Source organism: Bombyx mori, chromosome 16 (assembly GCF_030269925.1).
Source record: "Bombyx mori chromosome 16, ASM3026992v2".
Classification (NCBI taxonomy): Eukaryota; Metazoa; Arthropoda; class Insecta; order Lepidoptera; family Bombycidae; genus Bombyx; species Bombyx mori.
The window spans coordinates 11,235,729-11,359,661 of record NC_085122.1 but is presented as its reverse complement, the minus strand read 5'-3'; the positions used below and the strand labels follow the sequence as shown (position 1 = coordinate 11,359,661).

General features: G+C 41.5%; 9 protein-coding genes and 2 long non-coding RNA genes across 18 annotated transcripts; 5 read left to right on the top strand and 6 right to left on the bottom strand.

Moving 5' to 3' along the window:
- The first annotated feature begins 13,043 nt into the window (after nucleotides 1-13,043).
- On the top strand, nucleotides 13,044-37,967 carry LOC101746275 (alpha-tocopherol transfer protein-like). Of its 2 annotated transcripts, none has more exons than XM_004922701.5 (7): nucleotides 13,044-13,219; nucleotides 14,848-14,988; nucleotides 28,562-28,715; nucleotides 29,775-29,879; nucleotides 32,250-32,397; nucleotides 34,100-34,316; nucleotides 37,797-37,967. In XM_004922701.5, the coding sequence occupies exons 2-7, from the start codon at nucleotides 14,856-14,858 to the stop codon at nucleotides 37,949-37,951; spliced, it is 912 nt and encodes a 303-aa protein (XP_004922758.1). In that variant the 5' UTR covers nucleotides 13,044-13,219; nucleotides 14,848-14,855; the 3' UTR covers nucleotides 37,952-37,967. The 2 variants fall into 2 exon arrangements, with proteins under 2 accessions (XP_004922758.1, XP_062529105.1); XM_062673121.1 differs by lacking the exon at nucleotides 13,044-13,219 and adding an exon at nucleotides 13,842-13,917.
- Nucleotides 37,968-39,431: 1,464 nt separating this feature from the next.
- Nucleotides 39,432-40,472, bottom strand: LOC101746411 (uncharacterized oxidoreductase MT0954). Its single transcript, XM_012697067.4, has one exon. The coding sequence runs from the start codon at nucleotides 40,292-40,294 to the stop codon at nucleotides 39,542-39,544; it is 753 nt and encodes a 250-aa protein (XP_012552521.1). The 5' UTR covers nucleotides 40,295-40,472; the 3' UTR covers nucleotides 39,432-39,541.
- Nucleotides 40,473-49,910: 9,438 nt separating this feature from the next.
- LOC100862709 (3-dehydroecdysone 3alpha-reductase) lies at nucleotides 49,911-50,742 on the bottom strand. The gene is given in 1 exon segment (NM_001257068.1): nucleotides 49,911-50,742. A coding segment is annotated over 1 exon segment (753 nt). The 5' UTR covers nucleotides 50,719-50,742; the 3' UTR covers nucleotides 49,911-49,965.
- A 14,927-nt stretch (nucleotides 50,743-65,669) lies between these two features.
- Nucleotides 65,670-66,951, bottom strand: LOC105842801 (uncharacterized oxidoreductase MT0954). Its single transcript, XM_012697062.4, has one exon. The coding sequence runs from the start codon at nucleotides 66,497-66,499 to the stop codon at nucleotides 65,747-65,749; it is 753 nt and encodes a 250-aa protein (XP_012552516.1). The 5' UTR covers nucleotides 66,500-66,951; the 3' UTR covers nucleotides 65,670-65,746.
- Nucleotides 66,952-68,493: 1,542 nt separating this feature from the next.
- LOC101740905 (uncharacterized) lies at nucleotides 68,494-70,341 on the top strand. Its single transcript, XR_001140173.4, has 3 exons — nucleotides 68,494-68,738; nucleotides 68,818-68,998; nucleotides 69,996-70,341. It is a non-coding gene; the product is annotated as an uncharacterized LOC101740905 (long non-coding RNA).
- Nucleotides 70,325-72,289, bottom strand: LOC134200358 (uncharacterized). Its single transcript, XR_009975243.1, has 2 exons — nucleotides 71,801-72,289; nucleotides 70,325-71,597 (listed from the first exon to the last, which is right to left on the bottom strand). It is a non-coding gene; the product is annotated as an uncharacterized LOC134200358 (long non-coding RNA).
- A 1,575-nt stretch (nucleotides 72,290-73,864) lies between these two features.
- LOC101746550 (uncharacterized oxidoreductase MT0954) lies at nucleotides 73,865-74,744 on the top strand. The gene has a single exon (XM_004922703.4). It carries the CDS (start codon nucleotides 73,909-73,911, stop codon nucleotides 74,659-74,661), a length of 753 nt encoding a protein of 250 aa, XP_004922760.1. The 5' UTR covers nucleotides 73,865-73,908; the 3' UTR covers nucleotides 74,662-74,744.
- Nucleotides 74,745-78,670: 3,926 nt separating this feature from the next.
- LOC101746691 (uncharacterized oxidoreductase MT0954) lies at nucleotides 78,671-79,956 on the top strand. 2 transcript variants are annotated; one of them, XM_004922704.5, is made up of 3 exons: nucleotides 78,671-78,799; nucleotides 78,874-79,004; nucleotides 79,100-79,956. In XM_004922704.5, exon 3 carries the CDS (start codon nucleotides 79,132-79,134, stop codon nucleotides 79,882-79,884), a length of 753 nt encoding a protein of 250 aa, XP_004922761.1. In that variant the 5' UTR covers nucleotides 78,671-78,799; nucleotides 78,874-79,004; nucleotides 79,100-79,131; the 3' UTR covers nucleotides 79,885-79,956. The 2 variants fall into 2 exon arrangements, with proteins under 2 accessions (XP_004922761.1, XP_062529110.1); XM_062673126.1 differs by lacking the exon at nucleotides 78,671-78,799 and having other exon boundaries at nucleotides 78,810-79,004.
- Nucleotides 79,957-83,505: 3,549 nt separating this feature from the next.
- On the top strand, nucleotides 83,506-94,595 carry LOC101746829 (clavesin-1). 2 transcript variants are annotated; one of them, XM_004922705.4, is made up of 7 exons: nucleotides 83,506-83,624; nucleotides 85,284-85,416; nucleotides 89,360-89,513; nucleotides 90,498-90,602; nucleotides 91,269-91,416; nucleotides 91,493-91,709; nucleotides 93,084-94,595. In XM_004922705.4, exons 1-7 carry the CDS (start codon nucleotides 83,619-83,621, stop codon nucleotides 93,236-93,238), a joined length of 918 nt encoding a protein of 305 aa, XP_004922762.1. In that variant the 5' UTR covers nucleotides 83,506-83,618; the 3' UTR covers nucleotides 93,239-94,595. The 2 variants fall into 2 exon arrangements, with proteins under 2 accessions (XP_004922762.1, XP_062529104.1); XM_062673120.1 differs by having other exon boundaries at nucleotides 83,588-83,706.
- Nucleotides 94,596-101,849: 7,254 nt separating this feature from the next.
- LOC101741197 (clavesin-1) lies at nucleotides 101,850-116,587 on the bottom strand. Of its 5 annotated transcripts, XM_062673123.1 has the most exons (9): nucleotides 115,338-116,587; nucleotides 115,045-115,261; nucleotides 114,163-114,399; nucleotides 106,041-106,173; nucleotides 104,938-105,091; nucleotides 103,842-103,946; nucleotides 103,397-103,544; nucleotides 103,104-103,320; nucleotides 101,850-102,140 (listed from the first exon to the last, which is right to left on the bottom strand). In XM_062673123.1, the coding sequence occupies exons 4-9, from the start codon at nucleotides 106,165-106,167 to the stop codon at nucleotides 101,986-101,988; spliced, it is 906 nt and encodes a 301-aa protein (XP_062529107.1). In that variant the 5' UTR covers nucleotides 106,168-106,173; nucleotides 114,163-114,399; nucleotides 115,045-115,261; nucleotides 115,338-116,587; the 3' UTR covers nucleotides 101,850-101,985. The 5 variants fall into 5 exon arrangements, with proteins under 5 accessions (XP_062529107.1, XP_004922800.1, XP_037872525.1 ...); XM_004922743.5 differs by lacking the exons at nucleotides 114,163-114,399; nucleotides 115,045-115,261; nucleotides 115,338-116,587 and adding an exon at nucleotides 107,162-107,353; XM_038016597.2 differs by lacking the exons at nucleotides 114,163-114,399; nucleotides 115,045-115,261; nucleotides 115,338-116,587 and adding an exon at nucleotides 107,162-107,278 and having other exon boundaries at nucleotides 103,104-103,223.
- LOC101741338 (clavesin-1) lies at nucleotides 114,245-115,475 on the bottom strand. Its single transcript, XM_012696737.4, has 3 exons — nucleotides 115,338-115,475; nucleotides 115,045-115,261; nucleotides 114,245-114,399 (listed from the first exon to the last, which is right to left on the bottom strand). Exons 1-3 carry the CDS (start codon nucleotides 115,473-115,475, stop codon nucleotides 114,245-114,247), a joined length of 510 nt encoding a protein of 169 aa, XP_012552191.2.
- Nucleotides 116,588-123,933: the final 7,346 nt, after the last annotated feature.

Below are 123,933 nucleotides of genomic sequence, written 5' to 3'. Positions count from 1 at the left end.
ATTGTGGTTTTCTTAATTTTTCATCTTTAAATCCAATTTCTCTTGGAATATAGGGAATGCTGTGTATAAGAGAAACGACCTACCTTGCTTTGTCCTTTCCCCTTTCCACGGTCGGGTGGTTCGCGAGACGCTGTCTATTTTCTCACTCTCGCCCTTCCTAAATCTAGGTGGGCTTCGGACAGCCTGCCGACCGAGAGGGCTGGTGGTCGTGGCGCCGACGACCGCCGGTTCGGCGTTCCGAGGGGGAGGGCGATGGGAGAGATGTGCTCCGCACTAAACGCTTCACTTTCCCCCCTTTGCCTTTTCATGAGTTCTGTCTCATGCGAGGTTTGGATGTTGGTTGTTGAGCGACAGGAGGTTTTAGTCAGTTCCACTCTGACATACCCCGCCCGCCATCCCCAGTGAAGGACGGAAGTCCGAAACGAATCTGTCGTGAGTCAAATTTTTCTCTAACCTAAAGAAGTTTCACTTTAAAAAAATCTGTTTTTTTTTAATACATCGACTCGCAAGTGACTTTCGAACAAATAGTGCAAATTAGTCGTATAATGACGTGACGATGACGTAGGATGTGAACGTCCTTGCCTCTAGCAAGTGAATATTTTGCAATTCCGTTGTATTGATGGAATTGGGATTGATAAAAACATAATTAAGTCGGAATGTAATTGATAGCGTCGAAGACGGAGGGCGACTAGAATTAATTCTCTTATTTTGGGTGTAGAATTACTTTCTTTAATCAATATCAAGTCAATTAATCAAACCAACGTAAAGGCTTATAACGGATTATTGTTAACTCTTTAGCGCAAATAATCTTAATAATATTTTTATTACCTTAAATGGGCAAGCTAGGCGGCGGTTGTGTCGTTGTTGTCCGATTTGAATTATGATGGGTTAATTACAAGTTCTTGAGTGGCGACCGCGTACCGGAAGACGTGGCGTGGCTAGGCCTCCCACTAAATGGACCGACGATCTATCGAGGTTCGCGGGGATCCGCTGGATGAAGGCAGCGCAGGACCGGTCTTTGTGGCGAGGCTTGGGGGAGGCTTATGTCCAGCATTGGACGTTTGTGGGCTGATAAGAAGAAATTACACAATATAATTATAATTCATTGTAATAAAGGGTTTAATTTTTATTAATAGTGTTAATTGAGTATTACCCAATTGTAATTTAAATTTTTTTTAAAGATTTAATAAACTTTAAGATTAATTGTAATTTTGGGTATTAAGCGGTAGACAGCAGCTTGGCTCTGCCCCTGGCATTGCTGAAGTCAATGGGCGACGGTAACCACTCACCATCAGGTGGGTCGTGTGCTAGTCTGCCTGCAAAGGCAATAAAAAAAATTTGAAGGTGTAATTCCCTTATTGCCGAAAGTATTTGTTTGAGTTGAATGCGTATTTCATTTAACAATTGGTACCTGTCTGCGGGATTCGAACACCGGTATAGTTGTATTTAGTGAACGCGCAACCCTCTATATCTTCAATGAATTGAATTGTATTAAATTTAATGCTCCCATTAGGAGGTTCGCCCCACAGTGTTCTTCGCTTCAGTTACAAGGTTTGATTGTATCCTCTGCACCACGCTTCCAGAGCCTAAAGTCCAGTTTCGTGCATAATTACTGGGGAAATTCACCCCATCAGGGGGTAGCATTTCAATGATATGCAGCATGAAAAGCCTGGGGAAGAGGACCTCGTGGAATATCCGCATGAATGGTCAATAGAGCAGCGGCTGTCTTCGACGATCCAATCGGCTAGCGATTCACTTGTAGGGTATCTTCAGGATATCACAGCTAAAACCTCGCCTTAGCTCCCCAAGCCCGTCAATAAGTGAGATATACAAGAAGATTGCCAACTTAGCGACCGTGACGTAAGATATGCCATCAGACACCGATCAGTTTGAAGAGTGGGGTAGCCGTTGTAACTATATTTGAGACCTTAGAACTTATATCTCAAAGTGGATGGCGCATTTACGTTGTAGATGTCGATGGGCTCCAGTAACCCCTTAACATTAGGTGGGCTGTGAGCTCATCTACACATCTAAGCAAAAAAAATAGCGAGTGTATATGTTATTAGATTCAACATCAACCTTAACCTTTGACACATAAGATAAGCCTTCGTAAAGCTTCACAGCTTTTTGCAGCATGTACGTAACCTTGTTGTTTTTGCTATACCCAAATTACAAGTACTTTTGATTTTAATTATGCCCGGATGTATCTTTGCTATGTAATGTGGCTTTTTCACTGGTTTTTTATATTGACCTAGACGGGAGAATAATTACGTATCATCCGAATTTTCAGTGGATTGGAGCCAATGTATATGCTTCAACCTACTTTGAGACATGAGGGTAAATTGGTATTACTTATTGTGTCTTTCGAACCACGCAAATGGGACGTTCTTCGCAACAAAAATAACCTTCCCGATCCTGCAGACCGAATGGAAAGCAGACGTCGTCGCCCAAAACACGTCATTTCGGATCCTCCCGATCCACTAACGGTGCCTTTAGGTACCTCAAGCACCGGTCATCGTTCTCGTTAAACCCGTCGGCTCAACGAGTAAATTAACCCACAGACATAGCCCACTGAGCTTCTCGCCGGATCTTTTCAGTGGGTAGCGTTTCCGATTCGGTGGTAGATTCTGCGAAGCACGGCTTTTGCTGGGTTTCATGTTAGCAACGTCATCAGGTTTGAGCCCCGTGAGCTCACGTTCTAATTCGGTCAATCTACAAGCCCCTCGAGGTTACTAGATTAGGTAGGAAAAAAAAACAAAAAACAGAAATAGCTAGTTAAAACGAATGTAAAATACATTATAAAAATGTAGAATAGGGATCGCAGCGCATAAAATAAAAGTTACACTATTCCAAAATCTTCTATTATAATAGTAATTTATAATTAACACTAATTTTATTACGTCTTACTCATTTTTCAACCGTCTTCGCCATCTTCCAAATCTCTGTCATTCTATCTGTCATTCTCTTCTCTCTTTCTTTCCGTTTTCTCTCACTAACATCTTAACGCTCCGTTCCACACTCTATTCATACGTTCCGTTCTTACCAATCCTACATTCGGCCATCCTGCTCTCATATCTGCCCTCAGATATGGCTCCTCCATACAACATCATAAAATAAAATAGTTCTGAATCTGACAGTCTTACTTTTTACACAATTAAAAATTATGTACTCAATAACAAAATAAGTTTTAAATACATAGCCTAAAATTTGTGAGGATACGTGAGTAGTATTATAGTTACAACTGTTATATATCCAAGCACGCACACAAATAATCATTCATCTTTATCTGGCCATTTCTTCATACTGTCTGCAGAGCTGGAAGTCCTCTTTGGCCCTTGTGTATTATTATACAGTTTCTCGACATCATACCTATCATATCTTTTAACTTTAATAATCTTGTAAGGTCCTAAATGCTTTCGTTTAAGCCCTGGGTCGAACTGAGTTCTCTTAATGACTACTAAATCATCCAACTCATAAGTTGAACTACGTTTTCCTTTATCATTAAATGTTACATTATTTTCTTCTTGTATCTTCTTAATTTGTTGCTTGGCCTTCTGTCTTAAATTATCTTTATTTTCATCATATCCATCATTAATTTCTTGTTCCAAAACGTCAATCATATTCACATTTTTTTTACGTCTTGTCTTTGTTCCAATAAGTGACATTCTTCGAGGTCGCTGAGCTATTGGTACATCATCTTTTAACACTATTTTCATCTTAATAGGAGCTTCTTTTGTTTGTATCGGCTTATACTCATGAACTAGCCGCATAACTTTCGTCTTTAAATCGGGATTAGTGATATGACTAGTCACATCAACCTCAGTCACACAACAATTTACCCGCGACAACCATTCATCACCTTTCGTAAAGAAGAGTACAGCACCCTCACGTACTAACATCACAACTTTTTGTAGGAACTCTTGTCCTATAATCAATTTATAAGGCATTGACTTATTCGGTACTACATGAAAAATTACATTGGGATAGCACTGTTCATCAATAACTATACATGCAAAGATTTTCCCATACGACCTTATTTTATAGAGTCCTAGTCCAGATAAAATCATGTTATCATCGTTACACGGCAAGTTTAACTCTTTCCACAGATCTTCCGTCATCAAATTCACGTCGCTACCCGTATCTATTAATGCACTTATTAATCTATCACCTATTTTCACAGATTTTAATGGTTTATTTGAGTTATGTTGCTGGTCACGTTGTTTGTTTACAACCTGCATGACGTCGTTGTTTTTTTTTTTTTTATGATTGAGAGATTACTGGTGGCCCGAAGGCCTTTCCAGTTTCACCAGGACAGGTGGGCGAGCAAAGGCTCAGCCAGGAGGGGTGGGATTTGCTAACAGCTGCCCGAGCGCCTCCGAAGGAGACCTAACAACTCAAGAGCAATTGCTTCGCGAATGAATCTACTACCGGATCGGAATCGCGACCCGCTGAGAAGATCCAGCGAGAAACTCAGCGGGCTGATGCATGGGCTAGGTTGCACGTCGACCTCTTTGTCGAGTTCGACGAGTACGGTTACTGGAGTCCCTAGGCCTGCTCCTAGTATTAGAGCTGAAGGCATCTAATGCAAAGGTTATTGGATCTGATGGATCCGTAAGGACGTGTCTAGGGCGTCGACGGTGACTGGCTCCTGCATGATCAGGATTCGGTGCGTAGTCAGCGGCGGCAACGATAAGGCGATTATCATGACGCATAGCCTTATCGAAGTATCGTTCCGACGCTGACTTCATGTATTTCTGGATTGATTCAAGGCCCAGGTCGTCGTGTAGGTCAACGTTCCTCACGAACCACGGAGCCCCGACGGCTAACCTGCAAAAGCGAGATTGTAGGGATTGGAGGGTGTCTATGTGTGTGCGGGCCGCGTGAGCGAACACCACACTCGCGTAAGTCATGATGGGCCTTATGCAAGTTTTGTAAAGTGTCACCTTGTTCCGAAGGGACATTTTACTCCGCTTACAGATCATGGGATAGAGTCTGCCGAGAATGAATGCGGCCCGGTCGCGGACTGTTTTTATGTGTGGGCGGAATGTCATGGATGCATCCAGGGTGACTCCCAGGTACTTAACCTTCCTGACCCAGGGTATAGGTTGGCCGAAGAGGGTGATCGGGGGAGTGATATTTCTCCTCCTAATGCGGGAGGAAATAAGCGGTGAGTTTCCCCTTTGAAATAACACTGCTGTGCTTTTCGCCGGGTTGATGTCTATGCGCCATTTTCGGAACCACTGTCCGAGGGCTAACGCTGCGCTCTGGAGTTTACTCGCGATTAGGGACTTGTTTCTACTTGAGTAGTAAACGGTTGTGTCGTCAGCGAATAAGGCTAGCTGGGTCGGCGGCGACCGGGGAATATCATTAATAAATAAACTAAATAAGAGCGGTGAGAGAACGGAGCCTTGCGGCACTCCAGCCGTGAGTGGTCGCGGGGAGGAGCGGGTTCCCTCTACTCGATATCGAAAAGAGCGGTTCGACAAGAAGTCCCGTATGATGAGCACGAGACTATCCGGCACGCCCATGTTGAATAGTTTGAAAATCAAACCGTTGTGCCAGACTTTGTCGAACGCTTTTGCGACGTCGAAGAAGAGAGCTCCCGTGTATAACGGTTTTGGTCGATTAAGTCCCACAAGAATGTGCTCCGTGAGGCGGTGCACCTGTTGTACGCATGAGTGATTTGCACGGAATCCGAATTGTTCATCGATGAGAATGCCCTTGGATGAGACGAAGTCTCTGAGGCGTTTGTAGAGCAGACGCTCATACAGTTTGCCTAGAGACATGAGGAGGCTAATCGGGCGATAACTCGTCGGATTATTTTTTGGTTTACCGGGTTTGTGTATGCCGATAACGTCCGCTTCTTTCCACACCGTGGGAAAGATACAGTTAGCCATAGCGGCATTGAAAATAGATGCCAACATCACGATGAGTTGGACGGGTAAAAGTTTAATAACGCGATTAGATATACCGTCGGAACCGGGAGCCTTGCGAGGACGTAGGTCTTTGATCAGGTCTTTAACTTCCATTGAGGTGACGGGCGGTAACGCGTCCAAGGGTGGCAAGGAGGCTCTGCGTTCTACCTCACTGTCTACTAATTCTACATGAACAGGGTCCGCGGATTGAATGCTGGGCATGCACTGGGCTTGCAATGTATCGGCCAGCAGCTCTGCTTTTTCGTCATCATCGAACGCCGCGAGTCGGCCTGAGGGGCCTACGAGGGGGGGCATAGTTACTACCGTATCCGATTTGAGAGTACGAGCTAAGCGGTAGTAAGACCTTTGAGAGGGCGCGAGTCCTTCTAAGAAATCAGACCATCTGGCATCTCGGACTTCGGTGATGCGAGACTTTACGTCGCGTTGTAGGGCACGCATTCGTATACGATTTTCCGCGGTAGGATACCTATCGTACGCACGGATCGAGGCGTTCTTAGCTCTAAGGAGTTCCCTTATATCGTCGGGCAATTTGAAGCGGTGAAGGAAGTCCTCCGCTACAACTTGCTTTGATGACCTATCTAATGTCGAGGTGATGTGTGACGTTACGATGTCTATGGCTTCAGCGGTATCCTGAGGAGACGGGATAGAGTCCGGACTAAACGGAAGCGATGGTGGATCAGATTCAGCCAGGCTGATGCCCAGCGTGTGCCAATCCACCACAGTCCTCGTGACGGGAACGGAATCGGGAGCGCGACCGAGCTTCATAATGACGGGACGATGGTCTGAATCTAACTCTGAAACTACTTCAATCGAATGTAAGCGCAGAGTTACGTTTTTTAATAACGCTATGTCGAGTATATCCGGGCGATGCGCGATATTTAGCGGGTAGTGAGTCGGGGTCAGCGGAGCGACGATATCGAAGGCGAGATCATCGACTAACGCGTCGAGGCGCCTGCCATTAGGGGTTGAGGTGTGAGAGTTCCACCTGACGTGTTTACAATTTAGGTCACCCGCCAGAATGACAGAGCTTCCCATGCCGAGCAGCGCCTCAATATCACTATTTAGAACAATTTTATCCGGTGGAAGATAAACGGACGCGATAACGATCGGCGCGTGTCCAGTCAGTGAGATTCGGCATACTGATGCTTCGATGTTAGAAAGCGCGGGGGGGTCGAGTGGGACGCAATGCAGGGCTCTTCTATAGTAAATGACGGTACCACCACCACGAGCAGTGAGCCTGTCGTTCCTAACCATGTTGTAGTTCGGGATTTTAGGGTCGCGGCGCGCGGGCTTAAGCAGGGTCTCCTGCACCAAAAAGATGTCAATTTGATGGTCACGCAAAAAATCACAAATCTGATCACGTTGATTTGCGAGACCGTAAGCGTTAAAAAATCCTATCGTTACGGATAGGGGCTTGATTCTACTTATGTACGCCATTGATTACCGGCGGAGTGAGGGGAGGACGTACGTATTTAACGACGCGTATACGTCAGCGTATTCTTGCACAACGGCGATAAAGTGTTGTGCAGTGGAGGCGGCGCGGATGGCGTCGCCCAAAGCATTAACGCGATCAAAGTTGATCGACTGAAAAAAGTCGATCGCTAGAGCGAGATTGTCGGACGCGGTCGGAGGGCAGGTCGCGGGAGAGGGACGAGTCGCGGGGGAGGGACGTATCGCGGGGGTGGGATGAGTCGCGGGGGAGAGAGTTGTAGCCGTGTTCGTGTACGGCAACGGTTTAGCCCAGGCCGAGACGCTGGGCACCGACGCCGGCACGAAAGCAGGCTTAGCCTTCGGCACAGAGGGTGCCGTGGCTTTGATGTCTGGGCCGAAAGCTCGGAGGCGGTTTTGGCGGGCGACGCGGAGATTTATTTTAGGGGCTCGGGGGCAACCACGGTAATTCGCGGGGTGACCCTGTGTTCGGCACAGAACGCAGCTAGGCGGTTCCGTAGCGGTTTTTTGATCGCGAGTGCAAAGGCTCGTGGCGTGATCGCCTAAACACTTGACGCATCGGGAGCGCGCGTGGCAATTACGGGAAGAGTGCCCGTACAACTGACAGTTATGGCACTGGCTCGGAGTGCCTTTTTTATGAGGGGTTTCGACGGTTATTCCGGAAAGCCTACAGACTGTTCGTACGTTGAAAATTTGCTTGCCCTCGGGGGTAGGCTGGAGAGCGACGAGAACCATATTGTATGGCTCCCTCCCGCGTCCTGTGTGCATGCGGTGCACGGAATTGACCGGCAGACCTTGTTCTAGAAGGTCGGCCTTGACGAGATCGGCATCTAATTCCTTTGGGATGCCGCGTATGACCGCGCGAAGTTCACGCTCCTCCTGAAGCGTATAAGTGTGGAAACTTATACGCTCCTTTCGGAGGTAGCTTGAGAGGGCCCTATGGTCGTCGGGTGTCGTTACCTTAATTTGAATCCCATTCGCGAGGTTACGGGCGCTGATAAAATTAATTTTTTTGGCCTGAAGGGCCAGGGAAACTCGGTCCCAAGCTGCCTTCTCTTGAAGGATTACCGGGGGAGGGGTCTGAGTTTTATTTTGTGCCACTGGACGCGGCGACGGTGTGGCACGGGCAGGGGGAGCGACGGGAGTCGGAGGGCGAGGGCGCGACGCGTTCGCGGCTTTACTAATTTTAGCGGCCGCGGGAGCTCGGGATTCCGCAGCGCGCTTCTTACCCTTTACCAGGGTGAATCCATCCGTCGATGAGGCGGGGGCGAGGTCGACCTCCATGTCCGAGTCAGAGTCGGAGGACGAGGAGGCAGCAGGCTCGGGAGCAGGCGACCTACGGGCAGATGCAGGACGTCCGTCGGACCCTACGGAACCCGCGGATGATCGCGCCAGGGGAGCGGCGGTCACGGCGGACGACGCAGCAGTTTTACCCACTAGTATAGGCGACGCGGGAGCGGCAGGCATGGCGGACGCTGCGGTGTACGACGCGGGAGCGACGAGCACGGCGGAATCCGCGAGAGGGCTCACGGCGTGATCGGCCTTGAAAGCCAGAAACTCAGAAGTGAGCTTAGGGTGGCGAAGTCGGAGGAATTCTGTAAATAAAGCTTCCATGATGTCTGACCCAGGTGGGGCTGTCCCGGGTCTTAAACACACTCGCCTTGCGGCGAGGCCCCAACTTCTCGGTACTTAGCGGTTCGATTGAACACAGGTGGCGATGCGGCACAATTACTGCAGGAAAAAGAAAGAACAACAAAAAAAAAGGAAACTACAAAAATAAACCAAAACAAAACAAACACTTCCAGGAACACACTTTGTCGGCAGATGTGCCACGAACAAAAGCCGGGTGAACAAAGGCCGGGCTAACAATAAAACCAGGCGAACAATGGCCGGGCGATTGAGTGGTCGATGAGCACGTCCGCAGGCGGCGGGTGCTTCTGTCGGACTGACGTCGTTGTCATAGCAACTGTCATCCTTCATCTTGCAAATTTCTTCATGGCCGCATGCTTCGCTCCGATTTTCCGACGAAGTCGCTCCGAACATATCCGATTCTTTTTTCGGTTCTACATCGGACTGTTTTATCGATGGATGCATTTGAACCCGTTGATTGGCTGATCTGACAGCTCTCGGCAGCTGTTTTACCGACGTTTTCGTGTAACTCGAACTTTCGGTACTTCCTGTGTTAGAATTGATGCACTTTGAACTAATATGGCCAAATTTATTGCACCTGAAACACTTAATTCCAATTTGGCATGCACTAGCTCGATGATCTTTTTCTCCACAATTGTAACAATACTGGTTGGTTCTTGACATGGAATCTCTAACCGAAGTCGTTGCAGTTCGTTTAATATGTAGTTCAGCATTCTGTTTGGCAGATTTCTCCTTGATCCTTTCGTACAACAACAACTTTTCTTTCAGCACCGGATAAGTAACCGCACCGTACAAAATTGCTTTATTCATCTCCAGGTCTGTAATGCCGTCTATGATGTACTGAATGGCAACGTAATCTGGGAATCTCGCTCGTTTTCCCATTTCCTTCATAATTAGCATATATTGATAATATGACTCGTCTTTATGTTTCTTGCGCGCAGTCATGAGCTCATGCATCTCTTTGCTGTTCATCACGTCAGGAAATTCTTTGAGCAGGGCTGCCTTGAGTTCTTCATAACTTTTATGAACCTTCTCCGTCTTTAACCATAACTGTGCTGTTCCTGATAAAGATCTACGTGCTATGATAAGTAGTTGTTGAGGCGACCATCCAAATATTTCGGCGTTGTCTTCTAGATCCTGCGCCCATTTCGTTGAGGTGTAAGTGTGATCTTCGCCACTGAACTTAGTCATATCAATTAGGTTGAAAATTGCGTCTTTGTTTTCCGTAAATGTAAAAGTTCCTTGGTTGACCGACATCTTGAAATATTTGTCACCGTTTAAACAACGTAAGCGCAATTCGTCTTCAAATCTTCTTCTTGAAATCTTCTTACGTTTTTATAATTCGTCTTCTTCTTAATAATCGTCGTTTATTCGTCGTCGTTGTATTTTCGTCTATTCCCCTTACCACGTCTTTCGTTAAAATTTTGAAATTTTTATGGCGTCGATCCCGAACGAATATTTGTCATTTATCCCGGACGAATATTTGTTTTTATCCCGGACGAATATTTGTTTTTATCCCGGACGAGCCCCCAAAAATGTAGAATAGGGATCGCAGCGCATAAAATAAAAGTTACACTATTCCAAAATCTTCTATTATAATAGTAATTTATAATTAACACTAATTTTATTACGTCTTACTCATTTTTCAACCGTCTTCGCCCTCTTCCAAATCTCTGTCATTCTATCTGTCATTCTCTTCTCTCTTTCTTTCCGTTTTCTCTCACTAACATCTTAACGCTCCGTTCCACACTCTATTCATACGTTCCGTTCTTAGCAATCCTACAACAATTTCAGTAATTACGTTTGGCTGGTTTATTGACTGGTGGGACAGGGCGTCTTGAGCCCGCACGGGTAAATAACACTATCCTGCCTATTTCAGTCGTGAGGCAGTAATGCGTTTCTGTTTGAAGGGCCGGGCAGCCTTTGAACTATGTATAAAATTGAGAATAAGGTTGAAGGTTCCGGCAACCACTTAATAGGCAGATAAGTCGTAAGATTAGCGGTAGGCTAGCGGTATTTAGCGGTAGGCAGCGGCTTGGCTCTGCCCCTGGCACTGCTGAAGTCCATGGGCGACGGTAACCACTCACCATCAGGTGGGCCGTATGCTCGTCTGCCTACAAGGGCAATAAAAAAAAAGATCCTCCATCCGTCCAAGCAATAAAAAAAATTGAAACCTTTAAAAAAAAACTCGCATATCTTAATATGTGGCAAACATTATTTTTTACTAGGTACATACAAATCATATTACGGTACTTTGCGTAAAACATAATTCAACTGTTGACAGAAGAATAGTTTGTGCGTCATGTTCAAGTACTTTTAATTCCGAAATTATTTGTCTTGGGAACCATTTGGGAACATATTATTTTCATCAAATCGATTATTATTATAATAGAACACTCTGTACAGTTTTCGGCTTCAAATACCCTTTGTGGGACACCCTGTATATGTTGAGGCTATGATAATGGTGCCAGTTTTTTTTTATTGCTTAGATGGGTGGACGAGCTCACAGCCCACCTGGTGTTAAGTGGTTACTGGAGCCCATGGACATCTACAACGTAAATGCGCCATTCACCTTGAGATATAAGTTTTAAGATCTCAGTATAATTACAACGGCTGCCCCACCCTTCAAACCGAAACGCATTACTGCTTCACGGCAGAAATAGGCAGGGCGGTGGTACCTACCCTCGCGGACTCACAAGAGGTCCTACCACCAGTAACTAATCACTAATCCAGTTTACTCACTAATCCAGCAATCATTCGTTTTGGTTTTACAATTAGGTTAGATGTTATTCTTATAAAAAGTAAAAACTGGTTGTGATACTTTAACTTCAAATCTTACGGGGCAAGCTACGCTATATGTTAAGTGAAGCTATTTTAAAAACGTGTCTATAAAAACTGGGTTTTTATTGACCAAGGTCGAGTATGGAGCTGGCGCCGCGGCGCGGTAGTAGCCCGCTGAGTTTCTCGCCGGATCTTCTCAGCGGGTCGCGATTCCGATCCGGTAGTAGATTGATTCGCGGTTACTTTTGAGTGCAGGCGCTCGGTTAGCTGTTAGCAAATCCCACCCCTCCTGACTGAGCCCTTGCTCGCCCACCTGTCTTAGTAAAACTAGAAAGGCCTCCGGGTCACCAGTAATCCGTCAAACATAAAAAAGGAGCCGGCGGTGGAGTCTACTTCCTACACAGCCACACACTGCCCCACAGTCGAGGATAAGATTATGTGAATTTAGATTACGCTTCGTATCGATTTATTTAAGTATACATTTTTTAGTTTTGACCTTCCTTTCTTGTAGAGATTTCGGAATGCCCATGTCGAGTTTCAAATTTCATTAGATAATACTTTTTTTTTGTCAAAATGGCGGTAACTAATTCAGAATTGAATGAGTTTTTTGAAGCACCCAAAAAATAATGTTTAGTCTTATTCCGTTTGCCTACAGTTTGTGCACTTTTTAAAGAATAATCGGATAAGAATTCGCCATTTTTACACGTGTAAACAACAAATTTACACAACATTCATTTTCACTTTTCCCTCCATTTTTTTAAGGGATTTTATGACCTGGTAACTAAGACCATTAGGTCATGTCTTATTTTAATTTATATTCATATTTTTATGAAAAATTATAATATGGAGTGAAATCAAATGAAAATGATTAATTTCAGACATTAATTAACTGGAATAAAATTAAATGAGATGATATGGGATGAAACATAATCTCAGTAAAATGGTGGCCATTTACTGAGATTTTATCAGTGGACTTTTTGGAGGATCCAGCGGCATTGTTTCATTTTCCCACATTTGTACACTTTCACAGATTTTAAACAGTTAATAAATCACCGCTATTACACATTTAAACCTGAAGAAACACTAAATAGACAAAATAAAACAAATCGCACAACTCCTTCGTCGCGTTCCCGCCAAAAAGTCACTTTTCCCTCCAAAAAATCCGCAGCCATAGATTATACAATTGTGGCCACAACGCGTTTTGTTATGAGGCTGTGACTAGCCAAGCAGATCATAGCGCATCATATCTTCATGTTGATCAGTCAGTTTATTATAATTAGCCTACACGCAAACAGAGCGACTCAATAATATAAATCTGCGACCATAACATTTTTGTGATACGAACCAACTCGACGTCGCCTTCACTTAATAAAACCACTATATACATATTTATTTACATAAATGTAAGTTTTTATTATTGATTTTTTACGTACTAACGCGTGTATCTAGTATATTTATAGATGCTTAAGTGATTTTTCTATTATATATATGTGTATATTAAATTGCTTCAAATCAACACAGATATATATTTTTTAATTATTTAGTGTTTTTTTTTAATAATGAACTCGCAAACGTAATTATTTTCTGGTTAAATGGAGTTCGATCTCATTACAATATTTAATAGTGTAATTCCTTGAATACATATATATTTTTCCAGTGCTATAGATGGGCAGACGGCTCAACTGTGGTTAAGTGGTTAGGTCCATATATGCCATGGCGGGTCGAGGTCAAATTTCCAATTGTTACAGTTATAGTCTGATCCTTCAAACTTGAAACATCGCAATACGCTTCTCTGTGTATCATCTGTGCTCCAAGGTTTCATAGCATCATATTATGGCTTAAAGGACTTTGATTCCAAGCCAGTAAAATTTATTAAAAAAAAAATATATCATATTATTACGTTTGTAATTCTATTATAAGAAAATGCGCACATATTCTACGTAAAAATTACTACTTGTCATTCTTCAACTCATAAATTGTCATAGTTTATTCCGTGGTTGCCAGTAAGCCAGAATGCTAATTTATACATACCCATAGACACAGTCCACTGAGTTTTTCACCGAATCTTCTCAGTAGGCTGCGATTTCGTTTTCATCTGCACGTATGTATCTTTAAAGGAGGTCTGAATAGTATTTCCCTCCTCATTGCTGATGTCGGTTGGGATCGGTGACCACTCACTATCACGTATGCCGAATGCTCGTCTGCCTTCGAAGATAAAAGAGAATTAATAAAATTTAAAATGAATTTCATCTGGACTTTAGGCATTGGGTTGTTCGAATTCATTATAATTACTGAACTTACTTACTTTACTTTAATTACTTAATTTACTGAACTTAATTACTTACTTAATTACTAAATTTACTTTACGTTTCACATTATAATATAATTAGTTTACTTAATTTTTCACAAACTTTAATTCTCACTTAATCAACCTCAATGAAGAGGTACTTAATATAGACCGTATCTTTGTGTATTTACAATCTTGCTTCGACTGTTTCGAAGTAGTATTTAAAAAAGTTCTGATTTGGTTTTTATTTTTTTAATATACAAAGTTTTTTAGTATTAATTTCTTTACGTAAGCATGTATTAATTGTAGAGGATTCAGTAAAATAAATTTGATTCAAGTGTAGATCAGATATACACTTACTTCTTCTGAACTACGTAACCAGTATGTGCCCACTGATATTTTCATTCTTTTTTTTATTGCATTTATGTGTGGACGAGCTCACAGTCCACCTAGTGTTAAGTGGATACCGACGCCCATCGACATCTACAACCGCCACTTACCTTGAGATATGAGTTCTAAGGTCTCAGCATAGTTAGAACGGCTGCCCCATCCATCAAACCGAAACGCATTACTGCTTCACGGTAGAAATAGGCAGGGTGGTGGTACCTACCCGTGCGGACTCACAAGAGGTCCTACCACCTGTAAGATATAGTGTACGTGAGCTTATTAATTATCATTATAATATTGTGCCAACCACCGCTTAATTATCTATTATAAATTTATATCAAATTTAATGATTTACAGCTTGAACAATGTCACAGGCTGTGAAGGCAATTACTTTAGAAGATGAATACAAGAAGAAGACAGGTATCACACCGGAAGACGTTAGGAAGATGAGGCAGTGGCTTCAGACTCAACCCCATTTGCCAAGAGATCATTTAACTGGTAAGCTTTTTTATAATCTATACTAATATTATAAATCTATAGTCTATAGTAATATTATAAAGAGGAAAGATTTGTTTGTTTGTATTGAATAGGCTCCGAAACTACTAACCGATTTGAAAAATTCTTTCACTGTTTGAAAGCTACACTATTCCCAAGTGACATAGGCTATAATATTTTTTGAAAAAAATTAGGGATCCTTACTAAAACTCCAATAATGTAACCCAAGAAGCAAAAAAAATCCCTAAAATATTCTTTACATCGCGTGTCCTGCGAAAACTATTGATGATAGAATAATGTACAACGACTTTGTAGAACACATTATTATTTATAAAAAGTGTCGCGACAGCAAACTAACTCGTCAGCTTTATAATATTAGTATAGATAATAATAATATCTATTAAAAAAAAAAAATAATAATAATAAAATATTTAGACCTGGCCCATGACACTACCACCATGTGGCAAGTTGACTCAACCATCATTGTTCCAATAGTTGTTTCGGTACACGGTTTGATGGCGAAAAGTTTCGATAAACATCTTAAGAAACTTTAGTTATCCAGCTGGGTTAGGGGCCTGATACAGAAGGCAGGTATTCTCGGTACTGCGCGTATTGTGAGAATGTTTCACTCTGTAGTCCTAGCCACTGGTGGCTTGTGTCGATAATACCGCTATCTATCTATTTTTATATAGTGTTTTTTTTAAATTGTATTAATAAAGATTTAAAATAAATGTAGTAGAATAACAACAATACCTAATCATAATAATATAAAATATCAGTGCCAAGTCTTTTTTCGTTTGTCATCACTAAGTTTTTGTTCAAGTAGCTATTGAAAATGTCGGTTTTATTATTATCATTGTCGTTTTCAACAAGTTTTTAAATATTTTACAATTCTCTTGGTCACGGACGATCAAGGTGTTGTTATTTCGTCGACATTTGAGTCTTGAACGTCGCAATTCTTATTAAAACACTTCTTGACATTTACAAATGATTGTTAAAAGAAAAATATTAACTTTAAAAAAAAAAAATTTTTTTTTCTATGGATGGACGAGCTTACAGCCCACCTGGTGTTAAGTGGTTACTGGAGCCCATAGACATCTACGGCGTAAATTCACCACCCACCTTGAGATATAAGTTCTAAGATCTCAGTATAGTTACAACGGCTGCCCTACCCTTCAAACCGAAACGCATTACTGCTTCACGGCAGAAATAGGGGGAGTGGTGGTACCTACCTGTGCGAACTCACAAGAGTTCCTACCACTAGTAATTACGCAAATTACAATTTTGCGGGTTTTTGATTTTTATTATACGATGTTATTCCTTCACCGTGGAACTCAATCGTGAACATTTGTTGAGTACGTATTTTCATTAGAAAAATTGGTACGCGCCTGAGATTCGAACACCGGTGCATCGCTCAACACGAATTCGAAACACCGGACGTCTTATCCTTTAGGCCACGACAACTTTTTCATATAATATTCCCACCAAAGTGGAGCCAACTGTAGTTTGAAATCTTCAATTTAAATACTGGATTCACGCCAGTCCAAAGCGAAGTCACTAAACGATTATTGACCCAAGACGTCCTAACTCCAGTAAGCCCCACCGAACGTGGTCTCGCCTTGTCGCGGCGGTGGGGCTTAAGCGTGCACCCCGATACCGTGGATCAGCGTTGTCTGCACAGGGGTGCCGTGAACAAAGAAGACTGCACACCGTGTTCCCGTTTCCCACCTTTGCTGGACAAAGTGTGTGTGAAGCGGGAGAGGGCTCCCTTCTGGAGCCCTCTTGGATGCTAGGCCATGTCCCCGGCAGCTCTTTGGCTGCTAAAGGGGAAGGCCCTCCAGAGGAGGGTACCGGTACGCCGGCGTGGCCACACCGTGGTCAGACGTGTGGGTCTGTCAGTAATGGTAGACCCCACGTGGATGAGAAGTGAACCGGAGGGCACTCCCTTCCGGTCGCTGGTTGCCATGTCCCCGGCTGCCTCTTGGCGGCTACAGGGGAAGGCCCCCCAAAGGGGGGTACCGGTTTACCGGCGTGGCTTCGAAGAAGCACACCGCAATCCCTACCGAGTAGGGGACGGGGGCTGCTGCCTAGCAGGAGCCGTGAGGATGCGAACCTCTATAAAAAATGCCCCAAACCCAAGTTTTTTTTTTTTTTTGACACCTGACGATGGGATGAATGGCTGGAGGGAGTCTAGTCCCAAGGGTTGTCCCATACCGTAATCCCCACTTGGTGGGGGGCGGGGGCCGCTGCCTAGTAGGGGCCGCGAGGATGCAAACCTCTATAAAAAATGCCCTAATCCTAAGCCTGTGACGTGCCCGGTGATGGGATGAGTGGCTGGAGGGTGTCCAGTCGTGAGGGCCGTCCCAGGGGACCGACCCCTGGTTAAATAATAAAGGAATAAATAAATGATGGCAGACTTAACGAAAAAATTACCCCAGGAGGGTACCACTCTAGGTGGAGAATCCCTCCGTGCTTCCACCTCGGTGGGAGCATGCTGCCCCACGTATTCTGGGGGGGGCAAAGCATGCCACGATGAAGGGGGCTGTGCGACGGGCAGCGGAAAACCCGTCGAACCGAGGTGTGCCAGCGCTGGCTCGACGCGCTCTGCGCTCGTCAGCGACTGTGAGGCGGCTGGCCCGAAAGGGAAAGTTAGGCGGAAGAGAAAGTCGAGGGGAGTTTCTTCCCGCGAAGGGGAGGGGCAAACGTCGTCCTCTGACACGGATGCCCCACCGGAGAAAGTGGTGGTAGCCCCGACGAGGTCGTCGCCCGCGTTGCCACGTGCCGCTGGGTCGCGGACTCCTCCGGCATCTGTGCCGGCGGTGTCGCCGCTGGTCTCCGGGGTCCCTCGGGGTCCCTGTCCCTCGGCGGCGGCTGGCGACCCGTGGCCCGTGCTGCCACCATCGCGCGCGGTACAGCGGCGTTCGCGTCTCCCGTCGCCGCGGTCTAGGGAGGCGACGGCCGTCGAGCGGCAGCAGGGATCCGCGGGGCCACGGATCGTGGGCCTGCCGGAACCGAATTGCTACAGCCTGGACGAGATTATCGATCGCACCGTCCAGGCTGTAATGGAAAGGCTGGGTGGCGGGCTGGCGGCTCTCGAAGCGAAACGTATTGTCGCTAGTGACGCTGAACGGCCTGCGTCTACACATGCCGCGGTGTCGGGTGCTGCAGTGACCCGCTCCACCCCCGTACAGGCTCCAGCCACTAGGGCGGGCCCGGGGCGAGACAGAGCCAAGCGGGGGGGCGGCGCTAACGCGAAGTGCACATCGCAAGCGCCTCAACCCCGTCCGCTGCCCCCCCCCCCCCCGTCTAACATGGACGAGGGGTGGAATGTGGTGGCCCGGCGGGGTGCCAAGAGGGCCGTACCGACAGCTCCCCAAGTGGGTGGAGCACCGGCCACTGCGGCGTCTCAGGCTGCTCCCCAACAGGGTCGAGCGCCTGTGGCCGCCAACAAGAAAAAGAAGACGAAGAAGAAGTCGTCGCGCGCGCCGCGGTCGGCGGCAGTGGTCTTAACGCTGCTGCCGGCCGCCGAGGCCAAGGGCGTGTCATACGGAGATGTAGTCTCCCGGGCGCGCGCGGCTATTGATCTGGACGAGATCGGGGCGGGGGAGGGCCTCCGCTGTAGGCTGACGGCCAATGGGGCCAAGCTACTAGAGTGTCCCGGTGCCGATAGTTCCGGCATCGCGGAGCGTCTGGCGGCGAAGCTCCGTACGGTTCTGCCTGAGGAGGAGGTTCGGGTGCACAGGCCGGTCAAAATGGCTGAATTGAGAGTGACCGGCCTGGACGACTGCACCACTAAGGATGAGGTGGCGGCGGCTATTGCCGCCCGGGGCAACTGCGCCCTGGAGAATATAACTGTAGGCGAGCTGCGCCTCGGTTATACCGGGGCTGGCTCTGTTTGGGTGCGTTGCCCGGTAGAGGCGGCCACCTCCTTGGCTGCTCCTCCGCCCGGGAGACCGTCGGGGGAACCGGGCAGGTTGCGCGTGGGCTGGATAGCGGCCCGCGTGCGCCTTCTCGAACCACGCGCCTGGCGGTGCCTCAGATGCTTCAGCACTGGGCACTGCCTCGCAAAATGCGCGAGTGCGGTTGACCGCAGCGGATTGTGCTTTCGCTGTGGTCAGCCGGGACACAAGGCGGCCGTGTGCTCGGCTGCGCCGCATTGCTTATTATGTGCGGCGGCCGGGCGCAAGGCTGACCACCGGGCCGGGGGCAAGGCCTGCCCTCCGGCAGGAAGAATGCTGAACGAAATCGGCGCCGCCAAGCTAAGCGGCGTCAAAAGAAGCGGTTGGCCGGGGGAGCACCGGCCGGCACTTTGTCCCCCGCTGAGGCGTTCGCGCCCGATAGCGGGGGCAATGGAGTAGGGGAGGGAGCGATGGATGTGGTTCAGCCTTAATGGATCACACCTATCGCTTCCTGCAGGGAAACTTGAACCACTCCGCTGGGGCTCAGGACATGTTGCTCCAGACCATGGCGGAGTGGTCAATTGACGTGGCTGTGGTCGCCGAGCCATACTTCGTTCCCCCAGCGGATGACTGTTGGTTTGGGGACGTTGATGGCTTGGCGGCCATACATATCAGAAGAACCGCGATGGTCCCCCTCCTGGCGATGGTGACCAGGGGCCCCGGGATCGTCGCGGTACAGTTAGAAAATATCGTCGTGATCGGGGTGTACTTTTCTCCGAATCGGCCTACCGTCGAGTTCGAGCGGTTCCTGGACGGGCTAGAGGTGATCGCTCGTCACCTCGCTCCCCGTTCAGTGATACTGGCGGGGGACTTCAATGCGAAGTCTGTCGCTTGGGGTTCCCCATTCACGGACGCTCGTGGTAGGCTGCTGGAGGAGTGGGCGGTCGCGGTCGGTCTCTGTATCGTTAATAGGGGCTCGATCGCGACTTGCGTGCGGTGGACGGGCGAGTCTATCGTGGACCTGACGTTCGCGAGCTCGCCCGTCGCACGGCGCATCCTCGGCTGGAGAGTGGTGGTGGGGGCGGAATCGTTGTCCGATCACCGGTATATCCGGTACGATCTTTCTGCCCCTGCGCCGACGCCGGCTGCAGGTGCCCGCGGGGTTGACCCCCCGCAGAGTGCATCCCGGTCATTCCCTAGGTGGGCACTGAAGCTCCTGAACAGGGAGCTCCTGGTGGAGGCCTCTATGGTGGCGGCGTGGGCGCCCAAGCGCCCACAACCTGTTGATGTGGAAACCGAGGCCGAATGGTTCCGGGGCGCGATGCACCGAATATGTGATGCTTCGATGCCCCGGGTCGGCTCTCGGCACTCTGGACGGCGACAGTCGCCCTGGTGGTCGCCCGAAATTGCAAGACTGCGTGCGGTCTCCATTCGGGCGAGCCGCCGGTGCACTAGACACCGCCGTCGCCGCCGCCTGCGGCGCGACGAGCCCGTCGCGTTCGCGGAGGAGGAAGCACGGCTGCACCGCGAATATCGCGCTGCGAAGGACGCCCTGCGGCTGGCCATCAGGCGGGCCAAGGAGCAGAACATGGAGAGACTCTTGGAGGCGCTCGAAGCGGATCCGTGGGGGAGCCCATACAAATTGGTACGCGGCAAGTTGCGCCCGTGGGCCCCCTCTATGACTGAGCGTCTCCAGCCCCAGCAGCTGCGGGACATCGTTTCGGCGTTGTTCCCGCGGGAGCGGGAGGGTTTTGTCCCTCCCGCTATGGGCGGGCCGTCTGACACCGTCGACGGCCAAGCTCCTGCTGAGGTGCCCCGTATTACCGAGGCAGAGCTCCGGGTGGCCGTGGTCAAGATGACTGCGAAAGACACGGCCCCCGGCCCGGACGGAGTCCACGGCCGGGTATTGGCCTTGGCCCTCGGTGCCCTGGGGGACCGGCTCCTTGAGCTATATAATGGCTGCTTGGAGTCGGGACGGTTTCCGTCGCTCTGGCGGACGGGTAGACTTGTGTTGTTGAGGAAGGAGGGGCGCCCGGTGGATACAGCCGCCGGGTATCGTCCTATCGTGCTGCTGGACGAGGCGGGAAAACTGCTGGAACGTATTCTGGCTGCCCGCATCGTTCGGCACCTGGTCGGGGTGGGGCCTGACCTGTCGGCGGAGCAGTACGGCTTCCGGGAGGGCCGTTCGACCGTGGATGCAATTCTTCGCGTGCGGTCCCTCTCGGACGAGGCCGTTTCTCGGGGTGGGGTGGCGCTGGCGGTGTCTCTTGACATCGCCAACGCATTTAACACTCTGCCCTGGACCGTGATAGGGGGGGCACTGGAGAGGCATGGAGTGCCCCTCTACCTCCGCCGGCTGGTTGGGTCCTATTTGGGGGCCAGGTCGGTCGTATGTACCGGGTACGGTGGGACCCTTCATCGTTTTCCGGTCGTGCGTGGTGTTCCGCAGGGGTCGGTTCTCGGCCCCCTCTTGTGGAATATCGGGTACGACTGGGTGCTGAGGGGCGCCCTCCTCCCGGGCCTCCGCGTTATTTGTTACGCGGACGACACGTTGGTCGTGGCCCGGGGGGATGATTTTAGGGAGTCTGCCCGTCTCGCCACAGCGGGAGTGGCCCTCGTCGTCGGAAGGATAAGGAGGCTGGGTCTCGACGTGGCGCTCAATAAATCCGAGGCTCTGTGGTTTCACGGGCCACGGAGGGCGCCACCCATTGACACCCACATCGTGGTTGGAGGCGTCCGGATAGGGGTCGGGGTGCAGTTGAAGTACCTCGGCCTCGTGTTGGACAGCCGGTGGGCCTTTCGTGCTCACTTTGCGGAGCTGGTCCCCCGATTGATGGGGACGGCCGGTTCTTTGAGCCGGCTGCTCCCGAATGTTGGGGGACCGGATCAGGTTGTGCGCCGTCTCTACGCGGGGGTGGTGCGATCGATGGCCCTGTACGGTGCACCTGTGTGGGCTGAGCCGCGCAACCGGGCCACTATGGCTCGGTTCCTGCGCCGGCCGCAGCGCACCGTTGCCATCAGGGTCATCCGCGGATATCGCACCGTCTCCTTCGAGGCGGCGTGTGTTTTGGCGGGGACGCCGCCATGGGAGCTGGAGGCGGAGTCGCTCGCTGCCGACTATCGGTGGCGCAGCGAGCTTCGTGCTCGGGGCGTGGCGCGTGTCCCCGAGAGTGAGCTGCGGGCGCGGAAGGCCCATTCTCGGCGGTCCGTGCTCGAGTCGTGGTCGAGGCGATTGGCCAACCCCACGTGGGGGCTACGGACCGTCGAGGCGGTTTACCCGGTCTTTGATGACTGGGTGAATCGTGGCGAGGGACGTCTCACCTTTCGTCTGGTGCAGGTGCTGACCGGGCACGGATGCTTCGGGAAGTACCTGCGCCGGATAGGGGCTGAGCCGACGACGAGGTGTCACCATTGTGGACACGACCTGGACACGGCGGAGCATACGCTCGCTGTCTGCCCCGCTTGGGAGGTGCAGCGCCGTGTCCTGGTCGCAAAGATAGGACCTGACTTGTCGCTGCCTGGCGTCGTGGCGTCGATGCTTGGCAGCGATGAGTCATGGAAGGCTATGCTCGACTTCTGCGAGTGCACCATCTCGCAGAAGGAGGCGGCGGGGCGAGTGAGGGAAAGCTCTCCTCACTACGCAGAAACCCGCCGCCGCCGAGCAGGGGGTCGGGACCGGGGTCGTATCCGTGACCTGGCCCCCTAAGAGCTAGGGGTCCCACCCGTTTTGTGCGGGGAGGGACCCAGACGAGGGGTGGCGTGCTCTGCACGCTCACCCACAATAGGAAGCCGGGTGATGGTAGACCGCGTTCCCCCGACCGCTCTGGGGGAAGGTGTAACGCGGCGCCATCAAAGCGGGCTCTCGGCCCGCTGAACGAGGGAACCGGTGGTCGTTTCGCTGGCGGCCACCGGTCCGGCGTCCGTGGGACGGTGGGATGGATGTAATGTGCTCTGCGTCAACCCTGTCCCGCCGTTTCAATAGCCCCGACTGGGCTCCGGCCCGGTCCGAGGTAGGGCGCCGGTTGTGAGCGGCAGGAGTTTTTAGTGAGGTTCAACTCCCACATACCCCACCTGCCGCGCGGGTGGGGATCCGGCGATTTTCTCCTGTGAAAAAAAAAAAAAAAAAAAAAAAAAAAAAAAAAAAAAAAAAAAAAAAAAAAACTCCAGTAAGCAGGATCTTCAAGAATCTTTATTGTGAATCCAAGTCGTAATCAAATACATTCAATTGTTTTTAAGACGAGAGTTGGTTACGGAAAACAAAAAGACAGGTTTTTCATATACAAATTCCAAATTAAATGTCATCAAAATTGTCGAATATAAATATATTTTAGCTCTCCAAATTTAAAAAAAATCCGTTCGTAAATAGGAATATTGCTTTGATAATTATATTTAAATGTGTGCAATAGTCAAACAAAACGAGATAGAGTTGCTGTGATTTGAAATGTATATTTGTATTTTTATTTTCTTACACTATTTAACATACATTATATTAAATTATATAAATTTCCGTGTTCATTGTATTTCATTGGCACATGCATATGATGACTCTAAAAATCTAGTGGTAGATTCCATCACAATATTGTGTTCAGATTGTGTTCAGATGAAAAAGGTTAAAAAGGAAAAAGGTCGTGGCCTAACGGATAAGACGTCCGGTGCATTCGTGTTGAGCGATGCACCGGTGTTCGAATCCCGCAGGCGGATACCAATTTTTCTAATGAAATATGTACTCAACAAATGTTCACTATTGATTTCCACGGTGAAGGAATAACATCGTGTAATAAAAATGAAACCCGCAAAATTATAATTTGCGTAATTACTGGTGGTAGGACCTCTTGTGAGTCCGCACGGGTAGGTACCACCACCCTGCCTATTTTCTGCCGTGAAGCAGTAATGCGTTTCGGTTTGAAGGGTGGGGCAGCCGTTGCAACTATAATTGAGACCTTAGAACTTATATCTCAAGGTGGGTGGCGTATTTACGTTGTAGATGTCTATGGGCTCCAGTAACCACTTAACACCAGGTGGGCTGTGAGCTCGTCCACTCATCTAAGCAATAAAATAATATATTTTATTATAATTATAATATAATTATTATATATATTAATTAATTATGGATATTAGGAAACAAATTTTAATCATACACGTCATCCGGCTCCAATTTAGAATTCCCTGTGTTATGGGTACCAGAGATTGATAAACATACTTATATACGTTTAAATATATACATATATATATAATAAAGACTTCCGATAACAAGGGTCTGTTATCCAAAGGGACGGTGAACTGGATCGTACTGTGAGGCACAGAATTGACGCAGGATGGATGAAATGGCGGCAGGTCAGGGGCATCACATGTGACTCACACATTCCTCTTCCCCTAAATGGGAAGATATATAAGACCTTAATAAGGCCTGTCGTCTTGTATGGATCAGCTTGTTGGACAACAAAAGTGGCGGATGAAAGGCGATTGCATGCAGCAGAGATGCGAATGTTGCGATGGATGTGTAGAGTAACGAGAATGGATAGAATACGGAATGAATATGTTAGATGAAGTCTGAAAGCAACACCTGTGACAGAGAAGCTGAGAAGTGCGCGTTTGGGATGGTATGGACATGTGATGAGACGAAATGAAAATGAGGTTGGTAAGAAAATGTTAACTATGAATGTGGAAGAATATAGAGGAAGAGGTAGACCTAAGAATAAATGGATGGATTGCGTGAAAGACGATATGGGTAAGAGGGGAGTGAGCGAAGAAATGGTATATCATAGAAGAGTATGGAAGGAGAAAACATGTTGCGCCGACCCCAGGTGACTGGGAGAAGGGCAGGATAATGATTATGAATGATGATATATAATAAACAGCCAGATAAAGAGCAAACAAACCTGTTCATCACAAAATGTTTGCGAGATGTAGGAATCGAATCCACGACCCTCGGTGCGACATTCAGGGCTACTAACTACTGCACCACTGAGTCAGTTAGACGTTTAGGAGTGTTTTTTTTATATTTTTAAACTATATATTTATTTTTTTGTAAACAAATGCGTATTTGTAAAGTTTTGCTTGTATGTATTTGCTTATGTATATTTTACACTTAACTATTCGCGCCAGTGTCTGACAATTAGCTCAGTCTTCACTAATCTGTTCACGACATAAACCCAGCACATGTATCCTTAGAAAGGTCTTTGAACCTAGTACAGACTTCAGCTCTTACAAAGGCTAACAACAAACGTACGAAATGAATTATAAGGCTAATCTCTGTTTACAAGGGATACCCTTAAGAGAGAAATAAATAAATATTAATATTATTGTTACGCACTGTGGGCTATAAATAAAAGCTCTACCGAAGTATAAATTAAAACTGTATTAGCACTTAGAACACTTAAAACACTAATCGAACACTTTAAAATTCTCAATTCGCTTTTTCCGCTTCGCTTCAGGTGATCTGTTCGCTGTTTCGCTTCGAATAGTTACGATTACTCACTGACTTCGTGTCATCTCTGCAACGCGTTTATAGTCGATACGACATCCCTAGAATTATCGAGAACATTCCTCAGAGTTCGAGTATTTTCGATATGCGCTTCCGCCATTTGACAACAGATGGCGTTGTACTTCTCGGACGTTTTCGATGTCACTAGTTCCTTTGATATTCGTTTCTGCTATTCGGCGATAGATGGCGTCACTCTTACTGGCACAACATTAATGTTATTATTATAATTCTACAAATAAATACCACGGTTATGAATACACGACATCGTATTGAAGTTCAATAATTGATGAATCAGCATAGGCTACCTACTCAATAGGTCACGGACGCTTCGTAGCAAATACGAAGGGAAAACGACAGAGAAGATCTTCAAGCGTGTGCTATACTGACAGTCTAAACTTATACATAAACAAATCTATCTTACAAAAAAGGGCCGTCTGATCCATTGTAAATATTTATATAGAGTCAAATTAAAATTGTTGTTGTATAAAAACTGGATAAACATGTCTGTAATAAAATGAAGAGTCATTACTTCCTAGTTCAAGCGAGTTATTGACGTAATTCGCAAGTCGCACAAGATTCGGATACAACGTTTAACTACTCAATAATTTCGCAAGGAATAAACTGTAGTTTTTTCGGAAATTCAATTTTCATCACAGAACTTCCGAAGTAAAAATATTATTGACGCTTATTGATAGAAGCTCTGACATATTATGGATTCGTGATTTTAATTTAAATAAAAATCAAGAGATGATAATTAGGTACGTAATACGTAAAACTTCTAATGAAGCAATTTTTTGTTGGAATTAAAGATTTAATGGGAAATGGAAATGGTCGACCAGCTGGGACACCACGGACTTTCATGGCAGCGTAGTCCAGGATACATTTCCTGGCACTCCAACCAGACACAGACATCCAACCGACACCATCCGTCGGACTCTTACCACCGCTGATCTTCCATCTTCAATTTCACTGGTGGTAGGACCTTTTGTGAGTCTACACGGGTAGGTACCACCACCCCGCCTATTTCGGCCGTGAAGCAGTAATGCGTTTCGGTCTGCTGAGGCTGGAGCGGCCGCTGCTACTGCAGAAAACCTAAAGCGGCCCAAATATATTAACATCGATAGAGGTTTCATATTTGAGCTGTTTGGGGTACAAACTTTGGGTTTCTTTGGTCCTAGTGCACACCGCCTTTTTAATGAGGTAGCAAAGAGGTTGACCGAAACATCTGGTGACCAGAGGGCTGGCTTATACCTTGCACAGAGGTTAAGCGTTGCCATATAATGTGGGAATGACATCCGCCTTCTGGGCACGGTGCTAAGCGATGACGGTTTGGCACTGTTATATTTTTTGTAAATATTTTCTAAGATAGCTATTATATTGTAAATATTTCTCTTTTTAGTTAGGTTGTATATGTTGTTATATGTATTTGCTTTTTAGTTAGGTTGTATATGTTGTTGTTGTATACATGTTGTTAGGTTATATTATGTATAGAAAATTCTGAAAATAAAGTTTCACACGATACCTAATTTCCTTATGAGTATAATTTTACACCAATATTTAAATATATACCTACTTAACATTTCACGTGACTTCGGAATTCCCAAGGTTAAATAATTTATTTTGCTTTATTCATTAGTCATGGTGCGTGTTCTGCCTCTTTGGCTAAAACATATTAATTATACATGTGTCAACGAAAATTTTATTTCAATATAATCGTAGTTTTTCGACTCCCATACTTGAAGCTTATTTGGTAAAATTATATTATGACTAAAAAATATGACTTTAACACATAAGTATTAAATGTTAATTTACGGGAATACCGGACACCGTCCTGGTCAAATTTGTCTATTACGACGAAGAGCTCGACGAGCGAATTAGCCCATAGACCAGCCCAGTGAGTTTCTCGTCGAATCTTCTCAGTCGCGATTCCGATCCAGTCGTAGATTCTGCGAAGCACTGCTCTTGCTAGGGTGTTAGCAAATTTTCTCAGATTGAGCCTGTGAGCTCACCTACTCGTCTGCGAGAAGCTGAAAAAGCTCTTTTAGGTTACCAAAAAATAAGTAGGAAAGATACGGGAACAATGTAAGTCTTAAAAGCATATTCCAACACATTTTACGCTACTTTTTAATGTTTTGTTCGCGTGGATAGATCTAAATTTGGCGTCACGCAATTGTATAAAACTAGCATAATAATATAGTAATATTTAGCTATCCGATATAGATATGATGATAAAAAAATAGGAAAAGATCGTACTGGTATCGAAATTAAATCGTTACGTCTAAATGACACACGATTACATGTAATTACATAATTACATACTATCATCTCGTTTCCGGGCTAATTGTAAATGACATTCAATTCTTTGTGATTGTTTCTACAACTACCTTCCATTACCATGTTTTGTTGTTTAATCACGCCAGACATATGTTTATCATTAGAGCACGGTCACATTCCTGACTGATACTTGCTAACGCCACTTTATAGAGCTGAGGAAACCCAGTGAATGAAGGAATTCATTCCAAAACTCGATGCCGCGTGACTAAAGCGTCACGTCTTAATATTTCATGCCAAGTCGTAAGGCATGCAACTAATAACAGAAAACCCACTGAGTTTCTAGATTGATCCTCTCAGTGGGTCGCGATTCCGATCCGGCGGTAGATTGAGCGAAGCACTGCTCTTGCCAGGACCAGCGTTGGCAAACTCTCTCAGGTTGGGGCCGTGTGAGCTCATCTACCGGTCCACGTGTCTAATTTAAATAGCCTCTTAGCTACTAGCGATTTTACGATACACAAAAACTATAATTTATCTGGAAGGCACGTTTTTGCTTCGCGACTCTAATCTCCAGAACTATGTATACGCTGTCTTTGAAATACACAATTTTTTTTTTTTTGCTTAGTTGGGTGGACGAATTCACAGCTCACCTGGTGTTGAGTGGTTACTGGAGCCCATAGAGATCTGCAACGTAAAGACGCCACCCACATTGGGATATAAGTTCTCAGGTCTCAAGTATAGTTACAACATCTATTCCGTGGTTACAACGGCTGCCCCGTCCTTCAAACCGAAACACTGCTTCACGGCAGAAATAGGCAGGGCGGTGGTACTTACCCGTGCGGAGTCACAAGAGGTAAAACAACCAGTAATTAAGCAAATTAGAATTTTCACAATCTTTACAAGTTTCATTTTGTTCTCGTAGATTTGGACCTCATTCTCGTCTACCACTGCTGCCACAGAAGCATGGAGGTCTCCAAGCAGGTCCTTGACCTCAACTGCACGTTGCGTACGCTGTTCACAAATTTGTTCAAGGATAGACTTCCTGATGGGAGGACTTTGGTCAGCATGAAAGTTCCGTAAGTCATACTTTAGCTACTGCTGTATTTAATGGGTTTCTATATGCGTAAGCCGTTTTAGGCAATCATTTACCCTCAGACACAGCCCACTGAGTTTCTCGCCGGATTTTCTCAGTGGGTCGCGTTTCCGATCCGGTGGTAGATTCTGCGTAGCACGGCTCTTGCTAGGGTTCGTGTTAGCAACGTCGTCAGGTTTGAGCCCCTTGAGCTCACCTACTAGTTAAGGTTACGCTGATATAGCCTCTCAAGGTTCTTAGTGGTTTGGCCTGTGAAAGTCAAACTTGAATTAAAATAATCTGGTTTCGTTTTGTTCTAGTTGTCTACGCGAGACACTGTGGCTTTATTGCTTCTATAATAAGACCAATTGAATTCTTGCTACTTGCTTTAATTACAATTTACAATGCTTTGGTTCTGATTGCACGTCGATGAATGTAAAGAATGTGACCTTTCTCGAAAAGGAAAGATCTTGAGCCAATAATGATTATTGTGAGGTATATTAAGAATATTGTTGGAGGACTTTTTGGCGGGAAGGCGAGGAGTGAAGTGTGATTTGTTTTATTTTGTCTATTTAGTGTTTCTTCGGGTTTAAATGTGTAATAATGGTGGTTTATTAACTGTTTAATATCTGTGAAAGTGCACGAATGTGGGAAAACGAAGCAAAGCCGCTGGACGTAACTTTTCGGGATCCTCCAAAAAGTCCACTGAAAAAATCTTAGTAAATGACCACCATTTTACTGAAATTATATTTCATCCCATATCATCTCATTTCATTTCATTTAATTTCATCCCAGTTGATTAATGTCTGAAATTAATCATCTTCATTTCATTTCACTCCATAATATAATTTTTCATAAAAATATGAATATAGATTAAAATAAGATATAACTTAAAGGTCTCAGTGACCAGGTCATAAAATCACAAAAAAAAAATGCTGTCAGCGCGCGGTGCCGGTAGTAGTAAATGTTCTGGTATGACGTTTTGGCTAGCTTGTTGTACTAAACGAGTCAGGCGCCGCGACACTAGTAATACCTTATTTTTAAAGTTTTGCTTTTGTTTTAGTTTGGTGTTACCGTTAGAGGTTCGAGCGTATGATGACTCGGCAGTTATATATTGCAGGCTCCTCGACTATAACACCAAAAACTTCATATTCCAGGAGGCTATCAAGTAAGCTTTGTTTTTTTTTTTTATTGCTTTTGGGGTTTCAGAAATAATAAAAATCATAATCAAAAACGTATATCTAGTATATCTAATATATAAATTATTGATAACTAATTATTATTTACTAGCGACCCGCCCTCGCTTCGGTTCGGAAACGTTAAATTTTATTATTGATAGTTGAGTCCCGCGATGTTACCCGCGATTATGGTCGTACCGCGGGTGACGCCGCGGGGCGAAGCTATTCTAAAAAAAGTTACTCTTTATATCATCAGCTACCTATCAGTGAAAGTCTCGTCAAAATTGGTCCAACCTTTCCAGAGATTAGCCGGAACAAACAGACGGACATACAAAAATTGTAGAAATTGCTATTTTGATGTATGTACCGTATTATATATACTTATATAATTATATTCATATGCATGTAGTAAAAAGCGGTTATTTTAATATTACAAACAGACACTCCAATTTTATGTATGTATAATTTGTTCCTAATTTATTTTGTTTTAACAAAGTTATATTTCTCTGAATGCTGTATATTCTTGTTGTTAACTAAGTGTTAAGTTAAGTTAATACTAAGAAACATTTATTACTCTATTAATGATTATAATTTTCGTAATTATAATTATAATTTGTTGGAAAACCGAATTAAATAAACAAGCATCATACTGACCGGCTATTAATCGAGCTTATTAATAATACAATTTAATATGATATGATGATTCAGACATTAGTGTGTAGTTACTGGTGGTAGGACCTCTTGTGAGTCCGCGCGGGTGGGTACCACCACCCTGTCTATTTCTGCCGTGAAGCTACTGCTTGCGTTTCGGTTTGAAGGGTGGGGCAGCCGTTGTAACTATACTTGAGACCTTAGAACTTGTATCTCAAGGTGGGTGGCGCATTTACGTTGTGGATGTCTATGGGCTCCAGTAACCACTTAACACCAGGTGGGCTGTGAGCTCGTCCACCTATTTAAGCAATAAAAAAAAATAAAAATAAAATGTAACTGTTATTTAACGGGAAATGGCAGTGGTCGACCAGCTGGGACACCACGGACTTTCATGGCAGCGTAGTTCATGATGCATTTCCTGGCACTCCAACCAGACACAGACGTCCAACCGATACCATCCGTTGGACTCTTAACACCGCTAATCTTCCATCTTCCATTTCACTGGTGGTAGGACCTTTTGTGAGTCCGCACGGGTAGGTAACACCACCCTACCTATTTATGCCGTGAAGCACTAATGCGCTTCGGTTTGAAGGGTAGGGCAGCCGTTGTACTGTCAAAACTGAGACCTTAGAACTCTTGTCTTAAGGTGGATGGTAGCATTTACGTTGTAGATATCTATAATGTCCGGTGAACACTTAACACCAGGTAGGACGTGAGCTTGTTCACCCATCTAAGCAATAAAAAAGTAAATCTTTTTCTAGGTCCAATTCAGTACTTGTGGTAGCGCGTTAGTTATAAGTTTTGAAGAATGATATCTGTCATAATACAATTGAAGATTCGCCCTCATGAGTTAGGGAAGTTGGTTGTATTTACATTCGATCCTATCTCTATATCCTATCTCTTATTTTTATTATTGTTATTGTGTATGGTATCAATAAATAAATTGATTAGATTGTACTCATCTACCCACTCATGTAAAGCTTTCCTTCTTTACGAACGGTTAGCTGGTAGATAACTCAATTGTTGAGTTAAGCTCGCCATTTTTATATCTTATCGCAATTACTGTATTATATTAACTGTGTGTACAAAAAATAAAGAATAAAAAAAAATATCTATCGAATTCTTTTGATGTTCAGAGGCTCTTTCTATTACCGTTCTTAAAACTCAACGTAGGTAATATCATTAGGACCATACTAGATATTAATACGCTTTTATTATCTTCAGACGTATGTATGTAACGGAATTTTTTAACATGATTTTGACCCCCTTCAAAACGTTGGATTAACTCGCAATTATGGACCGATGACAATTCAGTATTTAAAAAAAATGTTATTGATAAAATTTAAATTCAACTAAAAAATTAAAAATAAATAGTATTATAGTTTAAAAAAAACTAACAAAATACGCTTTATAGAAAATCCTACTAAAAATAGAAAATAATTTTAATAAATTTGAATTAACAATAGTGTAAAAAAAAAAGATTTTCTTGTGAAAAAACCGTGGGGTGCATGGTATCAGTAGTTATAAATATCTTATGAACAGATATCAGTAGAAGGGTTATTTTGATAATATCCTGAAAAGAACCCCACATTTTTTTTTTTTACAACAAAATATTTTTTTCTTACACTATATTTAATTCAAATTTATGAAATTTTATATCTAACTTCTGGAGGTCTCAGATGAATCAATATGGACCCTTTTATTTACAGGATAGTATTAATGGTGATTGACCTCTGGCAATACCAGTCGGGGACTTGGCCAGGGCTGGTCATAGTTATTGACTTGGACAAGGTCACTCTATCCCATCTTGCCAGACTTGATATTCAGACCGTACAGCAGTTTCTATTTTATTTGCAGGTAAATTCGATTTATCGACCTTATGTGGCTATTGTCATGTTTTTGTTTTTGTTATTATGTTTGATAATCCATCCAAACGGCCGTCTGGTGTAGTGGTAAGTGACATGGTCACTACACAAGGGGGTCGCGGGTTCGAATCCCGCCAAGGGAAGATATTTGTATGATAAATGTAGAAATGTCTTTTCCAGGGTTATGGATGTTTATTAAATATATGTATGTGTATAATAAAAATCTTACATTTATTTCCGATATCTGGTACCTGTAATACAAGTTCTTTACGAACTTAGTACGGGACCAGTTAATGTGGCGTGATTGTTAGTAAATATTTATTTATTATTATTATTATCCTGCATAATCGCTAAGATAGCCTAAGGGTTCAACGACGCTGGGATAGATAGACGATGATCTCACGGGCTCCACCTGATAGAGTAACTGTACTAATAGTACTATACTAGACAATTTTACTGGTGGTAGGACCTCTTGTGAGTCCACGCGGGTGGGTACCACCACCCTGCCTATTTCTGCCGTGAAGCAGTAATGCGTTTCGGTTTGAAGGGTGGGGCAGCCGTCGTTACTATACTTGAGACCTTAGAACTTGTATCTCAAGGTGGGTGGCGCATTTACGTTGTGGATGTCTATGGGCTCCAGTAACCACTTAACACCAGGTGGGCTGTGAGCTCGTCCACCCATCTAAGCAATAAAAAAAAAAAAAAAAAAATTTCAAATCATTTTCACGAAGAACATTTTGCATCATAGTACACAGAACATTATTTATACATAATATGCATATCACAAGTCGAATTGTTTCAAAGCTTTGCTAAGCCTATCCTAAAAAAACCTATCTACAACTATAAACACTATTGCAGAACGGGCACCTAATAAGATTTTCATATATACCGAATTTTTTATATTCGGACGTGTTTCAAATGATCACGGGTAGACTGAAGACTGCTGATAGAATGTTAGGAGCAGACGCCCTGAGATTCCATAAGCACAGGATATTGAGAGCTTGTTCCGAAAACTTTGAGGATGCATTGTTAATACGCTTTTATTAGCTTCAGACGTATGTATGTTAGTATGTAACGGAATCTTTGAACATGATTTTGACCCCCTTCAAAACGTCGGATCAACTCGAAATTGGGTATACTTATTAAGGACCGATGAAAATTCAATATTAAAAAAAAATTAAAAAAAAATTGAAATTGAACTAAAAAATGGAAAAAAAAAGTTTAAAAAAACTAATAAAATACGCTTTCATACTAAATCCAACTAAAAATAGAAAATAAATTTAATAAATTTGAGTTAAAAATAGTGTAAGAAAAAATGATTTTATTGTAAAAAAAACCGTGGGATGCATGATATCAGTAGTTATAAATATTTTATGAACAGATATGAGTAGAAGGGTTATTTTCATAATAACCTGAAAAGCAGCTCACGCTTTTTTTAAATTCAAATTTATTAAAATTTATTTTCTATTTTTTAGTTGGATTTTCTATAAAAGCGTATTTTGTTAGTTTTTTTATAAACTATTATTTATTTTTTACTAAACATTTAGTAATGTGAAAATCTTGGTAAGAGTCGAATAAATAATGTTTTCATATTAAGTGTTATTCGATTTCTTCATAATCACTTCACGACTTATATACTAGTGCACGTCCCGTTGTTTTTACCTAAAATAAGTCTTACTCGATTACATTTTTAGGAGGCGATGTTCGTCAAACTCCAAGGCCTACATTTCATGAATGCGCCATCATTCATGGACCGTTTGTTGATGATTCTGAAGCCGTTTATGAAGAAAGAACTCATTGACATGATGGTTATCCACCAGATAGGTTCCAAGACGATCGGCAAATATCTTCCGATTGAGGGACTGCCTAAACAAGCAGGAGGAGAGTACAAGCCGTTTGAGGAAGCTCAAGGTATTTAAATTTGTCATTTCATTTATTATTAACTACCAGACTTATTCAAAACAGATTGAGAACCGCTTAGCACACTTACAAACGTAAAATCCAAAATAGCTTCAACAGTAGACACGTCATTTCCAGTTCGCCAATGACGAACAGTTAAAATTCAAATTGTTTTTTCCCCACTTTTACCAGAAAAATGGACTATTACAAAAAAAGAATGCTAAAATAATATATGGTATAAAAAAGAAAAAGACGATTAAATAGAAACAACGCGCTAGCAATAATCAGCTCGTTTCTTATTTGATAATATTGGTCAGGACATTAGAACGAAGTTAAATTAAATTATTGTTTTGTCATCGGTCCTCGATGCGCGTGCAAATTTTCAAGTTAATCAGAAGCTAATCTTGAACGTAAAAAGCTAATGAGAGCGTGTTAAAAAGACAGATTGGTACAGTTTAAATGAATCTAGATCTTGAAAAAGCAGTGTATACAGTCAAATTTAAAAAAAAAAGTACCTACGTGGTGTCGTGGGATACCGGATAGGAACAAAGTTCCTTATTATAATAATATTAATTTTAAGTGATATTCGAGGTATAAAGAAAATAAAACTGGAGGTTTCGCAACAACCCACGGTCATTCGATAACATGCGAACTTATTGTGGTACACTTCATTCACGGTTGTTTGCATAAGAGTTAGTGTATTGCGAACGCTCTGAGATCGTGGTCAATCAATGATAAAAAAATATATTATTTTTGTACCCTATTACAAAGTTAAGTCGTACACTGTGTGCATTATTATTATTATTATTATAATTTTTTTTTTTTTTTTTTTTTTTTTTTTTTTTTTTTTTTTTTATTTTTTTTTTTTTTATTTTTTTTTCCTACCTATTCTGATAGCCTTGAGAGGCTATTTCAGCTTCACCCTAACGTTTGTAGGTGAGCTCGCGGGGCTCAACCGGAGAATTGCTAACACTGACCCTAGCAAGAGCAGTGCTTCGCAGAATCTACCACCGGATCGGAAACGCGACCCCCTGAGAAGATCCGGCGAGAAACTCAGTGGGCTGTGTCTGTGGGTTAGTTCGCTCGTCGAGCCCTTCGTCGCAAGCGACGGGTTCGACGAGGACGGTGACCGGTGCTTGTGGTGCCTAAGAGCACCGTTAATGGATCAGGAGGATCCGTAATGACGTGCTTTGGGCGACGTCGACGGTTTACCATTCGGTCTACTGGGTCGGGTATGTAATTTCCAGCGGCTACGATGAGAGGGTTCTCATGTCGTGCCGCCTTCTCAAAATGGCGCAGCGATGCCGACTGTAGATACTTACTAAATGAGTCGAGCTCCAGGTCATCATGGAGATCCACATTCCTAAGGAACCATGGCGCTCCGACGGCTATCCTGCAGAATTGTGATTGAATAACCTGAAGGGATTTCAAGTGGGTGCAGGCTGCGTGAGCGAACACTACGCTTGCATACGTCATGACGGGGCGTATACAAGTTTTGTAGAGAGTTACCTTATTGCGGAGGGACAGTTTACTTCGACTACAAAGCATTGGATAGAGTCGTCCTAGAATAAACGCGGCGCGGTCGCGTACCGTTTTTATATGGGGACGGAATGTCATCCCTCTGTCGAGGGTGACGCCTAGATATTTGACCTTCGAGACCCACGGTATGGGCTGGCCAAAGAGAGTGATGGGACTAACGGCGGAGGTGTTTGCGCGCCTACTACGGAGTGGGATGCTCGAAGTGATGTTCGGAGGGCGACCCCTTTTGAAGAGCACCGCTGCGCTTTTCGTGGGGTTGATGTCAATTTGCCACTTCCGGAACCACTGTCCCATGGTGGCTACTGCGATCTGGAGTCGCCGATGAAGCAGCGACATCTTCCTACACGAGTAGTAGATAGCCGTGTCATCGGCGAAGAGCGCTAGATGGGTCACCGGAGACCGGGGTATATCATTGATATACAAACTAAATAATAACGGGGAGAGCGCGGAGCCTTGCGGGACTCCGGCAGTCAGTTGACGGGGACGAGAACGAGTTCCCTCTACTCGATATCGAAACGAACGGTTCGACAAGAAGTCTCGTATGATGAGCACAAGTCTGTCTGGCACTCCCATGTTGTACAGTTTGTAAATTAAACCGTTGTGCCAGACTTTGTCGAACGCCTTCGCGATGTCGAAGAAGAGGGCGCCGGTCGGGATTTGTTTACGCCTATTTAGTCCTATCAGGATGTGCTCCGTGAGGCGGTGCACTTGTTGTACGCACGAGTGTTTAGAGCGGAATCCGAACTGTTCGTCTATGAGAATTTTGTTCGCGGTAACAAAATCCCAGAGGCGTTTCCTAAGGAGCCGTTCGTAAATTTTTCCTATCGTCGGGAGGAGACTAATCGGACGGTAACTAGATGTTTCGTTTGTCGGTTTGCCCGGCTTATGTATACCGATAACGTCCGCTTCTTTCCACACCGCGGGAAAGATGCAGTGCGTCATAGCGGTATTTAAAATTGTAGCCAACATTGCTATCAGTTGGACTGGCAAGAGTTTTAGCGCGCGGTTGCGAATGCCGTCGGAGCCGGATGCCTTCCTAGGTTGGAGATTGTGGATCGCGTCTCTAACTTCGTCAGTGGTAATGGGGGGTAACGCGTCCGAGGGCGGCAGGGAAGCTCTGCGCTCGACCTCCCTGTCGACTAACTCGGTGTGTTCGGGGTCCGCGTGTTGAGTGTTGGTGGTGCACTGCTCTTGCAGTGCATCGGTCAGCAGCTCAGCCTTGTCATCGTCATCGAATGCCGGTGGTTGGCCTGAAGGGCGTACGAGGGGAGGCATCGTAGCGGTAGTTTCGGATTTGAGAGTCCTAGCTAGTCGCCAGTATGCTTGGTGGGAGGGCGCGAGTTGTTCTAAATAACTATGCCAATTATCGTTACGCGCGTCGCTTAGGCGGGAGTGGACTTCGCGTTGTAGACGACGCATCCGAATCCGGTTTGAATGCGTGGGAAGCCGATCGTAGGCCCGGATTGCCGCGTTCCTAACTCTTAAGAGATTCCTAAGTTCGGAGGATAGTCTGATGCGGTGGAAGCTGTCCTCCACATCGACTTCTTTTGAAGATCTAATGATCGCGGAAGAGATGTGATCGGTAATGATGTTTATGGATTCGACGGTGTCCTCGGGGGATAGATTCGAATCCAGGCCGTAAGGGAGGATTGGCGGAGCGGCTTCGGCTAGGCACGTGCCCAGCTTATTCCAATCCACCATGGTCCTCGTAACAGTGACTGGGTTGTGAGGGCGACCGAGCTGCATAAGGACAGGTCGGTGGTCTGAGTCGAGCTCTGACAGTGCTTCGATGGAACGTAAGCGCAGAGTTACGTTCCTAAGCAATGTGCATTACTAATAAAAATCTTACGTTACGGACGTTTTTTCCCGGTTAGGGTACCCCTCCGCATCGTCCCATAAGGAACTTCGTTCCAAAACGAATAACGATCGATTATAACATGAATTTGTTTACAGCGGACGTCATTGCTAATGCCAAAGCGAATTACGATTATTTTGCTGAGGAGAATAAGAAGAGGGTGGTGGAATCACTGAGGCCCGGAAAACCGAAGACAATCACAGACATATTCGGAGGGATAGAGGGATCGTTTAAAAAATTAGAAATAGATTAATAAAATATTTGCCAAATTTGTTTGTTTCAATGCTAGTAATATTAGTAATACCAATAGCCTTACATTGACCACTCTTTGTTCTTACTAATATATAAAGATCGGTTGGGTGGTTGGTGGAGAGTGGTCACCGTCAATGGTGAGTATCAGCAACGCCAGGAGTGTCGCCAAGGTCCTGGTTACCACAGACCCTTATCGAATCTCGATTTCTGATCAATAACTTTACATAGCGCTCGATAAACTCCGATTTACTCTAAGATTTGCGCACGCAACAAGTTTTTATTTTTTATTGCTTAGTTGCTTAGTTACCACTCACCATCAGGTGGGCCGTATGCTCGACTGCCTACAAGGGCAATAAAAAAAAATTAAAAAAAAGAGCTCACAGCCGACCTGGCGTTAAGTGGTTACTGGAGCCCATAGACATCTATAACGTAAATGCGCCACTCACCTTGAGATATAAGTTCTAAGGTCTCAAGTATAGTTACAACGGCTGCCCCACCCTTCAAACTGAAACGCATTACTGCTTTACGGCAGAAATAGGCAGGGTGGTGGTACCTACCCGCGCGGACTCACAAAAGGTCCTACCACCAGTAAAGAATAGTATTAGAACGTTGTTGATCAATCTATTTCAAAGGATTTCATTATCAGCCAGAAGGGATGGGATTTGCTAATAGCTCCAGGAACGCCTCCGGAAGAGATCTAACAACTCAAGAGTAGCTGCTTAGTAAATGAATCTGCTACCGGATCGGAATTGCGACCCGCTGAGAAGATCCGCCGAGAAACACAGCGGGCTGATGCGTGGGTTAGGTTGCATGTCGAACTCCTTGTCGAGTTCGACGAGTACGGTTACCGGGGTCCCTAAGCCTGCTCCTTGTTTCAGAGTTGAATGCGTCTAGTGCGGAGGTTAGCGGATATGATGGACTGTGACTAGTTCCTGCGTGATCAGGATTCGGTGGATAGTCAGCGGCGGCAACGTTAAGGCGATTATCATGACACTAAGGCCTTATCGAAGTAAATTATTATGTAGAATACGCTTATTCCTCGTTGGTAATCTCAAGGTATTTCAATAGTTTACAATCTAATCATTCGTAATAAAAATTTCATATCATTATTGATTTTATTTTTCTAGTATATCGTAGGTAGATTGACGTATCCTATCATATCATGCGTTGAAGATCTTTAAAATTCCAAAGGTAATTTTTAATGCTTCAAAGCTTCAAATGGTTTAAAGGCGGCCTGTCTGTGACGTCACTTTACTTTGTCTATACTCGTATAAAACAGGACATAGATTGCTGTAGATGAGACCATCGTCTTAAACGTTCGCTGGAGTTCAAGAGAAACGTAAATTCCAGAATACACTTTGAGATAGACGAACTATGAGATCGTCTGGTCCCGTAGGAAATCGAAAATTTAACACCACAATTTCATCCACATTACCAAAACAATACCGACTATGTGTCAAAGGGAATTTAAAAAACTTAAGTCATACAAAAAATTTAATTACGATAATTTAAAAAAACGAAAAACAAGAATCTCGAATACATTGCATTTATTACATGCATGCATACATTATTATAAAATTATTACATGTCTTCATCTGAGCAGCAGCATTCCATTGTCGGAGACGTAGTTCGAGCCAGTTATGCTTCTAGCTTTGTCACTTGCCAGGAACAACATCAACTCCGCTATTTCTGACGGTTCTCCTAATTTCTTCAACGCCGTGGCAGCCCTAAAAATGTCCCAGCTAATCTGATTATCAGAATTCTCAATGATATCAGTTAAAACAGGACCTGGACTGATAATGTTTGCTCTGACACCACGAGGAGCTAATTCCAAGGCAATACCACGCGTAAAATGATTCAAACTAGCTTTCCCCATGCAGTATGCAAGAAACCCTGGCATTGGTACCATGGTTCCACCGATACTGGATACGTTTATGATGTTTCCCTTCGTCTCGATGAGGTGCGGAGCCGCAAGGCTCGTTATCAAAATGACCGCTCTCAGATTAGTCGCTGTGACTGCGTCGTACGATTCAAGGAGGTTGCCAGCGAGCAGGGACCCGGATTTGTTCATTCCAGCGTTGTTAATGAGCACATCTAGCTTCCCGAAGGCGTCAATGGTTTGCTGAACGATGGTCTTCGCTTCTTCGTCGTTTGAAATGTCAGCTTTAATGATGAGCGGCTTTTTGCCGACCTGCGCACATTCCCGGGCCACGTTGTCCAGTTTCGTAACGTTACGACCTACTATGGCCACGTCCGCACCTTCCTTAGCGAAGTGTACGGCGGCAGAGGCACCGATACCCGAGCTGCCGCCGGTGACGAGAACCACTTTATTTGTGAAACTCATAACGTCTACTCCGTGCAAGGTCCCTGCGTGAACTGAATGGTATTTACTGACACGACAAAACGTTCGCCTCTTCCTTATCTATTACAAACAAGCGAGATGACGAGTCGAATAGTGGAAACTATTTATAAATACGCCCTAACATAATAATATACGACATGATATATGCATGTCAATAAACGTTGTGGTTCTAATAGGTTTTTTTTTGTTAAATGTAAATTGTAAAGCTAGACAGTAATTGAAGGTCATTTAAAATGTTCAATTATTTTAGATGATTTTTTTTTAATTTCACGTCCTCTTCCGCTTCTGGTTGATTTTTATGGCCCACCTGGTATTAAGTTGTCACCGAAGCCCATAGACATCAAACACCTACTTCGAGACATGAGTTTTAAGAGTCATTTTTTGTAGTGCAACGGCTGCCCGACCATTCTAAACGAATCGCATTACTGCTTCACGGCAGAATTATGCAGGGTGGTGGTACATACCCGTGCGGACTTACAAGACGTTCCATTACCAGTTTTTGGACCAAAACGAACTTAATAAGAAAGCTTGCTATGGATCTTAATAATTTTTTTTTTATTGCTTAGATGAGTGGACGAGCTCACAGCCCACCTGGTGTTAAGTGGTTACTGGAGCCCATAGACATCTACAACGTAAATGCGCCACCCATCTTGAGATATAAGTTCTAAGGTCTCAATTATAGTTACAACGGCTGCCCCACCCTTCAAACCGAAACGCATTACTGCTTCACGGCAGAAATAGGCAGGGTGGTGGTACCTACCCGTGCGGACTCACAAGAGGTCCTACCACCAGTAATTAATTACGCAAATTATAATTTTGCGGGTTTCATTTTTATTACACGATGTTATTCCTTCACCGTGGAAATCAATCGTGAACATTTGTTGAGTACGTATTTCATTAGAAAAATTGGTACCCGCCTGCGAGATTCGAACACCGGTGCATCGCTCAACACGAATGCACCGGACGCCTTATCCGTTAGGCCACGACGACTTCGGATATAAAGGATTTCACTGTTCGTTTGAGGTCGTGTTAAACTAATACACAACAATTGAACCAACAAACAAACAAACTGTTGCAAATGATGTGACAATAAAAACCAGCAGCGTAACGACAAGTTCTTTTATTTGTGCGAGAATGCAGAAAGCAGGTAGAAATGGCTGGCATGGCTTGTTTTATTAACACTATCCCCCCTTCGTTGGCTTTGGCTGGCGGCGGCGGCGGTGGCGGTGGTGGAAGGGGGCGTGTTAATATGGCTTCGCGGCTTGGCTGGCGGCAGGGCATAACAGCTGACGTCACGTCCGTTACAAAACATAAATAAAACATGATATAACTGAAACATGATATAACGAAGCATGTTGCTGATAACTCTATTTCTGTAATCTGACGAAGCATGTTGCGGATAATAACATGTACTTTTAGGTTAGGAATATAGTGTTCTTTTTTTTTATAATAAATAAATTCTTTAGATTATTATATATTTTAAGTATTTTAAAATGTATTTTTCTTTAAAAAAAAAAAAAAATATAGCAGACTAATAGACTAAAATAACAAACTACAGACAGATTTGCAATGCCTTGAATAACCTAGTTTATTTGATGGATAGATGGATGAACTTGGTCACGACCCTCGTACATTTTTTTTCCTACCTAAGCCGATGGTCTACAGAGACCATATCAACGTAACCTTAACTAGTAGGTGAGCTCACGGGGCTCAAACCCGACGAAGTTGCTAACAAGAACCCTAGCAAGGGCCGTGCTTCGCATAATGTACCACCGGATCGGCAACACGACCCACTGAGTAGATCCGGCGAGAAACTCAGTGGGCTGTCTCTATGGGTTAATTCGCTCGTCGAGCCCTTCGTCGCAAGCGACGGATTCGACGAGGACGGTGACCGGTGCTTGTATTGCCTAAAAGCACCGTTAATGGATCAGGAGGATCCGTGATGACGTGCTTTGGGCGACGTCGACGGTTTACCAATCGGTCTACAGGATCGGGTATGTAGTTTCCGGCGGCCACGACAAGAGGGTTCTCATGTCGTGCCGTCTTCTCAAAGTGGCAAAACGTGAGGACAGACAGACGCGACACAGACGCGTGCGCAACACTAACATAAGCAATAAGCCGCAGACTTAATGTGAATCGAATAATATAAAATTGTAAAAAGCAAAGTACATAATTAAAAGCATAAAAATATAATTATATGATTTTGTTCAATTCCTGGACAAAAATTGGCGACCGTGACAGGACGAACGTGACCGGATTTAATATACTATCTGAAGCAACCAGCTGGACACTAAGTAAACCAGAGGAACATCATGGAGAGATTCCAACACCAGGGGAGTAGCTCTGTCCTTTCCTTTTATTCGTAAATGTCCCTCTTTAATGTGTGTTGAGTTTCTTTTCTTTTTTACTTTTTTTTTTAATTCTGCGGGTAGGTATGTGAAACTTTTGTTTCACGTGCATTTTGGTGTCGAACATTCGTTCTAGAGTATTCGTTCTTTTTTACATGAGTACCTGAGTGCTTATAATTATACGTTTAATGTGTTTAACTATATTCATTGCGTACGTTTTAACTTTGCTTAAATACTAAATAAATTGTTTTCTTAAATTTCAAACAATATTTAATGCTACAAGTGAAATGTTTATCTCTTTAATTGTGGCTAAGCCCTTAAGTACATAAATACATAATCAGCGCAAGATTCTCGTAATAGTAATTTATCATTAGTACTTTTGTTTACCGAGAATTTCCATAATTACAATTAATTTCTGCAATTTAAAATAATACTATCTTTATGCCCTTATAAGTCCAAACTAAGTAAATTATAATTTGCTAATAATTTCGCCGAACATTCCAGGCGACATCGACACGTAATCGGCAACCGGCCGCCGCTGCGCTCTGGTGTTGCGAGTGAGCATTGTCGTCATGCACTGTGATACGCACGGTGCTGCACTGTGTCTGGCGCACTGCGAGGCGCGGCGCCGTGTCTTGCAATGTCTACGCGCCTTGCGCCTGACGAATCTATTGAAATCGGTTTGATGCACATTAACTTTGTTTAGCTCATTAAATATGCTTCAAAAAAATGCCTCAAGATCGAGATATGTTGTCTGGTGGTAGCTCTGAGGTTAAGAAAATGAAAGAGTTAATTAGATCACGCGGGACTATTAAGGGTCGTTTGACAAGATTTAGGGATTACGTTTCAGCTTTTAACGTTACTAATCATGAGGACATTAGTGATTTAAAGTTTAGAGAATTTAAAATTTCGTTTAGACAAAATTGAGAATTTATTGTTTGAGCTTGATGAAGTTCAGTCTCAGATTGAAATGTTGTCATGTACCGAAGATGACAGCAGTGATATAGATAGTTTCGAAGACTTATACTATGGTACATTATCTTTAGCTCAACATATACTTGAGTCGCGTCGTAATTTGATGGTAATTATCTAAAATGGCTAGAATTTAGGGACACATTTGATTCTTTAATTCATTCGAATGAAACTATATCAGACATTAATAATTTTCATTATCTGCGATCATCTTTGGAGGGTGGTGCAGCCTTAATTAAAAAATCACTTGAGTTTAGCTCGAAAAATTACACTATAGCTTGGAACTTAATATGTCAACGTTATGATAACAAAATGATTCTTATTAATAACCACTTAACGGCGTTATTTGAAATAGAATCAATCACAAACGAGTCTCACAGAGCTATTCGATTTCTTATTGATCATGTCTTAAAAAAACTTGAGGGCTCTTAACACTTTAGAACAGCCTACTGACAAATGGGATATTTTCATTATATACTTGGTGTCAACTAAACTAGATTCGATTACTTTTAGTAAATGGGAGGAACATAAAAATACCTTTAACAACTTACTTGAGCTATCAGACTTTATAACATTTTTACGTAATCGTGCTGATATTCTTGAGACAATGGCAGTAAGCAGAAGTGAGAAACACGGAAATAAATTCAATTTGTACAAGAATAATTATAAAAAATCTGAGCCAAAAGTTAAAGAATATTACCATAATAAAACAACCAAAAGCTTTGTGACTTCTGCCAATACCAAATTGTCTATGTCGTGTCCATTTTGTAATCAGCAACTTCGGATCATAGATTGCCCTTCATTTAAGCAATTATCAGCTGAAAAGAAATGTGTTGAGGTCTATAAATTAAACCTATGCCTTAACTGCTTGCGAAGAGGACACGCATCAAATGAATGTCGACTTTTAGGTACCTGTAAAATCTGTAGAAAGAAACATAATACATTGTTGCATGTGGATAGTCCCACACTTAAAACAAATACTTCACTAAGTCATTGCAGTTACGTACCTGTATCTCTGCGTGCTAAATCTGCTGGGCAAGTTCTTCTTGGCACCGCCTTGATAGAAGTTATAAATCCTGAAAATAATAATACTTACCTTGCTCGTGCTTTACTTGATGCGGGCAGCCAATCATCATTTATCACAGAACAGTCGAAAGAACAAATGGGATTTATTGGTAGGAACATGGATACGTTATGCGTATCTGGTATAAATAATTTTAAAACGTCCATATCTAATAGTTGTCATTTGACTATAAAATCACGTGTTAATAATTTTAGTGCACCTCTTAAATGCTTAGTTGTTCCGAAAATAACTGGCTTGTTGCCGAATACATCAGTAGATGTAACGAACCTTAACTTGCCCCAGCATATCCAATTAGCGGATCCTAAGTTCTTCCGCCCATCAGATGTTGACTTATTATTAGGTGCCGAAATATTCTTCGAGGTATTGTTACCTAATCAGTTAAATTAGGAGCTGCAAAACCGGTTCTTTAGGAATCTAAATTAGGCTGGATTGTAGCAGGTCCTCTTTACAGTAGTGAGCTGAACGAGAATAGACAGGTGCACTGTAACTTCACTAAAGATATCAGTGATCAGCTGACAAGGTTTTGGAGTCTTGAAGAAGTTCCATCCTCAAAACCTACTATGTCTGCTGACGACGAATTTTGTGAACGCTACTTTACTGCAACCAACAAGCGTCTTGAAGATGGTAGATTTTCAGTATTTATTCCATTCAAGGAATCCCCTGAAGTAGCACTGGGTGATTCGTTCTTTATTGCAAAAAGCGTTTCTTGAGGCTTGAGAGAAAACTTAATAAAGACCTTAATTTAAAGAAAGAGTATTGTGCCTTTATTAATGAATATGAACAGTTGGGTCACTTAAATGAAATAAGCAAACCTCAATTTGGTTATTTTGTGCCTCATCATGCTGTAATTCGCCAGAATAGCGAAACAACTAATCTTCGCGTTGTCTTTGATGGCTCCGCGAAGACTTCATCTCATAAATCCCTTAATGATATCCAACACGTTGGTCCTGTAGTGCAGGATGAGCTATTCAACATCCTGATTCGATTCCGTCAGCATAAGTACGTCTTGTCTGGAGATATTAAAAAAATGTATAGGCAGATCATGGTTGACGAGTCGCAAAGGCATCTCCAGCTTATTCTGTGAAAAGGGATGAAAGCATGCCTCTTAAAGCGCTACAGCTGAATACTGTAAGTTACGGGATGGCTAGCTCACCATATTTGAGTACTAGATGTCTCCTCGAACTGGCAAACGAATGCTCGGATCCTGTGGTATCTCAGATCATAAAAGGGGACTTTTATGTCGACGATCTTTTAACTGGTGCCTCAACGGAAAGTGAATAAGCTCATATCCAAAAAACAGTTACACAGGTTCTTAGGTCAGCTGGTTTTCCACTCCATAAATTCCGAACAAATAGTCCACTGATATGCAAGGAAACTACAGAATCTGACTCGCTTAATTTCTCAAAAGAGTCCAGTGTGCTAGGAGTACTATGGTCACCTAAATCTGACACTCTTAGATTCGATATAAATATTAATGAACATGAGCAACTAATAACTAAAAGGATTGTTCTATCAAACACATGTAAGATCTTCGATCCTTTGGGTTAGTTAAGTGCGTGTACGATTACACTAAAAATTTTATTGCAAAAACTATGGCAACTCAAATTAGACTGGGATGATGCTGTCCCCAATTGCATAAAAAAACTTATAAATAACTTAAATATTTTGCTTTCACTGTCCATCCCCAGATGTATATTGTGCTCGTCTCCTGTAACTACAGACCTTCATCGCTTCGTGGATGCATCGCAGGATGCTTACGCGGCTTGCGTGTATCTGCGTTCTATAAGCAGTGATGGTAATATGAATACCAATTTGCTTTGCGCAAAGACACGCGTAGCTCCCTTAAAGCCTACCACTATCCCGAGACTCGAGCTATGCGCTGCTCTTCTAGGAGCACACCTTACAACCAAGGTCAGTGAGGCACTGCGTCATAAAGTAGTTGGTAAAACGTTTTAGTCTGATTCGACAATAACATTAGGGTGGATTAAAACTCAACCAAAACTTTTAAAAGCATTTGTTTGCAACCGGGTTAACGAGATCCTTGAGTTGACGGAACGCCAATCGTGGAGGCATGTGCCTACCGACGTTAATCCAGCAGATATGGCCTCAAGAGGGATTGATCCCAACTTGTTAGTCGAATCTGCATTGTGGTGGAACGGCCCGGGGTTTCTCTTGAAGCCTAAATCGGAATGGCCACAGAACCTGAATGCTCCCAAAGACCTACCTAAAATAAAGGTACTTCACACCCAAAGAGAGGATCACAGATTAATAAAATTTGAAAATTATTCAAACTATTTAAGACTTAAACGAATGTTCGCATACGTATTCCGGTTCATCAACAATTGTAAAAACCCTGCTAATAGAACAACTGGTTCTCTTAATGAAACTGAACTTCATCAATCTCTTACATTCCTTCTTAAAACCGCTCAGCAAGACTCCTTTGGCTGTGAGATAGCTGCACTTAAGAAAAATAAATCGCTTAAATCTAAATCTGATATTTTGCAGTTATCTCCCTTTATTGATGCTACGGGGCTGCTACGAGTAGGTGGTCGCTTAAAACATGCTAGTCTTAAATATGACACAAAGCATCCAATTATGCTGAGGTCCAATAATAATCTTACAAAAATCATGATGTTGAATAAGCACCTACGATTGTTTCATGCGGGCCCTCAATTGCTTCTTAGTTCATTTAGAGAACAGTATTGGCCCATCGGCGGTAGAATGCTTGCTAGAAGCATTGTCCGAAAATGTATGATGTGTGTTAGGATGCAGGGTAAGACCATGGAGCCCTTGATGGGTATTCAGCCTAAGGCAAGGGTGACTGAATCATTCACTTTTCAGTTGACGGGAGTTGATTTTGCTGGTCCTTTCATGATCGCGAGTAAAAAGGGCCGTGGCAGTAGAACAATTAAATTATATTTTTGTATCTTCATTTGTTTCGCTACGAAAGCTGTTCACCTTGAAACGGTCAGTGACCTCACGACCCTAGCTTTTATTTCTTGCCTCAAAGGGTTTATCTCCAGACGAGATAGGCCACATTATATTTACTGTGATACTGGCAAAAACTTTGTTGAAGCGAGCAATGAGTTGAGCAGGATATTGCGATCAGACTTAAATTCCCTAACCAAGTTTGCGGTTGATAGGGGCATAACATTTGTTTTTAGTCCTCCTTATTCTCCAACGTTCTGTGGACTTTGGGAAGCGGGAGTGAAAAGCGCAAAATTTCACCTTAAGCGTATAGCGGGAAATATTAGTCTCACATACGAGGAGTTGAACACTCTCTTTACACAAATTGAAGCGATCCTCAACTCCCGCCCCTTAACTCCTTTATCAGCCGACCCAAATGATCTTTCTCCCTTAACCCCAGGGCATTTCCTGATTGGGCGGCCACTGACGTCGCTACCTGGTTCGCAAGGGACTGACATGAAAATACGTACCAGATACCAGTTGGTCGAACAATTGCGACGCGATTGCGATTTCTGGAAAAGATGGAGGAAAGAATATCTGGCTGAATTGCAACAGCGCGCAAAATAGCGTACTCTACAGACAAACTTAAAAGAAGGTGATCTGGTAGTCTTCAAAGAGCCCAACTTACCACCACTAAAGTGGAGACTTGGTCGAGCTCAGCGGCTTTATCCTGGAGATGACGGAGTAGGCAGAGTCGCTGATTTTAATACTTATCGAGGCATCGAGCGACGAGCCATAAATAAGATCTGCCTTCTACCTACTGCAGAAGATTCTGAAATTTTGGAAGATGCAGCTGTCCTTCCAAAGGCGGGGAGGATGTCGGCGACGATACCTAAACGTGGGGGGTACGCGGTAGCGGAGTGCGGGGAGACCCGGAACAAAACGTGAGGACAGACAGACGCGTGCGCAACACCAACATAAGCAATAAGCCGCAGACTTAATGTGAATCGAATAATATAAAATTGTAAAAAGCAAAGTACATAATAAAAGCATAAAAATATAATTATATGATTTTGTTCAATTCCTGGACAACATCTCTGAGTGGATCCGTATGTTCAAAACTCGAGTACGTTCCAGAATCTACCTAAAAAAACTACTGTAACACCATCATCGCGGGATTACCTCGAATGTCAACTAGAATTTTAAATATGCTTTTAAAAACAATTCGTCCGCGTAATCTACACATACCTATGGTGCAAAAGATAATTTAGACCAGATACATGACTGTATTAGATGGGTAGACGAGCTCACAGCCCACCTGGTGTGAATTGGTTACTGGAGCCCATAGACATCTACGACGTAAATGCGCCACCCACCTTGAGCTTTAAGTTCTAAGGTCTCAAGTATAATTACAACGGCTGCCCCACCCTTCAAACCGAAACGCATTACTGCTTCACGGCAGAAATAGGCAGGGTGGTGGTACCTACTCGCGCAGACTCACAAGAGGTCCTAACGCCAGTAAAGAATAGTATTAGAACGTTGTTGACCAATCTATTTTACCGGGGTCCCTAAGCCTGCTCCTTGTTTTAGAGTTGAATGCGTCTAGTGCGGAGGTTAGCGGATATGATGGACTGTGACTGGCTCCTGCGTGATCAGGATTCGGTGGATAGGCAGCGGCGGCAACGTTAAGGCGATTATCATGATACTAAGGCCTTATCGAAGTAGATTATTATGCTCAATACGCTTATTCCTCGTTGGTAATCTCAAGGTATTTCAATAGTTTACAATCTAATCATTCGTAATTTCATATCTTTATTGATTTTATTTTTCTAGTATATCATAGGTAGATTGACGTATCCTATCATATCATGCGTTGAAGATCTTTAAAATTCCAAAGGTAATTTTTAATGCTTCAAATGGTTTAAGGGCGGCCTTTCTGTGACGTCACTTTACTTTGTCTATACTCGTATAAAAAAGGACATAGATCACTGTAGATGAGACCATCGTCTTAAACGTTCGCTGGAGTTCAAGAGAAACGTAAATTCCGGAATCCACTTTGAGACAGACGAACTATGAGATCGTCTGGTCCCGTAGGAAATCGAAAATTTAACACCACAATGTCATCCACATTACCAAAACAATGCCGAATATGTTTCATAGGGAATTTAAAAAACTTAAGTCATACAAAAAATTTAATTACGATAATTTAAACAAACGAAAACACAATTCTAGAATGCATTGCATTTATTACATGCATTGCATTTATTACATGCATTGCATTTATTACATGCATTGCATTTATTACATGCATGCATACATTATTATAAAATTATTACATCTCTTCATCTGAGCAGCAGCATTCCATTGTCGGAGACGTAGTTCGAGCCAGTTATGCTTCTAGCTTTGTCACTTGCCAGGAACAACATCAACTCGGCAATTTCTGACGGTTCTCCTAATTTCTTCAACGCCGTGGCAGCCCTAAAAATGTCCCAGCTAATCTGATTATCAGAGTTCTCAATGATATCAGTTAAAACAAGACCTGGACTGATGATGTTTGCTCTGACACCATGAGGTGCTAATTCCAAGGCAATACCACGCGTAAAATGATTCAAACTAGCTTTCCCCATGCAGTATGCCAGAAACCCTGGCATTGGTACCATGGTTCCGCCGATACTGGATACGTTTATGATGTTTCCCTTCGTCTCGATGAGGTGCGGAGCAGCGAGGCTCGTTATCAAAATGACCGCTCTCAGATTAGTCGCTGTGACTGCGTCGTACGATTCAAGGAGGTTGCCAGCGAGCAGGGACCCGGATTTGTTCATTCCAGCGTTGTTAATGAGCACATCTAGCTTCCCGAAGGCTTCAATGGTTTGTTGAACGATGGTCTTCGCTTCTTCGTCTTTTGAAATGTCAGCTTTAATGATGACCGGCTTTTTGCCGACTTGCGCACATTCCCGGGCCACGTTGTCCAGTTTCGTAACGTTTCGACCTACTATGGCCACGTCCGCACCTTCCTTAGCGAAGTGTACGGCGGCAGAGGCACCGATACCCGAGCTGCCCCCGGTGACGAGAACCACTTTATTTGTGAAACTCATAACGCCTACTCCGTGCAAGGTCCCTGCGTGAACTGAATGGTATTTACTGACACGACAAAACGTTCGCCTCTTCCTTATCTATTACAAACAAGCGAGATGACGAGTCGAATAGTGGAAACTATTTATAAATACGCCCTAACATAATAATATACGACATGATATATGCATGTCAATAAACGTTGTGGTTCTAATAGGTTTTTTTTTGTTAAATGTAAATTGTAAAGCTAGACAGTAATTGAAGGTCATTTAAAATGTTCAATTATTTTAGATGGTTTTTTTTTAAATTTCACGTCCTCTTCCGCTTCTGTTTGATTTTTACGGCCCACCTGGTATTAAGTTGTCACCGAAGCCCATAGACATCAACCACCTACTTCGAGACATGAGTTTTAAGAGTCATTTTTTGTAGTGCAACGGCTGTCCAACCATTCTAAACGAATCGCATTACTGCTTCACGGCAGAATTATGCAGGGTGGTGGTAGGTACATACCCGTGCGGACTTACAAGACGTTCCATTACCAGTTTTTGGACCAAAACGAACTTAATAAGAAAGCTTGCTATGGATCTTAATTTTTTTTTTTTTTTATTGCTTAGATGAGTGGACGAGCTCACAGCCCACCTGGTGTTAAGTGGTTACTGGAGCCCATAGACATCTACAACGTAAATGCGCCACCCATCTTGAGATATAAGTTCTAAGGTCTCAATTATAGTTACAACGGCTGCCCCACCCTTCAAACCGAAACGCATTACTGCTTCACGGCAGAAATAAGCAGGGCGGTGGTACCTACCCGCGCGGACTCTCAAGAGGTCCTACCACTAGTAATTACGCAAATTATAATTTTGCGGGTTTGATTTTTATTACACGATGTTATTCCTTCACCGTGGAAGTCAATCGTGAACAATTGTAAAGTACGTATTTCATTAGAAAAATTGGTACCCGCCTGCGGGATTCGAACACCGTTGCATCGCTACGAATGCACCGGACGTCTTATCCTTTAAGCCACGACGACTTCTAAAGTTGTCACCGAAGCCCATAGACATCAACCACCTACTTCGAGACATGAGTTTTAAGAGTCATTTTTTGTAGTGCAACGGCTGCCCAACCATTCTAAACGAATCGCATTACTGCTTCACGGCAGAATTATGCAGGGTGGTGGTACATACCCGTGCGGACTTACAAGACGTTCCATTACCAGTTTTTGGACCAAAACGAACTTAATAAGAAAGCTTGCTATGGATCTTAATAAGGATTTCATTGTTCGTTTGAGGTCGTGTTAAACTAACTAGTGATCCCGCAGTAGTCGAAATTAGACTATAATTAATTGGAATTGTAAGTTTGTACACTATTATGACTGTATTTTATACTTCTATAATCACAAATTTCGCCAAGACTACACTATAAAAAATATTAACAAAGATAGACAATATTTAATCTATTCTCAATTTGACAACAGACGTCAAGGACAAAAGTTTGACAATAAATAGTATGCATGCGTGTGTGCGTCAAATACATGGTATGTAGTGTGTGTAATGTTTTCTTTATTGATTTAATAAATCTTTTATGCATTATTTAAAAAAAATATTAGCATTGTGCACTTCTTCTCTATATTCTCTATAAGTGTAGAAAATTTCATACTCCTCCGTCCGCGCAATTTTCGTAAAAAGGGATACAAAGTTTTTGCTTCACGTATTAATATATAGATACACAACAATTGAACAAACAAACCTATAAATAAAACATTATATAACTAAAATAACAGACGAAGCATGTTGCTGATAACATTATTTCTGTAATCTGACGAAGCATGTTGCGGATAATAACATGTACTTTTAGGTTTGGAATATTGTGTTCTTTTTTTTATATTATATAAATTCTTTAGATTATTATATATTTTAAGTATTTTAAAATGTATTTTTCTTTTAAAAAAAAAAAAAAACAGACTAATAGACTAAACTAACAAACTACAGACAGATCTGCAATGCCTTGAATAACCTAGTTTATTTGATGGATAGATGGATGAACTTGGTCACGACCCTCGTACATTTTTTTTCCTACCTAAGCTGATGGTCTAGAGAGACCATATCAACGTAACCTTAACTAGTAGGTGAGCTCACGGGGCTCAAACCCGACGAAGTTGCTAACAAGAATCCTAGCAAGGGCCGTGCTTCGCAGAATGTACCACCGGATCGGCAACACGACCCACTGAGTAGATCCGGCGAGAAACTCAGTGGGCTGTCTCTATGGGTTAATTCGCTCGTCGAGCCCTTCGTCGCAAGCGACGGATTCGACGAGAACGTTGACCGGGGTACCTAAAAGCACCGTTAGGATCCGAAATGACGTGTCGGCGACGATACCTAAATGTGGGGGGTACGCGGAAGCGGAGTGCGGGGAGACCCGGAACAAAACGTGAGGACAGACAGACGCGACACAGACGCGTGCGCAACACCAACATAAGCAATAAGCCGCAGACTTAATGTGAATCCAATAATAGTCTATACTAATATTATAAAGAGGAAAGATTTGTTTGTTTGTTTGTTTCGAATAGGCTCCGAAACTACTGGACCGATTTGAAAAATTCTTTTTCCATTAGAAGCCGACATTGTCCCTGATGAACATAGGCTACTTTTTTTAAATTTTTTTTTATTTTATTTTTTTGGTTTCATGTTTGTTTTAATGTTTCCGAAGCGAAGCGAGGGCGGGTCGCTAGTAAATTGTAAAAAGCAAACGCACATAATAAAAGCATAAAAATATAATTATATGATTTTGTTCAATTCCTGGACAAAAATTGGCGACCGTGACAGGACGAACGTGACCGGATTTAATATACTATCTGAAGCAACCAGCTGGACACTAAGTAAACCAGAGGAACATCATGGAGAGATTCCAACACCAGGGGAGTAGCTCTGTCCTTTCCTTTTATTCGTAAATGTCCCTCTTTAATTTGTGTTGAGAGTTTCTTTTCTTTTTTACTTTTTTTTTTTCTTCTGCGGGTAGGTGTGTGGAACTTTTGTTTCGCGTGCATTTTGGTGTCGAACATTCGTTCTAGAGTATTCGTTCTTTTTACATGAGTACCTGAGTGCTTATAATTTTACGTTTAATGTGTTTAACTATCTTCATTGCGTACGTTTTAACTTTGCTTAAATACTAAATAAATTGTTTTCTTAAATTTCAAACAATATTTAATGCTACAAGTGAAATGTTTATCTCTTTAATTATGGCTAAGCCCTTAAGTACATAAATACATAATTAGCGCAAGATTCTCGTAATAGTAATCAATCATTAGTACTTTTGTTTACCGAGAATTTCCATAATTACAATTAATTTCTGCAATTTAAAATAATACTATCTTTATGCCCTTATAAGTCCAAACCAAGTAAATTATAATTTGCTAATAATTTCGCCGAACATTCCAGGCGACATCGACACGTAACCGGCAACCGGCCGCTGCGCTCCTGCGATGTTTTTTTTTTTTATGATTGAGAGATTACTGGTGGCCCGAAGGCCTTTCCAGTTTCACCAGGACAGGTGGGCGAGCAAAGGCTCAGCCAGGAGGGGTGGGATTTGCTAACAGCTGCCCGAGCGCCTCCGAAGGAGACCTAACAACTCAAGAGCAATTGCTTCGCGAATGAATCTACTACCGGATCGGAATCGCAACCCGCTGAGAAGATCCGGCGAGAAACTCAGCGGGCTGATGCATGGGCTAGGTTGCACGTCGACCTCTTTGTCGAGTTCGACGAGTACGGTTACTGGGGTCCCTAAGCCTGCTCCTAGTATTAGAGCTGAAGGCATCTAATGCAAAGGTTATTGGATCTGATGGATCCGTAAGGACGTGTCTAGGGCGTCGACGGTGACTGGCTCCTGCATGATCAGGATTCGGTGCGTAGTCAGCGGCGGCAACGATAAGGCGATTATCATGACGCATAGCCTTATCGAAGTACCGTTCCGACGCTGACTTCATGTATTTCTGGATTGATTCAAGGCCCAGGTCGTCGTGTAGGTCAACGTTCCTCACGAACCACGGAGCCCCGACGGCTAACCTGCAAAAGCGAGATTGTAGGGATTGGAGGGTGTCTATGTGTGTGCGGGCCGCGTGAGCGAACACCACACTCGCGTAAGTCATGATGGGCCTTATGCAAGTTTTGTAAAGTGTCACCTTGTTCCGAAGGGACATTTTACTCCGCTTACAGATCATGGGATAGAGTCTGCCGAGAATGAATGCGGCACGGTCGCGGACTGTTTTTATGTGTGGGCGGAATGTCATGGATGCATCCAGGGTGACTCCCAGGTACTTAACCTTCCTGACCCAGGGTATAGGTTGGCCGAAGAGGGTGATCGGGGGAGTGATATTTCTCCTCCTAATGCGGGAGGAAATAAGCGGTGAGTTTCCCCTTTGAAATAACACTGCTGTGCTTTTCGCCGGGTTGATGTCTATGCGCCATTTTCGGAACCACTGTCCGAGGGCTAACGCTGCGCTCTGGAGTTTACTCGCGATTAGGGACTTGTTTCTACTTGAGTAGTAAACGGTCGTGTCGTCAGCGAATAAGGCTAGCTGGGTCGGCGGCGACCGGGGAATATCATTAATAAATAAACTAAATAAGAGCGGTGAGAGAACGGAGCCTTGCGGCACTCCAGCCGTGAGTGGTCGCGGGGAGGAGCGGGTTCCCTCTACTCGATATCGAAAAGAGCGGTTCGACAAGAAGTCCCGTATGATGAGCACGAGACTATCCGGCACGCCCATGTTGAATAGTTTGAAAATCAAACCGTTGTGCCAGACTTTGTCGAACGCTTTTGCGACGTCGAAGAAGAGAGCTCCCGTGTATAACGGTTTTGGTCGATTAAGTCCCACAAGAATGTGCTCCGTGAGGCGGTGCACCTGTTGTACGCATGAGTGATTTGCACGGAATCCGAATTGTTCATCGATGAGAATGCCCTTGGATGAGACGAAGTCTCTGAGGCGTTTGTAGAGCAGACGCTCATACAGTTTGCCTAGAGACATGAGGAGGCTAATCGGGCGATAACTCGTCGGATTATTTTTTGGTTTACCGGGTTTGTGTATGCCGATAACGTCCACTTCTTTCCACACCGTGGGAAAGATACAGTTAGCCATAGCGGCATTGAAAATAGATGCCAACATCACGATGAGTTGGACGGGTAAAAGTTTAATAACGCGGTTAGATATACCGTCGGAACCGGGAGCCTTGCGAGGACGTAGGTCTTTGATCAGGTCTTTAACTTCCATTGAGGTGACGGGCGGTAACGCGTCCAAGGGTGGCAAGGAGGCTCTGCGTTCTACCTCACTGTCTACTAATTCTACATGAACAGGGTCCGCGGATTGAATGCTGGGCATGCACTGGGCTTGCAATGTATCGGCCAGCAGCTCTGCTTTTTCGTCATCATCGAACGCCGCGAGTCGGCCTGAGGGGCCTACGAGGGGGGGCATAGTTACTACCGTATCCGATTTGAGAGTACGAGCTAAGCGGTAGTAAGACCTTTGAGAGGGCGCGAGTCCTTCTAAGAAATCAGACCATCTGGCATCTCGGACTTCGGTGATGCGAGACTTTACGTCGCGTTGTAGGGCACGCATTCGAATACGATTTTCCGCGGTAGGATACCTATCGTACGCACGGATCGAGGCGTTCTTAGCTCTAAGGAGTTCCCTAATATCGTCGGGCAATTTGAAGCGGTGAAGGAAGTCCTCCGCTACAACTTGCTTCGATGACCTATCTAATGTCGAGGTGATGTGTGACGTTACGATGTCTATGGCTTCAGCGGTATCCTGAGGAGACGGGATAGAGTCCGGACTAAACGGAAGCGATGGTGGATCAGATTCAGCCAGGCTGATGCCCAGCGTGTGCCAATCCACCACAGTCCTCGTGACGGGAACGGAATCGGGAGCGCGACCGAGCTTCATAATGACGGGACGATGGTCTGAATCTAACTCTGAAACTACTTCAATCGAATGTAAGCGCAGAGTTACGTTTTTTAATAACGCTATGTCGAGTATATCCGGGCGATGCGCGATATTTAGCGGGTAGTGAGTCGGGGTCAGCGGAGCGACGATATCGAAGGCGAGATCATCGACTAACGCGTCGAGGCGCCTGCCATTAGGGGTTGAGGTGTGAGAGTTCCACCTGACGTGTTTACAATTTAGGTCACCCGCCAGAATGACAGAGCTTCCCATTCCGAGCAGCGCCTCAATATCACTACTTAGAACAATTTTATCCGGTGGAAGATAAACGGACGCGATAACGATCGGCGCGTGTCCAGTCAGTGAGATTCGGCATACTGATGCTTCGATGTTAGAAAGCGCGGGGGGGTCGAGTGGGACGCAATGCAGGGCTCTTCTATAGTAAATGACGGTACCACCACCACGAGCAGTGAGCCTGTCGTTCCTAACCATGTTGTAGTTCGCGATTTTAGGGTCGCGGCGCGCGGGTTTAAGCAGGGTCTCCTGCACCAAAAAGATGTCAATTTGATGGTCTCGCAAAAAATCACAAACCTGATCACGTTGATTTGCGAGACCGTAAGCGTTAAAAAATCCTATCGTTACGGATAGGGGCTTGATTCTACTTATGTACGCCATTGATTACCGGCGGAGTGAGGGGAGGACGTACGTATTTAACGACGCGTATACGTCAGCGTATTCTTGCACAACGGCGATAAAGTGTTGTGCAGTTGAGGCGGCGCGGATGGCGTCGCCCAAAGCATTAACGCGATCAAAGTTGATCGACTGAAAAAAGTCGATCGCTAGAGCGAGATTGTCGGACGCGGTCGGAGGGCAGGTCGCGGGAGAGGGACGAGTCGCGAGGGAGGGACGTATCGCGGGGGTGGGATGAGTCACGGGGGAGAGAGTTGTAGCCGTGTTCGTGTACGGCAACGGTTTAGCCCAGGCCGAGACGCTGGGCACCGACGCCGGCACGAAAGCAGGCTTAGCCTTCGGCACAGAGGGTGCCGTGGCTTTGATGTCTGGGCCGAAAGCTCGGAGGCGGTTTTGGCGGGCGACGCGGCGATTTATTTTAGGGGCTCGGGGGCAACCACGGTAATTCGCGGGGTGACCCTGTGTTCGGCACAGGACGCAGCTAGGCGGTTCCGTAGCGGTTTTTTGATCGCGAGTGCAAAGGCTCGTGGCGTGATCGCCCAAACACTTGACGCATCGAGAGCGCGCGTGGCAATTACGGGAAGAGTGCCCGTACAACTGACAGTTATGGCACTGGCTCGGAGTGCCTTTTTTATGAGGGGTTTCGACGGTTATTCCAGAAAGCCTACAGACTGTTCGTACGTTGAAAATTTGCTTGCCCTCGGGGGTAGGCTGGAGAGCGACGAGAACCATATTGTATGGCTCCCTCCCGCGTCCTGTGTGCATGCGGTGCACGGAATTGACCGGCAGACCTTGTTCTAGAAGGTCGGCCTTGACGAGATCGGCATCTAATTCCTTTGGGATGCCGCGTATGACCGCGCGGAGTTCACGCTCCTCCTGAAGCGTATAAGTGTGGAAACTTATACGCTCCTTTCGGAGGTAGCTTGAGAGGGCCCTATGGTCGTCGGGTGTCGTTACCTTAATTTGAATCCCATTCGCGAGGTTACGGGCGCTGATAAAATTAATTTTTTTGGCCTGAAGGGCCAGGGAAACTCGGTCCCAAGCTGCCTTCTCTTGAAGGATTACCGGGGGAGGGGTCTGAGTTTTATTTTGTGCCACTGGACGCGGCGACGGTGTGGCACGGGCAGGGGGAGCGACGGGAGTCGGAGGGCGAGGGCGCGACGCGTTCGCGGCTTTACTAATTTTAGCGGCCGCGGGAGCTCGGGATTCCGCAGCGCGCTTCTTACCCTTTACCAGGGTGAATCCATCCGTCGATGAGGCGAGGGCGAGGTCGACCTCCATGTCCGAGTCAGAGTCGGAGGACGAGGAGGCAGCAGGCTCAGGAGCAGGCGACCTACGGGCAGATGCAGGACGTCCGTCGGACCCTACGGAACCCGCGGATGATCGCGCCAGGGGAGCGGCGGTCACGGCGGACGACGCAGCAGTTTTACCCACTAGTATAGGCGACGCGGGAGCGGCAGGCATGGCGGGCGCTGCGGTGTACGACGCGGGAGCGACGAGCACGGCGGAATCCACGAGAGGGCTCACGGCGTGATCGGCCTTGAAAGCCAGAAACTCAGAAGTGAGCTTAGGGTGGCGAAGTCGGAGGAATTCTGTAAATAAAGCTTCCATGATGTCTGACCCAGGTGGGGCTGTCCCGGGTCTTGAACACACTCGCCTTGCGGCGAGGCCCCAACTTCTCGGTACTTAGCGGTTCGATTGAACACAGGTGGCGATGCGGCACAATTACTGCAGGAAAAAGAAAGAACAACAAAAAAAAAAGGAAACAACAAAAATAAACCAAAACAAAACAAACACTTCCAGGAACACCCTTTGTCGGCAGATGTGCCACGAACAAAAGCCGGGTGAACAAAGGCCGGGCTAACAATAAAACCAGGCGAACAATGGCCGGGCGATTGAGTGGTCGATGAGCACGTCCGCAGGCGGCGGGTGCTTCTGTCGGACTGCTCCTGCGATGTTGCGAGTGAGCATTATCGTCGTGCACTGTGATACGCACGGTGCTGCACTGTGTCTGGCGCACTGCGCGGCGCCGTGTCTTGCAATATCTACGCGCCTTGCGCCTGACGAGTCTATTGAAATCGGTTTGATGCACATTAACTTTGTTTAGCTCATTAAATATGCTTCAATAAAATGCCTCAAGATCAAGATATGTTGTCTGGTGGTAGCTCTGAGGTTAAGAAAATGAAAGAGTTAATTAGATCACGCGAGACTATTAAGGGTCGTTTGACAAGATTTAAGGATTACGTTTCAGCTTTTAACGTTACTAATCATGAGGACATTAGTGATTTAAAGTTTAGAGAATTGAAATTTCGTTTAGACAAAATTGAGAATTTATTGTTTGAGTTTGATGAAGTTCAGTCTCAGATTGAAATGTTGTCATGTACCGAAGATGACAGCAGTGATATAGATAGTTTCGAAAACTTATTCCATGGTACATTATCTTTAGCTCAACATATACTTGAGTCGCGTCGTAACGCACGGGACGAAAAAGAGGGGAGCCTTCACTCAGCTCGCTCGGCATGCTCAAATAGTTGTAGTTATCATAATTTGAGCAACATTAAACTCCCTACCATAAAATTACCTACATTTGATGGAAATTATCTAAAATGGCTAGAATTTAGGGACACATTTGATTATTTAATTTATTCGAATGAAACTATATCAGACATTAATAATTTTCATTATCTGCGATCATCTTTGGAGGGTGGTGCAGCCTTAATCATAAAATCACTTGAGTTTAGCTCAAAAAATTACACTATACCTTGGAACTTAATATGTGAACGTTATGATAACAAAAAGATTCTTATTAATAACCACTTAAAGGCGTTATTTGAAATAGAATCAATCACAAACGAGTCTCACAGATCTATTCGATTTCTTATTGATCATGTCTTAAAAAACTTGAGGGCTCATAAATCCCTTAATGATATCCAACACGTTGGTCCTGTAGTGCTCGATGAGCTATTTAACATCCTGATTATTCCGTCAGCATAAGTATGTCTTGTCTGGAGATATTAAAAAAATGTATAGGCAGATCATGGTTGACGAGTCGCAAAGGCATCTCCAGCTTATTCTGTGGAGAAGTGATGAAAGCATGCCGCTTAAAACGCTACAACTGAATAGTGTAAGTTACGGGATGGCTAGCTCACCATATTTGAGTACTAGATGTCTCCTTGAACTGGCAAACGAATGCTCGGATCCTGTGGTATCTCAGATCATAAAAGGGGACTTTTATGTCGACGATCTTTAACTGGTGCCTCAACGGAAAGTGAATTAGCTCATATCCAAAAAACAGTTACACAGGTTCTTAGGTCAGCTGGTTTTCCACTCCATAAATTCCGAACAAATAGTCCACTGATATGCAAGGAAACTACAGAATCTGACTCGCTTAATTTCTCAAAAGAGTCCAGTGTGTTAGGAGTACTATGGTCACCTAAATCTGACACTCTTAGATTCGATATAAATATTAATGAACATGAGCAACTCATAACTAAAAGGATTATTCTATCAAACACGTGTAAGATCTTCGGTCCTTTGGGTTTGATAAGTGCGTGTACGATTACACTAAAAATTTTATTGCAAAAACTATTGCAAATCAAATTAGACCGGGATGATGCTGTCCCCAATTGCATAAAAAAAACTTGGGAAAAAAATTATAAATAACTTAAATATTTTGCTTTCACTGTCCATCCCCAGATGTATATTGTGCTCGTCTCCTGTAACTACAGAACTTCATTGCTTCGTGGATGCATCGCAGGATGCTTACGCGGCCTGCGTGTATCTGCGTTCTATAAGCAGTGATGGTAATATTAATACCAATTTGCTTTGCGCAAAGACACGCGTAGCTCCCTTAAAGCCTACCACTATCCCGAGACTCGAGCTATGCGCTACTCTTCTAGGAGCACGCCTTACAACCAAGGTCAGTGAGGCACTGCGTTATAAAGTAGTTGGTAAAACGTTTTGGTCTGATTCGACAATAACATTAGGGTGGATTAAAACTCAACCAAAACTTTTAAAAGCATTTGTTTGCAACCGGGTTAGCGAAATCCATGAGTGGACGGAACGTGAATCGTGGAGGCATGTGCCTACCGACGTTAATCCAGCAGATGTGGCCTCAAGAGGGATTGATCCCAACTTGTTAGTCGAGTCTGCATTCTGGTGAAACAGCCCGGGGTTTCTCTTGAAGCCTAAATCCGAATGGCCACAGAACCTGAATGCTCCCAAAGACCTACCTGAAATAAAGGTACTTCACACCCAAAGAGAGGATCACAGATTAATAAAATTTGAAAATTATTCAAACTATTTAAGACTTAAACGAATTTTCGGTTACGTATTCCGGTTCATCAACAATTGTAAAAACCCATACTTATAGAACAGCTGGTTCTCTCAATGAAACTGAACTTCATCAATCTCTTACATTCCTTCTTAAATCCGCTCAGCAAGATTCTTTTGGCTGTGAGATAACTGCACTTATGGTAAGACCATGGAGCCATTGATGGGTAATCTGCCTAAGGCAAGGGTAACTGAATCATTCACTTTTCAGTTCACGGGAGTTGATTTTGCTGGTCCTTTCATGATCGCGAGTAAAAAGGGCCGTGGCAGTAGAACAATAAAATGCTATTTGTGTATCTTCATTTGTTTCGCTACGAAAGCTGTTCACCTTGAAACGGTCAGTGACCTCACGACCCAAGCTTTTATTTCTTGCCTTAAGAGGTTTATCTCCAGACGAGGTAGGCCACATTATACCTAGTCAGGTCATAAATTCTGTCACATGTTTAATGTAAAATAATTGAAACAAGTTTATTCATGATGTAACCATTCATATACCAAAATGAACTTAACAAAACATAGATTCTTATGACACTAAAGTTTATTCAAAATGACCTCCGTGATTTTGAATACAGGCCTTCAATCTGCGCGGCTAGTCGTCTATCGCAGCACGAACGAGGTCCATGTCAATATCGGCGGCTGCCTTAATCAAGGATGTCTTGAGTGACTCCAAATTGGGATGAGGCTTTGAGCACGCCTTTTCCTCCGAGTGTTGCCATGTCTTGTAATCTAAATTCAAATCTGGACTGGAGGAGGGCCAGTCTTCGTGCCGGATGAAGTCGATTTCACGCGCCGCCAGCCAGTCTTGTGTGCTCTTTGCTCTATGAGCTGGCGCCGAATCTTGTTGGAATACCCAGTGCCTGTTATTGAACATGGTATGAGAAACAGGTTCCACAAGGTTCGTCAGGACTGTATTTTGATACACAACTGCATTCGTTTTTACACCTTTCTCACAAAAATGTACCTCTGTTAAGCCTCAATAAGAAACTCCCAACCATACCATGAGCGAGGATGGAAAATGACCTCGTTGGACACGCGGAATACGGTTGCTCGCTTCTTCACTACTATGTGCGTACACCTTATCATTTTGTTTGTTGTAGCTCTCTTCTACGGTAAAAATTTTTTCATCCGAAAAAAGAATTTCCCGATATTTTTTTCCCGCGTACCGCTTCACCAAAGCGCGGCATCTCTTCAGTCTCAGGTCCATTAGACGAGCATTCAAACGTTGTCCTGTTTTTCTTCGATATGCCCGAAGCCCTAAGTCTTCATTTAACACCCTTTTCACCGTGGTTCTGCTTAACCCCATCTGAAGGGCCAACAGTTTCTGCTTACGTTTGGGATTTCTTTGAATTCGCGCCTTCACAGCTTTTATCACTGCTGGAGTCCTAACAGACCGAGGGCGACCACTTCTTGACCTGTCATCTACACTAGAGTCTTCATTGTATCGTTTGATGGTACGATAAACGAATCTTTTGGTTATATTCAAATTTTTCAGTATGTTAAAAATTTGAATTGGCGCGGAACCGCAACGATGCAACGCAATAACTGCAACACGGTCTTCTTTAAGCGTCCACTCCATATTTAAAAATGAGTAAAATTCTAAAAGTATACATTTTTATTTTCATGAACAATTCGAAATTCGAATTCAATAAACTTTTTTGTGGCCAGCATTCTAAAAGAAAAGTTTTTATTGTGTGACAATACTTATGACCTGACTAGGTATTTACTGTGATAATGGCAAAAACTTTGTTGAAGCGAGCAATGAGTTGAGCAGGGTATTGCGATCAGACTTAAATTCCCTAACCGATTTTGCGGCTGATAGGGGCATAACATTTGTCTTTAGTCCTCCTTATTCTCCAACGTTCTGTGGACTTTGGGAAGCGGGAGTGAAAATCGCAAAATTTCACCTTAAGCGTATAGCGGGAAATATTAGTCTCACATACGAGGAGTTGAACACTCTCTTTACACAAATTGAAGCGATCCTCAACTCCCGCCCCTTAACTCCTTTATCAGCCGACCCAAATGATCTTTCTCCCTTAACCCCAGGGCATTTCCTGATTGGGCGGCCACTGACGTCGCTACCTGTTTCGCAAGGGACTGACATGAAAATACGCACCAGATACCAGTTGGTCGAACAATTGCGACGCCATTTCTGGGAAAGATGGAGGAAAGAATATCTGGCTGAATTGCAACAGCGCGCAAAATGGCGTACTCTACAGACAAACTTAAAAGAAGGTGATCTGGTAGTCTTCAAAGAACCCAACTTACCACCACTAAAGTGGAGACTTGGTCGAGTTCAGCGGCTTTATCCTGGAGATGCCGGAGTAGGCAGAGTCGCTGATTTTAATACTTATCGAGGCATCGAGCGACGACCCATAAATAAGATCTGCCTTCTACCTACTGCAAAAGATTCTGAAATTTTGGAAGATGCAGCTGTCCTTCCAAAGGCGGGGAGGATGTCGGCGACGATACCTAAACGTGGGGGGTACGCGGTAGCGGAGTGCGGGGAGACCCGGAACAAAACGTGAGGACAGACAGACGCGACGCAGACGCGTGCGCAACACCAACATAAGCAATAAGCCGCAGACTTAATGTGAATCGAATAATATAAAATTGTAAAAAGCAAAGTACATAATAAAAGCATAAAAATATAATTATATGATTTTGTTCAATTCCTGGACAACATCTCTGAGTGGATCCGTATGTTCAAAACTCGAGTACGTTCCAGAATCTACCTAAAAAAACTACTGTAACACCATCATCGCGGGATTACCTCGAATGTCAACTAGAATTTTAAATATGCTTTTAAAAACAATTCGTCCGCGTAATCTACACATACCTATGGTGCAAAAGATAATTTAGACCAGATACACGACTGTATTAGATGGGTAGACGAGCTCACAGCCCACCTGGTGTGAATTGGTTACTGGAGCCCATAGACATCTACGACGTAAATGCGCCACCCACCTTGAGCTTTAAGTTCTAAGGTCTCAAGTATAGTTACAACGGCTGCCCCACCCTTCAAACCGAAACGCATTACTGCTTCACGGCAGAAATAGGCAGGGTGGTGGTACCTACTCGCGCAGACTCATAAGAGGTCCTACCACCAGTAAAGAATAGTATTAGAACGTTGTTGACCAATCTATTTCAAAGGATTTCAGTATCAGCCAGAAGGGATGGGATTTGCTAACAGCCCCAGGAACACCTCCGGAGGAGACCGAACAACTCAAGAGTAGCTGCTTAGTAAATGAATCTGCTACCGGATCGGAATTGCGACCCGCTGAGAAGATCCGCCGAGAAACAGCGGGCTGATGCATGGGTTAGGTTGCATATCGAACTCCTTGTCGAGTTCGACGAGTACGGTTACCGGGGTCCCTAAGCCTGCTCCTTGTTTTAGAGTTGAATGCGTCTAGTGCGGAGGTTAGCGGATATGATGGACTGTGACTGGCTCCTGCGTGATCAGGATTCGGTGGATAGTCAGCGGCGGCAACGTTAAGGCGATTATCATGACACTAAGGCCTTATCGAAGTAGATTGTTATGCTGAATACGCTTATTCCTCGTTGGTAATCTCAAGGTATTAGTACAATCTAATCATTCGTAAATTCATATCTTTATTAATTTTATATTTCTAGTATATCGTAGGTAGATTGACGTATCCTATCATATCATGCGTTGAAGATCTTTAACATTCAAAAGGTAATTTTTAATGCTGCAAATGGTTTAAAGGCGGCCTTTCTATGACGTCACTTTACTTTGTCTATACTCGTATAAAAAAGGACATAGATCACTGTAGATGAGATCATCGCCTTAAACGTTCGCTGGAGTTCAAGAGAAACGTAAATTCCGGAATACACTTTGAGACAGACGAACTACGAGATCGCCTGGTCATGTAGAAAATCAAAAATTTAACACGAATGTCATCCACATTACCAAAACTATGCCGAATATGTGTCATAGGGAATTAAAAAAACTTAAGTCATACAAAAAAATTAATTACGTTAATTTAAACAAACGAAAAACAATTCTAGAATGTATTGCATTTATTACATGCATTGCATTTATTACAAGCATGCATACGTTATTACAAAATTATTACATGTCTTCATCTGAGCAGCAGCATTCCATTGTCGGAGACGTAGTTCGATCCAGTTATGCTTCTAGCTTTGTCACTTGCCAGGAACAACATCAACTCGGCAATTTCTGACGGTTCGCCTATTTTTTTCAAAGCCGTGGCAGTCTTCAAATTGTCCCAGGTAATCTCATTATCAGAATTCTCAAGGATATCAGTTAAAACAGGACCTGGACTGATGATGTTTGCTCTGACACCACGAGGAGCTAATTCCAAGGCAATACCACGCGTAAAATGATTCAAACTAGCTTTCCCCATGCAGTATGCAAGAAACCCTGGCATTGGTACCATGGTTCCGCCGATACTGGATACGTTTATGATGTTTCCCTTCGTCTCGATGAGGTGCGGAGCTGCGAGGCTCGTTATCAAAATGACCGCTCTCAGATTAGTCGCTGTGACTGCGTCGTACGATTCAAGGAGGTTGCCAGCGAGCAGGGACCCGGCTTTGTTCATTGCAGCGTTGTTAATGAGCACATCTAGCTTCCCGAAGGCGTCAATGGTTTGTTGGACGATGTTCTTCGCTTCTTCGTCATTTGAAATGTCAGCTTTAATGATGAGCGGCTTTTTGCCGACCTGCGCACATTCCCGGGCCACGTTGTCCAGTTTCGTAACGTTACGACCTACTATGGCCACGTCCGCACCTTCCTTAGCGAAGTGTACGGCGGCAGAGGCACCGATACCCGAGCTGCCGCCGGTGACGAGAACCACTTTATTTGTGAAACTCATAACGTCTACTCCGTTCAAGGTCCCTGCGTGAACTGAATGGTATTTATTGATACGACAAAACGTGCCTATTCCTTATCTATTATCTATTACAAACAAATAATCGAGAAGGCGACTCGTTTAGTGGAAACTATTTATAAATACGCACTAACATAATAATATACGACATGACATATGCGTGGTAACAAACGTTGTGGTTCTAATAGGTTTTTTTTTTGTTAAATGTAAATTGTAAAGATAGACAGTAATTTAAGGTCATTTAAACTGTTAAATTATTTTAGTTTTTTTTATTTTTTTTATTTGACGTCCTCTTCCGCTTCAGGTTGATTTTTACGGCCCACCCGGTGTTAAGTGGGCACTCAAGCCCATAGACATCAACCATCTACTTTAAGACTTGAGTTCACAGTCTCACTTATTGCAGTACAACGGCTGCGCACTCTTCTAACCGAATCGCATTACTGTTTCACGGCAGAATTATGCAGGGCGGTGGTACATACCCGTGCGGACTTCAAGACGTTCCATTACCAGTTTTTGGACCAAAACGAACTTAATAAGAAAGCTTGCTATGGATCTTAATAATGTACCACCGGGTCGGCAACGCGACCCACTGAGTAGATCCGGCGAGAAACTCAGTGGGCTGTCTCTATGGGTTAATTCGCTCGTCGAGCCCTTCGTCGCAAGCGACGGGTTCGACGAGAACGTTGACCGGGGTACCTAAAAGCACCGTGAGTGGATCGGGAGGATCCGAAATGACGTGTTTTGGGCGACGTCTATTTGGTCCGCAGGATCGGATATGTAGTTTCCGGCGGCTACGATGAGGGGATTCGCGTGTCGTGCCGCTTTATCGAAGTGGCGCGGCGCATTGATGCGGACTGTAGATACTTACTGATGGACTCTAGGTCTAGGACGTCGTGCAGGTTGATGTTCCTGACGAACCCGGGGCTCCGACAGCTATCCTGCAATAGCGGGATTGAATATTTTGAAGGGGTTTCAAGTTAGTGCGGGCCGCGTGAGCGAACACTACACTTGCATAGGTCATGACGGCGCGTATGCAAGTTTCGTAGAGTGTCACTTTATTTTTATTGGACAATTTACTTCGCTTGCAAATTATCGGATAGACCCTCATACATGAGGAATAGGCCTGGGTACGCAGACTTTGGTTTTTTAAATAAAGGCATGCGTTCTGTGCATTGTGTTTTTGACCAGTTCTATGATTAATTATATAAACACAACGGACAACCCATTTGCCTCTTCTATATGTGGACACCGTATCGAAATCATATACGATATGTTGTTACTCCCACAACTAATATTACCTCATACCTATGTTGAAATATTTCAAAGGCAAATATTTCAAATATTGTAGAGCGTGCCAAAGAATTAAATGCATTGGAATGCATACGATTGAAAAATATTTTTCGACTCTGTTTATAGCTATAGGTACAAAATTTACGAATTTTGATTAGACTAACATCTAACAAAATTTAAGGACACTTTTGTAAGAAGGAAAGTGTTTCTCTAAATTACCAATAGATGGCGTTAAAATAAATTAAATCAATCACTATTAAAAGTACTATTATTTAAATGGGTTCTTATCACGGTTTTTAATTTTAGTTTATTCCCGATATTTCTTTGTTTTGCAAGTAGGTACCATGATCATCGGTACCATGAAGACTACGAGTCGGATGTTACGGCAAGCAAATCATTATACCTCCTTTCTTAACTTTGTTTGGGTGTTTGGAAATCGACGATCCGTAATAGGCACTTTTTGGCGTCGCAACTTTTTGTTTGTTAAACCCATTGTTGTTTACTAAACTTAGGATCTGATTCCGCTAACATAACTAGATGGCCGGAAGTTTTATGCCCAGTTAAAGTATTATATAAGGCTATTTTCTTTTTCTCCTACCTACGCCGAAAGTCGGTTTTCGTCCCGCTGTACAGGGAAGAAAGTGTAACTTTTTCTCCCTGGGTACAAGTGCGCATGCGCGTTAGTGTATCTATTTTCCAATTACAGCACAAGAGCGCATTATGAAAAGAAACTAGAAAGAAAAAGTCATATATTTATGAAATTAATTGTAATTTCTGGCTGTACGCTAAGTTCCTTTGCGTGCACTGGCGAATACCAGAATTAAAAAACAAAATTTTAATTGTTTTCAAAACAATCTCGAGCAGTTTTTATTTTGCTTTTTCTAGATTTGTTGTTACTTTGTGAGTGAATTTAACGTTAAATAAAAATTATGAGGTAAGTAAAATTTAGTTTTGAGGCTATCAATGTTTCATCCACTTGTTTTTAATGTAAAATTTAAATATATTACCAACAGATTTATCGAGCGTTCTTCTCATCCGACATTGGCGCAAATAGAGGCATTAATAAATGTTTTGGGTTAAAAGCTAGCGAAACAAAAGGATTAATCGAATCTCAACATGTTCAATAAGAGAACAAGGAACAAATATAGGAGAAAATATAGGAATTTAATTCTCGTCAGTTAAGATCCATTCCCGGTGAGATATTTAGCACATGTTAACATCTATTTATGTATGATATATCTATCTACTACGTTTTTATTGATGTTCATTTTAAAAGGGCATGAAGGTAATTTATTTGTATCTCAAATTCACCAACAACAAAAAAAATTTTGAATTATTAAATCAAATCATTAACAATTTAGGTATTGCAAGTTGGATTGATGTTGTTGGAATGTTTTTTATTGATGCAGAGGTGACTGTATCTATGGTAAAGGGTGTGCATACTGGTACAGGGGTGGCAGGCGGTGCCAGAATATTGATTAGCCCTAGAAACGTCCTTACGGATCCATCAGATCCAATAACCTTTGCATTAGACGCCTTCAGCTCTAACACTAGGAGCAGGCTTAGGGACCTCGGTAACCGTACTCGTCGAACTCGACAAAGAGTTCGCCGTGCAACCTAACCCATGAATCAGCTCGCTGAGCTTCTCGCCGGATCTTCTCAGCTGGTCGCAATTCCGATCCGGTAGTAGATTCATTCGCGAAGCAGCTACTCTTGAGTTGTTAGGTCTCCTTCGGAGGCGCTCGGGTAGCTGTTAGCAAATCCCACCCCTCCTGGCTGAGCCTTTGCTCGCCACCTGTCCTGGTGAAACTGGAAAGGCCTCCGGGCCACCAGTAATCCTTCAATCATAAAAAAAAAAAGTATTGACTAAACTGACATTATGTAGGCTGCATACTCCGTTTAAAATAAATTGCAGTCATCCTCCTCTAACTAAATGCAAGTAACTTCTACTTATTGTGATGGTACTACTAGTAGCTCCAGCCACAGTAGGTCTCACATGTTAGTCAAGAGATTGGGTTGATATGTAAGCGTTTATTCAGGTCAAAGTACCTATTCATTGAGCAACCATATTAGGGACATTGATTTGTGTATGTGTGTGTTTTACTTGTTAATAAAAACATTTTGTTGCATGTATTGTAAACATTGTATTTTACCTAACCTTGTTTTTAAATAAATTTATTATTTTTTTCAGCACCTCAACACCTGACCTGCTATTACACCACTTTTACAATGAAACTTACTGAGTACTCAAATTACTGAGAGAATTTTGTAGATAGAGGAACTGTAGGTGAAGATTCAGGGTGATCATAATAATATGTGTGTCGTCCAAAGCATTTTTGAACACAATACCATGTATAACTTAATGAAACTTACAACCATGGGGGAATGAATAGTCGACAATCTGCAAGAAGGACGGTGGAATTAGCACATGCAGCTAGCAATTTTAAACCTGTATTTCCACATAAGTTACTGTTGCAAACAAATTTCAAAATTATTGTATATAACTATTGAATAAAACTATTTTTATAAATCATTAATTTATATTTGAAGTTACTTCACACTATAAGTAAGCTAATTAGTAAAATTTAACAAAGTAATTCAACATGACCACCATAATGTACATGTAGTCTCATCATCTGAGATCATGGGAACTGGCAGCTCTGCACAATTGCAAATGTTGTGCAAAACAACACGCAACAACTATTTTTGCTACCTTATCAGGGTGATAAATTGGCACCCTATAGATCAGCAAACACCTGAATCTACTCTTTAACATACCTATTGTTCTTTCCACTGAGTTACGGGCAGTGGAATGAAGGCGGTGCTACAAAACTTCATGAGTATCTTCCTCCGTGTTAGCATTAGCTAGCTATTATTAGCAGGTATTAGCTAGCATAGCATAGCGTTATCGCCTCTTTCTGCCGTGAAGCAGTAATGCGTTTCGGTTTGAAGGGTGGGGCAGCTGTTGTAACTATACTGAGACCTTAGAATTTATATCTCAAGGTGGGTGGCGCATTTACTTTGTAGATGTCTATGGGCTCCAGTAACCATTTAACACCAGGTGGGCTGGCAGCTCGTCCACCGATCTAAGCAATGAAAAAAAAATAGCAAAAGGTGTTATAAGGTTGGAACGTTGAGCATATACAGAAAGCCCGAAAAGATGTTAAATAATTATAATGATCATTACTTAGATTTTACTAGATTTTATTTTGTTTTGATTATAACTGAATAAAGTTTATTTAAGATAAATACTAAATTTCACAATAACTTATAGCAATAAACACAATTACAATTTAACTGAAATGAATACATAGGTTCTTAATACACATTTCGTTTATGGATTACATATCAGAATTTCGAAAAATATTAATAGCTTTACAAATTGTACATTTCTTGCATGATATCCTTTGCGACAGTGAAAACCATTTTTTTTTATAGCAGATCTTTTTAAGGCCACCAACTTCCCATCAATACACCCAATAACCCAAAGGATTCTAAATTTTTCATAAAAACTACAATATTTAGCATTACATTAATATTGGTAATTTTTATGAAAAAATTTTTTTTTTATTTAGCTTAATCCACCTTCTTTTTTCTTCGCTTTTTCTTCAACTTTTGCCATTCTTGAGCATTCTGTGGGAATCTTAAATATTTATATATAGTTGCTGGGTTGTTCAGAGCCTCCACAATCTCAAATATACACTGGGATGTCTGGGACAAATATGTTCTTATATTTTCTTTTATGATTTTTTTGGTAACTTCAATTGACCAAAAATAACAAGGTGCACAATAACTGAAAATAAGAAATTATCATTAAACAATACATATAGTTATTAGAGAATCTAATATGTATTCTTTCAGGATATTTTTGGTAGATTAGTTTAGGGGTATTGTTTTACAATAATGGGAGAGTTGGGAAAATGGGCAAACTTTACTAATATTTTACAAAGTACCTATTTTATATAAAGACACAATCTTACCACGTGGAATACCTACCTTTAGAAGAGTTGAAAGTCCTTTTCACTGACTTTTAGTGGTCTTCATGAAAGGGTGTAATTCACATCCTAACTGGTTCATATGATCCTTCGACAATCTATACACTTTCTTTATACTTTTACATAGTCGTCATCTCAAGTTAAAAGTGATAAATTGTGAATTTCGTAGGTTTTTCGACGCATTTCACGCTGATCCGTAGCGTCAGCCTCTTTCAACAATGTTTTCAATAAAAACATACACTCCATAAAATATCGATGAAGAATAAAGTTATTTTAAAGTGCAATTTTGGTAATTAATAGTATTTTTTTAATAATTAACAGTGGCTTATTACGTTTTCGTATATTCTCACTCACAACAAACACTTAAAACACTAACTTTTGATTTGACAAATAAAATGATGTTGCGATGCGAAGCTCTTGTCGAAATTAAACGTGATTTTCACTACAGAATGCCGTTTCAAACATCAACTCATACATTTTATGTAAAAAACTCACGCTTGCTAGTTCAATTCACTTCTGATCTCCCGCGAGGGGCGCTAGTGTAGATTCGGCACTACAATGAAATTTACAGAATGCCAATTTGAAAACTCACACCAAATTCACGTGCGAGTTTGTTAAACAACGCTTACAGAATCGCAAGGCCAGCCTATTCCTCATGTTTGAGGGTCTATCCGATTATTTGCAGGCGAAGTAAATTGTCCCTTAGAAATAAGGTGACACTCTACAAAACTTGCGCCGTCATGACCTATCAAGTGTAGTGTTCGCTCACGCGGCCCGCACTAATTTGAAACCCCTTCAAACTATTCAATCCCGCTTTTGCAGGATAGCTGTCGGAGCCCCGTGGTTCGTCAGGATCATCGACCTGCACGACGTCCTAGACCTAGAGTCCAACAGTAAGTATCTACAGTCGGCATCAATGCGCCACTTCGATAAAGCGGCACGACACGCGAATCCGCTCATCGTAGCCGCCGGAAACTACATAGTCGATCCTGCGGACCAAATGGACGTCGCTCAAAACACGTCATTTCGGATCCTCCCGATCCACTAACGGTGCTTTTAGGTACCCCGGTCAACGTTCTCGTCGAACCCATCGCTTGCGACGAAGGGCTCTACGAGTGAATTAACCCATAGACACAGCCCACTGAGTTTTTCGCCGGATCTACTCAGTGGGTCGCGTTTCCGATCCGGTGGTAGATTCTACGAAGCACGGCTCTTGCTAGGGTTCGTGTTAGCAACTTCGTCAGGTTTGAGCCCCGTGAGCTCACCTACTAGTTAAGGTTACGTTGATATGGTCTCTCTAGACTCTAGACCATCAGCTTAGGTAGGAAAAAAAATGTACGAGGGTCGTGACCAAGTTCATCCATCTATCCATCAAATAAACTAGGTTATTCAAGGCATTGCAGATCTGTCTGTAGTTTGTTAGTTTAGTCTATTAGTCTGTTATTTCAGTTATATAATATGTTTTATTTGTTTGTTTGTTTGTTCAACCCCGTATTAGTTTAACACGACCTCAACCGAACAATGGAATCCATAATAAGATCCATAGCAAGCTTTCTTAATAAGTTCGTTTTGGTCCTAAAACTGGTAATGGAACGTTTTGTGAGTCCGCACGGGTATGTACCACCACCCTGCCTATTTCTGCCGTGAAGCAGTAATGCGATTGGGTTAGAAGAGTGCGCAGCCGTTGTACTGCAATAAGTGAGACTGAAAACTCAAGTTTTAAAGTAGATGGTTGATATCTATGGGCTTGAGTGCCCACTTAATACCGGGTGGGCCGTAAAAATCAAACTGAAGAGGAAGAGGACGTCAAATAAAAAAAATAAAAAAATCTAAAATAATTTAACAGCTTTAATGACCTTAAATTACGGTCTATCTTTACAATTTACATTTAACAAAAAAAAAAGCTATTAGAACCACAACGTTTGTTACCACGCATATGTCATGTCGTATATTATTATGTTAGTGCGTATTTATAAATAGTTTCCACTAAACGACTCGTCTTCTCGCTTATTTGTTTGTCATAGATAATAGATAAGGAATAGGCGAACGTTTTGTCGTATCAATAAATACCATTCAGTTTACGCAGGGACGTTATATGGAGTAGACGTTATGAGTTTTACAAATAAAGTGGTTCTCGTCACCGGGGGCAGCTCGGGTATCGGTGCCTCTGCCGCCGTACACTTCGCTAAGGAAGGTGCCGACGTGGCCATAGTAGGTCGTAACGTTACGAAACTGGACAACGTGGCCCGGGAATGTGCGCAAGTCGGCAAAAAGCCGCTCATCATTAAAGCTGACATTTCAAAAGACGAAGAAGCGAATACTATCGTCCAACAAACCATTGACGCCTTCGGGAAGCTAGATGTGCTCATCAACAACGCTGCAATGAACAAATCCGGGTCCCTGCTCGCTGGCAACCTCCTTGAATCGTACGATGTAGTCACAGCGACTAATCTGAGAGCGGTCATTTTGATAACGAGCCTCGCGGCTCCGCACCTCGTCGAGACGAAGGGAAACATCATAAATGTATCCAGTATCAGTGGAACCATGGTACCGCTACCAGGATTACTCACATATGGCATGGGGAAAGCTAGTTTGAATCATTTTACACGTGGCATTGCCTTGGAGTTAGCTCCTCATGGTGTCAGAGCAAACCTCATAAGTCCAGGTCCTGTTTTAACCGATATCCTTGAGAATTTTGATACCCAGTTTACCTGGGACAGTTTTAAGGCCGCCACAGCTTTAAGTAGATTAGGAGAACCGTCAGAAATAGCTGAGTTGATGTTGTTCCTGGCAAGTGACAAAGCTAGAAGCATAACCGGCTCGAACTACGTCTCCGACAATGGAATGCTGCTGCTCAGATGAAGACCTATCTATCTAATGCATTTTCAATTGTTTGAGTCTTTCAATTGAATAAATTATCTTAACGAAATATGTACTACGTATAATTAAAGTGGTTTCTATTACTTAAGACACAAGACACCATTACAGCGTAGTTTAGTAATGTGTATCACATTCGCAGTTCGCATGATTTTTTTTTGCCTGCATCGTCAAACGTGCGTGTCTACGTAGCCAAAACCGGACCATTGGGAACATCCGTGGCCTAATGACTATGATACTCGTTGCGAATCACGAGGAGTGATTTTTATCGCTAAAATCTATCTACCTACTGAGTTTCTCACTGGATCTTCTCAGTGGGTCGCGATTCCGATCCATTAGTAGATTCAGCAAAGCACTGCTTTCGCTAGGGCTAGTGTCAGCAATTCTCTCAAGTTGAGACCGTGAGCTCACATAACATTCTGCGCGAAACTGGAATAGCCCTTTAGGTTACCAGCGAATAATTACGAAAAAAACCAAGTAGATGGTGATCCCGTCTACAGAATTCTATGCGTTTTTTTATAAAGACAAATTAAAGCTACATCACCGACTGTGACAGTCTTAGAAGCATTTAAAATACTTTAAAACTATCTTCGAAATACTTATAAAGTCAATAACGATACGAATTTACGAATGATAAGATTGGAAACTATAAAAATACTTTCAGATTGGTTGGGACACCCTGTATTGTCGTACAAACGAGTTTACAGGGTGTCCCAGAATGAATGGATAATCCTGAAACACCTCATATGCGGCATAATGCTCAACGTTGAATGTTTCAACTACAGCAACGCTTCGCACAATCGAGCACTCTCAAAAGTATTGTTCTCGCGTGATACTCGCAATCGATACCGACTCAGTGACAGAAAATTGACAAGTGTTTTTTCTTTAAGTTGGCATTGATCGAAATTTTGTTTATATTATCGTTGAGCATTATGCCGCATAATGCGCTCTTGTGCTGTAATTGGAAAACAGGGTACGTCTGCTCTCATGCACCTAAAATTCTCCATCATTGTTGTGCTCGGGTAATTTTCAATATTGTGTTTAGTGTAAAAGTGAAATAAACAAAAGGCAATAAAATTTAATAGTGAAGTATTAAACAAAGATGAGTTCATCAGACAGTTCTTATTTAATTAGTAGAAGTTTATTTAAAAATAAAAAAACAGTTAAATTGTTTTTTTTGTGAGTACGGGAGGCTCCGCCCCCCCTACCCCCGGCCAGGACTTAGCCCTTGGACCCCAAGAGGGCTTCGCCCCTGGACCCCGGCTCGGTACTCCACGAAATTTCGGCTTGGTAGGAGAAAAAATAGTATGTGCACCAAGGGAGAAAAGTTGGAAATTTCCTCCAGCGTGTAAAATTGCCAGCGCGGGTGGCAATTTTACACGCGGGAGGAAATTGGTGCACAATGTACTATTTCAATATCGTCTTTGATAAGTCTCGGGTTATAGTGGCGGATAATATTAGGGGTTAAAATATGAAATTGCCGATTTGTACTAAAAAATTGAAATTCGTTTTTTTCTTCATTTAACATATTATTTATTTAATCAAAATATCTACCATTATTATACATTGCTGCCATCTAATAGGAAGGTCATTTATGCCTTTACGATAGAACTCTGGTGATCTAGATTCTACAAACTGGGTGAAAGCATTTTGTACTGCCTCCTGGGAAGAAAACTTTTTATCGCGTACAAATTTGTCCAAATCACGAAAAAAATGGTAGTCCATCGGAGCAAGGTCTGGAGAATACGGAGGGTGACGCATGGTTTCTAATTGCAGTTGCTGTAGAGTTAAAACGGTTTCTTGTGCTGTACGGGGTCTCGCGTTATCATGGAGCAATAATGGTGAAGATCGATTCATGAGTCAGGACTGTTTCACTGCAAGTTTTGCTATCATTGTCCGGAGTTCAGCACAGTAGACATCTGCCGTTATTGTTTGATCAGATCGGAGGAAGCTGTAGGGAATAACACCATGCTGAGACCACCAAACAGTTACCGTTACCTTTTTATTGGTATGCGTTGCTTTAGGACACTTGCGGCGTTTGACCTGGGGTCAACCATTTTTATTTATTTATTTATTTATGTACACACAAAAAAGAAGGCATAGTACAGAGTAATAGGAAAATTATGTACAAAGGCACTGCTTATTTCTTTAGGAAATCTCTTCCAGCAGACCTGCGAGAGGATAATGAGAATAAAAATTAAAAGTGATGAGGGTGTGTAGAACAACTAAAATAACAAATACAACATGAGAATTATAGTAATGCACATACACATAGCAAATATTCTTAAACTTGAATACAAAATATTATAAGTAACACAGTATATACGAAGAGTAAAGAACAATGATCATTCGGTTGATGAGAGATAGAATTGTTTGACCTTGTATTTAAAAACAGAAACAGACTTGCAAACTCCGATGTCAGCCGGCAACGAATTCCACAGTCTGACCGCGTGCACAGTAAAGGAGTAAAGGAACCATTGCATTTTTCGCTTACGGTTATCGTAAAGAATCCACTTTTAATCACAAGTCACAATTCGATCCAATATTCCTTCATTTCTGTATCGATTCAACAAGTTTCAACACGCGTTTCTTTCTGCAGATCAGTGAAATCACGAGGCACCAGTTTTTCATATTTTTTTATTTTATTGATTTGACGTAAATGAGTCCATAATCTTAGTAAGGTAACATTAAGACATGCCGTGAATTCCTGGGTTTTTTTATTTATTGCTTAGATGGGTGGACGAGCTCACAGCCTGGTGTTAAGTGGTTACTGGAGCCCATAGACATCTACAATGTAAACGCGCCACCCACCTCGAGATATAAGTTCTAAGGTCTCAGTATAGTTACAACGGCTACCCGACCCTTCGAACCGAAACGCATTACTGCTTCACGGCGGAAATAGGCGGGGTGGTGGTACCTACCCGTGCGGACTCCCAAGAGGTCCTACCACCAGTGAATGACTCGAATCGGAAGAAATTTGACTCGGATCGGATGTGACCATCTCTTTCAATTCATTGTTATTCACATGGTCTTCCACGTGGTTCGTTCTTCAAATCATAATTTCCATTACGAAAGCGTTTAAGCCAAAATCGCGCGGTGCGTTCATTAGCAGTCCCCTCTCCAAGCGCAACATTGATATTGCGAGCTGTTTCTGCAGCGTTAGTTCCGCATCGGAACTCGTATTAAAAAATCACTCGAATTTTCGAAGTATCCATCTTTCTTGTCTAAGCTGAATACAAAAAAACATATGAAAGTCGATAGTCGAATCTTGCACACTTTTTAAAAGAAGAACCTCATGGGTACCATTTAAAAAAAGTTTAACTCAACAATCCCAAACCATTAAGGTTTTTTAAGTCAATTCGAACTACATAATACAATAAAATCTCAAGGTGGGTGGCGCATTTACGTCGTAGATGTCTATGGGCTCCAGTAACCACTTAACACCAGGTGGGCTGTGAGCTCGTCGACCCATCTAGCAACAATAAAATAAAATAAAATAAAAAACAAAAAATAAAAATTCATATTTTAACCCCTATTGTTATTATCAGTGGTCGGAGTAGGTAGATTGATTTTCTATACTTGCGTCAAGATATTGTAATATGGACATGCCATTTTATACATAATGATTATTTTTTAAATTGAAAAAATATAATTTATCCTCATCGGATACAATTTCTATATTTATGAGATAAAGTAACAAAAAGCCCTGTCTAAGTTTTGTCTCATACTGACAAGCATCATTTCTAATTCAACAGAAAGGGACAAAATACGGTGCAACTATTCCAAAGCGTTTTTGTATAAAATAAAATACTGATTTCTTTCACCATTAACTAGCACTGATAGCGTAGATTAATATTATTAATATGTTTTTCACCTTAAACACAGATTCATGCTAATTTCAAAATTCCGGAACAAATATCACAATAAATATGAAGTTCCGGTATTTTGGGGGCATATCCATACTATCCTCTACGTTTGACGTCAACGACCTTAAATCAATCTACCTACTCCGACCTCTAGTAATTATCTACGTGTTGTTTGTGAAATTAACTCTCGACTCTAATATGGCAGCAGTTTCCTTGTTTTTAATTGACCCGATGTGTCCAGTATTAGAACTGTGATGGTACGTTTAGATTGGCCAAATAATATACTCGCCACAGCTGTTGACAACTTTTTGATACAGGATGCTTGCTCTAGATCATCGGGGCTGCCCAGACAGCGGCCTGGACGCAGCTTTTAACCAGAAAATAAGTCTGGATATTAATTGAACAAAACAAAAAATCTTTTGGAAACACAATATTTATTACCACGCACGTCATGTCGTTTAGGTATGTTAGTGATTATTTATGAATGGTTTTCACTAAACGTCTCATTTGTTTGTTTGTGATAGATAACGTTTGGTCTCCCAATAAATACCTTTCAGTTTACGCAGGGGCTTTGGACGAAGTGGACGCTATGAGTTTCATAAATAAAGTGGTTCTCGTCACCGGCGGCAGCTCGGGTATCGGTGCCTCGGCCGCCAAACACTTCGCTAAAGTAGGTGCGGACGTGGCCATAGTAGGTCGAAACGTTACAAAACTGGACAACGTGGCCCGGGAATGTGCGCAAGTCGGCAAAAAACCGCTCGTCATAAGAACTGACATTTCAAAAGACGACGACGCGAAGACCATCGTCCAGCAAACCGTTGACGCCTTCGGAAAGCTAGATGTGCTCATTAACAACGCTGCAATGAACAAAGCCGGATCCCTGCTCGCTGGCAACCTCCTTGAATCGTACGACGCAGTCACAGCGGCTAATTTGAGAGCGGTCATTTTGATAACGAGCCTCGCGGCTCCGCACCTCATCAAGACAAAGGGAAACATCATAAACGTATCCAGTATCGGTGGAATCATGGTACCGTTGCCAGGATTACTGGTATATGGCATGGGGAAAGCTAGTTTGAATCATTTTACACGTGGCATTGCCTTGGAGTTAGCTCCTCATGGTGTCAGAGCTAACATCATCAGTCCAGGTCCTGTTTTAACTGATATCCTTGAGAATTCTGATACTCCAATTAGCTGGGAAATTTTTAAGGCTGCCACGGCATTAAAGAGACTAGGAGAACCATCGGAAATAGCCGAATTGATGTTATTCCTGGCAAGTGACAAAGCTAGAAGCATAACCGGCTCGAACTACGTCTCCGACAATGGAATGTTGCTGCTCAGATGAAGACCGCACTAATGATTTTTCCAGAATTATTTTTCGATTGAATAAATTATCTTAACGAAATTTGTACTCTAATTAAAGTATTTTTTATTACTTATGACGCCTTTAGGTAGGACCTCTTGTGAGTCCGCACGGGTAGGTACCACCACCCTGCCTATTCCTACCGTGAAGCAGTAATGCGTTTCGGTTTGAAGGATGGGACAGTCGCTGTACTGTAAAAACTGAGACATTAGATCTCATATCTCTAGGTGTGTGGCAGCATTTACATTGCGATATAAGATGCGAAGTAAGTAGACGTCTATGGGCTCCATTAACCGCTTAACACCAGGTCGACTGTGAGCACGTCCACCCAACTAAGCAATAAAGAAAATTAAATAAAACATTACCCGTCCGCGTGTAGCCGGAATAGCTCCTTAAGTTATAAGCTAATAGGTGAAGGAAAGATACAAAAAAAAAAAATCGTTTGCAATATGTAGTTGAAAAAATGCAATTCGTTATCAGTCCAATAGATCACAGGTCAGACAGAGTAATTCAACAATTTAAATATAAATATAATTTCACTATAATTATTATAATCTATCTATCTTATAATATTAAAATGAGTTGCTGTTCGTTAGTCTCGCTAAAACTCGAGAACGGCTGGACCGATTTGGCTAATTCTGGTCTTGAATTATTTGTGGAAGTCCAGAAAAGGTTTAAAAGGTAGATAAATATGAAAATACTCGGAATTAAATAATAATAACAATTTTGTTTTTCTTTTGATGTGTACCCCGTCGAATGGATACCTTTTGTTTGTTTTAATTTTATTTTATACAAAAGTTTAGGTCTTTTATTTATCGATTGAGGCACTACGAAGTATGCCGGGTCGGCTAGTTTCATTATAATTATCGTGTACAAAACCTCGTCGTAGGGAATTTACATTTTTTTATTGTTTAAATTGTTGATTAGACTCATGGCCTTATGTTTATTGATTACCGGAGCTCTATTACTGTAAAGCGTTACTCGCTGCTCGATGTTCAAAGCCATTCCATGCATCGTACCACCACCCCGCCTATTTCTGCCGTGAAGCAGTATGTAATGCGTTTCGGTTTGAAGTGTGGGGCAGCCGTTGTAACTATACTGAGATCTTAGAACTTATATCTCAAGGTGAGTGGTGGCATTTACGTTGTAGATGTCTATGGGCTCCAGTAACCATTGAACATCAGGTGGACTGTGAGCTCGTCCACCCATCTAAGCTATATAAAAAACAACCTCGCATTTGTTTAACACGACTTCGAACGAACATTGAAATCCATAACAAGACCCATAACAGGATTTTATAATAAGTTCGTTTGGTAGTGGGACGTCTTGTGAGTCCGCACGGGTAGGTACGACTATTCCGCGTATTTCAGCCGTGAGACAATAATGCAATTCGATTTGAAGATTGGGGCAGCCGTGTACTGCAAAAAGTGAGATTTAAAACTCATCTTTCAATCCAGTCCATAGACACACTCCACTGAGTTTCTCGTCGGATGTTCTCAGGGGATTGCGATTGAAAGCTAATGGCAGATTCAGCGAAGCGCTCTTCTTGATAGCACTAGAAGTCTTCTCCAGTTGATCCCATTAGCTAACATATCAAACCATGCATTGGCTCCATAGGTTATACGGCAGGCAGCGGCTTGGCTTTGCCCCTGGCATTGCTGACGTCCATGGGCGATAGTGACGGGGCCGTAAGCACGTCTGCCGACAAAAGCAATAAAAAAAAGAAATAGGTTATCAACGATTAGGTAAGGAAAGATGGTAAGTTTGAAATGCTTCGAGAAAGAGTGCCTACTGATTTTCTCGCCTATTCTTCTCAGTGGGTAGCGTTTGGATCCGGTGGTAGATTCTGCGAAGCACTGCTCTTGCTAGGGCCAGTGCTAGCAACACCTCCAGTTTGAGTTCCGTGACCTCACCTATACGCCAGGGCAGCGCTGATAAATAGCCAATCAAGGCTATAAGCAAAGGTAGGAAAAAAAAGGTGATGGTTTCGTGGGTCCTTTAACCCCTTTAGGGGTCTCGCAAGAGACTCGAATACCTGCCTTAATGAGACAGCTGTACTATCAGACCATACAACATAAAACCGTTATAACTCTACAAGGCAAAAACATTTGACAATCTTTTTTTGTTTATTGTTACTATACGGTTTGTCCACACAACCCTCTGTTGTGATAATGATAACAACTCCCATATTAAGTAATTGTTTATTGATATGCTTACACTGATTGGTGACAGTTTATGTGATAAAAATGAGATTATGCCAGTACGTGACGCCTTGCTGATGGCGGTACACGAACCCGAGATTCTCAATTAGTCCTGTAATTAGATCAATACGTTGGGAAGCGGTCTGGGTGCATGTACGTCCTTTACAGGATTCTGATATCGACTTAGACCATTAATTAGTTTCATGTTCCATTCTTTTGTTGATTTACTTCCTATTTGTATACCGAATTCACTACTTTTATTCTAATTTCTCGAGTTAATTCAATAAATTAACCCACTTTTCTTACTCTCATTTACTCACGTTCATTATGTTATTGTATCTGAGTAGCCTATAGCCACTTTACTATAAGTCCATAAATATCAGAACATCAATACACACTTTGATATAAAATGCATCGGTATGCAATATGATGTGCTCGCTGGCCCGTACAGTTACACTATGAATTTAGGTTTATTTTTGCGATCAGTTAATGGTGAATTGGACATCCCCACAATCCCGATTCTGCAGGATAGCCGTCGGAGCACCATGGTTCCAGAGGAACGTGGACCTCCACGATGACCTGGAGCTCGACCCCGTCAGTAAGTATCTACAGTCGGCATCGCTGCGCCACTTTGAGAAGGCGGCACGACATGAGAACCCTCTTGTCGTGGCCGTCGGAAACTACATACCCGATCCTGTAGACCGTTTGGTAAACCGTCGACGTCGCCCAAAGCACGTCATCACGGATCCTCCTGATCCATTAACGGTGCTTTTAGGCAATACAAGCACCGGTCACCGTCCTCGCCGAACCCGTCGCTTGCGACGAAGGGCTCGACGAGCGAATTAACCCACAGACACAGCCCACTGAGTTTCTCGCCGGATCTTCTCAGTGGGTCGCGCTTCCGATCCGGTGGTAGATTCTGCGAAGCACTGCTCTTGCTAGGGCGGTGTTAGCAATTCTCCGGTTTGAGCCCCGCGAGCTCACCTACACAAGCTAGGGTACGCTGAAGTAGCCTCTCAAGGCCATCAGCATAGGTAGGAAAAAAAAAAAAAAGGACATCCCCAGCCTAAGAAATAAATCCTAATAGTCTCTTTTATGTAAGCACCTGTCATTTTGTGTATTTGACATTGGCAAAATCAATGCCTAAGGCATTGGAGCCATTAAAAAAAACCCTAATAGTCTTTGGCTTAGTTTCAGGCTATTTTTATTCCGGAATTGGGCATGCTATCGATCATGCTGATTGTAATCTAAGTACACTGTAATTAATAATGTAATGACATGAAGTTCGAAGATATGATGCTTTGTTATCGGTAAAGTACTAATATTTCTTGAATAAATTTTGATAAACCATGAAATTAGGTTATTGAAATTTGAATCGTATTTCGTAAATGTTACGTATATTTTTTAATGTTTCTACAGTTGGAGATGTAGCCTAAGATTTTTGTTTCAATAGATATTTATTATCGAGTATCAGTTTATCACATACATTTACATTTAAAACGTTAGTGAGAACACATGGAGGTTCGTTTTTTATTTTATTTTATTTTAACCTTTCTCCTTAACCACCATCCATGTCATTATGGATCCTCCCGATCCATTAAAGGTAGGTACCTCAAGCAGCGGTCACCGTCCTCGCCGAACCCGTCGTTTGCGATGAAGGGCTCGACGAGTAAATTAACCCACAGACACATCCCACTGAATTTCTTGCCGGATCTTCTCAATGGGTTGCGTTTCCGATCCGGAGGTAGATTCTGCGAAGCACTACTCTTGCTAAGGTCAGTGTTAGCAACACCTCCGTTTTGATCCCCGTGAGCCCACCTACACGTCAAGGAGAAGCTGAAATAGCCTCTCGAGGCTATCAGCATAGGTAGGAGAGAAAAAAAATACCATTACTACTTGAACTTTAAGCCTTCTTAGAAATAGTAACTGCTATCTCTCTTCCTTGCGTCAATAAGCTTCAATGCTGAGAGCCTTTGAGGGAACTTTCTCCTGGATCTAAGTGGTGGACTGAGGTGGTAGGACTGAGATGGAGGATATCTGGTCCGATCTATATCTGGTCTAGGTATATCCGATATCTGGTCAGCCCTTGGACTTCTCCCTCGAAGCAGTTGCTCTTGAGTTGTTAGGTCTCCTTCGGAGGCGCTCGGGCAGCTTTTAGCAAATCCCGCCCCTCCTGGCTGAGCCTTTGCTCGCCCATCTGTCCTGATGAAACAGGAAAAGCCTCCGGGCCACCAGCAATCCTTCAATCATAAAAAAAGGACTTCTACCTCTGGACCTTCTTCTGCATACCTTGCGTATTACCAGCAGGTTTCCTATATTGTCTTTGGACAACTCGAAACTACGCGCTGAGTGGTATCGAAATCCTAAGCTCGGTAAGAATAGATTCGTTGCTGCTTACTGGTGGTAGAACCACTCGTGAGTCCGCACGGGTAGGTATCACCACCCTGCCTATTTCTGCCGTGAAGCAGTAATGCGTTTCGGTTTGAAGGGTGGGGCAGCCGTTGAGAACTTATATCTCAAGGTGGGTGGCGTATTTACGTTGTAGATGTCTATGGGCTCCAGTAACCACTCAACACCAGGTGGGCTGTGAGCTCGTCCACCCATCTAAGCAATAAATAAAAAAAATCTTCGTTCTGTCCAATCAATTCCGAGTATTTTCCTCCAGCACCACATCTCAAACGCATCGATGAGTTGGCGGTCGGCTTTCTTGGCTTTGTACTAACTGATATGATAACCAGTAAAATGGGCGCGAAATTATTAGATGCGTCAAAGAAGCAGCGATTTTAATCCATTCTAAACAGTTATTACGAGGTCAGCTTCTCTTTCTGATTATCCTTGTAAGGATAACGGATCAAACTGCTTAAAATATTGAATTGTCATCAGTCCTTAATAAGTATGCCAAATTTAGAGTTAATCCGACGTTTTAAAAGTGGTCAAAATCATGTTCAAAGATTCCCTTACATACTAACATACGTATGAAGCTAATAAAAGCGTATTCATAAAATACATGGTAGAATTTATTAATAAAAAAAAAACCTTTTGTTTTTTACATAATACCTTGCATTGAAATTTAAAACCAACAAACTGTTTACAATAATATCTAATCCGAAAGTTGCATGAACTCTTCAAGGTCGGCACAGCACAGATAAGAAATGATATCTTATCCGTATAATTTTACAGACTAAAATGCCGGCGCGAAAGCGTATTAGTCTGGAGGAAGAGTATAGTAAGCCGACTGGTATCACTGCAGATGATATTGCCAAGCTACGCCAATGGTTGGACACTCAACCGCATCTGCCGAAGAACCTTACCGGTATGTTGAAATTATTTCACTGCGATTTGTACTTGGAAACATTAAGTAAAAATGTTTGTGAACATTTCAATTCTCTACGTTGGCTTTTTTTTTACCTAAGCTGATAGCGTTGAGAGGCTATTTCAGCGTAACCTTAGCTAGTAGGTGAGCTCACGGGGCTTAAACCGGAGTGTTGCTAACACTAGCCCTAGCAAGAGCAGTGCTTCGCAGAATCTACCACCGGATCGGAAAACGCGACCCACTGAGAAGATCCGGCGAGAAACTCAGTGGGCTGTGTCTGTGGGATCCTTTGGCTAAGAACTGACGATTACAACGCGGATGGATCGTATAAATTTCCATGGCATTATTTTACAATTATTCTTATTTATAATGCCAAGATGTTGTGCCAACTATTGCGTATTTGTTTGTATTCATAATTCAGCTGACATTAAATAAATTAATACAGAAACGAAGAAACAAATAAATATTTAAAAATAAGCAAATTAATAAATAATTAACGGTTCGTGACATCTATCTAAACAACCGTCTGGTGTAGTGGTAAGTGACATGGTCACTACACAAGGGGGTCGCGGGTTCGAATCCCGCCAAGGGAAGATATTTGTATGATAAATATATTAAAAAAAATGTCTTTTCCAGGGTTATGGATGTATATTAAATATATGTATGTGTATAATAAAAATATTACATTTATTTCCGTTATCTAGTACCTGTAACACAAGCTCTTTACGAACTTACCACGGGACCAGTTAACGTGGCGTGATTGTTAGTAAATATTTATTTATTTATTTATTTATCTGAGTGCGGGAGTCCGAGGGAGATAGCGAAATTCCATTTCACTTTTTCTTTTTCACATATCGAAGTGGAAACATAAGCTGTGTAAGGTAGTGTTACTGAAATTGAAGACGATCGGTCTACTCGAGAGACCTTCCCACATATTTCCACTATTCGTTCTGGTTCGAACGTTGGTATAACCGGTGTACAATTGATTAGTAGACCTCATATTTCAAGTTGGCTGGCGGCTACCGCGTTATGATCATCAGCCCTCCTCCTTGCGTCGTATTCCTCATTGCTGACGGTCGTGACCACCCTTTTGTATCACCTTCGCACGCACGATCTTTCTCCATCCATTCTTGTCTCTGGCGGTGTGGAGGGCGTTGTCAAAAGTGGAATCAAGAGCGGTGCGGATCTGATTGGACCAACGTGTTGGGTTACGCCCCCGAGGTCTTTTCCCATCTACCTTACCAGTCACAATGAGCCTCTCGAGATTGCTACCATCCTTCCGTGCAATGTAACCAAAGTATTCAAGGACTCTGCGAAGACACTCGGATGACAGCCGCGAGGAGATTTTGAGTTCTTGCAAGATTGATACGTTGGTCCGAAATGCTGTCCACGGAATACGCAGCATCTTTCTCCAGCACCACATACGAAAAAATCGAGAAGACTAGAGTCCGTACCAGTTTGGTTTTAGTCTTTACGGATATGTTGCGATCTCTCCAGATTTTTCCGAGCTGAGTCATGGCCCTCTTAGCCATACCAATTCTCCGGTGCACTTCCTTCTCGCACGAGCCATTGTTAGTGATGTTGGAACCCAGGTAGTTAAAATTGTCCACTATTTCTAGATCTAATGCGCCAGTGAGTTCCAATTTTCCAGACCTATCCACCACCATGACTTTGGTTTTGGACTTGTTTATGGAAAGTCGCATCTCCTTGCTTATCCGCTCCATTCGGTCTAGAAGCACAACCATTTCGGACTCATTCGCTGCAAGAAGAGTAGTAGTAGAAGAGTAGTTATCGGCGTATCGCAGGTTGGTGATTTCCACGCCACCAACTGTAATGCATCCCTGATCATCAGCATCAACCACTTAAAACTTTTTAGGCCTTGAACTCATCATTATTACTGGTGATAAGACCTCTTGCAAGTCCGCACGGTTAGGTACCACCACCCCTTCTATTTCTGCCGTGAAGCAGTAATGCGTTTCGGTTTGAAGAGTGGGGCAGTCGTTGTAACTATACTGAGACCTTAGAACTTATATCTCAAGGTGGATGGCGCATTTACGTTGTAGATGTCTATGGGCTCCGGTAACCACTAACCACCAGGTGGACATGTGACCCCTCCACCACCCTAAGCAATAAAAATAAATCTGTCCATCTAGAGCAGTACAAATAAATAGAGCTTAAACTTAAAAAAATACGTTTAAACGTAATCCGGCTAGGCTGTTAGGGCAACATAATAAATTGATTGAATTGTCATCTTCTTCTTTTTCTCCACCTTATCCCACTAGGTGGGGTCGGCACAGCTAATTTTTTCCTTCCATTCTCTTCTATCAGCCGTCATTTCAACACTCTCTCATATCGTCATTCACACACTCCTTCCATGTCTTCTTCGGTCGACCTCTTCCCCCTCTACCTTGCACTACCATTTCTATACATCTCCTAGTCACATGCATCTTCTCTTGACATCTTGTCATCATTTCTTGACAAATGTGCAAATTTTCAAATTAATAGGACATGTCGAAGCTTGTAAATATTATTCTTAAAGATTCCGTTACATATATAGTACTTATGTATGCGTCAACTTAATAAAATCATCTTAAAAAGATGTAGAATAGAATATGATTTATTGCAGAATTTAATAGTAAATTTATGTTTTTTTTTTCATATATCACACATACGGTGCTATAAAGTCACTTATGCAATTTTTCTTAACACTGAACCGAGTATGAGAAAATACATTTATTAATAGTTATTAGTGAGATGAGAGAGATATTTGCTTTTACTGATGAAGTTTGTAGTTGTAGTTTAAATATCATCATTTTATTTTTATAGCCTAGAATTATATAAGAATTATATAATAAGATGTTGAATTTTCCAACGTCTCTCCTGAAAAGTTACATAATTAGCTTAAGTAACGTTATTGCATCGTATGTGCGATATCAATAAATAAAATACAAGGAATGAGTCTTATCGCTAAGAACTATCTACCCAGTGAGTTTCTCCCCCTTCTCAGTAGGTTGTGATTTTGATCCGGTGGTAGATTCAGCGAAGCACTGCCCGTAAGCTCACTTATCGTTCCTCTCATAGCTGGAATAACCCCCATGGGCTACCGGTGATTCATCATCAGCCTGCGGCAGTCCACTGCTGGACATAGGCCTCCCAAAAAGCTCGCCACTGAACCCGATCTTCAGTTCTACGCATCCAGGATTTTATTTTAAAAAAAGCGTGGAGTGCTTTTCAGGATATTATCAAAATAACCCTTCTACTCATACCTGTTCATAAAATATTTATAACTACTGATACCATGCACCCCCAGCTTTTTTTTTACAATATATAATTTTTTCTTACACTATTTTTAATTCAAATTTATTAAAATTTATTTTCTATTTTTTAGTTGGATTTTCTATAAAAGCGTATTTTGTTAGTTTTTTTAAACTATTATAATTTTTTTTTATTTTTTAGTTGAATTTAAATTTTTAGACATATTTTTTAAATTTTTTTTTGAATATTGAATTGTCAACGGTCCTCTATAAGTATACCAAATTTCGAGTTAATCCGACGTTTTGAAGGGGGATCAAAATCATGTTCAAAGATTCCGTTATATACTAACATACATACGTCTGAAGCTAATAAAAGCGTATTAAAAAAAGAGCAACATTTTCTAGACCGCCATCAGCTGGACAAGAATCATCAGGGGAAAGTAATTTGAAAGTGTTTAATGATTGAAAAAAAAATACATTTACTATTTGCAATAGAAAGCAGATGCCGATAAATTAACGGAAGGGCTTTGACTGTGGCTTTTTTATCTCAGAAAAACTGCAAACCTCATTCGTAGAAACCGAAGAGAATGAATCAAATTTTACTAACTTTAATAAATAAAAAGGTGCGCTCTATAATTTAAAGAAAAAGGTACTCTACTGTTTACTTTTATTGTTTCTTCATCTTCCAGATCTAGATCTGATCCTGATCTACCACAAATGCGACCGCAGCATCCAAGTCTCCAAACAGGAGATCGATAATCAGTATACCCTAAGAACGTTGTTTACATCCTTCTTCAAGGACCGAAGCTTAAATAAGGATATTGAAAATTTCTTCCTGACCGCGTAAAGTATTGCCATATATTTTATCTTTTTCATATTGATACAATGAGGAATTCCCAATCTACAGTAGTCGACGGACGTCTATTTTAATTACTGTAATCTGTATCTGATGATACAATGAAATCCGTTGTTTTCTGTTACGACATTTTATTTTATATTAGACAATTATTTGTTAGAGTAGAGATGTTTAGTTTTGTATTTTTGATGAATTAAATGAAGTAAATTTGTAAAGAAGCAAGAAGCTTGTATAAATTGAATGAAGTAGGTAGAAAAAGAAGCGGGAATTGTTCCCTCGTAAAAATGTTAAGAGACAGATTATATTTAAATTACAGAGTAGTTAGCTTATTATAGATTATAGACGACACGCAGTTACGGCAAAGGCGTTAACATAATCTAATTCCTTTCTTCGGTTACTGGAAAATCCATATTAAGACCAAATTCTCTAGTAAAAAATCGTATGGTATTTTGGGAGCTGAATTAATTTAATTCGATTGGATTTAATTGAAACTGAACTCCATTTGGAAAAGTACTCCATATTAGTTTGCATGAGCTGGGTGTATTCAAAATTAATTTTAACTGAGTTAGTTGAATTTTTCTACTGATAATTATAATTTCTAAATAAAACAGAAACAATAAACAATTTCGATATATAACTACCGTGAGTTTTCACGAGGGAAAACATGTATTAAAATGGTCACCAATATTGTCAAATACAAGTTTTTACCAATACGATTATTTGGAAGACAGCAAGCACTTAATTAGGCGAATATCACGTTGCTTATCACGTATAGTCAAAGTTAAGATATTATACAAATACATTCTAATAATAAATAGGATTATTAAAAATTTATTATTATTGGATGTAAGGGGAAATACTTAACTGACCTAATCTTATCAGCGTTTTCACAGAAAAGTTCTACATTCAAAAGTCAAACATAAGCTCTAAATTTCCATTCATCTTTTAAGACTATTGTTTCTTTCTTTAAGGCTCGTCACTATCCTGCCGAATCGCTCCAAAGCGGGCGATGCGATCTTTTACGCTAGGATTTTGGACACAGATGTCAACAAGTTTGACTTCGCCAGCGCTATTAAGTACGAATATTTTGTATTACTAATATTACCCTGCTGATATTTTTCTGTTGATTGACTGTGATTTTTTTTTTGTTGAGGCTAGCAATCGGACATTAATAACAATGTAAAGATTAGCTATTGGGGATGTTCACTAAATTCAATGGATGATCAGTGAAATTTTACTCGATTTAGATTCACTTAACATTCTAATATTCCTATTTCTGATGCGAAACTAAATTCCAATCACGATGCATTGTATGTATTAGCAATTATGTAGCTGATCTTATGTTTATTGTTAGAGCATTGTCTATTTTGGCCTCATATGACGTCACGCGAAATTTTATGTTCCTGACCTTTTTTTGAATATTTTAGGCGCAAATTAAATCATTACAGATGAAAGAGTCTATAGTCGGATTGCGCAACAAGATTTCTGAAAATTAATAAAACTTCACCCATAAACAAACACCTCTGTAGTTTTTTCACTTTGCCTCTTAAGTAAAAAATACTCGGAGGTATTCTAGACTTATCCAATTTTGTATATAAAGTCGAAGTTTCAATTAAACTATTCAACGGATTTTATTTCCTTCGAACCGGAATGTTGTCCAATGACGTGTCCTGCGTGTACCACAATTCATATGCTAATTTATGTAAACCTACCTCTCAACTCATATGCCTTTAATCAACCAGGGGTGTCTTTATGATGCTGGACCTATGGCAGTACGAGGAAGGAACATGGCCAGGACTGACCTTCATCTTCGATTTGCAAGGAATAAAAATGGGCTTACTGTCCAAATTGGACATACAGAATATACAACAGTTCGTAGCTTATTTCCCTGTAAGTTCATGTCAATAGTTAATGCCTCACACGAACATTGTGTTATGTTTTGAAGAAAATCATTCACGATTTTTAGGATGCAATATTAGCGAAATTCAATGGTCTGCACTTCATAAATACGCCCACGTTCATGGACCGCGTGAACACACTCACAAAAGCGTTCTACAAGAATGAGAATATTCAGAAGTTCATCGTCCATCAAAACGGTAGCAACACCTTAGAGCAGATCATTGATATTGATATCTTGCCTAAGGAAGCTGGTGGCAAGTTTAAGAGCTTAGAGGAGTGTCAACGTAAGTACTCATGCGAAAGCACTATTAACAGTCTATAAAGAAAGGGCTTAGATTAGGGTTAAAAATACGGAAACGGTTCCAGATGTTTCTAAGGAAATACTTAGTAACATGAATGAGGTAAATCGCAAATAGCTTCTAAATAGTTCTCAACAGATCAGGCGAGATTTACTCTTCTTCAACCAGCGTCCACCTAATGCTGAGTGTAGGTCTCTTTATATGCACTCCATTATTCTCGGTCTCTTGGTTTTCGCGTCAAGTCCTTACCAGCTATTTAGACCAGGTCGTTGGGCCACCTCATTGGCTGTCTGCCCACGTTACGACGTCCCTACTCAAGTACTTTTGTGCCCCATTGATTATTAGTGCAACGGCATATATAGCTCACTATCTTCCACTTTTTCCGAGCAATCACTTTGACTCTGTCAGTCAAAGCAGTTATTCTGCGGATTTCGGTATTGCGACCCCTATGCCGTAGAGAAATACCTAAAATAGCCCATTCCACGGCTTTTTGCGTGATTTGCTTTGTGAACGTCCATGTCTCAGCCTCATATACCATCACAGGGAGAATAGATTCTGTCAATGTCCGATGCTTTAATTTACATGGGTATAATCCCCTTTAGCATCTCAGTCAGTATACCGAATGCAACCCATCCCAGCTGTCCGCGGCACTTTATATTCCGTTCCTGGCTGGTTCTATCTAGACCAGCGGTCGGGGAACCGGGGTAAATTATCCCAAATGGGGTAAAATGAAATTTTGGGGAGTAAAAATGAAACTTTTGTGAGTAAAAAGTATATATTGAAATGAAACTTCTTTAGAATCGTAGTGATTTCAAACTCTATGAAACGAAATATAATAGCTATAAAATGAATAAAATATATATTATATAATATTAAACTTTTATTCTTAAAAAAAAATTATTTCTGTTTGATATATAATCTATTCTTTTATTTTCCCGAAAAAAATAATTTAAATTAAAAAAGCTTTTTTATGAGGGCTATATATAAAATGTAAACTCGTTTTTTCGTTTAATAATACAAGAAAAATATCATATATATTATAACTTAACAATAAATTATCATTTACTTATATATTCTGTCGGGGCGATTTTTTTTCCTCAACTGTATGTTACATATATTACTATTATTATCGTTATGTATTACTAGGTATTACATTGATAAATTGAATAAATGATGTTTAAATTTAATTTTTAATTATTGTTTTCTTTCCAAAATTATCATGAGGGCTTTAATATGAAATGTGCTATAATATGAAAAGAAGCGTTTTCGTTTTTTTTTTTGTTCTTCGCCATGGGGTAATAATATCAACATACCCAAAAATATTTGAACAAAGAAATTTAACCTCAAATTTATTTACAGAAGATACATTAGAAAAAATACGAGCAAACGAAGATTATTTCGTCGAGGAAAACAAGAAGAGGATCGTTGAAGCACTAAGACCTGGAAAACCGAAGACCATAGCTGATTTCTTTGATAGTGTCGAGGGCTCCTTCAAGAAACTGGAAATTGATTAGCATTAGATGCAAGCGGGGTGTGAGGGAATCCCTCTCGGTAGATTGGGGATTGGCTGTGCTCTGTGCATTACCAGCATTCCTTTGAGATCCAGCATCACTAGCTACTTATTTCAAGTTGTGATGAAATAAAAAATAAAGCGAAAACGTGAATTAACTACTAATCTAACGCAAATGGGACATTAAATTCACTTGATAGATTAAGCAAAGTGACCCGCAATCTAAAGTGAACGCATTGAGCGGACGCTCCCCGCGTTCACACGAGGCCGTTGACCCCACGCTGTAACGAATTTTTGGATGCTCTACATTGCGCGTACTGCAAAAGCGTTTTTAAATATTTTCATCTCAGCATCAGAAGGACAATTTAATTTTGTTGACGAGACTTCGTCGACATAATTATGTCTACTACAGATGTAGAAAGAACGAAGATCTTTCAATCAAAATAGTGAATATTATTATGAACATCTCGGTATATTTAAATCAATATATTGACATATGCAAAGAATGACAATAAAACTCATATTTAGCTAAAACTGAGTGACAATGTTTTGCATATAGTACATACGAGCTTCCCTTTAAAATATAGTCCTTTTATATATTTCCCTACCTATTCTAGGGCATATTCTAGTTACGGACAGGCAAGATAATGCAAAAGATGTGTGTGAAATATGGCAAAATTACTGACCAAAAGTACTTAATAGATCAGGAATAAATCAAATCGGATTTTCCTTCCAAATATCAATCTATATGCATAAAAGTCCATATGTTGATTGTATACTCCGCACCGGCTGGAAGGATTTTGATGAGATTTTCAGGAAATCTTTAAATTAGCTTAACGGTTCGTCCTGTTGAGTTTGGTAGCAATCGGGTATAAATCAAATGTAATACCGGAGTTGTTTTTTAAAAGAAATCTCCAGATGTCAGTAAATAAGTTCATATTTTAGATTATTCAGCGAAAAATATACAATATAAAATTTACACGCGAAAAATATTTTCGTTTACCCAATAAATAAATGTCTGAATAATGAAGGTAGAATTGATTAGTTTACAAATAAAGTATTTTTATCATAATTTTATGATTACTTGAACAAATTTTAATTCAAGTTCGTTAATCAATTTTGGATGTGCAGCATATATTTTATATTTTTTATTAAATTAACAAACACGCTACTTGAGCAGTGCAATTGCCTCGAAAACAATTTACAAACAATTTTTCAAGGTTGAGTTGCTTTGTGTATGTACTTGTAATTTTTTTTGTCCTAACAATTTTTGTTGTTTTGTCTCCTCCGTGTTTTCATTAACAAAAATTATTAATTTATTTGTCAAAACTAAGTATAATAATTAAAATATTTTAAATGCATTGTGGTTTTTACTTATTCCAGTGCTTTGAAGTAAATAATATATTTTTAGCAACGGCTTAATAATTTGAATAAATAAAAAAAAATACAAAAGTGGGTTGGAACGATCGACACAGAATATTAAATCTAAGACAAGTGAATGCTGCGCGCGCTTCCAGCAAAAAGTGATCCGAGGTGGCGTGATGTCCCCGCTGGTCGGTCGGTTGCCCCTCCAGATGACGAGTTGCCCCTCCAGATGACGTCACGAGTCCACGTGAGTGCTCGTCGTCAATGGCTCCGCCCATCGACTTTGACTTAAGAGGAAGTCGCCTCTAATACGGCCTCTCCTGACTGGTGGACGTCCACGTTCACCTCGATGTCATGACCGTCTTCAATCTCTGACGATGCAGGACTCACAGTGTGCACAGCGTTTCTATCGGGGTGTTCTATGATATCGTCATAGAAATAGATTGTTTGCATTACAATCATGATTTTGGTACCATGAACCATTAGTAAAAGTTAGTAGTTCTTGTGAGCATTTTACATCACATTTCAGTGTGTTCATGTATAGTAGGCTCTTGTTGAGTTACGTTAGATGTACTGACGACACGGCACTGTTACCATATCGGGTGTATAATATACTGTGAGAGTAAAGTCTGGTTGACATGGCCAAGTTAACATGTCAAGCTAATACACTCGTAACGTGAACTGCGTTACCACGTCACACCTTTACGTGAACTTTGTTACCACGTCATAACATATACGTGAACTATGTTACCACGGTACAACATCTACGTGAACTATGTTACCACGTAAATCTCTGCGTGAACTATGTTACCACGTTACAACATCTACGTGAACTATGTTACCACGTAAATCTCTGCGTGAACTATGTTACCACGTTACAACATCTACGTGAACTATGTTACCACGTAAATCTCTGCGTGAACTATGTTACCACGTTACAACATCTACGTGAACTATGTTACCACGTAAATCTCTGCGTGAACTATGTTACCACGGTACAACATCTACGTGAACTATGTTACCACGTAAATCTCTGGAAGCATGCAGTCAACCCCAAGAATGTTTGACATTACGCGTCACTGGTGACTCAACTAGTGCCTGAACCCTACGAGGACTCGGCCTAACCTGACCTCCACCAAAAATTAAATCAACTCGTGAATCTGTAGACTAGCGTTCGCGAGTCAACCAGAGGGCCCATTATGCCCCGTATCATTATTAAAGTTCCGAGTTTGTCAGTCAGACCTCTGACCATTTTAATACAGAGCAACTATCTCCTGGCGCACTCGACGTATGAGGCATAGCAATCTGATGCTAATTGCATAGCATTATAAAGAATATTGGCATAGTCTAACTTTCGCGGACACAACGGCTTAAAGTCTTTTACGAAGTTAGTTACCCCACGTCCGGTCAGTAGACAATCACACGTGTAACCAAGTACGCTCATCACTCTTAAGACAGCCCAAAACTCGTGACAAATACTCGGTGCCTTCCCAGTTAAGGATCTAGCCCGTTCTACTTCCTTACAAAATGTGTCTATGTATTGCACGGCAGGGTAAAACTTATAAATAAGGTAACCATGAGTTCGATCTGAATTTACGAATCTAATGGATTCGGTTAACATCCGTGCTGATGTGGTAGTTGCCTCTTTATTGTCACAACGCATGGTGGAACTATTTTACATCTATTCTCAAACGCGGGTACAATCGACACGGCGATGGAACAAGACGGCGTCCCGTTTACATGATCACCGACCTGGACAGTCGGACTGTTGTCTAATTGACGTATTGATGGAGTGTGTTGCCGACTAGTAACATTTTGAACCCTTCGAATGTTATTTCCACCCATCGAAACTGAGCATTCAGTCTCGAGCATGTTCTATCGCGTCAATAAAAATAGACCGTAAGGTCGGTTGTGATAAAGTCGTTGAGCTAGTTACTTGGTGATTTATTACATTTGATAAGAGGGTATCCGACAAAAAATTTACTTCGCACCAAGAATCGATATCATTAACGCTGGGGTCAAAATTAGAAATATAAAAATTGTTCGACCTTACTTTGGACAGTGCACTTAATGCTCCGATGATCCTGTCTGTAGCGTCGTACGCGCGGGACTCTGACAGCGGCGGTGATGTGATTCCCAACGCCACCACGGGTCCGGCGCCACCACCGTCCGCGGTCGAGGGACGTGCGTCTTCTATCTCCGACCCTAGCGGGCTCGACTCACGCGCAACGTTCACATTTGAGTTTTAAGCAATTAAACGCGCCAACATTATTCCTAATTGGTCTCGAACATTCGGCGAATGCGAGCGTCTTCCTACCCTGCTTCCAGTTACACGTAGGTATATCGGTCATTACGTTGTTAATTTAATGCAAATTTTAAAAATAAACTGTACGCCAGGATAACCCAAAAGCGGATAGGGCACAAGCCCTATCCCACTTCTGATTTTAGCAACGGCTTAATAATTTGAATAAATAAAAAAAAATACAAAAGTGGGTTGGAACGATCGACACAGAATATTAAATCTAAGACAAGTGAACGCTGCGCGCGCTTCCAGCAAAAAGTGATCCGAGGTGGCGTGATGTCCCCGCTGGTCGGTCGGTTGCCCCTCCAGATGACGAGTTGCCCCTCCAGATGACGTCACGAGTCCACGTGAGTGCTCGTCGTCAATGGCTCCGCCCATCGACTTTGACTTAAGAGGAAGTCGCCTCTAATAATATTATAATATTTTAAAATTAAGCTTGTATTTTTAGAATGCTAACGAAGATAAGGGTTCGGAAGTACAGTTTTCGCTTTAATGCGAAGTTCCTTTTAAACTACTAATGGTGGTAGGACCGCCCTACTGGTGGTAGGACCGCTCTACTGGTGGTAGGACCGCTCTACTGGTGGTAGGACCGCTCTACTGGTGGTGGGACCGCTCTTCTGATGGTGGGACCGCTCTACTGGTGGTAGGACCGCTCTACTGGTGGTAGGACCGCTCTACTGGTAGTGGGACCGATCTACTGGTGGTAGGACCGCTCTACTGGTGGTAGGACCGCTCTACTGGTGGTAGGACCGCTCTACTGGTGGTAGGACCGCTCTACTGGTGGTGGGACCGCTCTACTGGTGGTAGGACCGCTCTACTGGTGGGAGGACCGCTCTACTGGTGGTAGGACCGCTTGTGAGTCCGCACCTGTAGGTACCATCGCCCTGCCTATTTCTGCCATGAAGCAGTGATGCGTTTCGGTTTGAAGGGTGGGGCAGCCGTTGTAACTATACTGAGATCTTAGAACTTATATCTCAAGGTGGGTGGCGCATTTACATTGTAGATGTCAATGGGCTCCAGTAACCACTTAACATCAGGTGAGCTGTGAGCTCATCCACCCAAATACGCTATAAAAAAAAAAAAAAACGATAATAGACTAAGGTATCCTATCATATTACTCATGACCTATGCAAGTGTAGTGTTCGCGCGGCCCGCACCAACTTGAAACCCCTTCAATTTATTCAATCCCGTTTTTGCAGGATAGCCGTCGGAGCACCATGGTTCCTAAGGAACGTGGATCTCCATGATGACCTGGAGCTTGACTCAGTCAGTAAGTATCTACAGTCGGCATCATTGCGCAACTTTGAGAAGGCGGCACGACACGAGAACCCTCTCATCGTGGCCGCCGGTAACTACAACGCCGGCAACGCTACTAACGCCGGTATGAGCCACGTGAGCTCACCTACTAGTTCGGTGAATCTAGAATAATCTCTCGAGGCTATAGAATAGGTAGGGAAAAAAAACATATTACTAACACTCAAACTGATCTGATGCCAAATATATAAATAAATAAAAAACTGCGACATTAATTTTTTTCAAATAACTTATCAATGAAAAATTTTCAAAAAAAAAAATTATTTTCAGGAAAGACAGAGCGTTTGTCCAGTAATGGGTAAACTTGTCATTTAAAATTAGATATAACAATCAGTGCTTAGTTCGAGTTCTTTAACGTATTCGATAGCGTAAAAGTTAACTTAAATTTGTATGGAGTTGGAACGTTTCCCTACGTTAGCCGCATTAGGGCGCATTAATAATGCACTCAAAACAGAAATAATCAGATTATGGAAAACACACACAGAAATTGTACCAATAGTAATAGGAGCAACCGGAGTTATAGCCAAAAGTCTACATAGATACATAGATAAACTAGATGCGAACATCAACACACACATCATGCAGAAACAAGCTGCCATACACACAGTCATCATCATCACGAAAGTCTTGGGAGATACAGTCTTCGTAGAAGGGGAAACTGAGCCACCCTTTCTCTGAGGATCTCGGGGCGGGAGCTCAGTAAACTGAGCCTAGAGCTCGAATAGAGGATTATTTATATATTAATTATATATAATACGTAATTATACCTAATTTTAAATGACAAGTTCACTCACTGCTGCACAAGCGCTCTGTTATATTTCGACTTGGTATTTTATTTGGTACAGCTTGTCGCTGGAACTGGAGTGCACAGATTGTCGCTGAGGCAGCGCCTTGTTACGCCGCCTGTCATGTCGGCGGGTGCTTGAGGTGCTTGAGAGGCCTAAAAACACCGAGAGTGGGTCCGGGGAATCCGACATTCTTCGAGCGAAGACGGCCTTGCGTTGCCTGCGTCGCCTGGATCGAGAAATGAATTAGCGGCAGCCACGATAAAAGGGTTATCACGGTACACTGCTTTGTACAAGTAGCGTTTTGAAGCTTTTTTTTCGGACGGGGGGCCGAATCTTTTACAAGATATCTGCGCCCAGGAGGAACGCGGGTTGGATTGATTGGTCTGCAGCTGTTGGGAGCAGACCGCGTGCCCAAGTATATTTTTAGGACCCTACCGCAACAAACGATTCCACCTGGCACTCTCTCACCCGACGTCCGATCTCCACCCGGAGTCAGAATCCGATCAGAGCGGGGGGCTCCCGCGGTCAACACTACGGAACAGACACGCGGCGCTACCCCTAGGACGCCCGACCGACGGATCCTCGAGGCGATCGTCGACGACCAACGACGCCGGTATCTACGGTACAGCGACCCGTGACGGAATATCCTGCTGGGTGAGAACCAGCCTGCCGGGTGGGAACGCGATACACCGCCGACCTGGCTGCTCTTCCACAGTATATCAGTGACGAAAGCGACGACGGTAATGCGAATCACACCGCGGACCGCAGTCGCCGACGCGTGGTCCTAGAGTGACGGTAGCGTGCGGCACAGCTTCGACCGCCTCAGGAAACTGCCTCCTCATAGAGCGTTCTGACGCTACCTTAAGATACTTACAAATCGGTTCTAAATTTAGATCGTCGTGAAGGTCGACAATCCTCACGCACCACGGTGCCCCGACGGCTATCCTGCAGAAACGGGATTGAATGATCTGGAGAGAGTTTTTGTGCATGCGGACCCTCTGTGCGAACACTACACTAGCAGGTCATGACGGAATGTATGCAAGCTTACCACTTGTGAGTTCACACGGGTAGGTACCACCACCCTGCCTATTTTTGCCGTGAAGCGTTTCGGTTTGAAGGGTGGGGCAGCCGTTGTAACTATATTGAGACCTTAGAACTCATATCTCAAAGTGGAAGGGGGTATTTACATTGTAAATGTATACAGGCTCCGGTAACCACTTTACACCAGGTGGGCTGTGAGCTCGTCCACCCATGTAAGCAATAAAAAAAAAAACAAAAAAAAAGTTTTCTACAGTGTTCATTAACTTGTTATGAAGGAACAGTTTACTTCGCTTGTAGATCATGGGATTGCCATAAATGTGCATACGGAGACGTTCAAATTCATTATTTTGACTGAAAAAACATCTCCGTTCTTTTACATGACCGAGTTGAGTCGAATTCGTCTTCAGTCGTTCTTGAGTCGGAGTTCGGCCACGAATATAATAATATTAATTTATTTATTTTTCTAAAAGATTATAGCACAAATAAAAAATAACGTCAAAATTTGGTTTGTTAGCTTTTGAAAGAGCTGAAGTCTGTACTAGGTTCAAATACCTATGTACTAATCTCCAGGCTCCCTCCTTCTTAGGTTAGATTTGGTTAGGTTAAGTTGTGAGTGCTTCACAGAATCTACCACCGGATTGAAAACGCGACCCACTGAGAAGATCCGGCGAGTAGTTGAATGGGCTGTGTCTGTGGGTTAATCTAATCTCTGACGGGTTCGACGAGAACGATGACCGGTGCTTGAGGTACCTAAAAGCACCGTTAGTGGATCGGGAGGATCCGAAATGACGTGTTTTGGCCGACGTCAACTGCTTTCCATTCGGTAAGCAGTATCGTGAATGTAGCTACCGGCGGTCACGATTAGAGGGTTTTCGTGTCGCGCCGCTTTCTCGAAATGGCGCATTGATGCCGACTGTAGATACTTACTGATGGACTCTAGGTCCAGGTCGTCGTGGAGGTCGATGTTTCTGACGTAGATGTGTGGACGAGCTCACAGCCCACCGGGTGTTAAGTGGTTACTGGAGACCATAGAAATCTACAACGTAAATGCGCCACACACCTTGAGATATCGTTTTAAGGTCTCAGTATAGTCACAACGGCTACCCCACCCTTCAAACCGAAACGCATTACTGCTTCACGGCAGAAATAGGCGGGGCGTTGGTACCTACCCGTGTGGACTCACAAGAGGTCCTACCACCAGTAAAGTACCACGGGGCTCTGACGGCTGTCCTGCTAAAACGGGATTGAATGATTTGGATGGGTTTTAAGTTGGTGCGGGCCGCGTGAGCGAACACCACACTTGCATAGGTCATGACCGGGGGTATGCAAGTTATGTAGAGTTTCGCCTTATTTTTAAGGGACAATTTACTTCGTTTGCAAATCATCGGATAGTTGAGAGACCATTAGGTATTAACATTTAAGTAGATCGCTATGCGTACGCGTGCGCGCATGTGTTGAATGAGTGAATGTGTCTGCATCTGTGTGTGTATTTAAGTATGAGTCAATTGAACTTACATATCTAAAAGCAGTTCACTTTATAGTGCAGAGTAAATTATCCGTTCGTTCATAAATCATGGAGCCAATTTGTGAATTGAGTGAATTGTGAGGCCAGCTTATTGATTATATTGTACATGAAGCTACTTAGGAAGCCATAGCAGCGTTGAATTAATGACTATAAAAATATCGTGTGAACGCGGGGAGCGTCTTCTCAATGCGTTTACTTTAGATTGCGGGTCACTTTGCTTAATCTATCAAGTGAATTCAATGTCCCATTTGCGTTAGAGTAGTAGTTATTATAATTCAAGTTTTGACTTTATTTTTTATTTCATCACAACTTGAAGTACGTAGTTAGTGTCTACCAGTAACGCTGGCAATGCACAGGGCACAACCAATCTACAGTCTATGTAGAACAATGTCTTTACACTCCGCTTGTATCTAATGCTAATCAATTTCCAGTTTCTTGAAGGATCCCTCGACACTATCAAAGAAATCGGCTATGGTTTTCGGTTTTCCAGGTCTTAGTGATTCAACGATCCTCTTCTTGTTCTCCTCGACGAAATAATCTTCATTAGTTCGAATTTTTTCTAATGTTTCCTCTGTAAATAAAATTTGAGGTTGCATTTCTTTATTCAAGGTATAAAAACAGCGTGTGTATTCCGGCAAAGAAAATTCACGCAAATAAAACACATCTCTGATGTGAATGACAATTTATTTATACACAGCATTAAAAGTATATTTATAGGCATTGAATAAATTCCTATAATCGACATATCTGTTGTTACTTTTAAACTTTACTGAATAGCACAATTATATAAAATGACTATAATTATTGAGATGGCCGATTTAGGCTGTGGACGATGTGCATCGTCAGTAAATTGAAAAAAAGGGTGCGTGTACTTATGTACGCGCGTAAGAAGTTATACTTTATTTTTATTAAATTTATTTCTTTTTTTTTTTAATATTAAATAATTAATAATAAATATTTAACGTTAATAATTTAATAATATTTAGTATGAATTATATTAAATAATAATTTTGTCATTTATATTACTAAATAATACATACGGATAGTTAACCTCAATTGTATTGGAGCACTTAGGAAGGTTGATGAGCACAGTTTTTTCACAAATATTTTCTAATATTAATTAGTATTGATTTAAATATTCAATTTCAATCACTTCTGATTATAATTCAGACGCACATATAAAATTCGCACTTGTATAATGAAAACAAAATGAAAACACGTGTTTTAAATGTAGAAACTCAAAGCATGTGGATAAATATTATAAATATAAATACACAGTGAACAGAGGCGGCGTGCGTGCCAACATGCGCCACTAACAGAGGTTCCATCTCTGTTTTGTTGGTAGCATTTCTTCTTTAGTGGGCAACTTCATTCCTGTTAATTTTATGTCACGGTGCGCGCGCATCGCAAAATTTCACTCTCATCAATTTTTCATAACGCGCCTAAAGAAGTATAACTTCAAAAAAAAAAAAAAAAAGACTTTGAACCCAGTGCAAATAGAAATAGGCAAATGCCCTTTGAAATGAGTACTTACGTTGACACTCTGCCAAGCTCTTAAACTTGCCGCCAGCTTCCTTAGGCAAGATGTCAATATCAATGATCTGCTCCAATGTGTTGCTACCGTTTTGATGGACGATGAATTTCTGAATAAACTCTGTTTTATGGAAAACTTTTATGAGTGTGTTTATACGGTCCATGAACAAGGGCATGTTTATGAAGTGCACACCATTGAATTTCGCTAATAATGCTTCCTGAAAATCGTTAATGGTTTTCTTCAAAACATAACACAATGCTCGTGTGAGGCATTAATTATTTACATGTACTTACAGGGAAATAAGCTGCGAACTGTTGTAAATTCTGTATATCCAATTTGGACAATAAGCCCATTTTTATTCCTTGCAAATCGAAGATGAAGATCAGTCCTGGCCACGTTCCTTCTTCATATTGCCATAGGTCCAGTGCCATAAAGATACCCCTGGTTGGAGAAAGGCATATGAGTTCAAAGGTGTTGGGACACCTAATTAGAATTTTTTTATTGCTTATAGTCGAGCTCACAGCCCACCTGGTGTTAAGTGGTTACTGGAGCCCATAGACGTCTACAACGTTTGAAGGGTGAAGTAACCGTTGTACTGTAAAAACTAATATTTAAAGGTGGGTGCCGGCATTTACCTTGTTGATGTCTATGGGCTCTGGTGACTACTTAACATCAGATGGTCCGTGAACTCATCCACCCATCTAAGCAATAGAATATTCAGATATAAAATAATCATACTTGATACTGGTGGCAAAGTCGAAATTCTTAACGTCCGAGTCCAACATTCTTCCGTAAAATATCGTATCGCCCGCTTTGGATCTTTCCGGTAGGACTGTGACCAGCCTAAAAGAAATATACACGCTTAAAAAATGAACGCCAATTTCGAGTTACAATTTACTTTTGTATGTAGAAATTGGCGAACTTCCAAAGTATCAGATCTGTGCGCTTAGAGCGAGTTTTTTAACGATCTCGATAGCGTAAAAGTTAACTCAATTTTGTATGCAGTTGGAACAGCGCCCCTAGCGGCAAACGTACGCAAACGATCCCACTCCATACAAATATGAGCTAACTCTTACGCTATCGAGAACGTTAAAAAACTCTCACTAAGCACATTAAGCGGTAGGCAGCGGCTTGGCTCTGCCCCTGGCATTGCTGAAGTCCATGGGCGACGGTAACCACTCACCATCAGGTGGGCCGTATGCACGTCGTCAGCCTACAAGGGCAATAAAAAAAAAACAATGATGTCTAATGTCGAAAACTAGAAAATTTTCCGTGATAGCACTGATAAGATTAAGTCAATTAGATATTGTATAGCTGTTCACTTCTAAATCGATTTTTTGAAATTTAATCTATTATTACAGTGTATTTAAATATATTTTTTATTTGACTAATCACGATAAGCTACGATATATGTATTCGTATAATTAAGGGCTACCACCAAAACAATTGTGCTGGTAAAAACTTATTTTTATTAATGTTTGAGCTCTTTCGTACATTTTCCCTCATCAAAACTTAGGCTATACATGTTTAATAAATGTATTTACGTCTAATAAATCGAATAGTAATATAACTGAATTGTTTTATCTATTTCATAAAAACCAATAGAAAAAAAAAAAAATTAAATTTTAGTCAATTGAAGTTTGAACAGACCCTAGCTAGCTACATTATACAATCATTTTCTATAAGTTCCCAGAAGTTCGGTTGGCCTTTTACGAATTAATTCGAGTGTCATTGAAATTTAAAAATCAATCAAGAGAGATTATCGCGACCTTAACAATTCCTTATTACATCAGCAACTTGGAAATAAATAAATAAATGCAAATCAATACTTTACATGGTCTGGAAGAATGTTTCAGTTTCCTTATCTAAGCCTCGGTCCTTGAAGAAGGATGTGAAGAGTGTCCTCAGGGTATACTGATTGTCGATCTCCTGTTTAGAAACTTGGAGGCTGCGATCGCATTTGTGATAGATCAGGATCAGATCTAGATCTGGAAGTTAAAGAAACAGTAGAGTAGTGTTATCTTTTTTATTAAACCATTCTCCTGGGTGTTTCCGCAGTAAAACCGCATCTTCTTCTCCAAATGAGGTTGTCAGACTTTAATAGTAAAAATAGTTTTTTTTTTTATGTTTGAGAGATTACTGGTGACCCAGAGGCCTTTCCAGTTATACCAAGGCAGGTGGGCGAGCAAAGGCTCAGCCAGTAGGGGTGGGATTTGTTAAAAGCTACCCGAGCGCCTCCAAAGGAGACCTAACAACTCGAGGCTGCTTCGCGAATGAATCTACTACCGGATCAGAATCACAATCCACTGAGAAGATCCGGCGAGAAACTCAGCGGGCTGATGTTTAGGTTAGGTTGCATGTCGAACTCTCTGCCGAGTTCGACGAGTACGGTTACCGGGGTCCCTACTCCTAGAGTTAGAGCTAAAGGTGTCTAATGCAAGGGTTATTGGATCTGATGGATCCGTAAGGACGTGTATTAAAAACTATATGAGCCAGAGCCCTTTTGTCAATGTGGCGACTACTATATATTGCAAATGGTATATAGAATACTAATAATACTACGAATAGAATATAGAATAATATAATTATTTTTCAATCGATAAGCCTACCGTGGTTAAATTTCTTTCCTCTGATGATTCTTGTTTATGAAGATTAGATAGATGTCATGAGCCTTTAATTATTTATTTGTTTGTTTATGTATTTGTTTATTTTTTACATATCTATATTTGTTTCTTCGTTTATGTATTTATTTATTTATTGTCAGCTGAATTATGAATGCAATGAAATACGCAATAGTTGGCACAACATCTTGGCATTATAAATAATAATAATTGTAAAATAACGCAATGGAAATTTCTCGATCGATCCGCGTTGTAATCGTCAGTTATTAGCCAAAGTAGAGAATTTAAATGTTCATCAACAGTAATTTCAACATACCGGTAAGGTTCTTCGGCAGATGCGGTTGAGTGTCCAACCATTGGCGTAGCTTGGCAATGTCATCTGCAGTGATACCAGTCGGCTTACTGTACTCTTCCTCCAGACTAATTCGCTTTCGCGCCGACATTTTAATCTGTAAAGTTATACGGATAAGATAGAATGTCTTATCTGTGCTGTACTAGCATTAAGCCATTACAATTCTTGCTAGTTTTCCATAGTTCATTGTGTTCCATGAATAAGTTTTTTTCGACAACAATACTATTTATCCTGGGAAAACGGCTTTGCGAATTGGCAACCCAGCACACATGTGTGTGTGTGAGAGAGAGAGAGAGAATTTATTTAATTTCACATCAAAACACAATTAACATTAAAAAACAATCAACAGGCATGGGACACCAGCGGCATCGTCTGGGTAGCCTGACGGGCCACCGTGCCTCTGACATTGCAGAGCATTCGATTCGTCTCGAAGGCTCTGTCGGCTGGGCGTCCTTGAGGTGAGCTGCGCTGCCTGGTCTAAAGTATTGACCGCGGTAACCTCACCTGATCTCGGGGGACCGGACACTTGAGTGAAATGATAGAGGAGTCATATAATAGGTAGGCCCCTAAATTTCATCACTTGGGCTCGCGGTCCGCTTAGAAGATTTGCGGACCAGTCCCACAGAACCCATAGGAGGTTGGAGGAATCTCATAGGAGGTTGGCACCCGGCCAGAAAAATAAAAAGGTAAATTTATACAATAGGCAGTTCTATAGCTGGAATCGATCTCTTCTACAACAGAAATTCTGAAAATGATACAGCAGGTATGTTGCGGTGTACTATTAACAATAACTAAAGTTAAGATAGACCTAGAACAGATAGAATGTGCTTGGCGGCAAAGCAATTTTCTGTTCGTTTTTATTTCAATTTATCATTTAGTTCCCCTTATGTTAAACCGTGTAATAAAGAGGGAGTATGAACTGTTTTGAATGAATTAAAACCGTCGGTTATGGCTTGTCCGGTGCCTCCAAAGTCCATTGAACTCTCGGAAGCATGGCGGCATTTTGATGGTTAATAATAATAAGGAAGGTCAAAAGGTCGAGTAAGCAATGATGAATAAGGAGATAGTTTAAAAAGATCACTAACCTCGATGCTACCTCACGAACGTTTGAAATGTAAATGTTTTGTGACAAACTAAAAATTCGATAATAAATGTCTACTGAACTAAAATAATTCTCAAAGTACTTTTAAAGTATGAAAACATTTTAAAAATAAACTGTACCTCTGACGAATTACGATTCAAATTTCAATAACCTAAATTTATGGTTTATCAAAATGTATTCAAGACAAATTAGTATTTGAGTGAGTGTTATTTAGAGTTAAAATTCCTTTGTTAGATAACGAAGCATTTTATCTTTGAAATGTATGTGATTACATTATTATATAATTACAATGTACTTAGATTAAAATCGGAACGATCGAAATTATCGTCAGTATTAGGATTATAGTCATCTATAGATATAAATAAAATTGGTGTGTCTGTTTGTAATATTAAAATAGCCTCTTTTTACTACATGCATATGAATATATTATACTTAAATACTAAGTATATACATACACCAAAATATTTTTTACAATTTTTGTCAGTCTGTTTGTTCCGGCTAATCTCTGGAACGGCTGGACCGATTTTAGGTAGCTGATGGTATAAGGAGTAACTTAGGCGACTTTTTTTAGACTATCTTCGCCCCGCGGCTTCACCCGCGGTACGACATTGCCCGCCGGTAACATCGCGGGACTCAGCTATCATTCAATAATAAAATTTAATGTTTCCGAAGCGAAGCGAGGGCGGAACGCTAGTTAAAAATAAAAAAAAGTTCTGTAACTAAATAAAGTAAAAAAAAGGTTTAATTTTTCATTGCTCCAGATTCTAGATTATTGCTGTCCAATATACTATACATATGTTGGCGATACGCCAGAATTTTTCTCGTTTCGGTTTGAAGGGTGGGGCAGCCGTTGTAACTATACCGAGACCATAGAACTCATATCTCAAGGTGGGTGGCGGCATTTACGTTGTAGATGTCTATGGGCTCCAGTAACCATTTAACACCAGGTGCTCGTAATATCTGTTACAATGAAAACACAATTCTATTTTATGAAACATTAACATTGCGTACACAAAGCACTCATAATTAGCCATATTGTGTTGGTTATAGCAACGTCAACTGCTCAGTGGTTTTTACGGATGTTCCGTTATAACTACTGAACCATGCATCCGATTGACTTGATTGGTGTCCGTGTAGAAAATACATGTATTTAATGAATAGGCTAATATTTATATGAGTGTTGGACTCCCTAATAATAATGACAATAAATAATAATGTTAATTTTAAATGTCCAGCGAAGCGGGCGAGTACTACTAGTTGTTCATAAATGTATTAAACATTCAGGCAAAATTAAATCCAATAGTTTCCAATTTGCTAAGTGACGAAAAGAAGGCGCTCAAATAAATTTGTTGTTATGACCGCCGAAAGTAAATAACGGGTCTGTTTAGTATTACTAGATGATGACCGAGCCTTGCTCGGTTTTTTTTTTTTATGACGCCATCTTGTTTTGTCTCTAAAGCGGTTAATTGCCCTCAATTAAGAAAAATAGTATCATTATTCGCCAATAGATGTCGGTAAGAGTTGATTATTGAAAACACGAATAAAACAAAATTTTCTGAAAATAAATCGTAGCTAGATCGATTTATCGCCCCCCGAAATCCCCTGTATACTAAATTTTATGAAAATCGTTGGAGCCGTTTCCGAGACTCAGATTATATATATATATATATTAATATACAAGAATTTCTCGTTTAAATGTATAAGATTATATTGAATTATCATCGGTCCTTGATAAGTATGCCGAATATCGAGTTAATGTGATGTTTTGAAGGGAGTCAAAATCATGTTCAAAGATTCTGTTACATACTAACATACGTGATGAAGCTAATAAAACCGTATTAATTAGGTATAATAATCAGATTAAAGTGATATTAAATAAATCGATAATGCATTTATTAGTTTACAAATGATGCATCGATTTCGGAGCGAAAACAGCACAATGAACTGATTGATAATCACATCAATAATTATCGAACTTAAGACATTTAATTTTCTGAATTTTAGCAAGCCCATTGAAACTAAAAACCAACAAAAATAGAAGATTGTCAGTTTTTCTCTTAAATGTAGCCCATACATAGAAGTGTTATCGCACGGTTCGAGATATACAGAGGAAATGCTAATGTTTTTTTTCCATACCTAATCTTTGGTTGCATAAGGGTTATTCCAACTACTCACGGATCGCTAGGTGAGTTTACGAGAACCACCAGAGAGAATTTGTTAACACTAGCCCCAGCAAGAGCAATGCTTCGCAGAATCGACCTCCGGATCGGAATCGCGATCCACTGAGACGATCCGTCAAGAAACTCAATGGGCTGTGTTTATGGGCTAGTTTCACTCGTCAAACTTTTCGTCGTAATTGACGAGTTCGACGAGCACGGTGACCGAAGAATGTGTCCGGGGCATCCAACATGCTTTGGACGACGGCAGCTTTGCGTTGCTCCGTCGGGCTGAATAAGTAATTAGCGGCGGCCACAATAATAGACTTAAATAATATAATAAAATTTAGATATTTAAGGACATCAAAAAATGAAATATTTAAATTAACGAATAAAAATTTTAGACAAGTAGCAACATCGCTACACTATTTTATACACAATTTCCTAGCTATAAATTTAGCTAAAAAAATACCTGCTTCTATTGAGCAGGAAAAAAATATGACATGTTATAAGACTTTGGAATCTGCTTCCAATTTAAATTAATTAGTAAGACAAAGGAGTCACACTCTTGCAATTACAAATCAATTAATACACCAACTAGATTATACCCATCAAAAGACGTTAACGTTTCAATTATTAACATATTAAATTTGGTGCATCAAAATTTACAAGGGATGATGGGTAAAGAGCTAGAAATTGAAATGTTTTTAAATATGCATAATATTAATGTATTCTGTGTCACTGAGCACTGGTTTAGAAACTATGAATTATTGTTTAATTTTAATGATCACCAGTTGTCAAGTTCCTTCTGCAGAGAGAACGCTATTCGCGGTGGCTCACTGATTCTCGTTAGTAAATGTTTGAAATGTAAGGAACGAAAGGATGTAGTGGCCCTCTCTGTTGAGAGAATTATTGAAATTTCCTGTGTTGAGCTTGAGCACCTCATCGTTGTCTGCGTCTACAGACCTCCTGATGCGTTATATGATTCTTTTGAAAATATTTTGGAAAATGTATTGCTAAAGCTTTCTGTCTCTAATAAACAAATTTTGGTATGTGGTGATTTTAATATTAATCTTTTAGAAAACACAAATACCACTATTAGATTCAGAACACTGTTAAAGTCATATAACCTCCCAAACTTATTTTTAGAGCCTACTAGGACAACGACCACATCGGCAACATGTTTAGATAACATATTTACAAATGTAACACCGACTAACAAAAAAATTATTAATCAGTTAACATCAGACCATAGTGGACAATTTCTGTCTTTTGAATCTAATATGAATTCTAAAGATAAAAATACTCTTGTGATTGTTCCTATTAATAAAAAACGAATTGAGAAGTTTAGAAATAATATTAAGCAAGAACATTCAGAAATTATTTATAACAAAAACCCAAATTTATCATACCAGAATATGTTTCAGAGAATTAATTTGGTCTTTACTGATATATTTATTCCTAAAACTGTAACATTAAAAAACAAAACAGTGTTCAGCGAGTGGGCCACCACCGGAGTGTACAAAAGTAGAAAAAAGTTATATGATCTGTACTCTGAAAAAGCTTATAATAATGATGAAACATTTCATCAATATGTCAGGAACTATTCAAAACTATTTAGAAAAGTTTGTTTAGCGGCAAAATCTTTACATTTAAGTGATTTAATAAAAAATGCCCCTGACAAGATAAAGATGACTTGGAACATCATTGGTAGAGAAAGTGGAAAAGTCAGAAATAGCCACCAAGAATTCTCATTAAAAATAGATGATAAATTGGTAACTAGTCATGAAGATGTGGCTAATGCTTTTGAAAAGTTTTTCTCTGACATTCCAGTTTCAACTACCACTTCTCTAAATTCATCCCCCACAGCAGCTGAAATATTATTGCATAAACATGTCAACAAATGTAATGAAATTTTTAAATTTAAGGAAATTAATTTAAGCAGTATAATAAAAAGTTTTAATAGCCTTAATGTAAAAAATACAGCTGACTTGTGGGGAATATCAGTAAAGATTTTGAAGTCTGTAATAGACATTATTGCTCCTCATCTTGTTAGTATTTTTAATGATTGTATTAGGTGTGGTGTATTTCCTGACTTAATGAAACATAGTAAAGTGATTCCTCTTTTTAAATCTGGTAGTACTGATGACCCCTCTAACTATAGACCTATTTCAGTACTCCCTACGTTGAGTAAAATTTTTGAAAAAATTATTTTGACCCAACTTTTAGAACATTTTAATTCAAATAACCTGCTTCATAATAAACAATTCGGGTTTACCAGGGGTCGCTCTACAACTGATGCAGGTGCTTATCTAGTCAAAAATATTTTTAAATCTTGGGAGGAATCGCATGATTGTCTTGGAATTTTCTGTGACTTATCCAAAGCATTTGACTGTGTTGAACATGAAACATTGGTGAGGAAACTACATCACTATGGTATTAGGGATGGTGCATTGGAACTTATTACTTCCTATTTATCAGGACGGATACAAACAGTAGATGTGAAAGGTAATAGATCTTCAGGCACCTTGTTGAAAATGGGTGTACCTCAGGGTTCCATTTTGGGTCCTTTTTTATTTCTAATATATATAAACGATTTACCTAGTTTTATTGAGTCCCGACACGAGGTCGTATTATTCGCAGATGATACATCTTTATTATTTAAAATTAAACGACAACTACAAGTCTATGACGAAGTGAATGATGCGATTTCGTGTGTGGTTCATTGGTTCCGTATCAATAACCTATTATTGAATAGTAAGAAAACTAAATGTATTAAATTTACTTTAAAATGTATTAAACCATCTTTAAATGTGAGACAAGTGGATAGTGATGTAATTGTTTCTGAGGAATCATTGGAGCTTGTTGAGTCAACCGTATTTCTTGGTATAACAGTGGACTCCAAACTGCAGTGGGGACCTCATATTCATAAATTGGCGAGTAAGCTCAGCTCTGCAGCATACGCAGTAAAAAAAATTAGAATGTTAACAAACGCGGACACGGCTCGTTTAGTTTACTTTAGTTACTTCCACAGTGTCATGTCCTATGGCATTTTGCTATGGGGCAATGCGGCCGATGTAGAAATGATATTTATTCTGCAGAAAAGAGCTCTACGTGCTATTTATAACATGCACTCAAGGGAATCCCTGAGGGAGAAATTTAAAGAAATTAAAGTTCTCACTATGCCATCCCAGTACATTTTTGAAAATTTGATGTATGTTCGTAAACATATTGAGGAGTTTCCTAAACAGTCGGACATACATAATAGAAATACTAGGAACAAACACAAGCTTGTTGTGCCGATGAGTAGGTTACATAAGATACGAAATTCATTCGGGTGTTTGTCTGTGCGCCTGTACAACAAAATCCCACATGATGTTCAGAACCTACATATACATAGGTTTAAGAAAACTATTAAAGAACATCTGTGCAATAAAGCTTACTATAAAGTCAATGATTATCTAGAAGATTGCACAAAGTGGGAATGAGTTGCTCGCTCCAGGCATTTCAATATTGTAGTAATTGTTACGTTATAATACTCAGTGTAAAAAATTCATATTTAAAAAAATAATAATATTAAAAAATAAATAAATAATAATTCTATATGTAAAAAAAAAGACATGCCCGCTGAGTTTCTTGCCAATTCTTCTCAGGACGGAGGCTAGTTCTTGTGAATTGGCGGTAGTTCTTTTGACGTTCAACAAGTATGTACTTTCATTTATGTTGAATAAAAATTTTTTGATTTGATTTGATTTGATAATAAGAGGGTTTTCGTGTCGCGCCGCTTTGTCGAAGTATCGTTCTGACACTTCCTTAAGTTAAATATCGGTGCTAGATTTAGGCCGTAATGAAGATTTACATTCCTCAAATACTATGTTGTTCCGACGGCTATCCTGGAGAAACGGGATTAGATGATGTAGTGAGAGTTGATGTGTGTACGGGCCGCGTGAGCGAACACTAAGCTTGAATAGGTCGTGGTTCATTTTACAGTGCGGAGTATGTTCTCCGTTTGTTCGTAGATCATGCAGCCAATTTGTGAATTGAGTTAATTGTGAATTGTGAGGCCAGCTTATTGATTGTATTGTACATGAAGCTACTTAGGAAGCCATAGCAGCGTTGAGCTAATGACTATTAAAAATATCCCGAACTTTCATTGCAACGAATCGGAAATTCTCATACATTGTTCTTGTGATGCTGCTAATATGATAATATTTTAAAATTGGTATCGTAATATCGTATGTTGCAAAGGCCTTTTACAGTGCAAGCAATGAAAATCATTTAGAAAAACGGTTGATGCGCGAGGTCGAAGGTCACACGGGGGTGAACGCGGGGAGCATCTATTCAATGCGTTCACTTCAGATTGCGGGTCACTTTGCTTAATCTATCAACTGAATAAAATGTCCCATTTGCGTTAGAGTAGTAGTTATTATAAATCAAGTTTTGGCTTTATTTTTTAATGGAGCCGCCCTCGCTTCGCTTCGGAAACATTAAATATTATTATTGTTAGCTGAGTTCCGTGGGTATTGTCGTACCGCGCGTGAGGCCGCGAGGCCAAGCTAATCTAAAAAAAGTAGCCTAAGTTACTCCTTATATCATCAGCTACCTATCAGCGAAAGTCCCGTCAAAATCGGTCCAGCAGAGATTAGCCGGAACAAACAGACAGACAGACAGACCGACAGACAGACAAAATTGTAAAAAATGCTATTTTGTGTATATTCATATTATGTATGTAGTAAAAAGCGGCTATTTTAATATTACAAACAGACACACCAATTTTATTTATATGTATAGATTTCATCACAACTTGAAGTATGTAGTTAGTGTCTACCAGTAACGCTGGCAATGCACAGGGCACAACCAATCCACAGTCTATGTAGAACAATCCCTTCACACTCCGCTTGTATCTAATGCTAATCGATTTCCAGTTTCTTGAAGGATCCCTCAACGCTATCAAAGAAATCGGCTATGGTTTTCGGTTTTCCAGGTCTTAGTGCTTCAACGATCCTCTTCTTGTTCTCCTCTTCGAAATAATCTTCGTTAGTTCGTATTTTTTCTAATGTTTCCTCTGTAAATAAATTTTGAGGTTGCATTTCTTTATTCAAGGTATAAAAACAGCGTGTGTATTCCGGCAAAGAAAATTCACGCAAATAAAACACATCTCTGATGACAATTTATGTATACACAACATTAAAACTAATACACAGCATTGAATAAATTCCTATAATAAACTTAATTGTTGTTATTTTTAAACTTTACTGAACAGCACAATTATATAAAACTAGATGATGACTAGATTTTTTTGATAACGCCATCTTGTTGTGTCTCTAAAGCGGTTAGTTGCCCTCAATTAAAAAAAATAGTATTATTACTCGCCAATAGATGTCGGGAAGAGTTGATTATTGAAAACACGAATAAAACAACATTTTCTGAAAATAAATCGTAGCTAGATCGATTTATCGCCCCCGAAATCCCCTGTATACTAAATTTTATGAAAATCGTTGGAGCCGTTTCCGAGATTCAGATTATATATATATTTATATATACAAGAATTGCTCGTTTAAAGGTATAAGATAACTATACAATTATTGAGATGTCCGATTTAGGCTGTGGACGATTAACATCTAAGTACATCGTCAGTAAATTGAAAAATAAAAAAATTTGGACGCTGTGCAAACAGAAATTGGCAATGCCCTTTGAAATGAGTACTTACGTTGACACTCTACCAAGCTCTTAAACTTGCCGCCAGCTTCCTTAGGCAAGATGTCAATATCAATAATCTGCTCTAATGTGTTGCTACCGTTTTGATGGACGATAACTTTCTGCATAAACTCATTTTTGTCGAAAGCTTTTGTGAGTGCGTTCAAGCGTCCCATGAACGAGGGCGTATTTATGAAGTGCAGACCATTGAATTTGGCCAATAACGAATCCTGAAAATCGTGAATGATTTACTTCAAAGCATAACGCGTTGCTCGCGTGGGTCATTAACTATTGACACGAACTTACAGAGAAATAAGCTACGAACTGTTGTATATTCCGTATATCCAATTTGGACAGTAAGCCCATTGCTATTCCTTGCAAATCGAAGATAAAGATCAGTCCTGGCCACGTTCCTTCTTCGTACTGCCATATGTCCAGTGCCATCAGGATACCCGTGGTCAGTTACAGGCATATGAGTTCATTCACTGGTGGTAGGACCTCTTGTGAGTCCGCACGGGTAGGTACCACCGCCCCGCGTATTTCTGCCGTGCAGCAGTAATGCGTTTCGGCTTGAAGGGCGGGGCAGCCGTTGTTACTATACTGAGACCTTAGAATTTATATCTCAAGGCGTGTGGCGCATTTACGTTGTAGATGTCTATGGGCTCCAGTAACCACTTAACACCAGGTGAGCTGTGAGCTCGTCCACACATCTATGCAATAAAAAAAAGAGTTGAAAGGTAGGTTTACACAAATTAGCATATGAATTGTGGTTCACGCAGGATACATCATTTAACAGTATTTCCTTTCAAAGGACAGAAAATTCATGGGACTAGTTTATAATAAATAAGACTTCAATTTTATAAATAAAAGTGGAAAGCTACCTCTGAGTATCCTTTACTTCAGAGACCAAATGAAAGATCTCCACGGGTATTTGATAGGTATAGTTTCATATTTTGTTCTCATAAATCCTATTGCACACTGCGACTTTATTATCTCTCATCCCTAGAAGTTTAAAGTCGCGCCTAAAATTTTCAAAAAACCGTCCGCCGCAAATAATTTATAAAAACATCATCGTCTATTTTGACCTCATAAGGGCATAAATGCGTTATGATAATGCTGCATTAACTATAAACTCATAAAATACAAAATATAGCTACATAAATGACATGATGCGTCGCGTCGTGACTGGAATTTATTTTCAAGTTAAGAACAGATAGAAAATTGTTAGAATATTGTGTGAATTAATTTGAATCATTAATATTAGCTTTCCCTATTATGAAGTTGCCGTTTAGTGTGCATAAAGTTTAAGTATTTTTTTATAAAAGAAATCTTATTTCTTATATCTGTTACGCCAGTAAGAGTAACGCCATCTATTACCGAATATCGAAAGATCTAGTAGCATCTAGAACGCTCGAGATGTACAACGCCATCTATTTTCAGATAGCGGAAACACAATACTAGAATTGTGTAGAATATTCGCGACGATTCTAGGGATTTCGTCTCGACTATAATAAAGCGTTGCAGAGATGGCACGCAGTCAGTTAGTAACCGGAACTACTCGAAGCGAAACAGCGAACGGGTCACCTGAAGCGAAGCGGAGGAAGCGAATTGAGAGTTTTAAAGTGTTTGTTGAGTGTTTTAAGTGTTCTAAGTGTTGAATACAGTTTTTAATTTGTCCTTTGGTGGAACTTCTTATTTATCCCGAACCTCAGCGCGTAGCATATCTTATAGTCTTATAGTATCTATCTTATAGTATCGATGCATCTCTGCAAGCGCAGTGGTAACTTTTCAATACCCCTAGTGATGCAACGATGTTCGAATCCCGCAGGCGGGTACCAATTTTTCTAATGAAATACATACTTTAAAAATGTCCACGATTGACTTCCACGGTGTAGGAATAACATCGTGTAATAAAATTCAAAATCACATAAATTATAATTTACGTATTTACTGGTGGTAGGGCATCTTGCGAGCCCGCACGGGTAGGTACCACTACTTTGGCTATTTCTGCCGTGAAGCAGTAATGCGTTTCGGTTTGAAGGGTGGAGCAACCGTTGTACTATAAAAACTGTAAAAACTCATGTTTAAAGGACCACTTAACACCAGATGGTCCGTGAACCCGTCCACCCATCTAAGTAATAGAATATTCAGATATAAAATAATCATACTTGATACTGCTGGCAAAGTCGAATTTCTTAACGTCAGAGTCCAACATTCTGCCGTAATATATCGCATCGCCCGCTTTGGATCTTTCCGGCAGGACTGTGACCAGCCTTAAAGAAATATACAAGCTTAAAAGATGAATAGCGATATCGAGTTACAATTGACTTTTGTATGTAGAAATTGGCAAACTTCAAAGTATCAGATAGGATGTCTACAGTCGAAAACTGGAAATTTTTACTATGATAGCGCTGATAAGATTAGGTCAATTAGATATTGCTGTTCACTTCTAAAACGATTTTTTATAATCTAATTTATTATTGCAGTGTATTTATATAATTTATATTTGAATAAACACGATAAGCTACGATATATTCGTATAATTAAGGGCTATCACCAAAACAATTGTGCTGGTAAAAACCCATTTTGGCAATATTTGAGCTCTTTCATACATTTTCCCTCATCAATATTTAGGCTATACATGTTTGATAAATTTCTTATTTCTAATAAATCGAATAGTAATATAACTGAATTGTTTTATCTATTTCATAAAAAAACCAATAGAAAAAAAATTATTTTAAATTTTAGTCAATTGAAGTTTGAACAGACCCAGCTCCATTAAGCAATCATTTTCTATAAGTTGCTAGAAGCTCAGTTCGCCTTTTACATATAAAATAATTCGAGGCTCATTGAAATTTAAAAATGAACTAGAAGGTGACCGAGCTTTGATCGGTTTTTTTTTTGATAACGCCATCTTGGTTATTTGCCCTCAATTAAGAAAAATAGTATTATTATTCGCCAATAGATGTCGGGAAGAGTTGATTATTGAAAACACGAATAAAACAACATTTTCTGAAAATAAGTCGTAACTAGATCGATTTATCGCCCCCGAAATCCCCTATATACTAAATTTTATGAAAATCGTTGGAGCCGTTTCCGAGATTCAGATTATACATATATATACAAGAATTGCTCGTTTAAAGGTATAAGATCAATTGAGATGTTCGCGACCTCAGCAATTTCTCATCATATCAGCATATTGGAAACTAGCGACCCACCCCGGCTTCGTTTGGGAATGCGACGTAAAAAAAATTAGGTAATTTTTTTACACATTGGGTTACATTATTGGAGTTTCAGTAGAGATCCCTAATTTTTTGAAAATATAATAAATATAGCCTATGTCACCCGGGGATAGCGTAGCTTTCCAACAGTGAAAGAATTTTTTAAATCGGTTCAGTAGTTTCGGAGCCTATTCAATACAAACAAACAAACAAATCTTTCCTCTTTATAATATTAGTATAGATAAAAAAAATAGGCAAATCAATACTTTACGTAGTCTGGAAGAATGTTTCAGTTTCCTTAATCACTCACTCAGGAGCTAGGCACCTTCGGCGCCCTAGACGCGACTTTACGAGCCAGAGATGAAGTCATAATCTCCGTTGCGCTTGCAAAACGACTTAATGTAAATTATTATTTGACTATAGTTTCGCTGGCAGGATCTCATAGTGGTGGTGGAGTAGGTTGAAAGTATCCCGTATTATTTTTCAGGATTCGATCTAGTTCTTGGCCTAATTACGTCAATTACACGAATTAATAGTATTTTTATTTTATTTATTAGGCACACAATACACATCACGAGCTAAAAAGACACATAAAAACACTAGTAAAAAGAAAAAAAATCTGACTCGCAACATAAGCCATGTGCGCACGACCAAGCAAGACAAAGTGCTGAGTTTGTACACAATGGTCCTTACATCTATTCGACAAAACAACATGATAACGAAAACCAATCTAACTTATAATGTAAGGATTTTTTTTTAGTTTTTAGTAGTCGTCGTGGCCTAACGGATAAAAGGTTTTTTTTTTTTTTTTATGATTGAAAGATTACTGGTGGCCCGGAGGCCTTTCCAGCTTCACCAGGACAGGTGGGCGAGCAAAGGCTCAGCCAGGAGGGGTGGGATTTGCTAACAACTGCCCGAGCGCCTCCGAAGGAGACCTAACAACTCAAGAGCAATTGCTTCGCGAATGAATCTACTACCGGATCGGAATCGCGACCCACTGAGAAGATCCGGCGAGAAACTCAGCGGGCTGATGCATGGGTTAGGTTGCACGTCGACCTCTTTGTCGAGTTCGACGAGTACGGTTACCGGGGTTCCTTAGCCTGCTCCTAGTGTTAGAGCTGAAGGTATCTAATGCAAGAGTTATTGGATCTGATGGATCCGTAAGGACGTGTGGATAAGACGTCCGGTGCATTCGTGTTGAGCGATGCACCGGTGTTCGAATCCCGCAGGCGGGTACCAATTTTTCAAATGAAATACGTACTCAACAAATGTTCACGATTGACTTCCACGGTGAAGGAATAACATCGTGTAATAAAAATGAAACCCGCAAAATTATAATTTGCGTAATTACTGGTGGTAGGACCTCTTGTGAGTCCGCGCGGGTGGGTACCACCACCCTGCCTATTTCTGCCGTGAAGCAGTAATGCGTTTCGGTTTGAAGGGTGGGGCAGCCGTCGTTACTATACTTGAGACCTTAGAACTTGTATCTCAAGGTGGGTGGCGCATTTACGTTGTGGATGTCTATGGGCTCCAGTAACCACTTAACATCAGGTGGGCTGTGAGCTCGTCCACCCATCTAAGCAATAAGAAAAATAAAAATTCACAATATACAATTAAACAATTACACTACTTAACCTATTATTAACGTGGACGATGCCCTTGAACATTTTTATAAACGTAACTAACCTACAAGTAAAAATATCCACTTCAGTTGACGAACTTGCTAGTTCGTTATAGGTGCGACACATTCGGGTAACTGGATTATATTATAATAATACTAGCGACCCGCCCTCGCTTCGCTTCGGAAACTGTAATTTATTATTGATTTCTCCACTATTTAATGGATGTTATTATACATATAAACCTTCCTCTTCAATCACTCTATCTATTAAAAAAAACCACATCAAAATCCGTTGCGTAGTTTTAAAGATTTAAGCATACATAGGGACAACCAGATAGGGACAGAGAAAGCGACTTTGTTTTATACTATGTAGTGAAGATGTATTGTTTTTGTAAATTAAATAAATTAAAATTTAATTTAAATTAAAATTAAATAAATTAAATTTTGTAAAGCATGGTAAATCTTCGATGATTATTCGGCCGTTACGACAAAATGTGTTTTTTGTGTACAAAACAAAAGGTTATGATTGTCGGTACTTGAACCATTGTACCGTGGTTCACTTGCTGAGTAAATAATAATAATAATAATGGTTGGTTCGAAGTAAGTATCAGTTGAATGGAATATTTGAAATGTATTCAACGGATGATTACTTTTAACAAATGTATCTTTTTTCAATAATACCATGTACACATATGGACTTATTGTTGTCTGAAATAAGATAAATCATTCATTAATTCATTCAAAACAAACATTTCGCAGCCAAAGCCGATCTCTGCTATCAAAGAAAGTCATAAATTTAAATAAGGTCTCATTACATGAATGTAAATTGTTAATAGTTGATCATCGATAAGATTGAATCAGGGATTATTTTGTACTAATCTGTGTGAACGAACTTCAATCAGGTTATTAGACTTTTCTGTTTTTTTTTTTTTTGAATACCGCTTCTTAGCTTTTTTAAAGCGTCCGTCTACTTTGAGAAATGAGGTCGGAGTCTCATTTGCATTCACTCTTCAAAACCGGAACGTTCATTTTGCTGCAGGCTAAGTTGCGCCAATATTATCAGCTCACTGAGTTTCTCGGCGTACCTTCTCAACGGATCGCGATTCCGATCCGGTAGAAGATACATGCGTGAACGTCTCTCTCTAGCTGACAGATCTCCTTCGGAGGCGCTCGGGCAGCTGTTAGCAAATTCCAACGGTCTGGCCTGGACCCGTGGTCATTGACCTATCCTGAAATTACCCTTCGATCCCAAAAAAAGTTCAAGATTTTTTTTATTTATTGCTTAGATGGGTGGACGAGCTCACAGCCCGCCTGGTGTTAAGTGGTTACTGGAGCCCATAGACATCTACAACGTAAATGCCACACCCACCTTGAGATATAAGTTCTAAGATCTCAGTATAGTTACAACGGCTGCCCTACCCTTCAGACCGAAACGCATTACTGCTTTACGGCAGAAATAGGTAAGGCGGTGGTACCTACCCGTGCGGATTCACAAAAGGCCCTACGACAAGTGAATTACGCCTAGTACGGCCCATAAGCAGATCTGTTAAGTAATTATTATTCATAATTAATTATGAATAACCTATTGTCCTTGGCGCCCAATGCCAAGGACAATAGGTATTAGAGAAACAACTGTAAACATACATTAATAATAATATGTAAGTACGTAGCGGTGGAGAACTATCACAAGCCTCTTTTAATTAATTTATGTTGTTCTATTTGTTATCTATATATAATAATACGTGAAGCAAAAACTTTGTATCACTTTTTACGAAACCACTCTCCACTCTTTTATTTTGAAACACCGGTCTACCCCAGAGCAGTTCGAAACAGTTCGGATTTCTCGAGTACTTATCTATACTAATATTATAAAGCTGAAGATTTTGTTTGTTTGAACGCGCTAATCTCAGGAACTAGTGGTCCGATTTGAAAAATTCTTTCAGTTTTAGATAGCCCATTTATCGAGGAAGGCTTTAGGCTATATAACATCACGCTAAGAAGGCACGCGGAGCACCAATAAAGAATGTTTCAAAATCGGTTTTTTTTTCCTCTTTTGAGAGCTTCCGCTGCGTGTGCTGCAGAAATGGTTAAAGTTTCGCTGAAATAATGTATGACAGAATTGTTTCCTTTTAAAAGATCTAAAAAAAGTCCACGACAGCATACGTCTATACGTTAAGCTTGGTTCACTATAACGTTTTTTGTGCTAACCAAATTCGTTCTAAAATAAAGCATTATTTGTGAACCATTCCACGCGGACGAAGTCGCGGGCAAAAGCTAGTACAATAATAAAACTACTGTTAGAATTTAATTTTGCGGTTTTTTTAGTTGTTATTATATTATGTTATTTCTGACTCTTCGAAGACTTTAAAATTCGTCCCGGCCCATGAATACAATACGAGAAATTAAACCGAAAAATAATCTTTTAAATACATATAATACTATTTTAATTTTTAAATATGTGTTCTTTTTAAAGATACATAATAATATATCTATAATTTATTTGTTGACCGATTTTTATCTTCCTAGCTTAGCTGTCTTTACAGGGTGAGTTATGTACGTGTTATCAATTATCTTGACTGCTCTAGAGGTCAATAAATATGTTACTTTGATTCTTTCAAGTCACTGATAGCGCCCAAATGAACACTCGCGCGAGCCGATATTAAACAAAGTGTAAAATGAATATCTTCGCTTCCATATCTGTCTGAAGTTCATTGCACCGCGACACGGAAAACTGATATTTGAATCAAAAATAAAACTTTGGGTTGTACGTACTACGAATTTGCTGGACACATCACTATGTACGAAAAATGTCCTGACAGCACCTGTAGCTATGCCACAATAAGTGTTGTTTTATTTAAAAATAAAAATAAAAAAAATTAATTATTATTATCGTTTTCAGGAAACACCGCCTGACTCAATAAATTCAATAGCTTTTGTTTTGTATGTATGACTTATTCCGAAGATTAGATTTTTTCTTTTTATTTAACAAGAAATCATAAAAAATAAAATAAAAATTCATTAAAATAATTATTTTAATATTTTTTTAAGTTTCTTTTTTAGTAACCTAACGCAAATAGAAGGGTTTATGTGTGTGTTATAATTATTAATCTTGAAATTTTTGTTAAATACCCGAGCGAAGCCGAGGCGGTCCGCTAGTATACTACAAAATGGAAAACTCAATAAATTCAAATTAGTCACGCTCTGTAATTTTGTTTAAGTTCCAGACACCTTATTTATTTTATTGCATACAAGTAATAACAACAAACAACACACATGGTTTGTGGAATGAATACTTTCCACTTAAATGGGTTTTACTTAAATAAATAAAAAGATGTGTGGTGTTGTGGGACACCGGATAGGAACGAAGTTCCTTATTATAAAAATATTAACTTTAAGTTCTATTCGAGGTATGAAGAAAATAAAACTGGAGATTTCGCAACAACCCACGGTCATTCGATATCGTGCGAACTTATTGTGGTACACTTCTTTCACGATTGTTTGTATTTAACAAGAGTTAGTGTATTGCGCAAACGAACGCTCTGAGTTCGTGGTCAATGAATGATAAAAAAATATGTTATTTTTTGTACGTCATTACAAACTTAAGTCGTAGACTGTGTGCATTACTAATAAAAATCTTACGTTACGGACGTTTTTTCCCGGTTAGGGTACCCCTCCGCATCGTCCCATAAGGCAATTCGTTCCCAAAAAAAATTTTTCACACCATTGCTCGCGTCCTCACCCTCAACGGAGGTGATCTGGTGCTCACGACACCACGCGACTCGCTGGTGGGATATGAAAGAACGTTGACCTTAACGAGCAACCTCATTGTCACTTTAGGACCGAAGCCTCGATTTCTACAAGGCTACGAATACGGCTACGTCTTCCGGTTTCCCCCCTGATACGATATCTGAAAGTCTAGAATTCGATTGAAATATTATATTATATTTTCCAAATCTAATTTTTCCTGTTTGTTTTTTTTTATTTTTTATTGCTTAGATGGGTAGACGAGCTCACAGCCCACCTGGCGTTATGTGGTTACTGGAGCCCATAGACATCTACA

Bases quoted from the DNA above. Each gene is read 5' to 3' on its own strand.
- LOC105842801 (XM_012697062.4), bottom strand. From the start codon at position 66,499: ATGAGTTTCACAAATAAAGTGGTTCTCGTCACCGGCGGCAGCTCGGGT.
- LOC101746829 (XM_062673120.1), top strand. From the start codon at position 83,683: ATGGATCCTCCCGATCCATTAAAG. The intron at 83,707-85,283 runs GTAGGTACCTCA...ATAATTTTACAG, and splicing joins ATCCTCCCGATCCATTAAAG to ACTAAAATGCCGGCGCGAAA. The intron at 91,710-93,083 runs GTAAGTACTCAT...ATTTATTTACAG, and splicing joins GAGCTTAGAGGAGTGTCAAC to AAGATACATTAGAAAAAATA.
- LOC101746550 (XM_004922703.4), top strand. From the start codon at position 73,909: ATGAGTTTTACAAATAAAGTGGTTCTCGTCACCGGGGGCAGCTCGGGT.
- LOC101741338 (XM_012696737.4), bottom strand. From the start codon at position 115,475: ATGGCACTGGACATATGGCAGTACGAAGAAGGAACGTGGCCAGGACTG. The intron at 115,262-115,337 runs GTAAGTTCGTGT...CACGATTTTCAG, and splicing joins AGTTCGTAGCTTATTTCTCT to GATTCGTTATTGGCCAAATT. The intron at 114,400-115,044 runs GTAAGTACTCAT...ATTTATTTACAG, and splicing joins GAGCTTGGTAGAGTGTCAAC to AGGAAACATTAGAAAAAATA.
- LOC101741197 (XM_062673123.1), bottom strand. From the start codon at position 106,167: ATGTCGGCGCGAAAGCGAATTAGTCTGGAGGAAGAGTACAGTAAGCCG. The intron at 103,321-103,396 runs GTAAGTACATGT...AACGATTTTCAG, and splicing joins AGTTCGCAGCTTATTTCCCT to GAAGCATTATTAGCGAAATT. The intron at 102,141-103,103 runs GTAAGTACTCAT...TTTTATTTACAG, and splicing joins GAGCTTGGCAGAGTGTCAAC to AGGAAACATTAGAAAAAATT.
- LOC101746411 (XM_012697067.4), bottom strand. From the start codon at position 40,294: ATGAGTTTCACAAATAAAGTGGTTCTCGTCACCGGCGGCAGCTCGGGT.
- LOC101746275 (XM_004922701.5), top strand. From the start codon at position 14,856: ATGTCACAGGCTGTGAAGGCAATTACTTTAGAAGATGAATACAAGAAG. The intron at 28,716-29,774 runs GTAAGTCATACT...CTTTTGTTTTAG, and splicing joins TTGGTCAGCATGAAAGTTCC to TTTGGTGTTACCGTTAGAGG. The intron at 32,398-34,099 runs GTAAATTCGATT...TTACATTTTTAG, and splicing joins AGTTTCTATTTTATTTGCAG to GAGGCGATGTTCGTCAAACT.
- LOC101746691 (XM_004922704.5), top strand. From the start codon at position 79,132: ATGAGTTTCATAAATAAAGTGGTTCTCGTCACCGGCGGCAGCTCGGGT.